The 133611-nt window shown below is 51.2% G+C and overlaps 2 protein-coding genes and 1 pseudogene across 4 annotated transcripts; 2 read left to right on the forward strand and 1 right to left on the reverse strand.

Annotated features, from left to right (window-relative positions):
* Positions 1–14033: 14033 nt before the first annotated feature.
* ERGIC1 (endoplasmic reticulum-golgi intermediate compartment 1) lies at positions 14034–111353 on the forward strand. Its single transcript, XM_069483855.1, has 10 exons — positions 14034–14211; positions 62047–62108; positions 69171–69243; positions 78126–78220; positions 81936–82060; positions 87157–87261; positions 91955–92015; positions 95257–95357; positions 98076–98198; positions 109373–111353. The coding sequence occupies exons 1-10, from the start codon at positions 14192–14194 to the stop codon at positions 109478–109480; spliced, it is 873 nt and encodes a 290-aa protein (XP_069339956.1). The 5' UTR covers positions 14034–14191; the 3' UTR covers positions 109481–111353.
* A 5158-nt stretch (positions 111354–116511) lies between these two features.
* RPL26L1 (ribosomal protein L26 like 1) lies at positions 116512–124801 on the forward strand. 3 transcript variants are annotated; one of them, XM_069484183.1, is made up of 4 exons: positions 116512–116663; positions 116955–117127; positions 123570–123710; positions 124441–124801. In XM_069484183.1, exons 2-4 carry the CDS (start codon positions 116960–116962, stop codon positions 124567–124569), a joined length of 438 nt encoding a protein of 145 aa, XP_069340284.1. In that variant the 5' UTR covers positions 116512–116663; positions 116955–116959; the 3' UTR covers positions 124570–124801. The 3 variants fall into 3 exon arrangements, with proteins under 3 accessions (XP_069340284.1, XP_069340285.1, XP_069340286.1); XM_069484184.1 differs by having other exon boundaries at positions 116519–116560; XM_069484185.1 differs by having other exon boundaries at positions 116525–116556.
* A 3521-nt stretch (positions 124802–128322) lies between these two features.
* On the reverse strand, positions 128323–131067 carry LOC138392991 (keratin, type II cytoskeletal 8 pseudogene; annotated as a pseudogene).
* Positions 131068–133611: the final 2544 nt, after the last annotated feature.

The following is a 133611-nucleotide window of genomic DNA, read 5'->3' on the forward strand; positions in this document are numbered from 1 at the left end:
CCGCAGACTATTACTTTAATTAAATAATTAGTTGATGTGAACAAAAAGTAAATTTCACACAAGTGAATTCTATATTGATACCTCTGATTTGGGCCAAATGAGAGGTCTTGATGAATATATGATTTTATGGATTAGAGCAAAAATAACAATGATGATTCTAATTACGAACAATTGTGGTATTGCTCTTCTGGGAGGAGGATGGAGTTGGTGTCTATATCCTGTCTACATAACACCGAAAACACTGCCTGCGGCTTGGGTGAGGATTTGTTGAATTTAATTCACATAGGAGGCCAAATCCAGGGTCTGCTAAAAACGTTGTTGTTTTGTAAAGGAGGAGGAAAAAGTGAGGAGAGGATGGAGTGAACTCACAGAGTGCAGAGAGGCCTTGGCTGTCGTTCCGACCAGCCCCTCACTTCACCACTGAGGCACGAGACCCAGAGAGGAGATGGGACTCGGGACGCAGCCGGAGCCAGACCCAAGCAGTGGGGGTGCAGTATGACCACAGAATCCACGCGTGACCCTCCAACGCACTCATGAGGTGGGCACTATGTCCATTTTGCAGAGGAAAAAACTGAGGCTAGAGTGGGAATGGGACATCCCCAAGGTGACCCAGGCAGGAATTGACTGGGCGAGGCTTAGGATCCTGCACTCTGACCCCAAAGCTCTTTCTTGTACCCTTGACCCCACGTCTCGTCCTGCAGCTCTTGGGGTTACAGTGAGCCAGGTTTTCATTTAGCCTTTCTCCATTTGAGGCACCTTGGAAATGGGAATCTGGCCAGAGCCACCCGGAATATATTATTATTGGCCTTACTTATGTTTATTATTATTTATGGAGTGCTAAGCACTTATATGTGGAGGGAGAGGTTTCCGTCCTATTCGCTGGTGCATCAGCTTACAAATGAACGAATGAATGAATGAGTAACTGCTAATCCTCGCAGATCCTCAGTTTACAGATAAAGAGGCTGAGGCTCAGGGAGGGGCAGTGACTTGCTCTAGTGACACAGGAATCACACCAGAAGTCATCAGGTCTCCCTTCTCAGAGAAGAAAGACCTTCTGTTTCCTCCTCAGAGTCAAGCTCAATTTGACACCAACTGATCACTGATCCACCCTGAGGAAGCAGCACAGTCATCAGCCAAGAGAGCAGCCCCACCTGCCTCTGGACGTCAGTGCTGCCAACACACGGTGACACCCACACACTGTGACACACGCTCACACTCGGGCCACACAAAGGCCTCCCCAGTCCAGCCAAGGAGCGGGAATGGCAGAAGAGCCGGCAGGGGTGGGGCGGGCAGCCAGCCCCACGCTCCAGACAGCGGAGGAAGGGGTGCAGGTGAGCTCCAGGTCAGAAAGCCATGAAGACGGAGAGCAGGTGGCTCTGCGTCACCGCAGCCTGCGTGAGCTGACCGCTGGAGGCCGGAGTTGCACTCTGGGTGAGACACCTCAAACTGGGGAGCTTCACAGCTCCTGAAAAGGTGGATGAAATGCCCACACCCAACACAGACCGGAGGGCCACTGTCTGTTTGAAACAAATGTCCTCTTTCTGTAGGGACCTAACGCTGCCACCTTTGCATACATCCTCCCTGGAGTTCCCAGAGTGGGAGGGGTAGGGCAAACTACCATTTCACTGAGCGTGTACTATGCACCTGATTCCATGCTAAGCTCTGGACCTCTACCAAGTGATTTAGCATTAGGATATGCGCATCACTAACCCCCACTTGACAGTTGCAAACTGAGGCACAGAGTAGTTCAGCAACTTGCCCAGGGTCACACAGCCTGGAGAATGGGGGAGCCAAGGTGGGATTGAAACACAGGTCTGGCACAATCCAAAGCACATTACATCACGCGCCTCCCAGAGCAGGGGCCCAATGCATGGTTAATGTGTCAGGGGAAAAGGGCCAGGCAAGTGGGTCTCAAGCGAAAGTCAAGACTGAACTGTAGGCCAGGCGCGGTGGCTCACGCCTGTAATCCTAGCACTCTGGGAGGCCGAGGTGGGCGGATCGTTTGAGCTCAGGAGTTCGAGACCAGCCTGAGCAAGAGCGAGACCCCATCTCTACTAAAAATAGAAAGAAATTATATGGACAGCTAAAAATATATATAGAAAAAATTAGCCGGGCATGGTGGTGCATGCCTGTAGTCCCAGCTACTCGGGAGGCTGAGACAGGAGGATCCCTTGAGCTCAGGAGTTTGAGGTTGCTGTGAGCTAGGCTGATGCCACGGCACTCACTCTAGCCTGGGCAACAGAGTGAGACTCTGTCTCAAAAAAAAAAGACTGAACTGTACCTTACAAGGGAAATTAGATACTTCTAGATTTATCTGGGTTCCAAGACAGAGTAAAGATTCATGAAGGAGGAAGTAGGTGGGACTCAGAAAAATAGAGTCCAAGAACCGAGACCCCTCAGGTGCGTTGAAAATGTTAGAAATTTGCTTCCCAGGAGCTGGTGGCCAAGTAGGTTCTGACATAGCTGTGGGCAGCATCTGAGCACATCATATTAAATGGAAACACTGCACTCGTGCACACACGTGTGAACACACTTGGGCACACACGGTCATGGGCACACACACGTGCACATGTACCCTCTCACTGAATGTGCATCTGTGTGGGATACAAAGGTCGGTGCAGTAGCAAGAGGGGGACACTCATCTCCCCTCCGTATACGTGGTCACTCGGTCGAACACCTACTGTGTACCTGGCACTTTGCCAGTCACAGGTGGTACAAAGGGGTGTCACCATGATGCCAGGCTCCAAGGTGGGCAAGATTTACAGGCAGGAAAAGTTACCCATTTGGGCTACTCATCACTCCTCAAAGGGCTTAAGTTGGTAGAGTGTTTTTGAACTTTCAAAGCACTTCTATATATGTTCAGTGAGAGGAAGAGACCGGCAAGGGTGTGGGAGAAAATGTGAAGAATGCCTCAGAGTCACCACCACTGATGAGCCTGGCCTGAATCAATGGCTGGGACGGCTGCCACAGGGCTTTCTAATTCCATCATTGCTTCTGTGTTTATTTAGTTGGCATCCTACTGCAAGGAAGAGCTCTCCCTTCACCCCCACTTACTGATCTATTTATTTTTATTTGTTATAAACTCACATTCTTATTTTATTCCATGTATAATCATCCACTATCCTCATTATCGACTTTGATGTTGAAATCATCCCAGATTTGGCCACCGGGAGCTCCTTCAAGCTGGCTCTTATGTCCTTTTGACATGTCCCCATCATACCTTGAGCATGTCCTTACTTCTGACCTGAGAAGATGCTCCAGACTCATGTGGTACTTTCCCTGTCCTGGGCTAAGAATCAGCTGCAGGTTGAGTATCCTTTATCTGAAATGCTCAGGGCCGGAAGTGTTTCAGATTTCAGATTTTTTTTCGGATTTTGGAATATTTGCACAAACACATGACGTGTCTTGACAATGGAGCCCAAGTCTAGACATGAGATTTATTTATGTTTCATATATACCTTATATACATAGCCTGAAGTAATTTTATACAATATTTTAAATAATTTTGTGCATGAAGCAAAGTTTTTTTTTTTTTTTTTAGATAGAGTCTCATTCTGTTGCCTGGGCTAGAGTGCCGTGGCGTCAGCCTAGCTTACAGCAACCTCAAACTCCTGGGCTCAAGTGATCCTCCTGCCTCAGCCTCCCGAGTAGCTGGGACTACAGGCATGCGCCACCATGCCTGGCTAATTTTCTTTCTATATATATTTTTAGTTGTCCAGCTAATTTCTTTCTATTTTTAGTAGAGACGGGGTCTCGCTCTTGCTCAGGCTGGTCTCAAACTCCTGAGCTCAAGCGATCCGCCCACCTCGGCCTCCCACAGTGCTAGGATTACAGGCGTGAGCCACCGCACCCGGCCTATGAAGCAAAGTTTTGACTGCATTTTGACTGTAATTTATCACATGAGATCAGGTGTGGAATTTTCCACTGTGGTGTCATGTCGGTGCTCAAAAAGCTCCAGATTTTGGAGCATTTTGGACTTCAGATTTTTTTAGATTGAGGATGCTCAATCTGGGCTTCTCCTAGGAGCCCTGGTTCCATTTAGTGGAGATTGGTATTTGGAAACCAAGATCTGGGCAGCAAGTAAGTGTCATTGCTTCTAGTACGTCCTCGATGACAGAGCTAAGAAGATGTATGTATATTCTCACGTGCACTTCTCTACCCTGTGGATGCACATAGTAGAATCCATGAGTTCACACCAATACCTTCAATTCCAATTTGAAACCACATAGCCTCTCCTAGTCTTCCCCCTTCCCACATCTGTAACTCCCATCTCCAGCAGTAAGAACTGAATCCAACCAACCCCAACATACACGCTTAATTGTTCGATGCCCTTGTATGTAACAACCGCCCATCAACACAGGCCTCCTCCTTGGCCCCGGCCTTACTGGACACGGTGGCCACACAGCCCAAGTTCCCACTGGCCCTGGCATCCCTTCACTCTGATTTGCATTTATTTCTTCAATAAGTATCATTGATCACTTACTATGTATGTGCCAGTCACTATTCTAGATTCTGGGAGCCAAACACACACCAAAAACTCCCTGCCCTCGTGGAGCTGTTGTTCTAGTGGGGGAAAGAGACAACATGCACAATAGGTAAATGAGAAACAAGTGAATGAAACAGTAGGTTAGAAGGTAGTGAATGCTATGAAGAAAAAAAAAAAAAAAACAAGAGTAGGATAAAGGGGGATCAGGAGTGTTGGGGGAGGTACATAATTTGGCCGGGGGTTCAGGAAAGCCTCTCTGAGATGACATTTGAGCAATCACTGGAAGAGGAGGGCGTTAGACAAGCAGACATCCAGGGAGGGCAGCCGTGCAAAGACCCCAAAGCAGGAGCACCCGTTGTGCTCGAGGCACTGTGAAGAGCTGGAGCGGAGTGAGCAGGGAGGGGATCGGAAAGGGGGCCAGGAACGAATTGGGGGCAACCCTGCAGGCTGCCGGTTGTTGTAAAGACTTTGCCTGTTACTCTAAGTGAGACAGGAGCCTCTCGGGTGCTCTGAGCAGAGGAGGCACAGGGTCTTAGGATGAAAGGTCTGCGCTGGCTGCAGTGCTGGGAACAGGCTTCAGGGGACAAGCCGGAAAGCAAGAAACCAGTTGAGTAGTGATGCCTGATCCAGGTGAGAGACGATGATGGCTTAGATCAGGGTGGCAGCCATGTGAGGTGGTTAAAAGGGCTCAGATTCTGATTTATTTTGAAGGCCAGGGAGCCTGACGTCAGAGTTCCAGGGTCTGCCAAAGTTTGGTCACCCTGGCAAATCTCCCCCCAGCTTGGGCCGTGACCTTGAAAGCCTGTACCCTAGAAGCAGAGGTGAAATAAAAGCAGACTAGCCCTCAAACAGACTGAGCCCACCTTCAGGTCATCTGGGCGACCTAGTACGTCCCAAGCTCTGAACTTGAAATAAGGTGATTCCAGAATGCTGGTTTGCCTCCGGTGCCTGACAAAAGCAATAAAAAATAAAAAAAAAAACCACCCCAGGCCTAAAATTATTTTTATAAATATTTTTTCAAACACAATTTTCAGCACATAATCAAAGGTAACTAGATTCATGGGGAGACAAGACGCTATGAATGATAACAAGCAGAAATGGACCTCAGGGGCTCCAGACATGGGGAATATCAGACACTGACGATAGTATAATTATGGTGCTATGTTCAAGGAGATAAAAAGGCATGCTGAAAATTCTGTAAGGAAACTGGGAACCATGCAAAGTGACTGTATCAGTCAGTGTCCCGGCCTGAAAGCAATGGAGTACTCTAAGGGTCAGAGAAGAGCTTCACAAAGAGATGCTTTTACCAGTATGAGAAGAATGTAGGGAAACTACAAGAGCTACCCTAGAGCTCGCACCCTGGAGTAAGCAACAGTGGAGTGTTACTACCCACAGGCCAGAAAGGGCAAAGAGAGGGAGTGGTCACTGGAACCAAGAAGGGTGCTGGGCAGAGAGGACCACCTGATGGGAATTATGACGTTCACGGAGGGACACAGTCACCTGGGTAAACACTCGGGGTGGAAGCTGGGGAACACATACCAAAATTTCATTGTTCTCCTTCCTTCCAGTCTGTTGCTGGTGCCCCCCACAGGCTGAAACCAATCAGGAGCCAAGAGAGTAAGTGGCCATCAATGCAGGTCAACCTCCCAAGACACAGGGAAGGGTCAAGAAGCAGAGTTGTTCTGGAGGGACAAACAGAAGGCCTCCAGCACGCCTTCTATTCAAATAGAATATTTGAAAAAGGACGGAATAGAAATCCTAAAACAGAAAAGTGCAATAATTAAAACTAATTCAGGCCGGGCGCGGTGGCTCACGCCTGTAATCCTAGCACTCTGGGAGGCCGAGGTGGGCGGATCGTTTGAGCTCAGGAGTTCGAGACCAGCCTGAGCAAGAGCGAGACCCCACCTCTACTAAAAAATAGAAAGAAATTATATGGACAGCTAAAAATATATATAGAAAAAAAATTAGCCGGGCATGGTGGCGCATGCCTGTAGTCCCAGCTACTCGGGAGGCTGAGACAGGAGGATCGCTTGAGCTCAGGAGTTTGAGGTTGCTGTGAGCTAGGCTGACGCCACGGCACTCACTGTAGCCTGGGCAACAGAGTGAGACTCTGTCTCCAAAAAAAAAATAAAAAATAAAAAATAAAAGTAACATCTGAAGGCACATATATTTTTTAAAAAAAAAAAAAAAAAAAAAAAAAAAAAAAAAAAAACTAATTCAATGGACAAGTTTAATAGCAGATTAAGCACAGCCAAAGAGAGAATTAGTGAACTAGAAAATAGGTCAGAAGAAACTTTGCAAAAGGAACGGAAATAATAAAAGCAAAATGGGAGAAGAGGGATAATAGGGCAGAGGCAATATCTGTAAACACGGTAGTTGATTATTTTCCAGAACATTGAAAATCCACAGATTCAGTAAGTTCAATGAACTTCAGAATTACACCCATGCTCATCACAGGGACCCTGCAGAGTCAGAGAGGAGTCGTGGATGACAGCAAGGATGGTGGGCAACTGGAAGCTGACGGAGTCACCCTCAGCTAAGATGGGGAGACTGAGAGTGGGGCAAATGTGGGGAAATTTGAGGAAAGGCCTGCCTGGCTTCTATAAGCTCCGAGTCCCTGGAACACTTCTGAGCAGTGTAACTGCCTCCAGATTGTCCCTTAAGTCCTGTAGATTTGGGCCCACTCCCCATCTCCTCTTGGAGATGGCAGCAGCCTCCTCCTTGGCCTCCCACACCAGCCCATCCTCCACATTGGCCACCATAGTGATGCTTCTAAAAAATTTCAGATTGTTGGTGGTGTGATGTGGCCAAATTGTGGGTGGTGTGCTTTTCCATTCCTTCAGTTTCTACAAGGAGGGCTTTCCCCTCAACACCCTGGGCTCCCCCCACCCCGCCCCCCAGGGGAGAAGGGTGAATTCTAACTGGTGAGTTTGGGACTGGAGTCTGAGACTATTGTGCCCAGCTCTTCCCTTCCTCCTTTTGGGAGAAGGCTGCTCTGCTCTCCCCAAGGAGCCTGTGTTTTTTCTTCCCTTCTGATGCCTCCTGAATGGGTCTGTCTTCCAAATTCTGAGGTTCACCATTAGGAAGACGCCATGTGGATAGAAATCACATGTATTCCGAACATGTGCAGGAAAGAGAATACTGTATATTGGGCTCCCTAAAACTGCAAACCAAAATACTGCAGTATGTCCTACCTTTAAATGCTACAGGACCCCTAGTTACCTACAGAAAAAAGTTTAAATTTTTAACGAGGCATTCAAAGCCCTTCACAGCCCCGCCCCCACCTGTCTACCACTCTAGCTGGATGTCAGCCCAGGCTGCAGCCCTGCCGTCCTCTCTCTCACCTCCCGTGTTGCTGGATCGTTACACAGTAAGTAGCCAGTTTCTGGCAGACTACTTTATGAAAGGCTGTCGCTGTCTCTTTCTCTTCACTCACACTGGGGAAGCCATGTCATGAGCAGTGTTTTGGAGAGGTCCCTGTGGGGAGGGCTGAAGACTCCAGCCAACAGCCATGAGAGTGAGCTTCTATCCTGCGGAGACTGCAGCCTTGACTGAGCCACAACCAGCAGGCTAAGCTGCGCCTGGATTCCTGACCCTCAGACATTGGAACATGTTAAGTGTGTGCCATTGTTTGAATGTGTCTCCCAAATTTCGAGTGTTGGAAACTTACCCCAATTCATGCGTTGATGGTATTTGGAGGTGGAGCCTTTGGGAAATAATTAGGATTAGATAAGGTCATCTGGGTGAGGCCCCCTTGATGGAACTGGTGGCTTTACAAGGAGAGGAAGAGAGACCTGAGCTGACACGCTCTTGCCCTCTCACCACGTGATGCCTCCACCATGTTACGACGCAGCAAGAAGGCCTCACCACGTGCAGCCCCTCGACTTTGCATGTCCCAGCCTCCAGAACTGTAAGAAATAAATTCCTTTTCTTTATAAATTGCTCGGTTCGTGGTATTCTGTTATAGCAACAGAGAATTGACTAAGACAATGTGTATTGTTTTAAAGTTTTAAGTCTTGGGTAGTTTGTTAGGCAGCAATGGATACTAATGTACCCAGGCTTCTTCTCTCCCCCTGAATAATTCCTACTTGTTGGTCAGGTCTGAGCTCAGACTCTTCCTCCTCCCAGAAGCCTTCCCTGACTCCCTCCCCAAGACATGTGATGATTTAGCCTCCCTGTGTCCTCTCCATCTTCTGTAGCAACACTGCACAGACTTTTCATTAGGAACCACTCTTCTCCCACCTGCTCTGTGTCCGTAGGATGCGGTTGACTCCACCCCAAGGTGGAGGGGCTGGCGTTCAGCCCAGGCCTGGCCAGTTTGCACACTCCAGTCCCCTGGAGCCACACTTGGGGCTGTGACCTAAGCCAGGCCCTTGAGGGTCAGCTCAGGAGCCTGTGCAGGAGGAATCAGGGAAGAGGGGATCTTTATCTTCTGGAGTTGTGGAGTGGGAAGACCAGCCTGGAGCTACAGGCAGACATTTTGCCAGCATAGGAGGAAGCCTGTTCAACATGAAGCCAGAAGGAAAAATGAGCCTAGGGATGGGAAGATACAGATTCCTGGTGCAGTTATCAAAACACCTGGGTTCAGTGTGCCTGAAACCCAAATCTACCTCTGGGCTTTTGGACTTTTCTTTTCTTTCTATTTTTTTTACCATAGACTTTTCCTCTTTTCTTTTCCCTCCCTCCCTTCCTCCTCCTCCTCCTCCTCCTCCTCTTTCTTCTTCTTCTCTCTCTCTCTCTCTCTCTCTCTCTTTCCTTTTTGCCTTAGACAGTGTGCATTCATTTGAGATGATTTCTCTCACCTTCAGCTGAAAGAATTCACCCCCATGGGTGGAATCAGGGACCCCCTCCTGGACTCCCAGAACCGCTGGTGCCGCCACACTGCGGTACCTTCCACACAAAACTGCACCCGAAATTGACGCCCCTGCCCCTGAGTTTTTGCACTGGCATCACACTTTTGCTTACCTCCTCCCTTCCTTCTTGAAATCGGGGAGATGTCATGTTCATTTCTATATCCGGAGTGCCAGCCATAAGGAGGTGCTCAGTAAATGATGGTATAATGAATGAACAAGTGTCTTCTAATTGCTCGGGAGACTTTAATAGAGCAAGAAAGGAGAGTTTTTCTTCAGAGACCTACCTGCTATGAGACCTAAGTCACCCTCACGTCCTCTCTGAGCTGACAAAGGACTATTATTTTTTTAATCTTTCTTTATCCAGACCACAGCTGAACCAGCCACACCCATGGAACACAAACCAATCTCCCATTACAGAAAAACAAATCTGACCCAGCCATTCCCCTGCTTAAAACAACTTTCAGTGACGTCTTTGGCAGGAGTGGGTGGAAGGGAGTGAGCATTTGGATTCAGGGAACATTCTGCATTATAGAACGTTCATTTGTTTATTGATTGATTCATTCAGCAAGCATTTAATTAGCGTCTACTATGTGCCAGGCACTATACATTTACTTCATCTTCACAGCAAGCTTTTAGGACAATGTATTTGTTATCTGCTGCTGCATAGCCAACTACCCCAACTTTAGGGGCTTACACCAACAAACATTCGGATGCCTGTGGTCAGGGTCTCTCAGGAGGTGGCAGCCAAGCTGTCAGCCAGAGCTGCAGTCATGTCGAGGCTCCGCTGGAGGAGAGGCATCCATTTCTAAACTCACTCACACGGCCGTTGTCAGGCCTTAGAAGGTTCACTTGCAAGTTCGCTCTCGGGGCTCCTCCATCCGGCTGCCTCGCCACATGGGAGCTGGAGCGTGACTGATCCAAGAGACAGTGAGAATGTCCAAGACAGAAGTCACAATCTTTTTGTAACCTAATCTCAGAAGCAACATGCCCATCACTTCTGCCATATTCTGTTTATTAGAAGTGAGGCAGGAAGTCCAGCCCACACTTGAAGGGAGGAAATGACACAAGGGTATGAATACCAGGAGGTGGATTAATTGGGGCAGTTTTAGAGACTACCTGTCACAAGTAAGGTATTATTATCCTTCATTTCATACCTGGACACCCAGCTAGTTAAGGAGCTTGTCCAAGTCACCCAGCTAGAGAGTTGTCTGAGTCTGGAGTGGTTTTCTGTTTCCCCAGCATGGTTGGGGGTGAGGTGAAGGAAAACAGGGAGAAGTTGCTGGTAGAAAAAAAAAAAAAAAGGATGGAGTCTGTGTTCATTATCTACTTCTGTGTAACTGAATATGCATAAATTAGCAGCTTAAAATAAGCATTTATTATTTTATAGTTTCTATGGGTGGGGAGTCCGGGAGCAGCTGAGCTGGGTGGCTCTGGTTCGGGGTCTGGCAGGAGGCTGTAGTTAAGCTGTGGGCCAGGGCAGCACCTTTGAAGACTTGACCTGGGCTGAGGATCTGCTTCCAAGGTAGCTCAGTCACATGGCTGCTGGTGGGAGACTTCAGCTTCTCACCACGTGGACCCCTCTGTAACCATGCTCAAGCATCTTTAGGACACGCCAGCTGGCTCCCCCCAGAACAAGTGATTCAAGAGAGGCTAAGCAGAGCATCAATATCTTTTTTTTTTTTTTTTTGAGACAGGGTCTCGCTCTGTCGCCTGGGCTAGAGTGCAGTGGCATAATAGCTCACTGCAACCTCAAACACCTGGGCTCAAGCGATCCTCCTGCCTTAGCCTCCCAAGTTACTGGGACTACAGGCATGTGCCACTATGCCTGGCTAATTTTTTTTTTTTTGTAGAGATGGGGTCTTGCTATGTTGTCCAGGCTCATCTTGAACTCTTGGGCTCAAGTGATCCTCCCAGCTCAGCCTCCCAAAGTGCTAGGATTACAGGCACGAGCCACCAGGCCCAGCCATCAATGTTTTGTATGACCTAGTCTCAGGAGTCACACACTGGCATTTCTGCAATATCCTGTTGATTGCACAGGATAGGTCCACCCTATTCATTGTGGGAGGTGATTATACAAGGGCATGGGAATACTGGGAGATCAGGATCACTGGAGGTTGGCTACCACAGGGTTCCACAAGAATGGAAAACTCAACTTTTATTTATTTATTTTTTTTGAGACAGGGTCTTGCTCTGTCACTGGAGTGACAGAGCACTGCAGGCTGGAGTGCAGTGGTGTGATCAAAACACACTGCAGCCTCGAACTCTTGGGCTTAAGTGATCCTCCTACCTCATCCTCCTGAGTAGCTGGGACTATAGGCGTATTCCACTAAACCTGGTTAATTTTTTTTCTATTTTTTTTTTAGAGATGGGGTCTTGCTATATTGCCCAGGCTAGTCTCAAAGTCTTAGCCTTGAATGACCTCCCAAATTGCTATGATTATAGGCATGAGCCACTGAATCTGGCCCTAAAACTCAACTTTTATTAAGTCACTCCCCTGCTCAAAGAGATCCAGAGCCTTCCCACATACCGCAGCACACAATCTGATTTCCTTAACTCCATCTCGCACTGTCTCCTGAGTGGATGGACTGACAGCCTGGTCTGCTTACTGACCTCAACAGTCCCAAAGCAAAGACATTTGTCAAGGGACCCTCCCATCCTCTGTGTTCTGTGGGAAGGCCTGCCCCCTTGAGAAGCCTCCATTCAGCCTTCAACACATAGTTATCACACCACTGCCAAGTGCAGGCTCTGGTTGGATGCTAGGATATGAAGCTGACACCACCCTCCCTCAGGGGGCTTCCACTCAAGATAGGAAGGTAGTTATTAGCCAAATAATAATAATCTAATCACAAATTGTGCCACCTTCTCCCAAGGAAAGCTACAGGGTACCACGGGACCATAGAATAAGGTACCAGCCTATTCCATGTGTAGTATTTGTGCAGTCAAGTATAATAATTAACTAGGCTGGGTAGGTGTATTAGCATTAGGTTCAGGTCTAAGTGTCTGAAAATCCAAAATAGCAATAGCTGAAATATGATAGGTGTTAATTTCTCTCTTGTGTAGAAGTCTGGGCAGGTGTTTGAGGAAGGTACGGTGCTACTCAGTGACAGGGACTCAGGCTCTTTCTGTCTTATTACTCTGCCCTGTGTGGCCTCTACCTTATGGTCCATGATGGTGACACCCACACTCTCGGCAGGCAGATGGAGAAAGGGACACAGAGGGCAGAGTGCGTATACCAACCACCCCAGAAGCCACATGGCCACACCCAGCTACGAGGGAAGCACCCACCCACATGCCCAGCCCAGCTAAAAACTGGGAGCTCCATCTCCATGCAGAAACGGCAACAATCATCAACTCTGTCTTGCATTACTCCAGGCCAGGCATTCATTGACCTTTGAGATCATGCTAAATGCCCACCTGATTCAGTAGGTCTGGACTGGGGACAGAATTTGCCCGGTGGTCCCCAAACGGCTGGTCTGTGTAGCACATTTTAGGAAGGAGGGTATGAGGTCAAACGCCCACCAGCGCATGACTTCCCTTCCTCACGGGCCAACAAACACTCCTGTGGCCCCAGGGGGCTGCTCAAGGGTTTCCAGTTGGGGCTGAGATTCTCTCCCGGGAGAGCGTCAGGCTGCTTGTTGAGAAGGGATGAATGGAGAGGGAGAGTGGGAGCCCAGAGGGGAGGAGAAGCAATTGGCCAGGCCACCAGGCCTCAGTGGATGCCCCCGGCGAAGGGTTTGGTCCACCCCACCCACCTCGTGCTGGCAGATTCCTTCCGAACCCTCCCAGGGGAACAGGTACCTCGGTTTTCCTCTATTTGTGGGTGAGGAAACTGCCCGTTGGCCCTGCTTTTTGAACATGAGCTCCCACTGTCCTCCTTGAGTTTTTTCAAGTCCCATGTCACCGCAACCTTGAAAAAGGGGTCAATGACAGAAACCTGGGAGCCTTTTTGAGAAGGAAACTGAGGCTCAAAGAGGGGGACGATCGGCACAGTCCGCCTTAAGCCGAGGCGCAGCGCAGGCCCAGTCGGCCTGGGAGACAACCTTGAAGGTCCTGGATGGGCCCGGCTAGGGCAGGCGCTCCGTGAAACCCGCGGCAGCGACCCGCAAGTGGAGATGCAGGCACGGGCAGCCGCGGCGCCAACTATTACTACCGTAGCTTTGGGTGCCAGGCTCTGCGCTAAGTCAGTCTCCCAGTTTTCTCATTTGACCCAGGAAAAACTCCTCGAGTAAATGTCATCATCCTCTTTGTGCAGATGCGCAAAGGAAGGACTGCTCAGAGAGGCCCAGCGACTTTTCCAGAGTGGCTCAGCAGGAGCGGGTTGGGGGGTCCTCTTGGCCAGTCTGGGACTGCCTGACCTCTCCCCGTGCCCCCAGCGTGAGGCCCTCGCCCGTGGCCAGGCTCTGTGCACGGCCAAAACCCGGGTCAGCCCATTTAATCTTCACAACTCAGAGAAACTGTTTTGCACATGCAAAAAAACGGAGGCTCTGGGAGGCAGGGCGATTTGCCCGAGGCCACACAGAGAAACGGAGAAGGAGACTGAGTGCGAGGCTTGAAGGAACGAACGCTCCAGTCCTGGGAGCTCCCCGCGCCCCAGGCCGCCCCCCTCGCCCCCCTGCTGCCGGCCGCGGGCCCCTTTAACCGCGCGGCGGAAGGGGCGGCCGGCGGGCGGCGCCCAATGGGCTGAGCGGAGCGTCACTTCCCGGCGGCGGGAGGCGAGTGGCGAGTGGCGAGAGCCCGGGGACGGCCGGCGGGGGCGGGACGGCCGGAGGAGGCGTTGGCAGCGGGCTCGGACCCACGCGGCGCCGCGGCCCGCCTGGTCTGCAGCGCTCCCACCCCCGGCGGCGGCGGCACGATGCCCTTTGACTTCAGGAGGTGAGTGTGGCGACCCCGGCCACTCGGGAGCCCCTCCGCAGGCAGAGGGGACGCCCCGGCACGCCATGGAACCCTCCCGCCCTGCACGCAAAGGCGGCCCCCTGCCCTGTGCATGCCTCGGCTGGCCCTCGGGGACCCCAGGCGGGCCCCTCGCCGCACACGAAGCCAGCCAGAGCCCCGGAGTACCCCCTTGTGCAGCCCGAGACAAACCCACCCACCTTCCTTCCGCTAAGCCTCCTCCCCTGCCTCCCCTGACACCTTGCATTCCCCTCCCCCCCAGCTGGGAAACAGATTTCCTCCCTCCCCCCAGATGGAAACAACCCTTACAACCCAGCATCCCCCCCAACCCCCGCTGAGCCTCCTTTAGTGGACCCCACCCAAGCTGACAGGTGGGGCCTGAGCACCTCGAATGAGCCTGCAAGGGGCCTGCAGCCACATCCAGCCTGGCAGCAGCTGGAGGGTTTTAGGTTCGCATGTTCAGGCTCCCCCAGGCTGGGCCGATCAGAGGCCTGTCCCCAGCCAGCCCCCACCCTGTGCTCTGGGTGTGGGGGCACACGGGAAGGGGAGGAGGCGGGGGAGCCTTGGGCAGAGCTCTGCATGGGGCCATCAGGTCTGGCCTTGGCTTTCTGCAGTCACCACAATGGGCCCTTTGTGGGGTCCAACTACCTCATGGTCCACCTGTGCCAGGACAGGGGTCTCTACCTGTCCTTTCCTTGAGGTGTGAAGCCCTAGGGTCTATCCTGGCCTGAGGCAGCCATTCTTGGTGTCTAGCTGGGAAAATGGGGGTTTGGTGTGGGGAGGAGCTGGTTCAGAATCATAGCTCTGCCATCTCCACTGAGCTGCTTAGTATGCTCTAGAAGTTAGGGCAAAGGCTCCGGGTTCCGACTTCCCCTTCACCACTCAGCTGGATGAGCTCAGTAAGTGTCTGAGTCCTTTCAGTATTTCCGTTTCACCACCTGCATTGGGGCTAAAACTAAGGTCTCCACCTGTGAGGGCTGAGTGCATGAGCACCCTTAACAGAGCGCAGCAGGATTTAGAGATCAGACGTGGGCATCGGTGGCATGTGCCCTCTCCATGGGGTGCTTTCCCCCTTCCATCAGGTGGGGATTCTGACGCCTGTGTCACAGGAGGGACTTCTCTCTCTCCCAAAGGGAGAAGCCTACCCAGAGAGAGAGGTCCCTAGCCTGCCATGACCCCATGGCTCGGGGGCACGTTGGGATTTAGGCCCAGAGAGGACATCGGCCTTGGGCCTCTTTACTGGCTGATGTGGTTTTCCAACCTGTCCTGGGCACTGATGCCGTCTAACAAACATTGCCAGCTTCCTGCCTCTTCTAGGCAGCCATGAGGCTGGCACCAGTGTCCCTGAGACAAAAGCTTGCAGACCCAGGGCAGTTCTGAACAAGGAAAGCCCCTTGATGGAATTCAGGGGCAGTCCTAATACCAACAGCTAATGTCCGGGCCGTGACGGGCCGTGAGAGCTGTGGTTGGCTCGCCGACTCCTGGTTCTACAAAGCCTCCCCTTCGCCAGGCTGACCATAAAGATTCCTGCCTCCTGCCCCCTCCTCTGTCCCCATGTGATTCAGTAGGTTCTGGTGATGTTGAGCTTGTTGGGGAAATCACTGCTTTTGGTCCTTTTTCCCTGTCCCTCTGCACCTCACCCTTCCGTCATACGAAGCCAGAACTTGAGGCTCCAGAGCTGAGGGTCTTGCCCTGGACCTCACAGGCTCTAGATGAGAAGGGTGGGCCTGGGTCCCAGGTCACACGTTGGAGGTTTGGGGGGCAGGTACGTGAAGTTAGGAAAAGAGGTGAGGCCGGCTCTGGCCTTTGGCCTTGCAGGGGCCTGCCTGCCAAAGGCTCTGTCGGTATTAGACGTTGATTTTTCAAGTGGACAACGCCCAGGTCTGAGAGGCCAGCTGGCCTGGGGCTGCCCGGCCTGGGGCTGCCTGGGTACCATCCGGGTCCCAGCTTAACTGCGTTTCCTCCAGGGCTTGGGCTCACCACAGAATGGTGATAATGGATTCAACACTTCACATTTGCGCCTTGGAGGATGAGCCATTTGTGCCCCCAGACCTGCACTCTTTGAGATCTGTGAACTGCAAGTCTCAGGACCTGTGTTCTAAGAAAGTTCCCACCATCTGTGCACCTTCTTCCTCTTCGGTGTGCGTTCATCAAGCCCCTACCTAGCGTCCGCCCCTTGCTCAGCCCAGTGGTGGGGAGGGGGCGGCCCACAGCCCAGCCCTCCCAGCACTGCGAGGAGAGAAGGGAGGAGGGCTTGACAGGTCCCAAGAGAGGGGTGTGCGCATAAACAGGCACGCAGGGAGCATTCACCACTGTACGGACACCTCGGGGGTGCAGACATCCATTCCCATGTCACCTGAGAGAGGGGGTTAATCTTCATTTTAAATCAAAGGAGAAGGAGACGCCGCTGAGTGGAAGCCATTTTCAGTGGCTGGTGGAGCTGAGACTTGAACTCGGGGCTGTTAGCTCCAAAGCCTTAGCTCTGGGAGAAAAGCTTGGGGGGGGGGCCCACCACCCCGTCAGGTCTTCTGAGAATGGTGGGGAGTGGAGAGGGGTATACCATGATTAGCACCCCACAGTTCGAGGCCAGGGAGAAAACCAGGCTTCGTGCTTATGTTGCTCTTTTTAAAACGAAGTCGAAAGGGGAGAAATAGCGTCCTCTTGCCCTTTCCTGTCAATACTCCTTGTTCTCTCACTGCCTGTAGGGGCTGGCACAACTTACTTAGCTTGGTGTGCTTTTCCGTCAAATGGGAATGCGGAGAGATGGGACGGTGTGTGTAAAGCATTTAGACGCAGAGTAAGCACCCGTTTGTGTCATTTCATCTAACCACCTATCATCTCCTAACACACTGTGTCATTCACTTAATTATTGTGCTTGTTCTCTCTCCTCCCATTAGTATGTGAGCCCCTGAGGGCAAGAATTTCATCTGGTTTATTCAAGATCGTATCTCCAGCCCCTGAAATGGTGTTTGGCCCAAACTTGCCCCTTAGAAGTGCCTCTTAAAGTCTGTCCAGGAAGCCAAAGACATGGTGTGATTTGATATGCCAGCTTTAGTGGGCAGATTTTGAGCTATTGGTGGAGAATTCTCCCCGCTCTGTCCTTGAATCTGCCCTTTCTAAATTGCTTTTGGAGTTGGAGAAGGAGGCTGAATGCAGAGGAGGGATCCTGAGCTTTAATGATTACTTGTGTTTGCTTTGCTCTTGTTAAATTGTTTCACTAATAGCTGGATGTTGCAGTTGTGCAGCTGGCCTTGTGACCCAGATCCGTGTGTGTGATTCCCAGTTCCGGCTGGCCGGGGGCCAGTAGCACCTGCCGCCTGCTGCTCAGGAGGTTGTGGCAGCCCTGCCGAGGGTGGGTGAGGAGGGAGATGACAGCACCCGGCAGTCCCTGCACCCAGGCCCGGTGGAGCCTGAGCACTGCTTTCAGAGAGGTGCCGGTGGCTGGCTCCCTAGTAGCAGCCCCGAGGCCTGGGGTGGGCCGCCACCCTGCCACTGACCAGCTGTGCCCTGAGACAGTTGATTTACCCTCTCAGAGCCTCAGTTGCTTTATTTTAAGGAGGGAATGGTAACCTTCACTGCCTTACCTGGCAGCGTAGATATAGGGGCAAGCGAGATAGCCCTGCAACGTAGGGCCGGGTACAATATTTGTGGGGCCCAGTGCAAAGTGAAAATGTGGGGCCCCTTGTTGGAAAAGTGTTAGGAATTTCAAGACAGCAACAGCAGAGCGTTCAGCCAAGCATGGGACCCCCCGAGCGTGTGGCTCCGTGTCACTGCACAGGTCGCACAGCTCTGATGCTGGCCCCGCGGCAATGCTGGGGTTGGTCCCCATTGCCCTCCCCTCACTCTGGCATTCTGAGTGGTCTCCCCCACGCATACACACCAGGAGACCCCAGACCTCCTCGGGACCCATGAATGAGCTTTCCAAAGTTGACCTAATTTTTTCATGTCCTGTTCAGCTTTCAAATGTGTCCCATTGCTCTGAGGACCCAGCCTGAACTCCGTGGTGCCTCGTGCTGCCTGCCCGAGGTGGCCTCTGGAGCCCCTTCACCTGCTCTGCCAAGCCGAGCCCAGCCACGTTGTTAGCGCTCGGCAGAGAGGAACTAATACGAGCGCCTGTATTTCTACCTTGCCTCGTTCCAGAAAGAACGCCAGGAAGCTGACAAGAACAACAAATTTTTAAAAATATAGACTTAAAAATCAGGGTGAAAAGAAAATGAAAGTTAGACCAGAGGGAAAATTAGGTGAAAAAGCCGGTATTTTGTGTGCATCAAGCACTTACCAGTGCCCGGCACTGTGGCAAGGACCTCACATGTACCAGCTCATTTAACTCCCCAGCGACCCTACGAGGCAGGCACTGTCCTTAGCCAGTGTTCAGCTGAGCCGGTTGGGGTGCAGCGGGGTTGGGGGACAGGGCCAGCAGCAGGAGCTGGGGCTGGAACGCTGCCATCGCGCGCCAGAGCTCTGCTGCGTCCTGCAGGCTCTGCCAACGCTTTTTCTTTTTTCCATTCACTAAATTCACAGAGAGCTGAAACCTCTTCTAATTGGATTCATTGGGTTTCTCATCACTAATCCTCACCTGGCAGTACTCATTAAGAAGCTTAAAATCATCAACCTTCTTTTTTTTCCAAGCCTCCAGTAGTCTGACACCTGATTCTGAAATTGTCCTTAAAGACTCCCACACCAAGGGGGCTTTCAGGCTTAGAGCATGTTTACCTGCTCATTTGGACATGGAATGAGATGGAAAATTCCTCTCCCAAGGCAGTTAAGATTCCGGACTATGATACCATAGTAGCTTGAGACAGGGCTTCAGCCTGCTGTGGCCTTAAGTTCCATTCCCTGTCTGGTAATCCTTTCACGTTGTATTTTGGAGTTGCTCCTAGCTGGTTTTCATCAGGCTTGGGGGAGGCAGGCAGGGTATAAAGGAGGGTATTTGGGGTGAGGCTTACCTGGCATCTCTAAATCAATGAGCCTCAACCCTGGCTGTACATTGGAATCACTTGAGGAGTTTTAAAAATCCCAAACTCAGGCTGTACCCCAGACCCAGCATCAGGATCTGAGGGTGGGTTGTAGGTATTTTTTTTAAAGTCTCTCATGTGATGCTAATGCACAACCAAGACTGAGGATTGCTCTAAACTGGGAGAACCGGTAGCAAGCAGGGCTGAGATCGCCAGGGAAGGGAGTACGGAGAAGTTGGGGAAGCAGAGTTCTGGTCCCACCTGTCACTCCTGAGTGGCCTTTGGCAAGTCTGTTACCCCACCAGGAAAGTGGACGAGAAGGGGTCTTAACTGTCTACTAAAATTGCTCTTCAAAGTGTAGTCCCAGATAACAGCTTCAGCATCACCTGGGAGCTTGGACATGGAGACTCTCAGTGTCCACACAAATCTGAATCTAGTTTAACAAGATCCCCAGGTGGTTCGTATGAACATTAACATTTCCAAAGCCCTGCTCTGTAGGATTGGCTTGACTCTGCATCCTCCAGTCTATCCTCCTCCATATAGCACTGGCTGCCTTGCTAAAGGCTCTGAGAAGGCCAGGCGTGGTGCCTTACGCCTGTAATCTAGCACTCTGGAAGGCTGAGGCAGGGGGATCCCTTTACGTCAGGAGTTTGAGACCAGCCTGAGCAAAAGTGAGACCTCATTTCTACTAAAAATAGAAAAAATTAGCAGGGCATGGTGGCTTGCACCTGTAGTCCCAGCTACTCGGGAGGCTGAGGCAGGAGGATCCCTTGAGCCCAGGATTTGAGGTTGCTGTGAGCTAGGCTGATTGCCACAGCACTCTAGCCTGGGCAAGTGAGACTCTGTCTAAAAAAAAAAAAAGGCTTTGAGAAGTCCTGCATAGAAGGAACCAAAGTCACTTGGTTCGGCCTCACTTTTGCCAAATATATAGTCTAAGACACCCTCTTGTTCATGGAGCATCTCATGCTATTTCTCAGAACACTGTTTGGGAAACACATCCCTAATTGATCCTTTAAGGAAGTGATAATTATCCTAATCGTCTGTTGTCAGCTTTAACTTTTAGGTCTATTAACTTAATTATATTGGTTGTGTATGCAGGAAAAGTACAGGATAGGAATAAAACCTCCAACACTGCTGTGTATTACTTTTTAAAAAAGTCTTGACCCATGGGAGAGGCAGATGAACTTGGAGTTTCCTATACTGCCCAGAGCCAGGGGACACGTAAGGGCCTTTACAAATACCTTCTCATCCTCTGCGTGGGCCTTATTATAACTGTTTTACATCCAGGGAAATCACCCTCAGACATGCTGGGTCACACGGCTGGTGTGTCACGGGGCCCCTGAGGACCTGACACATCTGACGGTATAACCCCTGCTCTCTTGAACACCAGCCTTCTTCCTGGAACCTGCCGGGCAGCACAGCTGGACAGGAAGCAAGATCCGTTTGAAATGGACTAACTGTTCTGTTTATCCAAAAGGTGGAGACCCTATTCAAGATGAAAGGCCTGGCCATAAACTTGAGTGTAGTCATGAGTCCCTGAAACATTGGGTACTGGTGTTGTGGTGCGCCCTCCATAGCATTAGCTTTTCTTTCTCGAATTCTGTTCTGCGTCTTGAATCTCTTTGGAGGAGGAGAGGAAGTAATGCTAATCTTATTAGTAATGACCAACGGTTCTTAAGCTTGTACTGTGTTGAGAATTGTGCTAGGCATGTCATTGGACTTAAAATCACACCGGCCTCACAAGATAGATTCACTTATAAGCAATTTATTTTCTTTGTTTTATTTTTTTTAATTAGCATATAGTAAAATTGACTGACTTTTATGTGTGTACTCTTATTTTTTTTATTTTATTTTTTTTAATTTTTAGAGACAGGGTCTTATGCTTTCTCTTGGGCTGGAGAGCAGTAGCACAGTCATAGCTCAGTGCAGCCTTAAACTCCTGGACTCAAGGGATCCTCCCACCTCAGCCTCCCAAGTAGCTAGGATCCAGCTAATTTAAAAAAAATTTTTGTGGAGACGAAGTCTTGCTATGTTGCCCAGGCTGGTCTTGAACTCCTGACCTCAAGCGGTCCTCCTGCCTTGGCCTCCCAGAGTGCTAGGATTACAGGCTTGACCCATCATGCTGGCCATGTGGGTACTCTTCTCAAATTTAAAACATGCTTATCATGTAACTACCACAGCCATCCAGATACAGAACAGCTCCATCAGCCTCCAAAACCCCTCATGCTATCACTTTATAGGCACACCATTAATTCAGTTATTTTTCATGTGATAAGAACACCCAACATGAGATCCACCCTTTTAACAAATATTTGAGTGTGCAACACGGTATTGTTAGTTGTAGGCACTGGGTCATACAGCAGATCTCTAGAACTTACTCATCTTGTATAACTTAAACTTTATGCCTCTTTACCAACTCCCCCTGGTCCCTGGCAACCACCGTTCTACTTTCTGCTTCTCTAAGTGTGCCTATTTTGGATGCCTCACATAAGTAGAATCATACATTATTTGTCGTTCTGTGTCTGGCTTATTTCATGTACCATAATGAGAACATTATACTGGCAGGTTTACCAACGTTGTCACAAATGACAGAATTTCCTTCTTTTTTAAGGCTGAATAATGTTCCATTGTGTATATATGTACCACATTATTATCCATGAATGGACATTTAGGTTGTTTCTACATCTTGACTCCTGTGAATAATGCTGTAATGAACAGGGAAGTGCAAATATCTCTTTGAGATCCTGATGTCAGTTCTTTTGGATAAATACCCAAAAGTGGAATTGCTGGATCATATGGTAGTTCTACTTTTAATTTTTTGAGAGACCTCCGTACTGTTTTCCATAGTGGCTGCACCGTTTAAATTCTCACCAGCAGTGCACAAGGGTTGCCTTTCTCCACACCCTCCCCAATGTGTCTTTTGTTTTTCTGAAAGTAGTCATCCGAACAGGGATGAGGTGATGTCTCATGGTGGTTTTGATTTGCATTTCCCTGATGATTAGTGATGTTGAGCATCTTTTCATATACCTGTTGCCCATTTATATGTCTTCTTTTGAGAAATGTCTACTTAGGTCCTTTATGCATTTTTAAACTGGGATATTTGTTTTTTGCTATTGAGTTGAAGGAGTTCCTTCTATATTTTGGATATTAACCCCTTACCAGATACATGTTTTGCAGATATTTTCTCCCATGCTGTAGGTTGCTTTTTCACTCTGTTGTTTCCCTTATTAGTTCAGTTTTAGACTAGAAGCCAAGGTGCAGCGCTGGGAAGTGACTGGCCCAGGGCACACAGCTGGTGGGGTGCAGGGCTGGGGTTCCGGCACCTGGCACCTCGCCACAGTGCTATCCTGCCTTCTCCTTGTCGATTCTTGTGATTCCCCACCAGACCTTCTCTCACCTCCCACTTTCACACCAGGAGTCACCAACATACAGAATTTAACCAAAATATTCTTTGAGAACTTTGGGGGACCCTGGTGATGTTTGGCCCGTCTTGATGTTTTGCTGGGTCCAAGAGTATGTTCATGGTGTGTAGAAAGTACTTCCAAATCTTCAGGGAAGTGCTACCTGGTGCAACCCTGGCCACCTCTTCAGAATATTCTACATTGGAAGTCCCTCCAAGGACTGGCCATAGGCTCCCCTGGGGAACTCAGTCAAGCCGCCCTCAGAACAGACCCTCACCTTGTGCTCATTTGGCAGATCTCCCTGGATTTGAATCCCTTCCTCATTGGTCACCAACCATGGGATCCTGGACAAGACATTTTGCCTCTGTGAGCCTCTGTTTTCCTCATCTGCAAATTGGAATGTTCATACTTTCTTTGCAGGGATTGTGTGAGGATGAGATGAGCTTATGTGGAATGTGAGACACGTGTGCTTGGAAAATGGGCGTGCCTTTCCCCTCCTGGCCTTGCCTGGCAGCACAGTCCCACGCTCCTGGCTGGGCCCTGGCAGAGATCAGCGGGCCATCTGGTGTGTGGACGTGGTAAAACCAGGGCCCCTGGTCTGGAGAGCTAGAGGCACACTCATGCGAGAACACCTGCAGTGGTTAGGGCTGGACTCCCTTCCCTCAGTGGCACCACACGGACGACACCAGATACCAACACATTCATCTGTGGTGAGAGAGAAGGTGGGCTAACGGTCACATGCTCAGGTGCGCCCAGGGCCCGCGCAGGTACCTGGCGGTCGATTTGAGCAGGTTGTGGGCACAGCCAACCACAGAGCCAGAGCGAGGCTCCGTCAGGGAGAGGCAGCCCTAACGCGGTCTGTTCTTCATTGCCCACGGGGGCCCCGATTTTTCAAGAGATGATGGAAATATTATAAATTGTGTGAAAATGGTTGGCAACTGATCCCAATTTTATTTCTTTTAAACACCGAATAAACCCTTGCGAGGGCTGCCACGTGGCCTGTGACTGGCAGCGGGCAGCCTCTGCGTTGTGCACGCCTGCATGGGCAGAGCCCCTGGACCCTCGGGAGGTGGCCTGGTGGGCACGGACTTGGCAGAGGCAGCCTCCGGGCACTGTTCCTGCTAAGCCCGGTCCCACGCTGGGCCTGGCACAGCCCAAGGACCCTGGTTCCCCCGGGTGTCAGCTGGGGCTTACCGCCTCTGAGGGTGCCGGGCTGGCACTGTCAGCCTCTCCACTGGACCTGCCTTCACCCTTAGGTGATCCTAGGGCTGGCCAAAGTCCCTTCTGAGTGACACACCCTTTGCACATCCTTCAGTACTCTCACCCCCCAGGGTATCTCTTCCAGGTGACTTCCTAGGCCTGTGCCGTGACGACAACAGCAGTGCCCACAGTAGCTACCATTTATCAAGTGCCAGGCTAAAGGCTTTTCTTGGATTCCTTCAGGTAGGGACCGTTAATTATTCCCGTTCACTTAAGGAAGCTGCTGGGACACAGAGAGGGCACAGGACTTGGCCAAGGTCACACACCGGGTGTCACAGCTGAGCCTCAGCGCCTGTCTTCACGACAAAGATGGCTTTCTCAGCCACAGTTTCGTGCCCTGGGAGTGCAGTGTTATCACCTTGACTCTTTTGTGGCTGCTCCACGGGCACCCCCAACGTCAGCAGCCGTCAACTTGGCCATGTTTACAGTTTGTTGCCATGGAAGCCTTGGGGAGCGTCTGTGTCACTGGAGAGGAGGCAGGGCCTGGGTGGCCACTTCCTGTCACCCTGTGCATCTGAGGGCAGGCGATGACCACGGAGCCCCTGTCGGGGAGCTGGGAGAGGTACAGCGTTTCTGTGGTCAGCGGCGGGGCAGCTCGTCCTGCCGGGGGAAGCTCCGGCCAGTCCCCAACCCCCATCAGCAGGCCAGGCGCGGGCATTTATTGAGGGCCTACTATGTGCTGGGTATTGTTCTAGAAGCTGGGGATGTAGTCCTGAGGCAGACAGACAACCCCTGCCTTCCACCCCGTGAGACGTATGTCTAGTTCTGGTATTTTACTCTCTCTCTTTGTCTCTCTCAATTAAATACAGTTTTTATTGTAGAATCATTTAGATTTTCAGGAAAGTTGTTAAGGCAGGGCAGGTACCACACATGCCCCTACGGTTCCCGCCTTACCTTACCCCATGTCACAACAGGAAGCTGACCTTGGCACGTGATTAGTCACCAAACTCAGGCTTTATTAGGATCTCACCCGATTTCCCTCAATATCCTTTTGGCACTGCAGGACCCCACATTGCATTTGGAGTTCGTGTCTCCCCAGTCCCTTCTGGTTGGGGACAATTTCTCAGTCCTTCCTGGTTTGTCACGACCTTGGCAGTCTGAGGAGGACTGTCCAGGCATCCTGTGGAGTGTCCCCCAGCCTGGGTTTGTCCGGTGACTTCTCATGAGTAGACTGGGCTAGGGGTCTGGGGAAAGCATCCTTGGAGCTGAAGTGCCCTTCCCAGCACATTCCTCCGGGGGTCCGTGACACCCACGTGCTGACACCCACGTGCCCTCTCCGATGAGGCTGGCCTTCAGCACCTGGCTACGGCCACAGATCGCTCCTCACTTGCGTCTGCAGTCTGTCTTTCTCCTCCTCTTCCTTCATGGAAACTGACCCTCCCTCCTAGAGGGAAGTGGACTGACGACCGAGACGTCACGTGACGTAACGGTGCCTCTTTCTGCCCTGACTGTGCAGGACCCGACCGCGACGTCACGTGACATAACAGTGCCTCTTTCTGCCCTGACTGCAGGACCCAACCGCGACGTCAGGTGACGTAACAGTGCCTCTTTCTGCCCTGACTCTGCAGGACCCGCAGCACTGGGCACTGCGTCACCTCTGAGCCTTGTGGCGTGAGATGAGGAGGGGGAGCAAAGGGCGCTCTGAGGGCCAGTTGTCCTCCCCACTGGTGTATCGTCATGATGTCATTTTACCTTCGTCACAAACCTGAGGGGGAAGAGGCACTGTCTTGGCTCAGAGTGGGGAGGGGGCAGAGCTGGAGTTACGGCCCCTCTGACCCCCCAGCCCACAACCTTTCTGTTACACCCTGTGCCCTTTGTAAGAAGAGCCGATAGCGAGGGCCGTGGGAGCCATGTCCTAAGAGAAACCTTGAAAGGACTGGGAATGTTTCTCCCAGTGCAGGGACGTGTTTTAAGGGGTTAGTGGGAGACTTTAGGCCCCTTACCATGGACAGGGTTGTGGGCTTATCCCCAGCTCATTCCTGTGGATCCAGGAGGTGGCTCTTGGCTCTAGATGAGACAGCATCTCCCCGCCCGTCTGCACCAGCTGAAACCTCACACCCTCTGCAGCCAGCCTCAAGCACCAACCCTCCTCCCCGACTGTGCGGCCCCTCCTGTCCCCATCCGGCCTCACTCGGTCCCTTCCTGTCTCGCCCACGGGGCTCCAGGGCTGCAGCAATGTCACACTTGTGCTTGCTCCTGCAGGACCCAGCCCGGGGACTGGCACGCAATCGGGGCATGGCAGTCTCTGAGTGGTGTGCTCAGTAGAGGCTGCGTGGCACAGTGGCACAGCGGGGGCTTTGCACATCTGGCAGTCCTGGGTTCAAGTCTCAGCTTCACTGCTGCCTTGGTGTGCGACCCTGGGCAAGATGCTTCACCCCTGTAGGCCTCAGTTGCCTCATTGAAACACATCGGAAAGGATTTATTTTGACTGTGTCCTGAGGAATTGGGAAGTCGGGCATTACTCAGGCTGTTCCCGAAGGAGGAGTGGGCGGGCTGTTACCTGCCCTGAAGGGAGGCCACCAGGTACGGCCCACCCTCCACCCCAGCCCCCCAGCTCCCCTCACCTGAAATGGCACATTAGCCCCCAGAATGTACCTAAGGGGAGTGGGGAGGGGGTAGGGACAGGAAACCTGACTCCACTGCAACCCCAGCCTGGGGGGTTAGGCTTAATAGGTCCCCACTTGGAGGAGAGGAGGCTCAGAGAAGCAGAGGGCCTGGCCCAGAGTCACAGCTGACAGGTTAACAGAGGCAAGCCGGGCAGCTCAAGACTTCCTGCCCCCCGGAAGGTGCTGCTTTCTGTTAGATCACCTGACCCTGGAAATCTCACTTGTCTGTTTCTTGAGTTGAGCAACTGTGTTCTCTCTAGTAAGATGGTAGATTTCCCTGATGACCTGGGGCCCGTGCAGCCCTTAGAGAGTCTGTTCCAGTTGGCCTGGGAATCTGCATTTTTCATAAGTGTCCTCAGCAATTCTTAGGCTCAGGCAAGCTGGGGAAGCCTTGAGTAAGTTTCCCCATTATGATTCAAGTCGAACTCTGGAACTGGGTACCATAGATCTTGATTAACTTAATCATGATCATCACAAAATTGACCAACCAGACTTAAGAGTTTAGAAAGCCGTTGGAAAGGGTGTGGTCTAGAGATGGTTGTTTTCTCTGCAGATGGGGGAACTGAGGTTGGGGGGGTTGAGGGTTGGAGGCCAACAACCGGCAAGGGGCTGTGGGAACACTGCTTGCTGAATTTCTGTCCCATACTTTTCCCAGTTGGCTGCAGGAGCCACTTCTGTCTTAGTGAGTGTCAGGTGCTCAGATCCCAGCCAGTGACACAGCTGGGGGCATTGGCTCCTCTCTGTCCCTGGTGCACAGCACAAGGCCTCACCCATTCTCTCTCTGCTCCCAGTGTTTCTGGAAGGATGGGAGGAAAGAAGCTGCAGTTGGGGCAGGGGTGACAGTAGAAGTGAACACGTTTATTGCGTGTCCCTAGGGGATCAGGAGCAGTGCTATGTCCTGTAAATATGTCGTCTTACTCAGGGCTCACAACAGACCTGCAACGTCGGGGCTCTTATACTTCCCCCACTTTACAGGTGAGAAAACGAAGGTGGAGGGATTTGTCCCAGTGCTGGTGTGCCTTAAGGGACGGAGCTGAATAGAATCAGTAAGTATGGAAGCTGGAGGAGCCCAGGATGATGAGTTAAGCCGGCCCCTTAATTTTGGAGTTGGGGGGACCAAGTTTCTGCAAGTCAAAGAGTCCTGCCCAAATTTACCCAGCAAGCCAGGTGATAGGAGCTGGTTCCAGCTTTCGGGCCTGTCTGACTTTCCTCAGCTCAGCTTCCGTTGGCCAAGCTACAGAACTGGGTCACACTGGGAGCCAGGTGTGATGTCAGAGCTGAGTTAACCCTGAGTCAAGGGAGGGCATGAGAAGGTTCGCCTACCCACCTCCCTGTCCCACCCTGGGCCGGGCCCCTCACAGTGGGGCCACACAGGCACGTCACCCCACTTGGACCTCTGCCTGCCTGGCACTCGCCAGAGCATGACGAGTCAGCCAGCCAGGACTCGGGTGTTCTAGAGCCTCTGTTCCGTGCTGCCGGGTAGACCTGGGCCAGCTGGGCAGAGGGCAGGGGGAGGGGAGGGAGGAGGGTACAGTGGAGTCTGGTGGACCTGGATCACCATCCTAGTGCTCCCACCCACTTGCTGTGTGTTCTTAGGCAGCTCACCTCACCTCTCTGAGCCTGTTTTCTGGTCGGCAAATGGGGATTTAAACTTGACCCTGCAGGGTTGCTGTGTGGAGTTAACGAGAGAGCCCCACACAGCCCCTGGCTCATAGTAGATCCTCACTCAATGTCAAGGCCCCTCATCTTTTCTTCATGAAACTTCCTGACAGACTTGATCTTCTAAAGCAGAGGTTGAAATGAATAGCATTAGGGGTTGAATTTTGCCCACAAATGTGATTATTTGGCCCTCACATTAAAAAAAGAAATTGAAAGGACATTTGCCCGAGATCATCTTTAAGAGATGTCTATAAAGGTTCCTGGAGAGATTGCCTGTGTCTGGAAATCCCAAGCGGAGACTAGTATCATTAGGCCTATGCCTGCCAGTAGGTGAGACAGCCAAAAGGAAACTGCCAAAAGATCAGGTGTGTTGTATCATTTGATTGATGGGGCCAGTGGTACATTTTTTGTGCCTCCACATTGAGCCCTACACTTCAAGACTCCATCAAGGCCACCCCGGGGAATGGGGGACAGATGGAGGGAGTGAGGCCCAGAGGCAGCTTTTAATTTTCCAAAATGCAGGCATGGTCTGCCCAGGTGCCCTCTGTGGGTTGATGAGCCTGCAGAACCTGGTTTTTGCTGGCCGATGGCAAATCAGAGGGGTGTCTTTGGCCAAGCACAGTGGCTCACCCCTGTAATCCTAGCATTGTGGGAGGCCAAGGTGGGAGGATTGCTTGAGGCCAGGTGTTTCAGACCAGATTGAGCAATATAGCGAGACCATCTCTACAAAAAATTAAAAAAATCAGTTGTGTGTGGTGGTGCACACCAGTAGTCCCAGCTACTCAGGAGGCTGAGGCAGGAGGATGGCTTGAACCCAGGGGTTTGAGATTGCAGTGAGCTCTGATGAGGCCACTGCACTCTAGCCCAGGCAACTCTCAAACAAAACAGACCAAAGGGACTTCTTGGCCTCTGACCCAGACTACCTCCTCATAGGTCTTCTGATGGGCTCCATGCCAACAGGGGACATCAGGGACCCAGACAGGGGAGTCTCCCTTTTAAAAGGAGCCTGTGGCCTTTGGGAGATAGTAGAGACCAGCAGCTCAGAGCTTGGTCTCTGGAGTCCCACTTGGGCTGTCATCAGCGTGAGAGCAGAGACCAGCTCTGCCTTATTCACCACCGGGTCCCCAGGGCCAAGGACAGTGCTAGGCACACTGAAGGCTCTTTAAAAGAAAGTGTCGAATGTGAATGAGCAGAGTCTCCCTCTTGGTTTGGATCTCAGCTCTGTTGCCGGCAGGCTCTCTGATTTGCTGTCATCAGTGGGGATGGTAACAACACCTTCCTCCTGGAGACAGTAGTTTCAAGGAGAAAACATGTAATCACTCGGCACAGCCCCCAGCCACGCTAAGTGCTCAGCGCCTGTGGCTGTGTTTACTGTTCGGTTTGCACAGGTATTTCTGTGTGTAGACCTTGTTGCAGGCTCCCACGTGGGACTCTGGCCCGGTAGGTGACGGTGTAATGGTTGTCCTTTTGGAATCTTTACCTGAGCGTGCTGGCAGTAATATCCGAGAGGAGAGGTGTGTGGGTTTGGCCAAGGGAGAGAACCTCTGGGGAAAGGCACCTGTTTGTCAAAGAAGTGCTGTGTGTACTTGTGTGTGTACAAGGGTACGTGTGAGTGTGCACAAGTGTTTAACCATGTGAGTCCATGCCTTTGCTGCAGGCCCACAGGTGGCCACCAGCGCCCCAACTGGTATCCCACGTGGGGCTCCCCGGTGAGGGATGGGGATGTGGATTTCACGTCCACCCTCTTGCTAGGCTTAACTGGTTTGCCACGTGATGCTGCCTAGAAAGATACTGCACAGAAGATACGACACCACGTGAGTGTCCCTGGGCCCAGCAGCCCCAGTGACTTGTGAGGGGCTCCTGGGCCTGCTCCTGCTAGAGCAGTCATGGGTGCACTGTCCCCCGCCCATGGTGTAGCCTGGCTTTCGGAAGTCCCTTTGTACACCCGAGGACTCCCATGGCAGAGTGGAGGAGCTGGTCATACCTGCCCAGAGGTATCTTCCCCGGTGAAGCCTTCTGCCAGGTGCCTCCCAGCTGTTCTCAGAATGCAGACGTAGCACTTCCCTCATTTGATCCCACAGCAGCCCTGGGGGGAAGGGGTGGCCCATTTCACAGATGGGAAAACTGAGGCCTGTGGAGTCAGTCTGACTGGCTGGGGCCAGTCTGCTAGTTAGAATGCAGATTCCCATGGCTCCACCTGGAGATTGTGATGTGGGGATCATGGCCTGGGCTTCTGTATTTTAAGCACGACTCCTCTCTGGGGAGTCATGATGATCAGGACAGTGGGACACGCAGGAGCTCTGGGTCTCACGGACCTGGGGTGTGCCCTGGCCCTGCCGTTTGCTCAGACGGTGCACATCACGCCACCTCTCTGGGCTTCCTTCAGCGTCCTCAGCTGTGAGATAGAGTGATGGTGCCCACCTCGAAGGGTCGTGGTGGAAATTCCATAAGCAGTCGTGGGACATGCTGAGGATAATGCAGTGCCTGGCATGGCGGGAGAGTTCAGGAAGCATCGATTGGTTCCTATTACTCCACTGGGATTTGCTACAAAAGCACTTTAAGAAACAACAGGAAAAGATACCCATGTGCATAATTTATAGTAGTGTATCTTCTCATCTCCTTTGAAATGAGAGTTCAGGATCCTGGAAATCAGGGTTGCCGTGCCCCCAATTTACAGATGAAGCTACAGCAGGCCCTCAAATAACGTCGTTTTGTTAAAATGTCGATGGGGGAAAACTCAGTTCCTGGCTGGGGCCGCTGTCCGCTGTGGAGTTGGCACGTCCCCCCGCGTGTGCGTGCACCTCCTCCGGGCACTCGCTGGTCCCCCCCAGCCCAGTGCTGTGCCAGCAGGTTCGCTGGTGTGTCCGAGCGGTTCTGGGGTCGGCGTGGGTGTGCGTGGGCACGCACTGCCGTGGGCGGCGTCCTGGCCAGGGCTGGTTCCCACCTTGCCCTACCAGCTGCTGGGACAGCCTCTGGCCACCTGCAACCCTGAACTGAAATAATTGGGTAAATAATTATCCTTGTTTTGATTAATCTTTCTTAAACATATGTAGAGCTCACGTTTACTTCAGTGTTTAATCTTAGAAGTGTTTTGGTCTTTATTTAGAAGCTCGGTGATGTTTTTGTGACCAGAAATGTGCGGTAGGAACTTAACTCTTGTATATATCAATTAGCCTATGGGAAAGTGGGTCTTGTTGTACATGTTTTGCTTAAAGTCACAGTTTCCAAGAACCTGTCAACGATGTTAAATGAGAACTTACTGTACCGAGGGGGCCTGTTAGAACTCACGTGGGCACTCAGCCACCAGGACTCGGCGGCTCCCAAAACGGACCCCTTCAGAGAGCTGCCTGGGCCGTGTTCCCATGATGGATGGGGTGGGCATGAGGGGTGGCTGCCTTGTTGAGACAGGCATGGGCTGGGGTGTTACAGGTCACTATACCACCCGCCACCGCCCCTGAGTGGCATTTCCCGGACCACCAGGACACACTGCCAGGCGGGGATGGTGACGCTGGTTTCCAGTAGGGCACTGGGGGTGGGAGAGGAAACCCACCCACCTGCCTCCCATACCTGATCTGGACCCAGAGAACACTGCCCTCATGTGTCCCCACACCTCTGCTGGTGGCTTGGCTGAGCCAGAAGTTCTACCCAAAGCACTTCTGCCGAGATGGTCTCAATCCTTGCTGGCTCTGTGCTCTTTCATATATGTAAGAGTTACCTGTTGAGCACCTACTGTGTGCCACACACTGTGCTGAGGCTGCGGTGTTGAGCTGACCCGGCAGACGTGGTCCCCACTCTCATGGAGCTTATACTTTAACAAGGAAGACGGGCAGATAACTGATCAGGAGTTTTCTGAGCAAGAATGTATCTGGGGACCCTGGGGCTGTTCTGATCTAACTTTGTACAGGGTTCAAGGAGGGCCTTCCATGACGTTCACCCCAGACCTTGGTGGTAAGTAGAGCTGGTTCGGTGCTGGGGCGAGGGGGCCAAGCCCGCCCCAGGCGGAGGCAGGAATGAACTGTCCGCGGTGAACTGGAGAACGCGCCAGGAGGCAGAGCCTGCCGGTGCGGTGAGGAGTGTGTCCTCCACCCTCAGCGCTCTGAGGACAGGCTTTGCGCAGGGGGGCCGGGTCCCACGTGGGGTGTGGGCCGCCCTCCCTGCTGTGCTGCGGAGACTGGCCTGGGTGCAGCCCGGTGGGGGCCAGGCCAGAAGCCGCTGGCTCTTGTGGCGTCCTGTCTCTTTGCCAGGAGGCCTCTTTGATTCACAGTTTCCACATTGACTTGATGTTTTGAAAACGTTGACCTTCAATTCATCAAATGTCGCTTATTAAATTGTAAGTCACATCCCATTTAATTAAAAAAAGACAATGGACCGGTGACTCAGTTGTGGCCTCTTGGCAGGAGGGAGCCTGCGGCACTGGAGGCCAGAGAAAAGACAGGAGCCTTATCGGTGACGCTGTGCCCCGGGGCGGGCTGGCAGCCAGGCTGGAGAGCCAGGCCCAGGAGGGGCACTTGCGCCCACTCGCCAAAGGCAAAGAGCCCCGAGGGAAAGGTGAGGTTTGTTCACACAGACCAGCGAGGAGTGAAGGCCACACGCCATAAAAAGAGGCAAATGGCAGAATGTGTGCGGGCAGGGAGTGAGTCGGGGGCTTCAGGAGGGACGCGTGGGAGATGAGTTGGCGTGGGACGGGCAGGGGGAAGGGGATGGCGTTCGAGTCGAGGGCTCTGCGGCCCGATGAGAGATCGGGAGGTGGGGTGGTGGCGTGGGAAAGGGTGGGGGCTGCAGTGGGCAGGCGAGGAGGGTGTGCACGTGCCGCATCAGGCAGTGGGGAGCCATGGGAGGTGTTGAGCAGGAGCTGGTGCTTGGGGAAAAGAAGGGGATCCCGTGAGTGTCAGACTCCCTAAGGCCTGGAGGAAGGTGATCTGAAAGCCCTTCTCCCAGTGACAGTGGAGGGAGTGTCTCCCCTCTGGGAGGACTGCTCCCTATTCAGACCCTCAGGGGGACAGAAGGCGGACTGTAGAGACTGACCTGGGCTGAGTCCTGGCCTTGCCGCCCTCTCCGCTCACCGCAGGAGCCCCATGTATGAGGTGGGGGAGAGCAATCCAGCTCGGGTGTGTGGAGCGTAGCGGAGTCATGCGTGTAAGTGCCCGGGGCACGTTACAGACGCATGGCCGACAGCACTGGGGGAATTTCAGGTCGGGGCCTCTGAAAACCCCACAGCAGGAAATTCACAGTTGGGGAATTTAAAAGCTTTTTGCAAAAATAGTGTTGGGGTCCCCAGGGCCCCTGATAGACCTTAGGAACGTGTCGATATGTGTTGACCTTCATTAGAATAATACAGTAAGGAAACCAGCCACGATGTTTTGCATATCTTAGTTAGGAACAAGGGGAACTTCTTTAGACTTCAGTTCCCTGATCCGTGAAATGGGGCTGATGATAGTACCTACCTCATACCTGTTGTGAGGGTTAGATGGGCTGCTGCAGGTGAGATGCTCAGCACTGCACGTGGCTCAGGTGTGTTTTCAGGTGACATCCCTGGAACGGCCCGATGCGTTGCTACTCACCATCCTTCCTCCTGGGGGTAAGCATTTCTGCTCCAGGAGTTTCGAGGAGATTCTTGTAGATGTGTTTCCCTTCTTTGCAGGGATGCCTGGGGTAGGAGACTTCTCCCCTTGAGACTGGAACTCACCACCTTGTGTGTGGCAAAGAGCAGTCACGGCCCCCAACCCCTTGTCCGCTTCGGGACCTCAGGCAGGCCCTTCATCTCCCTGGGACTCAGTTTCCTCATCTGTAACAATGGGCTAATAATGGTGCCACCCCCGCCCCAGCACTGTGTGAGGGCAAAACAAGATGGTGTGTCTGCATTGCCAGCAAGGGCTCAGCCACGGCCGCGTGATCACAGGCCACCTCCTGGGTCCCACGTGCCCCAGGGCCCCAGGCATCCCTCTCACACACGACTCGACTCCCTCCTGGGGTTCTTGAATTGCAACTTCTGTTATGGCTCCTGGATTTCTCCATCTGCTCAGTGCTTTACCTCCCCTTTCACATTTCATCTCCCCAGGCTGTTTGTTCATTCATTCATCCATACGTTCACTCGCTTCTTCATTGGCAGACGTTTATGCTAGTCATTGTGCTAGGCACTGGGGGCCCAGTGGTGAACGCCAGGGATATAGCCCCTGCCCTCATGGATCAATCAAACATCCAGTGAAATTTATAATTATCAGTTGATATGAGGGCCATGAAGGAAAAAAACAGGGAGGTCTGAGACCCAAGTCTTCTAAGTCGAGAAAACTGACTGCAGTGATATTTAATGGCTGGCTGAGATATGCTTAGGCTCACGGGTCATTGAGAAGGAGGGGCCCAGGTGCAGGGAACAGCAGGGGCAAAGGCCCTGGGGCAGGGAGGTCACATACTGGGCAGGCAGAAGTGGCTGGAGGACAGAGAGCTGGGAAGTGCCAGGGCTGGAGGAGTCAAGTGGGCCAGGCCATGACAGACGCTTAGGGCACAGTAAAGGAATTTGTCCTTTATCCTTAGAAGACTTTGGCCCTTGAAGAGTCGTAAGCAGATCTCATGAAAAGTCCACTCTGGACTGAAAGGGAAGAGTGGCCCCATTAAGAGTCTCCTGCAGAGTCTGAGCTGGCGGGGGCGGGGGGGGGGGTTCCACTACCACACGCACCAGGCCCTTCCTTCCACCTTAATCATGCTCCAGAGGAACGACTCATGGTTTGCACTTAGTGCCACCAGAATCCCGGTGGTGACACAGAATAAAGTCACAGACGCTTGGGGCGGGGCAGAGGGGCCTACACTGAGTCTCCTGCTGTCACGCAGCCGTGACAGTCCTAACCCGGGCCGTGTCTGAGGAAGCAAGGAGAAGGCTGTTGACGTGTGCCCTACTGCGTGCCCGGCAGATCCAAGTTCACCATCTTGGCTGACCTTAGCGGCACCCTGTGGGCGTGGGTGCGAGTCCCCTGTGGTCCAGAGAAAGAAAACATGGTTGGAAACTTGTTTGGGACCAAAGTCCATGCTTCCCTGCCCTGCAGGTGACACCGGGGAGAGCATGTTCCTGTCTCTGAAGCACTTTGGACGGTAATACCAGGTCAAAAGCTCTGTGTGGCTACGAGGCCCGTGGCTGGGGGAACCGCTCTGAGGGCGTGAGTCCAAGGTCCACGTCACCGTTTGAAATTAGGCCACTTTGTCCAGACTCGCCTTTGTAGCTTCCTGCGCTCTCCCAGGTCAGGGTGGGCAACGGGTGGGCTTACTAGGGAGGGCTCTGCTCCCCAAACGCCACCCTTTGGACTCCCCCCATCCCCCATCCTTCCTCCTGGTCCCTGGGTCAAGGTAGGGCCGTTCCCTGTACATACCAGTCCCCTTACACGCACGTTTTTCCTCTATGATTTTTCCTGTTTTGATGAGACACTGCTCTTGGCCATGCAGGTTCCCAAGAGGGGACTGAGGCCCCGGCCAGCCGGTCATTCAGGAACTTTGCTCCCAGGCCCAGCCCATACCCAGCTGCATTGCGCCAGGGCCTCGACCTTGGTGCTCCTGTGAATGGGGCCCGCCCCTCCCCCACCCGGTTCCCACGTTCCCTGGCCGCCTCCTTATCGCCCTTCCCAGCTGACTGAGAAAGGCCACATTCCAGCCTGGAGGTAGCCGGGCCCCCTTTCTGTTTTCCTCCAGGCTGAGGGATGTGAGAGTTTACTAGAGTTCATGGTCCTGCCGACTCTGAGCCCACTGCGCCTGGACCTGATTTGCAGGCTGCCTGTGGGCAAAGAGAAAGGACAGGGTGATGCCTGTCAAGTACATTAGGTCGTGCATTTGTTTGTTCACTCAATCGTTGGTTGGTTTGTTCATTCAGCAAATGCACCCGGCACCTGCCATGCCAGGCATTGTCCTAGGCCCTGGGCATACAAAGAATGGAAGTTAAAAAGTATCCCGGAGGTGACAGGGCCATCTTCCCTGCCCTGTGAGGTGTAGCCGCTCTCATTGGCTCCACTTTGCAGGTTAAAACTGAGGCTCAGAGAGCTGATGCAGGTGCCTGGTGCTGCTGGTCACGTCTCTGCCACCTCCAGGGAATCACTTTAGAAGCCTCCCTTCTTCAGGGCCCTTACAGCCCTCTGCAGCCCCCACAGCTCCAGGGCTGAGTGTGGGCTTCATTGCAGCCCTTGCTCTTGGCCTGGGCAAGTGCCCTTGAGCAGGGGACAGCCTGCCCAGCTGCACAGTGGCCCTGCCAACGTGATAGCATGCCAATAGGCTGTGGGCTCAGGATTTTGAAGCCAGGTTTCTCTAACCCTAGACTCCACAGTCAGTACTTTGGGGTTCTGGATTATTTGGGGCTGGGTTATCTCTGTTGCTTTTTTTCCTACTGTGTTCCTTGCCTCGAAGCGGTGCTGTGCCTACAGACCTTGTCTTCATTACTCAGCTCTGCCAGAGGCACTTTAGTTGGAAGTGTTTGTCCTGAGTAATTACAAGGTTTTAATCTTACCTTTGACGTACATTCAACCATCTGATGCTCTACATGTTTGTTCATTACTTATTCATTCTTTCAACAAACAGCATTTACTCAGTGCCAGGCCCCTGCCAGAGAAGAGGTAGGGTCAGAGGTGACCATGTGTCTCCAGCCCTGGTAGCTCAGGTATGTGAGGCAGTGGGCTCTGCTGGGGGAGCAGAGGAGGGCAGGGAGAGGTGTGGCAACCCTTGAAGGACCCTGATGCTGGTGACAATGATCATAGCCAATCCTGGAACAGCATCCTCAGCATGCCTGCACCGCTCTGCCCTCACATCTGTTCCCTCGTGGAATCCACACGACCCGTCACTAGGAACATTTCATCTATCGGGAAGTCACCCTGGGCCAGGGGCAGAGCTGGGTTTTGCACCCAGGCATCGCAGCTCCTGGGTCAGTGCCCTCAACACAGAACCGCACCGTGGGAACGTGAGCTCGCCAGACGCGGGGATGGGAACAGCGCATGCAAGTCTCAGAACCGTGACCGTGAAAGCAGCAGTCTGCTCCGAGATCGGTGTTGCAGAATCCAGGCCAGGGGGCGCCTGGGAAGAAGCTGTCCCTGGGCTGGTGCCGAGCATGGGTCCCGGGGTCAGGGCAAGGGGAGGGACCGGTGCACAGGTCCTTCCGGAGCTGGAGATCTGCAGTGCTCTTGTGTGAGGAAGAAGTCCAGGGTGTTGGCCACGCCTGCATTTCTTTGTGAGCACAAAAACATGTTCCACAGCCAGCCCTGGAGTTCCGCAGTGTTTGGAGCTCGGCCTGAGGGCCCGGGCTGGGGCGGATGTAGGCTAGGCCAGCCTCGGCCGGAGCCCGGCTCTGTTGCTGACGGCCGGGGTCACTCTGGGTAAAACTCATCCACCTTCCCAGGCACTCAATGCTCTGCTTCAAATCCACCGCGGAGAATAAGCCAGTCGTTGCCTCGGCCTGCAGGGCCCTGTGTGATCTGACCTCCATTCACCTCTGTGGCCTCAGCCTGTGCCATCTGCCCCTCCCTGCGCTCCAGCTGCAGCGGCCATGGCCGCTCCATGCACAGGTCAGCCTCACGCCCACCTCAGAGCCTTGGCTGTTCCCTCGGCTTGGAACGCTCGTGCCGGGCTCTCAGCATGGCCGCTCCCTCCCTTCCCTGAGTCTCTGCTCGGGGGCCTGCCCTGACCTCACCCAGCCTGAAGTGCCCGCCATCGTGCTCGGTCAGATCACCCTGGTTCTTCGTAGCCCACACCACACTTTTGGCTCGTCTGTGATCTGTCCCCTCCATGGGAACTCTGGCTCCTCAGAGGCATAGGCCTTGTCCACCCTGTTGGCTCCTGTTACCCCAGTACCATTGGTGGGGCGGGCCCCTGTGGGCATTAAGTACCTGTTGGCTAAATGAATGAACCTCAGTGTCCTCATCCGTAAAATGGGAAGCAGCGTGCTGATCTGCCAAGGTTGGTGTAAAGATTAAAGGCATGTATCTGGGTCAAGGCACCCAGTGCAGTGCCCGACACATAGGCGGTACGTGGGAATTGGTAACTAACACAGGCGTCAGCCGGCTGGGAATTACTGGCCTAGTTTAGACTCAGCGTACACCGCGTGGCGCTGGTTTTTGACATGGCCAGGCCAGTCTGGTACTCAGCAGCTCTAAAACTCAGGACGATGGGAGGGACAGAATTAAGAGGAGGGAAGGAAAGAGATAAAAATAAAAAGGAAAAGTTCTGGGATGTAGTGGATTATCTTTCAGTAAAAATGTAGAAGGAGACAGTTTACCTCAAAGCCCAGCTTTGCACACTGGAAAGTTTGTAAATTCCTGCCAAGGACTTTCTATTTTTTAAGGAAGGAGGGGGAGAAAAGGACAGGTATTCCAATTAGTAAGTGTAGAAAAAATGATGGAATTTGGAAATCACCATTAGAACAACACAGTAATAATGGCATTAGTTCAAATCCACTGATGAATGCTAAAATTAGTGCATAAAGATTTAAGCAGAAACAAGATATTTGTGTAGTTTCAGAGTGTCTCCCCCTAAATATTTAGTAATTACAAAGGGAAAAATAGTCACTTTAGAGAGAAGAATCCTGGCAGATCCCGTCTTAGCCAAGTGAGGAAAGCCGCCGGCCCCGTAACAAAAGTGACCGACGTCACGTCGCCTGGATGCGGAGCGCCAGTAACACACAGCCTGAAAACATCACACAAACCCAGCTTGGGAGACGTTCCAGAAAATACCTGACAAGTATTCTTCAAAAGTATCATGGTCATGAGAGGCCAAGGAACCGCCACACACTGGAAGGGACGCAGCTAAACACAGTGTGCGGTCCCGGACCAGAGCAAGGACGTCCGTGGGAAAACCAGTGAGATCCCAGTGAGGCTTGTGGTTCAGTTACCAGAACTGGGCTGAGGTTCATTTCTCAGCTTTGAGGACTTTTCTGTGGTGACATGAGGGGACGCTGGGCGCAGGGAGGATGGAACCCTCCGCATTATTGGTGTGACTCTTCTGTAAGGGGAAAGTGATCGCCAAATAGAGAGTCAAGGGGATGGCGCAAGGTTAAGGAGAAGATGGAGAAGTGGAGTCGAGGGAAATGTGAGTGGAGACTTCGTTATGGCATCAAGACCACACGAACGAGCATGTGTTATGTTATCAAAAGGCCTGGAGATGGGGACAGGCAGTGACGAGAGTGCTAAAGCGCAGAGGTAGACGCTTTTCCACTGTAAAGTCCCGTTTCCATGAGGAATTCCGCGCCGCGAGTTGCCTGGCCTTGACTTTTCTCTGCCTTAGGTGGGCCTGGTTCTCTCCTGAGCCCCGTCACCCCGACTCAGGCGGGGTGGGCACTCACAGACGTCAGGCTATGAGAAACCGCACAGCCTCAGATTTGGGAAGTCTTTACCTGTGTTTCTCAAACTTCAATTACTCCCGGGCCACTATCACGGTTTTTGCCCTATCTACAACTACCCACACTATTACACACTTTGTATTTTATTTAAATGGACTCTCTTTTAAAAACTTGAATAGATGAGTTTTCAAAGGCAATTTACCTCGTCCCTAGAAATGTAAGACCAATATCACCTTCCATGTATCCATAAGTCAAAGCAGTGAGAGAAAAGTTCTAGTCCAGGGTTATTGCTGGTGGAACGTTCTGAGCCTGAAGCCTGCTCTTCTTTGTATTAAAAAATGAAATTTTTAGGCGTTAAAAAGACCTACTAGGGCCAGGCGTGGTGGCTCACGCCTGTAATCTTAGCACCCAAGGAGGCCAAGTCCGGAGGATCACTTGAGGTCAGGAGTTTGAGACCAGCCTGAGCAAGAACAAGACCCCGTCTGTACTAAAGATAGAAAAATATTAGCCAGTCGACTAAAAATAGAAACAAAAAATTGGCCGGACGTGGTGGCTCACGCCTGTAGTGCCAGCTACTTGGAGGCTGAAGCAGGAGAATTGCTTGAGCCCAGGGATTGGAGTTGCTGTGAGCTACAAAGATGCGCCACTGCACTCCAGCCTGGGCAACAGAGTGACAACCTGTCTCAAAAAAGAAAAAAAAAACTAGCACCAAGTGAGATTTTCTTCTAATCTTGATCAAGAGAGTTGAAAAGAGGTGAAAAAGTAACTTCCTTTTTGGGTGATTTGTCTTATTTGCTGCCCCTTCTGGGTTCCACCTAAAGCTGTCTTACGCACACCACTGCACAGCCTCCGCAGAACCACCTGCCTCCTTCCTGAGGGACAGGAGACAAAGGGTCACAGGGCACGATCGGCCATATTGTCAGGCTGGGTGGCCGTGAGGACTTCAAGTCTGCGAGTTTTTGTAGGTCTAGGTCTGAAGCCACTTCCCCAGGCGCTGGCCCTCAATCTTAAAAAAAAAAAAAAAAAAATCAAACATGACTTTCTTGGAGGTATTAGAATTATTCTCATAGTGTGTTATTGTTCCTACTTAATTCCGAGAGCTGGTACCTAGTATGTCATGGCGCTGTGTGTGGCTCAACTGATCAAGGCTTTTAGCAGCCTTTGACATCTACCCTCTGTAAGACATATGTTTTGTATTGCAACCCGGGGTACAATGCATAAAAACTCAATAATGCCTACTTCATTATAGGCAATGCAAATAGACACTTTCTATTCTGTTGTAGTCTTTTTTTAAAAATGTTGGTTAACACCCACTAGATTGGTTTCTCAACCCACTAATGGCCCTAAACTGCATTTGGTGAAACATTGCTGTAGAGGGTTAAAGTATGAACCAGACTAACAGCTCCCCTTTTTTTTTTTTTGAGCACCTACTATATGCTAGTGCTGAACGCTATCTCATTTAATCCTGACCATGTTTTGCATATCAGGCCACTGAGTCTCAGAGACTTCACGTAAGCCCAGCTCACAGCAAACAAGGGAAGAACCAAGATTCCAACCTGAGTCAGCATGACTTAACGTCCATGTCCTTGGGGCCTTGGAACGTGTCCCCTGTATATCTGCTACAGTGCCTTGCTCAAGGGTGTTCCCAGAGGAGGTGATCAATACGTAGGTGAATAAAGGGGGAATCAGATATCAAATGGGCATAGGAAGAAATTCTAAAACAGCCTCTTTAACATTACCCTAAGCAAGTGCAAAGGGTCCCCAGGCCTGGCTGATGATTTGATTTTTTTTTTTTTTTTTAACTAAGTTTTAAATTGAAGTATTGCTGACTGTAAAGTGTTCTCATTTCAAGTGTACAACTGAATGGCCTTTTACCCACATACCGCCACGTGACCACCCCAGATCCAGGTACAGACCATTTTCAGTGGACCTGTCTCCTGACTTCCCTCGCTGTGCACTAGTTTTGCCTGTTCCTCAGTGTCACATAAACGTGTGTCAGCCTGTGTGTCTTGGAGTTCTGTCATTCCACATCTGTGGGATTCATTCATGTTGTATGCATCCGTAATTCCTTCTTTTCTGTTGTGGTAGTATCTGATTTTTGGTACTTTTGAGCTTCATTTTTTCATTCGTAGGCTATGTTAGCCATAAAAAATCACATAGAGAATAATATATGCCCGCCTCCTCCATTGTAAGAAAACAAGCCTTATGCCCCTATGTTCCTCTTTTTCTACCGTCCCATTCCCAGTTTGACCCGTCCCCACCCATCCCAGTAGAACGACCCTCCTACAGGTGGTGTCCATCCTTCCCATGCGTGTGGGTCAGTTTTTACTGTAATATCTATGTGTGAATTCTTCATGGATCCTTAGTTTGAGTGCATGTGAGGGTCCACACTTTTTCTTTTTTCTGCATTGCCACAGCCAGTTAAATTTTCACTTAAATGTTCCAAGTCTTTCTGGGATTCAGACCTCAGCTCCATACTCTTGAGGTCAAGAGAGTTGGAGCAAAGTCCAGAAGGAAAGGCCAGTCAGGGAGAAGCAGGAAGAGACGGAGCGAGGAGAGAGACCCGGGCGGAGGGAGGTGGGTGTGCAGCAGAGATGCTCATGGCTCTCGTGACAGCAGCTGTGACCTGGTGGGTCCCCTGGTGGGTCCCCAGGGCCCCTGCAGCCACTGTGGTTTCCCTCTCGTCTTGCACCTGTGGGAGCACAGTGTGCCCCCCTTTCTGGCCTCATTGCCTGTGTCCACTGGAGCCACGTCTTTGCCGAGCAGCCCTCAGAGGGATTGTGGAGGGTTTTGGGGAAGAAGAAAATGCTTGTGGTCCTCTGTGTACCCCATTCCCTGCAACTACATGATAACAGGGAAAGCAGAGAGCAGTCAGTTGTGGGGGCCGGGCACTGTGCTACATACTTCCCATGTGCCAACATGTGAACCCCTCGGAACAACCCAGGGAGGGGGGCACTGTTTGACAGCCTGTGGAACAAGGCACGAGGCAGCGAGGTAAATTAAGGCCACAGCTGGCAAGTGGGAGAGCTGGGACTTGAACCCAGAAAGACCGGCTCCAGACCTATTGCCCACATACTCTCCAGCCTGTCTTCTGTCGAGGCACGGGAGGCCCACTGGCCTTTCCCAGTGCTCGTCTCGTTCTGTGAGCATAGCGGTCACAGTGGAGGCTGACTTGACTCACAGGCAGGCGGGGACTTCCTTGCTTGGCTCCCATTTTTATCACTGGCGAAGCAGGTGCTAATCGTATTTGCAGAACTGAAGCTGGATGAATGCATGGACCCGTGCATGGAAGATGCAGAGCGGTTCCACGCAGCCTCTGCAGACCTTGGCTCGGCTCTGGGCCATGGGGGCTCTGAAGGGCAAGGGTATGAGGCCCAGCTCTAGTGTTTCCTAGCAACTGGGTGACCTTGGGTGACCTTTATCTTCCTTATCTGGAAAGTGAGGATCCTAGCAGCCCTTCCCTCCTGGGGTCACTGACACTGCATGGTCAGGGTGTGACACCAACCACTCTGGCTACAGGTGGCAGTGATGGGCCTGCCAGGCAGGCAGTTCTGACTTGGTCTAAAGGCCAAGGATGTTTCATGGGAGAGCACAGGAGTCCTTGTTTAGCCTGCGCAGTTCCATGGACCTCCCTGGTGGACACGTGTGAGCCGTGTGCTACTGTCCCGTAAGTAACTTTCCCCTGTGTCCCTAGCTCTGCCCCTTGGTGGCTGCAAGAACAACTGCTGGCTGGCCTTGGCAACTGCCTCAGCGTTCCAGCTCTCTGCTGTCATTTGACACCTGGAAGACAGCCAGGCAGACCTTGGCTGGCTGCAGAGGTGTTACCGCCCCCGTTCCTGGCCACCTGCTCACTGTCCAGCGGGTCCCAGCTAGGCTGGGCAGGGCAGGATGGCACTGGCCTCTCCCCACAGCCCCCTGCCCCAGCACTAACCAGCAGAGGGGCTCCTCAGCCCTGATGCTGGGCAGCAGGGGGAGACTTCATCCCCATCCTCAAACATACCCACCCTTCCCTCCCTGCATTCCACACTCAGCGGGGCTGTTCACAGGAAGCATGAGGGACCTCTCCCTCACAGTGAGCAGCTAACATTCTGTGAGTGCCTGCTTGGTTCCAGGGGCTCTTTCTACATTCCAGTGATCTCACTTGTTTTTCAAAATCACTCTAGGAGAGAGATGTAATGCTCTTTCCCCATTTTACAGATGAGTAAACTGAGGCTTGGAGAGGTGTAGCCAGTTGCCTAAGCAGTGCCAGGATTTGAACCCACAGCCTGGGTTGTCTCCACTTCCCCCCATGCTGCTCCACAGAGCAGAGAGGGCATTAGAAAGCCCCCAAATGGTAGCAACAGCCCCAGTGCTGGTGGTCATGGTAACCACAGCTAACATCTGCTGCTTGCTCTGCGCCGTGAACTGCCATCCGCACCCTTACACGCACTTCTGCATTTAATCCTCACTCGCATGAGCCAGCCAGTATTTTTATCCCCACTTTACAGATGAAAAATACTGGAGATTTGGGGAAAAATCTGTCCAAATCATGCAGCCGGTGCATGAGGCAGTAGAGCCCCTGGTTGCAAAAATCTGTAGGGATTAAAAGACCCAGGTACTCTGGTCCATCCAGACAATGGAATATTGTTAAACATTAAAAAGAAATGGGCTATCAAACTGTGAAAAGACACAGAGGAACCTTAAATGCATATTTCTAAGTGAAAGAAGCCAATCTGCAAAGGCTACACACTCTGTGATTCCAGCTATGTGACATTCTGGAAAAGGCAAAACTATGGAGATGGCAACAGGATCAGGGTTGCCAGGGGGCGCGGAGAGGATGAGTAGGAGGAGCACAGAGGATTTTTAGAGAGTGAAACACTCCGTGGTACTGTCATGGTGGATACATGTCATTCTAAATTTGTCCAAACCCATGGAATGTACCACACGAAGAGTGACCCCTAATGTCACTGTGGACCTTGGGTAATGATGATGTGTCAGTGATGGTTCATCAGTCATGACAAATGTGCCCTCTGCTCCAGGATGTTGGTAGTGGGGGAGGCTGTGGATGTGTGGGGACAGGGGGATATGGAAAATCTCTGTACCTTCTGCTCAGTTTTGCCATGAACCTAAAACTAGTCTAAAATATAGTCTATTTTTTTTAAAAAAGAAAAACGAATCTGTGCTGTACTTGTTGGTGCTTCAGCTGCCACTGGCCTGTGCTCTTCCCACATCCGCAGCAGAGAGGGGAAGGGGGCGTGGAGCTGCAGAGTTCGGGGGCTCATCTCGCCCAGTTCTCCTTCCAAGGCTGCCCTCAGGTGTGGCTGAAATCCGATCCAGCGGTGTGCACCTTGTGGGGGGCCGGAGGGAGGCAGTGGTTGTGGCTAGGTGGCCAGGAGAGGCTGAGGGGATGGCAGCCATGCTGGGGGCTCTGCCAGGACTGGTCTCCCACTTGGGGAGGAGGAAGGAGGAGGTGAGGGAGGTGATAACTACATTCTTTGGTCCCCACTCCTCAGGACAGCGTGTGCTCAGGGGAGGCTGGCCTCACTGCTGCCAGGGAATTGCAAAATTCAGGCTCAGTTGAATCAATGTCCTTTGGAAAAGTACATTTTGCTCAGGAGCCAAGTAAAACTGAAGAGTCTGCAGCCAGCACACTGAAGTTGTGAGCTGTGACTGACCCCCGGTGGGAGGGGAGGGCCGAGCCGGGAGGCAGGCCACGGCTCTGGGGTGGGCCCGGGCTCCCTCTGGTGCCAGGCCCCTCGGCCAGCCCAGCGCCTGCAGCTGGGACGGTGTGTGTGCCGGAGGCAGCAGCCTCAGATGGCTTACTGTTTAGAAAAGACGCTGTCTCTAAGAAGTGATGGATAAAATGAATCACTGTAGAAATCAGATTTTCTTATTGACTTGCATTATTGGTTTAGAGATGGCTTCTCTCCAAGATGCGTCGTTGGTAGAGAACAGCTCCGAAAGCCTAAAGATTCAGGGCCATCTGGGTGTCATGGGACAAGCCCCAGATGGGACTCTGGTTCTTGCTTGTGACCTTGTACATTTCAGAGCAGCTTTCTGGATGTCAGTTTTTTGCCTTTAAAATGGGTCTGGACTAAATCAGCCTCAGTGAATACCCAGAAAGCATGTAGCTACTGTTCCCATTCCCATGTCCTTGGCAGACATTGCTAATCTACCTCAGCACTTGGACACGGGGCCAAGGCTCAGCCTTAGCAGCTGGACAAGGCAACCGCGAGACCTGATGCTGCGGATGAAGCCTCGGCCACACGGGAGCTCCATGCTCTCCAAGTTCCCTTCTAGCTCTGCAACTTTCGGCTCTCTCTGCCCTCTCACCGTCTTTTCCGTTCTGCTTTCTGTTCTGAAACAAAAACACTTCACGTTCAAGATTTAAGGTCAAGTTCACAAACTGTCCCCAGGCCAAATCTGACTCATAGAAGCGTTTGCTTTGCGTATTATTTTATTTTTCAAAATAGTTGGTATCATTTTTTCATTGGTAATTTCACGTAAGAGCCCCAGATTTCTGGTTTCCCCGAGCTGGCCGCCCTGGGGCCCTCGTCCCAGCCGCGTGCCAAGCTGGGAGGCTTTGTTGGGGCTCTTCTGCCCGGCCCGCTTGGCCCATTTCTAGTGCCCGCCGAGCCACGGCAGGCGTTTTCTACTCCAGAGAGGTGTACTCCTAGCAGGGACGTACGGCCTGCTTGTCTCTCGTCTGCCGACGTGAGCAGCTAGGTGACCCATGCTTGGTCTGTTAATTCACTTGGGACACTGATGTTTCCCGGACTCTCTTTCAGAGGCAAAGGTGTTTTCTATCTATGAATAATAACTGCCTGGTAAATTGGTTTTATATTTTTTTCCTACGTGAGCTTCCCTTAAAGCAAGGGCTCAGCTATGCCACGAGCTGTTGAAGGAAGCACAGGTTGAGGCAGGTGTTGGGAACCTGCTGGGGGGTGAGGGTCCTTTCCCTGCCCCCCGCCCCCGTCTCCTGTCCTCTCCTCTGTGAAGTCTCATTGCTGGGTGGTTGGGAAGCCAGGTGGCTCCCTGAGGGGACTCACCTGCACATCTCAGGTGAGCTGTTGGCTCAGGAAAGACCCACAGTCTTCTGTGGCTCAGTGGCCCTCTTGTTGCTTATAGATGACACCCCCTCGTTAGGATTGTAGTGCCAGGCACTGGGGGCCGCAAGATGCTTATGACAACTTCCTGCCCTTGAGGGACTCACAGCTTTGAGGGGAAGACACCAATAATATGAATGATTCAGGGTGGGTGTGCTGTTCATTTGTGACTACAGTCCACACACGTTCAGTGATAATACAGCCATGTCAGGTGACAGCAGGGAGACACACCGAAGGAGGCACCTCAGCCAGCCCGAGCCTGATTGGAGATGGTGTCTCAGAGAAAGGGATATGTGAGCTGAATTTTAACAAATTGCCTGGGGCCTCAGACCTCCATTCCAGCTGTATCAGCCTCCTTGCTGCTCCAGGAACCTGCCAAAGGGCTCCCTGCCTCAGGGCCTTTGCACTTCCCGTCCCTTCTGCCTGGATGCTCTTCCTTGGCTGTCCGTGTGCTGCTGTCTCACTCAACTCGGACCTCTGTTTGCATGTCTCCTTGTCAGCTGGAGCCTTACCTGACACTCCTCACCCCACCTAAGAGACCCCCCCAAGTTATACTCTATCTCCTTAGCCTGTTTTATTCTTCTTTGCAACACTTACCAGCACTGCCATATATTAGCTCATTCCTTTTTTGTCTTCCCCACGAGGCTAGAAGCTGGGTGAAGGCAGGGAGTTTTGTGTCTGACCCCTGTTGTATTCCCGGCACCCATGACAGTGCTTGGTCCACAGTCGGTCCTAGATGATGGAGAGGATGAGTGAGTGAGCTGGAGAAGGAGAGAGGGGGGTGATGCAGACGGGGGCACAGGGCTGGGAGAGAATGGCCTTCGGGGAACAGGGCTGGTAGGGCAGGGGTGGGAAGAAGAGGCAGGTAAACAGCCAAAGACAGGTCTCCTCAGACAGGTCCTGGCTGCCTCTATTTCTTCATTTACAATCTGCTTATTATATTAATAGAAAAACTGACAACGTTGTGATGTGCCCAGATGAAAATGATCACCAACTAACCTCTCAGCCAGTCCAGCAGGAACATTCCGATCCCTTTCCTTATGCCCTTCTGCACATGTGTCTCTGAAAAGTCCCACCTTTAATTTGTGACCCAGATCTTTAGAACACACACAGCTTCCTGCCCTTTCGGGTCCCTCTGCCGGGCTCCCGTCCTGGCGCAGGAACCTTGCGTTCAGACGGACGAGGGCGCAAGTCTGAGGTTGGCCGCGCTAACGGGTGACCTTGGGCCTCAGGGGTTGTGAACCTTTGCAGGAGCTGTCCTTCCACCCGGGCACCTGCTGCCCTTTCCTCTCTAGCCTTGTCCCTGCCTGTGTCCCTAGGCGCAAGGTCTCCATCTGAGAGTCACAGAGTCTTTCCTGAGCCTGTTTCCTTTTTCTGTAATGGGGACGGAGCTAGTTTTTATACCTTGAATGGTTTTGAGGATCAGAAGAGACGGTATGAGTTACCAGGTGGGTTCTTGGGAGATGCTCAGTAAATGCCATTCTCCTTCCCCTCTGAAAATCTTCCTGTCCAGTGCTTTTACCCCAAGCCTGGTCACAACTCAGCCTCAGCTTAGTTCTCAAGGTCACTAAGAGTGTTGTCAAAAAGCTGGCCTCATAGCACAGAGCAAAACTGAATCCAGTGGGTGGGTGTGGGCAGAGGTCAAGGGGCAGTTGGGGTCCCTCAAAAGGGGTGCCTTCCACAGGCATCTTGGCATGGCCGTTTTTCCCCAGAATGCTCTCCTCCTAAACTTAAAAACACAGACACCAACCCTTTATTCCTTTTAAATCTCTGAAAGGCCGTGCCTGGCGGGGAGCCACGAGCATGAGAATCCAATCCCCGGAATAGCTCCTGCCGCTCAGCGTTTAAATGCCGTCTGTATTTTTATCCGATGATGGGTCACTTTTGAAAAACCCTTCTCGTGTTCTGCCCCTCTAAGAATACATTTCCATTTATAGCATCTGCACTCGGGTTGTTGTGTCCTGTGTCCTGGTGTGGGGCCGGGTGGCTGCGTCCTGTTTCCAGTGCGTTGGGAACACTTTGGGGGCCCCTGCTCACCCCCTCAGCACTCCCTGTGGCCCTGACAAGCGGGAAGCCTGACTGCCGGCCAAGGCCTGGCTGTCTTTCCTCTTCCTGTGCGAGCCTGAGCTCGTCTGGCTGGTGTGGGCTGGGGGAGGCGAATGGGGGTTAGGGACCCCCTCCAGGTGGCTCAGTGCCACAGTCCCTCGGCCCCATGGGACCCTTCGTCCTTTACATACTCACCAAGCACCCAGCAAGCCCTGCACATGTACGGCGGGCAGGGGGCAATGCTGAGCACAGACAGCCAAGTTCCCCAGGGCCCATGGGAGCTTTTGGGTGGCCAAGGGGTTTTGGGGGGGTGGGGGAGTCAGTGTGCAGCCTCCAGGGTAGGGCTGACCGGGGTTCCAGCCCTGACTCTCTGGCTTGCTGCCTGTGTGAACTTAGGCAAGCATCTTAGCCTCTCTGAGCATCGGTTTCCGCATTTGTTAAAGGTTCCTCCTGGGTAGTGGGGAGGATTCTGTGGGAGGGAGTGGGCCAAGTGTCTAACCAGTGCTTGGCCCGTAGGGTAGGAGTCCCCTTTCCTGTTCCTCCGCTGACCTGTGGTAACTCTGCTGGGTAGAAGCTGTAAGTCTTAGGAAATACATTTGAAATTAGAAATGAATGTGCGGCTTATGCCTTAGGCATTCCAGCATGCACTGGCATCTCCTGAACCGTGCTTTTCAGCAACGCAGATTCCTGCCCCCCTCCCCACTCCTGATTTAGTTCCTTCTACTGCAAGGCCCTAGAATCTGTGGATTTAACCAGCTCCCCACTAGATTCTGAGGCAGTGGTCCGTGGACCACACTTTCAGGAATGCCGCCTCCTTCATGCATGCCACAGTGTTTCTCCTGGACCTACTGTGCAGGGCCCCTTCCTAGGCCCCGGCGATATAGACAGGTGAGGTTCCAGCTGTCTGGTAACTTCCATTCCAGTAGCGGAGTTGGGCGCACACAGGTACATGTGACGCCAGGGAGTGGTTTGGAGTGCTGGGAAGAAAGAGAGCAGGGTAGGCACAGGCTTCTCCGAGGAGGTTACATTTGAACGTAGACTCAAATGAACAAGGGAGCAAGCCATGCAGATATGAGAGGGAAGAACATTCCAGATAGAATAGCAATGTGCTCAAGTTCTCCCGTTGATGTCAGCAAGAAGCTCGGACCTTCCCATGCCTCCTCTGCATCTTCCCTTACGTATTATAAGGAGTGCTTTGGGCTGAAGTAACAGAAAACCTGACTCACAGCGGCTTAAACAAATAAGAAGGTTGAGTTTTGTCTTTGTTTTCTCACATAACAGGAAGACAAGATAGGCAGCTGCTGATGTTGGTTTAGCACCTCAAGGATGCCAGAGTCTTTATCTCTGCTGGTGGCTACACTTTTCCCTTGTGGTCCCAAAAGAGCTGCCCCAGCTCCTGATCTTACATCTGAATTCAAGACGGGAAGATGGGAGTGGGGGTGGAGGTATTAATGCCAGGGAAGTCTGACACTTGGATCACAAAACCAAAAGCTTCCTGCCCCCAGCAGCCTTCTGCTTAAATGTCATTGGTCAGGACTGTCATATAGCCACCCCACGCTGCAAGGAAGGCTGGGAAAGTGCGTGGCTAGCATGAAATTGAATTAGGATCCACCGAGGTCTACCCATTGCATATGAATAACATGTTTCTTAAGATTCTTTTAATCTGTACCAATTCCACATCCACTTTTTTCCCTCCAATCCTCTATTTATTGAAGAAACTGTGTCATTTATCCTGTAGAATGGCCCACGACATGGATTTGGCTTATCAAATCATTGTAACCTGTTCCTGGTATTTTCTGTAAACTGATATTTAGATCTGGAGCCTTAACTGGATTCGGGGTCAGTTGTCTTGGCAAGAAGCATTCCTAGTGCAGTCGTATGTTGCGTCACGTTGAGAAGTGCAGAATAACCGGTTTTCTTCTCTCTTGGTGCTAGGATTGGCCCCTGGGTTCCGGTGGTGGCAGCCTGGCCCGTCTTTCCGGGTTTTGCCATTGCTGGTTATTGCCTATCTCCAGCGTTTCCTCAGAGGGTGCACGGCGAGGCTTTTCCTATTAGTCCTGCATTTTCTTTGAAATTATTCCATAAAACAGAACTTTGCCCTCATCAACTATTTGGTTACCTAGGCACATAGTTTGTACAAAAAGAAAGAATAAGAGCCTTTCTTTTATTTACCAGTTTTCAGAATAATGAGTTGGTGGCCTAGCAGCTCTACACGTGTTGGCCAATAAGGCCTTTTATTTGTTTTTTGAAGTATTGTTATGAACTCTTGGATTACTTAATGTATCTGATGTATTTCAATCGTGGCTGGTATTATAATTTTTTATTTAAACAGCTTTATTGAGGTATAATTGACTTACAATAAATGTCACATGTTTAAAGTGTAAGATTTGAGCAATTTGACATATGTATACACCCATGGAGCCCTCATGACAATCAAGGCAGTGAACATGTCAGTCACTTCCAAAGTTCGCTCGTGCCCGTCCTTTCCTCCCTCCCTGGGCAACCAGCGACCTACTGTCACTCTAGATTAGTTTGCATTTTCTAGAATTTTATGTAGATGGAATCATATCATCTGTACCCTCGTTTGCCTTCCATCCAGCATAATTATTTTGAGAATCATCCATGTTGTTACATTTGCATTGCTTTTCATTGCTGAGTAGTATTCTGTTTTACAGATATGCCGTACCTTGTTTATCCATTTTCCCGTTGGCCATTTGGGTTGTTTCCATCTTGTGACTATTACATATAAAGTTTCCATGAACATTCGTATACGTGTCTTTGTATGGGCATATGCTTTCATTTCTCTTGGGCAAAAGTCTAGAATGTCTGGATCATGTGGCAGGTGTATGTTTAACTTTTTAAGAAATTGCTGGCTGGTCCAATACTAGTGGGTTATCAGAACTTATTAGTGTCACTAAAGTTGGCATAAACCCCCCCACTGCTAAATTGGACTGGCTAAAAAAAAAAAAAAGAAATTGCCTAACTCTTTTCCGAAAGTAGTTGCAGTACGCTACACTCACACCAGCAGTGTATGAGAGTTCTAGTTGCTCCGTATCCTCACCAACACTTGGCATGATCAGTCTTTATAATTTCAGCCGTTCTAATTGGTGTAGAGTAGGATCTCATTGTGGATTTTATTTGCATTTCTCCAATGACTTTGATGTTAGCATCTTTTCATGTGGTTCTTGGCCACCGGGAAATCTTTGGTGAAATGTCTGTTGGACAATCTTTCGCCCATTTTTTTTAATCAGGCTGTTTGTTTTGTTGTTATTGAGTTTTGAGAGTTCTTTACACTGGATATAAATCCTTTATCAGACAAGTGATTCACATATATTTTTCCCAATTTGTGGCTCATCTTTTCATTCTTTTCACAGTGCCTTTCAAAGAACAGTTTTTAATTTTGATGAAGCTTAATGTATCAGTTTTTTGTTTTATGCATCAGGCTTTTTGGGTCTCATCCAAAAAATCTTTGCCTAACCTGAATTCACAAAGATTTTCTCTTGTGTTTTCCTCTGGAAGGTTTGTAGTAAGGCTTGAAGTCAGATCCAACTTTGTTCTTTTTCAAAGTTGCTTTGTCTATTTTAAGAACTTTGCATTTCCATATGAATCTTAGAACCAGCTTTCTACAAAAATGCCTGCTGGGATTTTGACTGGAATTGAGTTGAATCCGTAGGTCAATCTGGGCAGAAATGTCACTTTGACAATATTGAGACTTCCTAGCCACTAACGTGGCATATTGCTCCATTTATTTATGTCTTCTTTAATTCCCCTCAGCAATGTTTTCTAGTTTTCAGTATATATTTCTTCTTTTGTTAAATTTATATCTAAATATTTAATGTTTTTATGTACTCTTGAGAATAATAAAAGTAACCATTTGTGTAAGCTTTTGGTTCCACATTCTACTGTTTCTTTCTGAAGGTATAAGCAAGGATGTACATTCATTTTTATCCCTATGCCCCACACACAAACACACATGAAATTTGACAGAATGCAGCGTTCTGCCCAGCGCCCTTTTGCATGCCAGCATATAGAGACCGTCCTCACTCCCCCGTACAGCTGCATCATCCTGCCCTTTGGGGACGAGCTGTAGTGTGTTGACCAGTCCCGTCGGGCAGGACGTTTGGATGGCCTCCAGTCATTTGCTATTACAGCTGGTGCCATGGTGAATAGCCTTGTGCAGACGTCATTTTATATTTTCCCCTGGAATTTATTGAGTGCCCTTAGTGGGCCAGGCCCTGCATGACCCACAGGAGATTCAGGGACAGATCTGACCCAGCCCAGGAGGAGCGGAAGACCCTGCAGCCCTCTCGCAGCTGGGCCAGGTGTATGGAGATGCCCAGGGAGATGGGGAAGCTGCCTTGGGATGGGGAATGTGGTTTCTCTGGCTTTTTGGAAGCCCAGCAATCAGACTTCCTCCTCTTCTTTGTCCAGACCTGATCTTTGTGGGAAGGAGGGGGAGGAAAAAGACCAGGAGTTTGTGGTCAGAGAGGGTATTTGGGGGTGGGAGAGGTCATGTGTGGAGGCGACTGGGATAGAAGTAAAGGCTGCCAGAGCTCGGGGCTGTGCTGTGGATAGAGACCTCTGTGTGGGCACCGAGGTCTGGGGCGAGAGTGCGGGGAGAAAACCGTATAGGGGTTGGTGACATCAGCATTGCACACTGTGGGGGCCGGGGTCACCACCTAGACCTCCTGTCCAGTCCTTCACCCCTTCACCTCCCAGCCTGTCTCCCTCCTCCAGGCAGGCTTGTGGCCCAAATGTCCCACAGCCAGACTGTGAGTTCAAGTCCTGGACCTGCATCTTGGACAACTAAAATGGAAAGAATGCCATTACCTGCCACACAGGGTTTTAACAGTGACCTGAGATGAGGAACACAAAGTCTAAGCCCCAGGCCTGCTGCAGGTGAGCCCTGGCAGGGAGGGTAGCAGCAGTTATAGCGCTGATTTGCTGTTGTTGCTCCTCCCTCAACACCTCACCTGGGCTAGAGACACAGATGGACTTTTTTTTTTTTTTTTGGAGACAGAGTCTCACTCTGTTGCCCGGGCTAGAGTGCCATGGCATCAGCCTAGCTCACAGCAACCTCAGACTCCTGGGCTCAAGCGATCCTACTGCCTCAGCCTCCTGAGTAGCTGGGACTACAGGCATGCGCCACCATGCCTGGCTAATGTTTCTGTATATATTTTTAGTTGTCCAGCTAATTTCTTTCTATTTTTAGTAGAGACAGAGTCTCGTTCTTGCTCAGGCTAGTCTCGAACTCCTGAGCCCAAATGATCCTCCTGCCTCGGCCTCCCAGAGTGCTAGGATTATAGGTGTGAGCCACCAAGCCCGGCCGGAGATGGACTTTTTTCTCCTTTTGACGGAGGAGGAAGAGTAGTTGAACATTTGAATGTCAAAGTCAGGATCCAGGGGGCAATGAGAATGGTCCTAGGGCTCACTCTCACCCCGCCTCCTACTCGGCTCTGGCGTGTTTGTTTACCTCTGTGCCCCCGGCACACACATACATGCACGTGTACACGTGTGCACACACACGCTAGCACAGCCCTGGGCCAGCGCTTCTCCATAAGGTAGAGGGAATGAGCAAGTGAACAAACAGGCGAGGTTTTCACCCAACTCCCTGGCACTCAGCACTGAGGGCTCAGACAGGCTGGCGGGCAGGGTTGACCAGGCCAAAGCTCCAACTAAAACCCTTGATGGTTGTTTTTGGGATGAATGACCCACCACTTCCAATGACTTGCTCCTAAATGGAGTCTAATTTCATTAAGCCTTGGAAACAGTGACATCACAAGCGCTTGCTGGGTAGCCGCCCACGTATGGCGAACCACAGAGTGATCTGAGATTCGTCTGCAAGAACAGGGGAGAAGTGAGGTCCCAGGCAGCAAAAGTTAAAATAGCAAAGCTGAGACATTCTGCTATGAAAAGAAATTACGGATGAAATCCATTAGTCAGACATTTCCAGCGGCAGTTTCCTTGCTTGGGAGCAGGGGAAGACGTGTGTGTTTATTTTGGGTTGGGTTATGTAGCCGTTCTTTGCTCTGTAAGGCTAGATGTGGCCCATAAAGTGGATTTCTGTTAAGCAGATCCTGTGTTCTCATTGACTTTTAGTACCAACATTGCCGTACATTCTCATGGAATTTGTTCTAAGGTGTGATGAAGCTAGAGGCATGGATTTGTCAACTTTTTTGGTTAAAATAGTGACACTTGTACTTAGTGCACCATTATGATAAGTCACAAAGGCAATTCAGGTGGCCTTTACCTTTTCCCGTGTGTTCCTTTGCCCGGGTTATTCCAAGTGAGCTCTGCCTTCTCAGGCACAGAGGAAAAAGGGAGCAGGAAAGACTGCTTAACTCCAGCTTCCTGGTCTCTGTAGGGGCTGTCCAGGCTGTGGCTGTGGTGTCAGCCAGCAGGAGCAGAAGCCACTGGAAGCCTCTTGGAGACAGCGCAGGATGGATGGGAAAACGAGCTTGCATGTGGAAAGTTTTATTCTGCACACAACAGGGTTTCTCAGTGTCAGCACTGCAAGTATCTGGGGCTGGCAGTTCTTTGTTGTGCGGGGCTGTCCTGTGCCCTGTAGGATGCTTAGCAGCATCTCTGGCCTGTGTCCCCAAGGTGCCAGTAGCACGCCCACCATTTGTGATACACCCAAAAGACAGCATCCCCTAAGGGGCCAAACCTGCCCTGTTTGAGAACCACTGGCATACGACCTTTCCGTGGCACGAGAACTACCAGGGGTTCTCAAGCATTTTATTGGCTTGTTTTTGTTTTTGTTTTAAATACTCTGAGTTTAATTATACCTTGAACTGGGTGAGTCACTCCTCCTCAAGGCTTCCGTTTCTCCACCGTGAAGCACATGGGTTGGACACAGTGATCTTGGGGTAACTTCCAGAGCTGGCTGGGGGCAGGTGCTGAGGGCAGGTGGCCCCGTGGGGTCTTTAGGTTCGAATCCCATCCTAGTAGGGGTAAACCTCTTGCCCAGGAGCTCCAGTTACTACTCCCATTCTCTCAGCTCCTGGCATCCAGGTCAGTCTTTCTTAAACCCAGTTGATTATTATCTTGCTTTAGTTTCAGCCCATTTTGCCTTTTTTTAAAGTGAAAATTCCTAAATATCCACAAAAAGGGAGAGAACCGGGCAGGGGGCCACCGTGTACCCATCACCCAGCTTCACCACCATCCATTTCATCTTATCTCGTTTTTAAGGCCAGCCCGTGGGCCCTGTGCCTGCGCAGAGGCATTCGGTCGACTCGGTTCCCCACGGGCCTGGGCTGCGCAGGGCGGCAGAGAGGAGGGCCGGAGAGGAAAGGCCCAGGACCTGCCCTCGAGCAACTCAGTCTAGAGAAACTCAGTCTATTGGGAGGACAGGGAGAGAGCACTTTTTATTTGGTGACCATGAAGAATCCACCTTTTAGTTTGCTCTGTTTGAGGCGAAGCCATTCCAGTTCTTTAATTTTTCTTCCTAAGAAGTATTTTCCACCCAAATGGGCCTGGTTTGTCCCCACACTTTCGGGAAAAGGAGCAAGAACATAAATTAGGCCTGGATTCAGATCTCTGCCACGGTACTTCATAGGTACGTGAACTTAGCCAAGTCACCAGCCGCTCTGAGCTGCATCTGCAAAATGGAGCAACAATCCCTAACCCAAAATTTGGTTGAGAGAATTAGATGAGAACATTCTGGTCAAAGGCCTAGCATGACTGTAGCGCATAGTAGATTCACACTACAGCATCCCCTTTCCTCCCCCATTCTCTTTACCCTTTCCTCCACATTCTCTTGGTGGTGGGGTGGCCACAACTGGTCACATCATCCAGTGAGGGATTGACTAATGTGAGCCAGAGAGGACGGCTCACTTCCTGGTCTGTCACATGCCTGGGTTCTCACCAGCCTCCCAGTGGCCCATTTTCTCAGTGACATTCGCTGCTGACTCACTCAGCTTGTGGTCAGCTCTGAAACCAGGGTCTTTTTCAGCTCTTTCTTTACCTCGCCACTATTCTCCACTGTGCCGTGGGAATGGAGTCACTATTAGAATACACAGAGTTTAGGTGGCCCTTCGTAAAGGAGCCAAAAGCTTTGCTCAACTGACAGCTTCATAAGGACAGAGGCCGTGTCTGCCTTGGTCGCTTTTATTTACCCAGAATCTGGAACACTACCTGATAGACTAGGTGCTTCGTAAATATCTGTTGAATGAATTAATGAATTTTGAACTGGTCCCTGTCTTCCGGGAGATTCCCTTCTGCTCTGGGGCAGCATCCTTGGAAAAGCAGATGAGCAAAACCATAAGACCTTAATCTAATTTACCAATAAGTGAGCTCTACTTGTGATTCCCACGAGTGTGGGTCAGTGGAAAGACCATGACCTGCGGACTCAGACTTGGGTTTGCATCCCGGCTCTTTTGCTCCCTGGTTTGGTGAGCTTCAGTTTTCTCTCTAGAAAAGTGGGATATCAGTATCTTCTAGGGTTATTGTGAGAAATAAACGCAGATATCTATGTCAAAGTGCCCAGCATGGACTGGAAGCGGTCATGGTTGAGCACCGCCTGCTTTGATTGCCTCCTGCAGTTTGGTCCAAGTCTCGCCTCCCTCTTAGAGCTTTATTCATCAATCAGCCTCCCTCCCTCCCCAGTCCCCACCCTCAACAAAGACGTATTCTTCCTGAAACCCCGCACCCAGCACACGTTTGTCAAACCAGCACCTCGAATTCAAATGCCTACCTGGACCAAGCAGGTGTGAAGAAAGCAGGCTAAGTGGGATTGTGAAGTGGCATCTCCCCATTTAATTTTTTTTTTTTTACATTTCCATTAAATTAGTAATGTCAGACTTGGCCCCCCATATTGCAAAAAATTGTACATAGAGTTCCTGTATGCCCTTTCCCCAAGCTTCCCCAAGTGTTAACATCTTACATAACCGCAATGCCATTATCACAACCAGGAAAGTAGCATTATACAATAGTATTGGCCAATCTACAGCTCTTCCTCAAGTTTCATTAAATGTCCCACTGATGTCCTTTTTCTGACCCTGGATCCCACATGAGATTTAGCTGTCATGCCTCTTTAGTCTCCTTCAGTCTGTGAAAGTCTCGTCCTGTATGACCTTAACACTTTTGACAAGTGACAGCCAGTTGTTTTGTGGAATGCCCTTCAATGTGGACTTGTTTGATGTTTGCTCACGATCAGATTGAAGCTGTGCCTTTTAGGCAGGATCTCCATGAAGCGACATTGTGCCCTCCTCAGTGCAGCATAGTGGGAGGCACGTGACGCTGACGTCTCCTTACTGCTGACGTTCACTTTCTTCACTTGGTGGCGGTGGTGTCTGCTAAGTTTCTCCACCGCAAAGTTATTCTTTCCCTTTCGTAATAAGTGTTTTATGGTGCAAAGGTATGTCAGTATCGTGTACCTCGTCAGACTTTTGATTCATTCATTTCTTTATTTGTGTCTGTGTAGATTCATGTCTTCTGTTTGATCCAAGGGGTTATAATCTGTGACGATCATTACTTATTTTGATACTCACATTGTCCTTTCTGTGGCCAGTGGCAGACCCCTCAGGCTGGCCTCTTGTCCTTTTGACCTCTCACATGTATTCTTGGAACACTTTCTTGGTTTCTGACATAAGAAGACGTGCCAGGCTCATCTTGTATTTTCCCTGCCCAGCCCCCGGAGTCAGCCATTTCTCCCCAGAGCTCTGATTCCTTTGAGTAGAGTGTAGTAATTAGAAGCTAAGGTTTGGGTGCTAGTTGCTCTTATTGCTATTGGCTGCCACTGTTCCTGCACCCTCTCTATGGAAAGAGCTAGGAAATACATGTATATATGATGTGTATGTATGTATATATATTTTTCGGTATTTGCATATATTGAAAATCATGAATGCACGTCCATACCTCTATCTCCACCGTAACACCACATGTTTGAACCTCCCTTCCCCCACAGCGGAAGCATCTGGCCCCCATTGTCCTTAGTATGGGTACATATTCGATCAGCCCCCTGGATGTAATAATCTCCCATCTCTCTCCTCCTCACCCTTATTGGGCTCTGATACTCTACCCCAGGCCACCCCTGCCTCCTCACCCTGAGCTGCCTCTGACTTCCCACCGCACTCCCAGTTTTGAAATGGTGGTTTATATATGTATATATATGTGTGTGTGTGTGTGTGTGTGTATATATATATATATATATATATATTTTTTTTTTTTTTTTTTTGAGACAGAGTCTCACTCTGTTGCCCTGGCTAGAGTGCCGTGGCGTCAGCCTAGCTCACAGCAACCTCCAACTCCTGGGCTCAAGCGATCCTCCTGCCTCAGCCTCCCGAGTAGCTGGGACTACAGACATGCGCCACCATGCCTGGCTAATTTTTTCTATATATCTTTTTAGTTGTCCATATAATTTCTTTCTATTTTTAGTAGAGACGGGGTCTCGCTCTTGCTCAGGCTGGTCTTGAACTCCAGAGCTCAAACAATCCGCCCGCCTCGGCCTCCCAGAGTGCTAGGATTGCAGGCATGAGCCGCTGCACCCGGCCAGGCTCCTATGTTTTTTAAACTATGATGCCCAGTTTCTGCCTATGGGCCCCTGATGGTGACCTGGACGAAAGCTGGGTTGTTAGTCACCTGGATTTTCTTTAGCCCTCAGGGCACTGCTACCAGTTGAGTTTTCAGCTGGAAGGGAACTTTTAGGTCCCCTATGTACTCCTTTAGTTCACATTCAGGGAAACTGAGGCCCAGCAAGGGACAGGGATTTTCTGCAGTTCAAAGGCCAAGTTGGAGCAGAGAGAGGATGAGATCTCTCCTGCTTCTTCCCCCAACCCCCATAACTTGGCTGTCACTTGTTTTTCCAGTTTCCTTTGGAGAGCCCCACGTGTCCTCCACCCTGGCTCAGCCTGGCCCTTCTAAGGCACGAGGTCAACCACAGCCTTCTCCGGCTCCGCAGGGCTTCTCAGCTCAGACGGCCACACGCTGGGCCCAGGCCTCCTCTGCAGTCTTGTCTCTCCTGTCCTGCAAAGTGCTGGCCCAACATTTGAGAATGGGGAGCTTCCATGTAAAATTCTAAGTTTTTGGCTTCTCTTGAAAAATCAGAAGGTCTGGCCCCCTGGCCCACACCTCCGCCTGGCAGGAATCAGCTGAGGCTTAGTGACAGCTACCCACTTATGTGTCTTTTCCCTATCTCTCTCCCCGCCCCTCAGCTCCCAAATTTGCCGACCTGGGACAGCCTCCTACCTTGGGTTGCCCTCCTGGCCCGGTTGGCAGTGGTGAGAGAATCCTCAGCCGTGGCCTGGCAGGCTGGACCCTCTCCTTCAGCCCCTCCCATCTCTCCGGCCTCCTCTCCCTCCATGCCTGGCCCGTGCCCCATGCGGAGGTCAGGGTAGCACCCAGCACCCTAGGTTTGGTCCTGCTCTTGGTCTTTGCTTTTGCTGTTCTCCCTACCTGGGCTGCTCTGTCCCTCCACCCACCTGTCTTCTCACCTTCCTGCTCTGTTCACACTTCACCTCCTGGAGGAAGCTTTGAGGAGGACCCCAGGCCAGGTTAGGTGCCCCTTGTGCCTCCTCCAGCAGCCCCGTGATGGAGCAGCCCTGCATTCTCCTTCCCTTTCTTTCTTTGTCTCCGCTGCTAAACTGCAGGCTCATGGGGCCAAGGGTCGATTTTTGTCTCCATGTCCCTAATGCCTAAAACAGGGCTCAGTGCATAGTAGGTGCTTCCTAGATGTTAGTCAAATTAGCATTATCAATAGTAACAGTAAGTATACAACACTTCCCGGTGCCAGACATCGTTCTAAGTGCTCTACATGCACTCAGTCATTTGAGCCTCACCACTGTGCTGTGAGATAGTTACTGTTGTTGCCCCCATTTTACAGACAAAGGAACTAAGGCACAGAGAGGTTGAGTGACAGGCCCAAGGTCACACAGTGGTGGTCGAGGTTGAGCCCATGCAGTCTGATTCCACAGTTCATGCCCTTATCACTAATATACCCCTTGGTGCTAAAGCGTTGCGCATTTTCTGAGTAAGAGAGGTGAGTAGGTAGGTATGGATAGGTGAGTTGCATGGCCCCCCTCCAGACGCCTCCCCCAGCCCCAGTTTCTAGTGCCCTTAGGGGCCCAAGCACAGGCAACTAGTAGCCGAGCAGGCAGCAGAGAAAGTGGTACCTTTTAACTTGGCAACCCACAGGGATTTTTCTCCCCTGAGGTCTTAGGAAACTGAGCACATTTCATGTGTAATTAGGGTGAGCGCACGGAGTCAAATATCAGCCCTCATTCAAGATTTCCAAGTCGCTGCACTGGGCTTAGTACGGCACACTCCATTTCCCAGTCGCCAGGAGGAGCCACATGCCACATGCCGACCTGTCATCCCTGAGTGCAGGAGCCTCTGGCCTCTGCACCAAGTCAGGTTCCGCCCGAGAGCCTGGGAACAGTGCATGTGCCGAGGGCCCTCTTGACAAAGCTCTGCTGTGTGAGAACCATCTGCTGCGCAGGTTCAAGGGAAGGGAAGGGAGCCAAGTGCATGGGGAGCCTCCTCTTGGTCCTCTCTGCGTCACGTCCTTCACGGACATTTGTCTCCCTTACTCCTGATAGCCTTGCAGGGTCGAGCAGTGGTAGCTCCATTTCTACAGATCAGGAAGCTGAGACTCAGGGAGGTGCAGTCCTTTGCCTGAGGTCGCACAGCAAGGAAGAGGACCAGCCAAGATCTGAACTGATTCCATGGCCTTAACTCTTACATAGCCAGTAGTAAAGCAGGGCCGGAATAAAATCCGTGTCCATCTTGTTCCAAAGCCCCAAATTCTTCCACCACACCCCACGACTTTCCTGAGCTCTGGTGGGATCCCTGGGAAACAAAGCATCTGTGTGCTTCTGGGAGGGAAAGGGAGACGGGAGACGGCGCTGCCACCAGCCGGTGCCAGACTGTGGGCTCCAGGCAGGATTTTCTGTAACCTCAGGCCTCAGAGTTAAGCGGAATTTCCTGAGAAGCAGGCAGCAGGAGCTGGAGGGGGGTGCATGGGGGAGTGGAAACAGGAGGAGGAGGCAGGAAAGGGAAGAGGAGGTGGAGGGGTGACGCAGAGCAGGAACGCGTCCGTCATAGAACTCGAGAAAGGCTGTGCGTTTCCCTGTTTCCTCTAGCGTCAGAGTCAGCCGAGATGCGAGGGTTCAATTTATTCCACAATTTATATCGAGTGCCTACCATGCTCCAGGCCCGTGCTAGGGTTTGGGAACACGGCAGGGGGCAAAACCTAACAAGGAGGTTACATTCTGATGGGGGAGAAGACACCGAGAAGTGTAAACAGATGAGTGGGCAAGGTCATTTGTAATGACCTTGGACAGTAAGTGCTAGGAAGAAGAGAAGACAAGGAGATGTGATCTAAGGTGTTGTGGGGGCAGGGGTCCCATCAGAGGCGGCTCCCGAAAGGCTCCTTGGAGGAGGACCCTGAAAGAGTAGAAGGAGCGGGTTCTGGGAAGAACCGTGGCTTGCTGAAGCACACAGCACCACGGCCTGCGGATGGAGACCCACCCTTCGTGCCCGCCTCACTCCTGTTCCGTTTGCTCTCCGCAGGTTTGACATCTACAGGAAGGTGCCCAAGGACCTTACGCAGCCAACGTACACCGGGGCCATTAGTGAGTAGCTGCCCTCCCGGCTGTCACCCCCAGTCCCATCCCTGTGCCTGCCCTCCCTGCAGAACTTGTGGGCCAGGGAGAAGAGATGGAAAGACAGGAGGGAGGGAAGAAATGCCGAGCATCTTGCCAGGCCATTGATGTATTTCTTCACTTAATCTCTGTCCTTACTGTAACTGTGTAGGCGTCTTCTGCTTCTGGAAGGACACAGAAGAAATGGTCAATAGTAACTGGGCTCAGGGGTGGGAGGAGGACTTACTTTTCTCTTTATACCTTTGAAACAATTTGAGGTGGTTTTTTTTTTTTTTTTTTTTTTTTTTTTTTTTTTTTTTTAAATAGGGTCTTGCTCTGTCGCCCGGGTAGAGTGCAGTGGCTACTTCATAGCTCACTGCAGCCTCGAACTCCTGGGCTCAGGTGATTCTCCTGCCTCAGCCTCCCAAGTAGCTGGGACTATAGACAACGTACCACACACCCGGCTAATTATTTTTTGTAGAGATGGGGTCCTGCTTTTGCTTGGGCTGGTCTCAAACTCCTGGCCTCAAGTGATTCTCCCACCTCTGCCTCCCAAAGTGTTGGGATTACAGGCATGAGCCACCATGCTTGGCCCAGTTTGAGTTTTTGACTTAACCCTGTTTTTGTCCATTTAAAAAAAAAATTACAATCTTACCCAGACTTTTGTTTCTAAAGACAATTCTTCAATAAAAGAAATCCAGGCTCTTTGGAGGAATGGCTGATTCCAGGCTGGGCAGGAAAAGTACAAGATGAGCCTGGAGCACCTAATGTCGCAGGACCCAGGTGCCAACCTGACAGAGGCCCCACAGACCAAAGCTGGGGCCATTTGAGTAATTAAATAAACAACAATATTATTGGTTTAGAACCCAAAGAATTAAGCAAAAAATCTTGAGTCCGTACTGATGTACGTAAATTGGAGGAAGAGACAAACCTTCCTTGCGGAAGAATCCAGGTAACACACAAGTTGGGTGTTCCTCATCTGAAATGCTTGGGACCAGAAGTGTTTCGGAGTTTGCAACATTTGCATTATACTTACCAGTTGAGCTCCTAAATCTGAAAATCCAAAACGCTCCAACGAGCATTTCCTTTGAGCGTCATGGTGGCGCTCAGAAAGTTTCAGATTTTGGAGCATTTCGGATTTCAGATTTCCTGATTTGGGATGTTCAACCTGTATGTAGATGCTCTCCCATCCAGGAGGCAGAGTTTAATTCCCCTTACCTCGAGTGTGGGCTGGACATTGTAACTTATTTCCAAACAACAGAGAACAGAAAGGAAAAATAGTGACCTCACCGTGAGGAGACCTGGGGACGCCGCCCTGACCCGGTGGGGAAAGTCGGCGTCGCCAGTGCTAAGCCGCATGGATATCGTGGACCCCCGGCGTGATGGGAAGGGGCGCCTCGGCTCCGTGGTATCTTCCCAGAAAACCACAGCCCAGTCTAATCGTGAGAAAACATCACAGTCCCAGGGTGGGGACATTCTATGGGATCCTTGCCACTTTTCCAAAGTGGCAAGGCCTTGAAAACCTGAGGAAAGACTGAGGAATTGTCACGGATGAGAGACTAAGGACCCAGGATGACTAAATGCAAAGTGAGATCCTGGATCGGTTCCTGGAGCAGAAACAAGGCATTCGTGGGAAAACGGGTGAAACCCGAATAAAGTCTGTAGCTTAGTTATTGGTCCTGTGCTAGTGTTAATTTCTTCCTTCGGACAAACGTGCCGTGGTAATGTAAGACGTTAACATAAGGAGAAGCTGAGTGAAGGCTGTGTGGGAACTGTTTTTACTACCTTTGCATCTGTTATTATTTTATAATAAAAAGTTTGTTTTAAAAAAACAAACCAAAAAATAAATAAATAAAAATTTAAAAAATAAAAAAACAAACCAAAAGCACCTTGCAAGCAAGGAGATGCTTTAGCCCCATTTTCCAGATAAGAAAATGAGCTCAGAAAGGTGAAGCGACTTGTCTGAAGTTTTATATCTCACAAAAGGTGGAGCCAGGCCTGGGACTCAGGTGGGCCCTCCTGTACCCGTCTGGTCTCCCTAGTGCCTGGTGTGGGAGAGGGACCCTGCCCACTGACCGTCCCAGCCCTGCTGCCTGAGCAGGAACCTGGGGCTGGGCAGTGAGACTGGAGCCCCCTCCTCCGAGGTCAGGCCATTCTCAGTTGAGGGCTGACCTTGACACCACTCCCACACCCTGGCTGGGCCCTCCCAGCCCTCCCTCCAGCTGGGCTTGTGGAAGTCACAGATGCCTTCTTGAGCCCTGGGAACCCAGAGAACAACACGCAGCGGCATGGCAGGATCCCTGTCACGTGGGCTCTCCAGTCAGCCAGAGCTAGGTTCATTCTCCCATTTAGCAGCTGTGTGGCCTTGGGTAAGCCACTTCACCTCTCTGAGCCTCAGTTTCCTGATCTGGGGATTAAATGTGTCCAGGGACATGTCCCATGCAAGGCACGTGCTACGCTCTGTCAGCATGGATGACTCTCCTCTTCTTACCACTATGCAGCTTTGGATGTTGACCCCCAAGGATGGAGTAGTAAGGGGACCACGAGAGGGAAGGGGCTTGTTCAGTTTATGAACCTGGTCCAAAAAGTCAAATGAGGCTTCCTGCCTCCCTTCCTACCACCCACCAACGGCTCAGCTCTCTGTCCTCTTCCCAATCTCTGCAGTCTTTCCCCTGACGGGTATGTTTAACAATCAGATGTGTATCCTTCTAGAACCTTTTGGAAAATACTTAAGCTTTGATATACCTATATCATTGTTTTAAACACAAAAGGGGTCATGCTGTGCACAGTGTTCTTCCCCTGCCTTTTTTCTGTCGCCACATCCTGGGCACCTTTCCTACCAGCGCATAGACGCTGCCGCGCTCTTCTTCCCAGGCGTGTCGTGTTCCGTTATCTGACCACCTGTGGGGTACGTCACCCGCCCCTGGAGGCTGGACGTTCCCCACTCCAGTTTGTTCCCATTACGGACATCCTAGTTCGTATCTTTTTTATATCCTCATATGGTTATTTCTGTAAGTTAACTTTCCTAGAAGAGGAATTACTGGGTCAAAGGGCATGTGTGTTTTAAAATTTAGAAGGTCCTGCCAAATGGCCCTCCAGGGACGTGGTCTGGTAGCAGCGCTGGGATGGCGAATTTCCCTACACAAGAGGAAGGTGTGAGGCGTAGGAAGCCAGCCCTTAGCTACCATTTTGTGAACAAATATTTATTGACCAGGTCATGGGGCCGGGCCCCTTGCCAAGCACCGGGACCAGGTTCATGAATGGACTTCGGTCTCTGTCCTTAAAGGGCCGAGGGGGGTGGGCAGCCCCGGACACGCGCCATCTCATTCTGTTGTCGCAGGTGTGCTGGTAACTGAGGGAAGGGTCAGGGACGCTGGAGACTCACAGATCGGAGTTTGAATTTTGCCTCCTCCACTTATGTGGCCGTGCGACCTGGGGTCTCGGGCTCAGTGCCCCCTTCGCTGGCCGCACCAGGCTTCCTCCCAGCGAGCATTCTCTCGGGGTCGCATTCCTACTGCCCAGCGCCTGAGTCAGAGAGCCTTCGAGTCTTGCCCAAACATGGATTGAAAATCCTTCATCCTGCCTTCAGTATCAAGGGCCTTTCTGGTTGAAATTCTTTTTACCTGCCTTCATGTTTTTTGTCCATTCTTTCATTCATTCATTCAACAAATATTTATCTTGTACTTTCTCTGGGCCAGGCGCTGTGCTAGCCCCTGAGGCCACAGAGGTACCGAGACCTCGTTTCTGTCCTCCCTGCCTCGGGGAGAGGGGAGCGGACACGATGGGGACCTTTGGACCTCTTGGGTCTTGGCTGAACAGACTCAATGCTGATTGTATCCACCTGCCGGGCTGACCAGGCTTCTGCCCAAGCCTTGAAAAAGCACACAGGCTTCAGAAAGAGGCCTTGCCGCCCCATCCCCCCCAGCTCTGGTCTGGCTGGTGTTAGAGCCTTGGGGCATGTCTGCAGGCAGGGGGCTGGGAAGGCAGCTAGAAGACCCCAATGCATCCAGGTCAGCTCCGACCTTCTCCTAACACTCCCTGTTGCGTGCCTGTGCATCATTACTGCACCCAGTGGGCTTGGGGGCCTGCGGGGAGGGCTGCAAGTGATTCTGAAATGTGGATCCTATGTGATCCTGGTCGGAAAAGGTGCAAAATTCCAGAGAAAGGATGTTTCTGCCGACTCAGTGGGATTCTTTTTCGGGAGTTATAATAACTGCAGTTTGTACGTAAGGAGGGGAAGAATGGCAGCCAGGACGTGTGGATTGATAGCTGGTCTCCAGGGATTTGTTCAGCAGCTGGCGGGGGGGGGGGGGGGGGCGGGGGGGGCTCGAATTAATTTCTTTGCTATAAATAAAAATAAAAAAAACCAACCATAGCCTCTGTATTAACTGATGTGAAGCCAGTTCACAGATAGATGCTGAGTAGGCAAAGCACAGCTGGAAGCGTGTGCCTATGATGCTGCAGTTCGTTTAGAGAAAAAGGGTTTGCATACATATATATGCTTATATGTCTGTGGGTGGACACATGAGACTGCAGTAGGGAAGAGGGACTCACAGTACACATTGTTATATGGCTGGATGTTTTTTCTTTTTCTTTTTTTTCTTTTCTTTCTTTTCTTTTTTTTTTTTTTTTGAGACAGAGTCTTGCTCTGTTGCCCAGGCTGGAATGCAATGGTGTCATCATAGCTCACTGCAACCTCAAACTCCTGAGCTCAGGCGATCCTCCTGCCTTAGCCTCTCAAGTAGCTGAGATTACAGGCATGTGCCACCTAATTTTTCCTATTTTTAGTAGAGATGGGGTCTCACTCTTGCTCAGGCTGGTCTTGAACTCCTGAGCTCAAGCAATCCTCCCACCTTGGCCTCCCAGAGTGCTAGGATTATAGGCATGAGCCACTGCACCTGGCCTGAATGTTTTTTCCTATATGTATGTATTACCTATTTTTATAAAAAGTGAAACCCTTCAATGCTGCCCCCATATAACTTTTTCAAAGTTTGAGAACAATTGGAGTGTCCCCATGTCTCAGTGTGAGACCTGGGGCCGTCTGGGCCATCCCAGCCTTCATGTGGAGCCTGAGTTCTTGGGGCTCCTTTTTTAGGGATGCTGGCTCTGGAACACGTGGGTTCCAGTCCTGCCTCCCCGCCCCCACACAGTGGTGCCCGGGCCGGTCTCTCCTTCTCTCTGAGCGCCCCATTCTACACCCTCGACACGGGCTCATGCCACCCACTGGGGCTGGTGGGAGTGTGGGATGACAGGGTGCCTGTTAGTGTACTCACGGTAGAGCACACGGGAGGTGCTCACAAATGCTTGCTCCCTTCCCTCTGCACTTAGGGAATGCATCTTGAACTGTTTGTTTTGAAGAAAAATAGATAGACTGATTGATTTGGGGCTGCTTGTTTTAGCTAGATAAGTAGGTAGATATAGATAAACAGACAGGCTAATAAAAACAGATGAATACCCGGCATTAACATCCACCATCACGGCTCTGCTAGTCTAGTGCCAGCGGCTGAGAATGCAGCAGAATCAGGAAGTGGGACTGGGAACTCTTTTCTTTGCAGGAAACTAAGAGTCAGCCAGTTTTTCAAATCCCCAGACCCTCCCCACATCTCCCTGACGGCAGCCCTGATAATGAGCTAATGCTCCAGTGACTGTTACTGCCAGGCACCATTTCACACTCTGCCCTTGTGTTGTTGAAATTCTCAGAGCAGCCCTATGAGGCAGGTACTAGGATGGCTGTCATTTTATAGATGAGGAAACTGAGGCACAGAGAGGTTAAGTAGCTCACCTAGGGACACACAGCAGGTGAGTGGTGGGGCCCGTGTGACCCTGGAGTGTGAACCCTTGCCCACTAAGCTGCTCTGGGATAAGCTCAGGTGAGGGGTGTTCAGCCCTCATTCTGTACCTAGTAGTGCCTCCCATGTCCCCCCATCCCAGGAGAGGTGCTGGAGCTGTGGAGTTTTGCCTCTTGGGATCTCGGTCTAGCGGGAAAAACATCCACAGATAACCAGTAAAACATGGAAAGTGTCCAGATAGAGGCTGGGAACACACAGCAAAGAGTGACTAGCTCTACCTCTGGGGATGTGGGGAGCTTCCCTTCAGAAGGGACATTTGAGTTGGGCCTGGGAAGATGCGTAGGAGTTCACCAAGCAGAGAGGATGACCATGGAGGAGGAAGGGAGATGGGGAAGATGGTTCCTGACAAAGGAACAGAAATGAAATGCATATTTGGGGAACAGCACATGGCTGGGTGTGGCTGGGTAGTTGTATGTTGGGGGGGGGCATCAGGAGATGGGCTGGTGATCTGAGTCCCCCGGGGTGCTTGTTATGTCCTGTCCCAAGGAGTGACTGCATGGGCCACGAGCTGCAGTGCCTTCGGGGGCCGGGCAGGTGAGAGAGACCGACACGGCCGACTCCGGACTCTGCCCTGCACTCTGCGTGTCAGACACGCTGGACCTTTCCTCACGTCCACAAAGAATTCTGCTCTTGAAGCACCACTCGGCAATCTCCTTTTCCTACTTCTGAGGCCCAGGCACTTGTGGAGGGCACCGCAGAGAGGGGTGATAAACAGCAGCAGGCGCCGCCGCAGCCGTGGGATCAGGGCGGCAGCAGGGAGTGGTGGGGCCTGCGGCAAACGTGGGAACGAGCGCTGGGTGTTCTGGAGAAGCCAGAAACCTGGCCTTTCCTGTGAAATCTGCCGATTGTTCAATGTGGACTCCAAATTTTAAAATATGTATCACTCAAGCCAGACAGAACGCATTTGTGGGCCGCCCGTTTGCAGCCCCTGTTGTTGGCTGCCCTGCGCTGAGGCTCTCTGCGGAGGAAAGCCGGGCTGCCCACGCGGGGAGGTGCCCCTGGCCCGCGGCAGGTCATCCTCAAGGCAGACTCGCCTTCTGGAGGTGGGGCTGCTTCCCCCTGAGGCCACGAGTCAGAGGGCCTCGGAGGGCCTGTGGGCACCCCCGAAACCCTGTGTCCTGGGGCCTCCGTCCTCCCCTCCGAGCTGGCCTTCCTTCGTCAGTGCCCACCCCGTAACAGTTTGCATCTGTGTTGTTTCTTCCAGTCTCTGTCTGCTGCTGCCTCTTCATCCTCTTCCTCTTCCTTTCGGAGCTCACCGGATTCATAACCACAGAAGTGTAAGTCGTGCTTCCCCGGTGGGCACTCCAGGGTGTTCCGGGACCCCAGACAAGAGGAGGGAGAGGTCGTAAAAAGGAAAGAAACCTCTAAACCTTCCAACTTCTGTTGCCGAGCCTGTGGCATCGGTCGCACCCTGTGGCCTCTCCTGTTTCTTAGACGGGTTTTTAAGTCAGAGCAAAAGTGAACGTTCCTTAAAGCTGAAGAGAACGTTTTGGTTCAGTTCTGTGGGGGTCTCCCGGGTCCGCAGAAGGACAAGTAATTGGCTCTTCGTTGCCGTCCATGTTTGGCCAGTGGGCTTTTTCCCCCTGAATCATCACAGGGGCATTTGTGTTAGGGCTGAAGAGTTCAGAGAAGGGGTGCAGCTTCCTACCGAGGAGGGGTGAGGCTGCTGACATCAGAGCCCAGCCCCTCTGCTAAGCCCCTTCCCACCGCTTAGGCCCACGCCGGCGAGGAGTCAGCGTGGGCTTCCTGGCAGCGGCTGACGCAGAGTTAATCCCTCCACGATTCCTAGAATTATCTGTCGTCCAGATAACCTAGTGAAGGCTCTGGGGTGTGTGTAACAGAAATACCATTGGAATTACTCAATCGGGCCTCGTCCTGTCCCCTCGAGATGGAATTAGACCCAGGAGCTTCCTGCCTTTGGCACTGGCTCGAGGCTTCAAAGACTTTTCATTTCTGTGTTTACAACCCAGCAAGTCATCACGGGCTGAGCCCCGGCCCCCCGCGCCCCTGTTTAGCCCTGGAATTTTCTTTCTCACTCATGGAATTTCTTGGTTTCCTTTGCCTCCCTCTCAGACACAAGACAATAGGGAACTGCAGCAGAGCCGCTTGGCCCGGAATGGCCATGTTGTCACACAGGCATCACCACCTTTAATCCTCAGAGCTCCAGGAGTAGCTGTCGCATCCTCTCTTTACAGGAGAGGAAACTGAGGCTCAGAGAGATAAAGGAACCTGCCCATAGTCACACAGTTAGCTGGCTCCGAGCCACCAAGCCCGTCCCCAAGCCCACATGCATGCTTGACCAGCACGCTGAATGGCCTTGTGATGGAAACGCTGGCCTCGCCTTGTTTCTGGCCTCACCTTCCTTCCCTCCACTGGTGCAAGAGAATTTGCCTTCCTTGTCATTCTGATGCTGCTTTTAACCCCTTTGATGGCATCAAAGCCCAGGGCGCCTCATGGAGTGGTGGGAAGAGCATTGGACAAGGCATCGGAAGACCCGGGGCCAGGTCTCTGCTTGATTACTACTTTGCTGTGTGACCCTGGGCAAGCTGCCAAACCTCTCTGGGTCTCAGTACTGCTGACCAAATGAGGGAGGGTAGACCAGAGTCAAAGCTGTACTTCCAGCTCTGGGAGAGGCTTTGTCTACTTCCCGAGACATGGCCCCCTACAGGGTTCAGAGAAGGAGTTTCCTTCCCCCCGCCCCTCCGCCCGGTCCCTAGTCGGGGATGATTGTCCGAGCCAAGCCTCTTCCCCTCTGTGCATGACTGGGGCGCTGGACTTCTCAGGGATCGTCCTGTCATGAATCGGAGGTGGAAACAGGTTGAGACTTACTGGCGTTATGAAGTACCTGTCATATGCCAGGCACTCTCTGGCCTCTCCGGCCGTACCCTACTCTCCGGGAGGGGGCCTGCTTGGCTTGTGGGAGGGTAACACGTGTGACAGCAGCAAGGACCACGCTGGCAGGAGCGCCCGCGAGTGCAGGGGCCCTGTGGCAAGAGTTACCTGGCGTATTGGAAGAACAGGAAGAAGGCTGCGGGCTGGAGACAGTGAGCAGGTGGGGAGGGTAGAAGGTGGAGGCGGCAGAACCCGGAGGGGCGGCCCTCTGCGCTGCGGGTGGCCATGGGACTCGCTCCTTGAGCGGGAGCTCCAGGACCCGAGGCCAGGACTGCCCCCTCCCTGCTGTGTGGTTCCGGCTCACAGGAGCTGAAAATGCCACAGTGGACACAGGCAGTCAACAAGCAAACAAAACTAGACTGTTTCTGTGAGTGATAAGTGCTCCAAAGACCAAAACAAAAGCAAGGTAGGAGATAGAGAATGAGGGGGCTGTGTGTGATATTTTGAGGGTCAAATAAGACTATTTAGCCGAAAGGTACTTGGTGTAGTATCCGATATACTTTATAACAATAGGTCCGTATCCCTCCACGCAGCCGTTCATTTCCTGTGCGTTCCCCATGCGACTCTAAAAAGGTTTTATGGCCACTCTGTACCTGGCATGTAATCAGTGCTCAGTGATGTCAATTTCCTGTCCCTTCTTTCTGCCCCCCTTTGAGTTCGGAATGGGCTCTCTCACCTGCTAGCAACATGAGGGGTGGCATGAGTCAGCTCAGCCCACGGTGAGGTGGGGCGCTGAGGCAACGGCCCGGCCAGGTAAGTTTTGACGTCAGAGCTCGTGCTAGTGCGGGAAGGGCCAGCAAGCCCGGACAGCGCGTGCGGCTCAGCAAGGGAGGGCTGGCTGTTCTGAAGAGCAGTGTGTTCCCGCTGGTCCCCTCCTCCCCTTCTCCGGGACTTCCTCCTCTGGCTCCTGGGGCATCCTGGACACCCTGACCCCGCCAGTTCCCCGGACAGGTGGAAAGATGAGGGGAGGGGTGAGAGGCCACTTAGTGGTGGCCCTGTGCTAAGCAGGGCTCCCTTCTCAGTGCCAGTGGCTGGGGAGGCAGGGATGAATAGAGAGGGGTGTCCCCGAGGACTTGCTGAACAGTCGGGAGGGACAAGCATTGCCCCTTTGGGATCTGCCATCTATCAGAGGCCTCTCTGACCCCCCCAGGAGCCCTGCAGGTTTGGGAAGAAGTGCAAGTCTCAGTTTTCCTCTTTCCCTGGGTGGCTGGCCCTCTCTGGCGGTTTGGGACTACGGTGGGTCAGTGCCCCTCCCCCTACCCTGAGACTGTAACCCGAGGAAATGAGGTCACCGCTGGTTGGATCAACAGTGTTCCAACCTGGCCTGTGGTTATCAGTGACATAAGAGGCTTATTCTGGCCTGGCCCTGCGGGGCGGGAGGCATGTTTGTTTGGGTGGTTGGGCTTCAACCTGGGCTTCTGACAGGCCAGTAATTATCCTTGGGAAAGGGGCCCCCCGGGTGTTCTGAGGCTCCATGTTTCCAGGGGAGCAGCCCCCTCCTTGGAGAGCCCGGCCACAGAATGTTCCAGCCTTTAACTGCCCAGCCTCTGACTGCTTTAATAATTATTAACCTCATGAGGATTTATGATAATAAAACGTAGCAACTGGAACTCCTCGTTGATAATTCATGGCCTAATACAGCTCATGGCACTTTCCAGTTAGGGTTTGTCACGTGACCACACACTAGCTCCCCCCAGGTCAGCGCTTCCTAGTGATCATCTCACTGGGTCGTCACAGAAGCCCTGGAGGTAGCTGCTGTTGTTGGCCTCACATTACGGCTGGGGAAACTGAGGCACCAGGAACTTAAAACCACATGAGGTTAGTGAGTGGTGGAGCCAGAGTCCTGAGCGCAGTCTTCGTGACACCAGGGCCCAGCCCCAGCCCCCCACTGTGTCCCAGCACCCTTCTCTGCCCAGAGCATTTTGGGGCCCAGGCATGTGAGAGCTGCTGCTTTTTGGTTAGAATAGTCGACTGGAGGACTCGGATGTACCATTCTGGGGTGAGGTGGCCAAGCAGGCAGATGGAGCCCTTGGAAGTGGGAGCTAGGAGGTCCCCCTGTGTCCTGTTCTCACAGGCCTGGGATGGGGAAGCCAGTGGCTTAACCTAGAGGAGGAGCTAGAGTCTCCCTCTGAGCCCAGGTTACCTGCCTTGAGCCTGAATTCGGGGCCAGGCTGGGTAGCGCGACCCCAGTGTCATATTAAGGAGCATTAAGGACATTGCTCTTAGCAGTGGGAGGCCTGAGGGCTTCTGAGCATGGAGAGACAGGTTTATGAAGAGGGGGTTGGAGTGGGGCAACCTGGAGGAGCTGGGTGAGGACCCAGGGCAGAGAGGCTGAGGATGCTGGAACCACGGCTTAGGAGCAAGGGGTGGGGCAGGACTGGGTGACAAGTTTTGAACATCCACCTGGTGGGTAATAGATGCACTTCCTTTTACCTGGAAGAGTCAGGATCTGAAACCCAAGGTCGGGGAGCGCTTGCTTGCATGGGCTGCATCCCTCCCCCCCAACACCCACCCCAGCCCTTGCTGCGGCCTCTGCTGCGTAAGTTTCCGTTTGATCAAATATGAAGCATGGAGGTCAGCGACTTTGGGCAGGAATCCGAACTATTTGAGTGCTCTTCTAAAAGCAAATAAAATTGTTTTCCATAGATGTCATCGGACTCACGCCTCGGCCTAGAATTTCAAGGCCCTGCACTACATTCCACCTACACTCCCCCCACCCTGTCTTACCTTCTCCCTACAAGGCCACTGCTCGCCAGCCCTCCTACGCACTTGGCCGCTCTGAGCCCGACTCCCCGGCGCCATCTGGCGTCCCCTACCTGGAACGTGCCCCCCACCGCTCTGCCAGTGCATGCCTTCCCCGCTTCCTGGGGGTTCGTTCCGAAGACGTCTCAGGCATGTGCTCCGAGCTCAGGCTCAGAGAGTGCCGTCCTGGCGGAGGTGAAGGAGGGAGGTTTGTGGGGCACAAAGTGGTGGGCCCGGGAGCGCCTTCATGCCCTGCAAGCCACGTGGGCCGCGATGGGGGGACACGTCTGAAGATTATCAAAAAGGGCGATGACACCTGCAGCATGAGTCTGCTAGGGGCCACTTGCTCCTCAGTTTTTCACCATACATGTCCCGTCTAGACAGTGTGATGCCTTGGAAAGAGCGTGGGCTCTGGGCCCAGCCTCTGGGTTCAGAGCCTGCCGTGGTATCCCTGTTACTATCAACTCATTAAACATTGATGCTAATAATAATGATAAAAGTAGTGGGCATTGTTTGAGCACTCACTGTTTCCTAAGACTGAGCTCAGTGTTTCTCTTGTTCTTGTTTAATCGCAGCAACCCCATGCTGTAGATATTGTGATTGTCCCCATTTTACATCTGGGGAGACTGAGGGAGGCAAAGCCCCTTGCCCAAGGTCAGTCATCCAGGAGGTGGCAGAGCCAGGATTTGAACCGAAGCAGCCTGGGCTTCCTCCACGCTACTGTATTTTCTTTACCAAGAAGGGCCTGTGGCCGGCCCTGGAGAGAGAGAGAGAAGGGAGACACACACTCCCGCCTTCGGGCAGCCTGCGGGCCTGGCCCACCTGTCTGCAGCCTTGTGAAGCAGCCAGAACCTCATCCTTATCTCCTCCCTCCCTCCCTCCCTTCCTTCCTTCATTGTTTCCTTCATTTTAGTGAGGTGTGAATAACTGACAGCAAAGTGCAAGAATCTTAAGGTCGAGGGTTGGTGCATTTTCACCGGTGTTTACACCCACGTACCCATCACCCTGATCAAGACAACACGTTTCCATCACCGAGGAGGTTCCCATGAGCCTTTCCCAGTCAATAGCCCCATAGATTAATTTTGCCTATTTTTAAACCACATTGAAAGCTTTTCCAGTTTTACAGAGAGGAAACTGAGGCTCAGGGGGGCAAAGCGACTTGTCCCAGGTGTGCCAGCCTCTGCGTGGCAGCGTCAGGAGGTGAACCCACACCTGTCTGCCGCTGCCGCCACGGGTCTCCTGGTCGCTCACGCTAGTTAGCAGGAGTCAGGCCCACAGGAGTCCTCAAACCGCAGTGGATCCACAAAAAGCATTTATTTTTATTCCGGGTAGACTGACTTCTGGCAGCCCGTTGGCCTTTTAAAATCAGATCAGTCCCAGCCAATAAAGTCAGCGAGCCTTGGCAGGCCCTGCCTCAGGGCGGCTGTGGGCAGGCTCGAGGCGCTGGCTGGGGTGGCAGGACGCCAGCAGCCCGGGAACATTTGCCTTGGCCGAGGAAGGCAGCGTGTTGACCTCACCAGGCAGCACAGGAGATTGAGCCGTGTTTATCCTGGAGCCCGGGCCCTGCAGGAAGGAGCCAGTCCCGCCTTACATAACCAGACTGGCTGAAGTGCAGCCGCTGGCGCATTCTCCGTCCCCACCTGGCACCTCAGCCCCTTTGTTCTGGGTGGCCCTTCAGCCCTGGGGAGCCTGGCCCCTGTTGATTCTGGTTAGGAAGACAGGGACCCAGGCCTGGGAGAGGCTGCCTGGGGCCTCGCGGGTGAGCTCACTTTGGCGCCACCCCTGGGATTCACCTTGCTGTTCGCTGAGGTCACCTCCAGAGGATTACCAGGGGTGACATCATCCCACAGTCCCTCAGTGATGTGCAGAGGCCCAGCCTCGCCAGGTGGGAAAGGTGAGTAGCTTCAGGAAGAGTCTCAGCTGGGAAGGGAAGCCAGAGGCTCTCCCTGGGTGACCATGGTGTTAATCACCTGGCGATTTCATTACTCAACAACCCCCAGAGTTGCCAGTTAAGGCTGGGGTGGAAATTGGGTGCTGAAGGCTAGGGCGGAGCATTTGGCTGAGGGAAACCCATCTTCCTCTAGCCTCACCTCCTATCCTGTGTGCTCGTTTGTTCTTGGTGGCATCTGATACGGGCCAACACTATGAGCCATGCCAAGCACTGGCCCCTGTCTCCCCTCCCCACACCGTGTGGCCTCCCGGGGCCAGGGCTCCCCTCATTTTCTCCCTTGGCCATGAGGAGAGGGCAGGGAGGCAGCATGAGCTGTGGGAAGCCTGGGGTTCAGAGTCTAGCTCAGCTACTTCCTGCTGTGTGCCCTTGGGGTTGGGACACGCCCTCTCTGAGCCTCAATTTCCTGGTTTTACAGTGGGGATCAGGATATTTCACAGCAGCAGATGGGATACCGTGAAAGCACGTAGGAGGCCCCCTCTGCTTACCAGGCAAGGGCAGCTGCCTGAAGGCTGAGCCCCATCTGTTGGGCTCATGTCTCTGGGAATATCTTTGTGGCCCTCACCAGGAAACAAACCCTAGCTGTCCTTCTGAGCCCACCGTTCCCTGTTAATTGAGCACCAGCTATATCTCACCAGGTGCTAGGGGCACAAAGATGGGGTCTTAGTAAAAACAAAATTACCTTGCCCTGATCTGACTCATTCTTTCCCTGAGACATGCGGCTATTTGCAAAGCTCTCTTAGAGTCTGATTGCTTAGTGCGGGCAATGGGCAATCGTCCCTTATCTCACAGCCTAGGGACCGGAAGATAGCCAGAGCCCAGCCACCTCCAGCTGCCCCCTAGGCCAGGCCTTTAGGTCTGTTTCCGTCTCTTCGTGGCGAGTTATACGGGAGTCAGACACGTCCATGTCCACTAGGCAGCTCCTCGGGGAGCTCAGCACAGCCTCTGGCCCGTGGTGCCTCCCACTGCCCGGTCCTGCTCCTCTTCCAGGGGCTCTCAGCCCAATGAGTGGGTCCTGAAGGAAACATGACAGTCCACCCACATGCCTCTCTCGGTGCACCCCACGTCCATCCATCAGCATGTCCTGCCTGCCCTACAGCCCGTCCTCGTCTCTGTTCCATCACATGCTGCCCAAAGTGCCATCTTCTCCCACCTGGTCTTCGTGCCACACAGTGGCGCCTCCAGCGGTCCTTGAGGCAGCCAGGGGGAACCCAGTAGAGTGTGAGCCTGCCCGTGTGGCCGGCTCAGCCTCGTCTGACCTCACCTGTCCCCCTCCACCCCACCCCCAGCTGCGTCACAGGCCACACTTCCCTTTGCTCTTACACTGCAGCCACAGGGACCTTCATTCATTTCCCCAAACGAGCCACGCCCTCCCCACCCCCAGGCTTTGCACCTGCTCATCCTCCGGACCTCAACTCACATCTCGGAGCAGTCTCCTCAGCCCCCTTCCCCCAAGGTCTGTCCCTTTAGTGCCTCTCAGGGTCCCCTGCAGCTTTCTGTCAACATGCTAATCCTAGTTGGTGGCAACATTTATTCAGGAGGTGAGCGATGTCTGCTTCTTGCCTCTGTAAGCTCGATAAAGGCAGAGACTGCATCTGTCTGGTCTTCGCCGTGTCTGGCACCTGACAGGTAGTAGGTATTCAAAAAAGTGTGTTGAACAAACATGGGTGGCTAACAGATGGTGATATTGTGCCACTGTCCCTGACAGCAAGGTGATGTGGCTGTCTGTGGAGCCACCTGCCCTCTCTAACTGTGGCCATTGCGGTCAACAGAATAATGACCTCCTGCCCCCAAAGATGTCAGTGTCCCTGTCCCTGAAACTTGTGAGTATGTTACCTTACATGGCAAAAGGAAATTTCAAGTGTGGTTACGTTAAGGATTTGGAGATGGGGAGGGAATACTGGGTTATCCAGGGGAGTCAGACGAAACCACAGAGCTCTCGGGAGAGAGGCAAGAGGTCAGAGGTGGAGGAAGGGGCCATGAGCCCCTGGAAGCTGGAAAAGGCAAGAGAATGGATTCTCCCCCAAACACAGCCCTGTGGACCTATTTTGGACTTCTGACCCCCAAGAGTATAAGATAAATTAGTGTTGTTTTAAGCCATCCGTTGTGTGATAACGTGTTAGGGCAGCTACAGGAAAGTAACACAGCTGTCGGGTCCTTTCTCAGAGCTGGCTCCGCCCCAGGGCTTTGTGAGGATGAGCACCTGGGCGCCCTGCCTCCCAGCTGGCCGGGAGGGGTCTCGGGAGGGGAGGCAGTAAGGTACTGTGTGCCTGTGGGTGCCGGCCGCCAGCCCTCATAGGACCTGCATTTCTCGGCTTAGTGGTGGGTGGTGTCATCCCCACTTTAGCAGATGGGTTCACAGAGGTGAGCCCAGACAGTGCCTTAGCTCTGAGAGGCAGGGAAGCATTTGCAGAGTGCAATCAAGACAGGCGCTCGAGCCTGAGCATGCGCGGTCTTTGCCCAGGCGGGAGTCTGGGTTATCTGAGCAGTTGTCACCAAGTGAAGTGGCCCCTGGTTGTCCGCTGCAGCTGGGATCAGTGCCCGCTTCTCAATGGATGTTCTGTATTTGTCCCACAGCGTGAACGAGCTGTACGTCGATGACCCAGACAAGGACAGTGGGGGCAAGATTGACGTCAGTCTGAACATCAGTTTACCCAATCTGCACTGTGAACGTGAGTAGTCCACACAGCCCTCCCTCCAGCAAGACCCCTCCTTTGGGCTAATATGTGTGCGGAAATGGCGAGATCTCCGGGACAAGTCATGTGAACTTAAAGGGCAAGCTGCAAACGGCCTGTAGCACATGGTTCTCCCCGCTCTTCCTTGAGGCAAGTGTAATTGAACATGCATGTGCTTGGAGCTTTTCCGGCATAAAAAACACAAGAAACTACTCCTAGGGGTTACCCCTGGAGAGCAGCCACATTGGTGCAGAGAGGTGGGGCGTGTCTCTTAGGTCCTGTTTCTTAGCTGCAGAGCCCAAGGTTCTCATGCAGGTGATTTGTCGAGAGGAGGAAGCTGTAAGGGAGTGAGGGACTCAGGGCAGGGCAAGAGGATAGGCAAAGATGTGTGTTCAGCTCAAGCCCAAATGCAGCCTGATCTCACACAGGATGCTGTGGGGTGTGAATGACACCACAGCATCTGTCCCACCCAGTAGTCACGGGACCAGGCTGTTACTGTCCATATCATCGGCTGATGGTGGCAGGGTGATGTGTGTTGAGGGGCCACATAACCTCCCAAGCATCTCAAGGCAAGGAGACCGCCAGTCACCCAAGAGCATTCGTCTGCAGACGCGAAGCTCCGAGCTGTGCACAGCCGGCGCCTGTGGGAGCTGGGGTGGGCGCACCACCCGTGACAGCCGGCAGGACAGGGCTCCAGCAGCACCTGGGACGGGGACAGCCAGGAAACTTCCTTTTTACTTCACATCTATTTGGTTTTTGTTTGTTTTAACCAAGAGAATGAATAACTTGTATAAAACAAAACTCATTCAAAGTCCGATTCAGAGTCAGATCTTGGCGCCTTAGCTCTCTAAAACTGCCCTCGGCTAAGGTGACCTCCGAGCCTCAGTTTCCTTGCCTGTAAAATAGGCTTAGTGGCATCTATATAGGCCTGAGGTTGTCAGGAGAATGTGACGAGATGGTCCCTAGACTTGTTAGCGAGTGGGCTGTGCATCTTCTGGGCAGAAGTTCCCGCCGTCCCTCTGCCCAGCCTGCATGGACCCTTTTGCAGGCCCTTCTGTCCCCTCCCCCCCGCTCCCCACCCCCCGTTCTGTTAAAGGGCACAGCTGAGGGCAGAACACTGAGCGGATCTCCAGCCAGAGAGAGGGAGAGATTTAGCCCTGTTGTTGCTTTTGGTGAGAATTACATCACAATTCTGAATCCTCAGTGGGCCCCGAGCCAGGGGACCCATTGAAATAGGTCGGTTTTGTTTATTATTTTTTTCTCTTTCACTTAGAAAAATAATTCATCTGGCAGCTTCTCATTCAGGAGTTGATTGTGTCTCTGGAGCAAGGAAATTCTTAGTCAGAACAGAGGACTGGGAAGGGAGGGATGTGGGCAGGAGGGGCCAGGTGACCTCAGGCCCCCGGCTGTGCCGGCCCCTCTGCCCCACACCCCCCCAGACACTGTTGCATCTTCGGGGCTATAATCTGAACCCCCTGGCCAGAGCCCAGCGTCCTGGTGTTATTTTAAAAGAACTTCAAGTTCTTTTGAAAAATGTGTGCTCATCATTGTACCTCTGGAAAATCCAGAGAAGCAGAGAGAAGCAATCACCCATAATTTCACCCCCGGATGACAGTGTTGGTTGACTTTTTGACATCATTCTGTCCAGCTGGCCTTCCTTTCTGTGCATTTCTGAACGTGGCTGAGATCATGCTGCATGTACGATCTCATATCCTGCTTTTAAAAATAATATTCTTAATTACACAGCTAATACAGGAACACTCTGTTTTATTTTTAAAAAGACACACATTCAAAAATATAAAAATATATTTAAGAAGTTAAAAAAAAAAAAGTAAAAGTGCCCCTCCCCTGCTCCCAGCTCGTCATCCTCCCAAAGGAAGCCTCACTGGCAGCTGGGGGCCCTCTCCCCACCCCTGCCTGTGTGTGTGTGTGTGTGTGTGTGTGTGTCTGCAGACATACATTGTGTTTGGGTTTTTTTGGTTTGTTTTTTTTTTTACATAATTGGGACTCTATGATATGGGACCCTCTGGAGTTTCTCTTTTTTTCAGCTAGTATCTTGGAGCTGTTCTTATATTACTCATAATATAAGTAAAATAATAAGAGCTACCATTTCTTCAGTTTCTGTCCCAGGCCAGGCCCCGTCCTGCATCCTTTGGCTGTACCGATGCATTGGGGTGCAAGGTGTCCTAGCAGAGTGGCTGGAGAGTGTGGGCTCTGGAGCAAGGCCACTTGGATTCCAGTCCAAGCTTTGTCATTTCTTAACTGTGAGACCTTTGTGCCTTGGTTTCCCCAAATGCAGATTTTATCTTCCCCACAGGGATTTTCAGATGGTGTGCTCTTACTTAAAAGGTACTTATTATAAAAGAAAGTCTAATACATATGTAAGTGCTGTTTTAATTTTCTTTAATCCTCACAACAAGCATGTGTAAAGGAGGAAACTGAGGCATGGAGCAGTTAGGTCACCTGCCCGAGGTCCCAGCGCTGGTAAGTCGCCGCTGCCCTGCTGGGAGCCTCTGCTCCATTCTTTGTGCCTCTGCAGGGCATCGTGGAGGAGGCTGTCCCCCTGGCTGTCCCCCTGGCGACGGGCAGTTGGCTTGCTTGCAGTTGTCACAATTTCAAATAAGGTTGCCCAGAGCAGACACACACATCCGGACACACGTGTGTGTGTGTGTGTGTGTGTGTGTGTCTGGAGGACTGGTTCCCAGGGCTGGAACTGCTCAGACAGGGACCTGCTCACATTTCTTTTAAATTTAACATTATAGTGTCAGCATTTCCCCCATACTACAGACCGGGGGGGTGGCCTCACACTCCCTTCTGTGGGTGGCCCTCACTCACCTCCCCATCCCCACGGAGGAACACGGAGTGGTTCCCTTTTTCCCTTCTAAGGTTGGCTTTCTTTAAAATTGCTTCCAGCTGTTTTTTTTCTCTGCATCGCAGCCTCCTTGCTAGTGCTCCTGCCGGGGGAATTCCTGCATTTCCATGGTTTGTGGGCATCCTCTCCCTGCTTGCCACGTGGACCATCTCTGGGAATGCAGTTGGCATTGGTCCGCCCATTTTACCGATGGGGAAGCTGAGACACAGTGAGGTGACAGGGTCCCATTGGAGTCAGGACCAGGGTTCCTGTTTCGTGTACCTGAGAAGCCCAGAAAAGCACCCAGCCTCCTGGAGGGCAGGGCCTGTCTTTCCCTTCGTGCGCCCCGGCGCTGTCCCATGGCAAGGGGCACAGGAAGTGCCAGTGAATGACTGGTGCGGGAGTGAACCCAGGGACCGTCTGAGGGACAGCAAGTGCTGACGTTTACCACGCACTTTCCACTTACCGTGCACCAGACCCTGCTCTGAGCATTCTCTGCACCTGTCCGCTATTTGAGCCTCATAATCCTGCAAGGAGGGTTCCATTGCCACCAGCCCCATTTTATAGAGAAATTGAGGCATCCAGAGTTAAGTACATGAGTCAAGATTGCAGGGATGGTAACAGGCAGAGCCAGGATTCAGACGACAGTGTGCCCCTCGGAGCCCCTGCTGCCCACTGCCTCCCCTTGGCCTCATGCTGAGCACTCATCTCCCCGCACCCTGTCGTCTGTGGATCCCAGACCATGTGCTCCCGGAGGGCCCCGGGCCCGGCCTGTCCAGGGAATGGGTGAATGAGGAGGGGCTGGTCCCTACCCTCCGTGTCTTCGGGTTTGTGACTCTCGCCTCCCGTTGGATCCTGCAGTGGTCGGGCTGGACATTCAGGATGAGATGGGCAGGCATGAGGTGGGCCACATCGACAACTCCATGAAGATCCCTTTGAACAATGGCGCAGGTTGCCGCTTCGAGGGACAGTTCAGCATCAACAAGGTACGGAGACCCTGCCTGGCCCCTCTTACCTGCGCCCCATTCGCTCCATCCCCTTCCTCCCTGGAAACTGGTTGGTGGAGGTGTGCGCCCGCTCCACCTGACCCCGCCGGAGCCCGCGGCAAGTGAGGGTCAGTGTCCGGCCACCTGGCAGCTGCTGCCGAGAATCTGGGTGGGGGCTCCAGGCTCCGTGAGGTTTAATCCCTGGATGGCTGGCGTAGGAAGGGGCTGCTTTTCTCCCCAATGGGGAGACAGCAGCAGTGAGAAGGCCTTAGGATTTGCAGCCTGAGCCCTGGGTTCAAGTCCTAGCTCTACCCACTCTTGGCCAAGCAACACCCTACAGATCACTTGACCCACCTTGGGGTGAGGGTGTGGTGGTATTAATACCTGATACCACCCAGGCCACATGGTTGGTGTGAGGATGACGTGAGCTAATATATGTTCATTCCTTCAAAAAAAAAAATGTATTGAGAACCTTCTGCGTTCCAGGGTTGGTAATAAGCTCTGGGGCAACGCTCCGGGGCTGGTGGGCTTCCCTCCCAATGGAGGGAGACAGTCTGCAGCTCCGTGTTCCAGTGGTGCCAAGTGCTGGGGTGAGGAGTAGAGGGCGCAGGGGTGAGGTGTGTGTGGTACGTTGGAAAGCACCTTGTCAGCTCCAAAAGACCATTCAAGTATCACCATTGTTTTGTCCCCATACCCAGGAGCTTCAGCTCCTAAGTCACGGGCGTGAGTGCAGCGCGCTTGGGAGGGCCGGGGCAGCGCAGTGCAGGGCTTGCTTGGCACGTGCCGGCACTCGGCTCAGCTCAGCATTGCCACAGTGGGGCTTCTCAATGACTCTGTGAGGTGGCACTTTTTTTTTTTTTCTTTTGAGACAGAGTCTCGCTCTGTTGCCCAGGCTAGAGTGCCGTGGCGTCAGCCTAGCTCACAGCAACCTCAAACTCCTGGGCTCAAGCGATCCTCCTGCCTCAGCCTCCTGAGTAGCTGGGACTACAGACATGCGCCACCATGCCCGGCTAATTTTTTCTATATATTTTTAGTTGTCCAGCTAATTTCTTTCTATTTTTAGTAGAGATGGGGTCTGGCTCTTGCTCAGGCTGGTCTCGAACTCCTGAGCTCAAACGATCCTCCCACCTCGGCCTCCCAGAGTGCTAGGATTACAGGCGTGAGCCACTGCACCCGGCAAAGTGAGGTGGCACATTTTACAGATGAGGATGCTGAGGCCCAGAGAGGTTAGGTGTCTTGCCTGATGTCACACAGCTGTCCCCATGTCCCACGGCTCCCCTTCCCAGACCCAGCCAGACTGAGTCACTGGCCATGCCTGGCTTCTGCATGCCCCTTCTGCAGCCTCGGCTCAGAACTCCCCTCTCCTAGTCCCTGACACCTAAACTGGGGATTGCAAACTCACTGGCCACATCCAGCCCCAAGACATGTTTGTCCTATAAAACATTTAAACATATCAGAGCCATTATTAAAAGATCAGGAGGCAGGATACGGTGGCTCACTCCTGTAATCCTAGCACTTTGGGAGGCTGGGGTGGGAGCATTGCTTGTGCCCAGTAAGGGGTGCAGATAAGGACACCACCACCAGGGACAATGCGCTCTGATGGCAAGGGCAGCAGCTGGCACCCACTCTCTCATGTCCCAGCGTCAGGCTTAGACCAGTCCTGTGGCCTTCTCATCCGTGCATCAGGAAGTTGGCCAGCAGCCAGATGTCAGAGCCTCGAGCTGCAGCCCCAACCCCTGCCTGAGACCACGTGGCGGCCTCGCTCCATCAGCAGCCCTGCGGGGGGAGGGCAGGATGGGGTGCGGGGTGCGGGGCCTGGCTCCAGCTATATGTTTTTGAAACCATCAGAGATGCTGACGTAGGTTCCTCAGTCACAGGCTCTAAAAGCGTCGTCTTTCTTTCTTCAGCCCAGCGTGTACTGGCATGAGTCAGCGCCTGCGATGGATTTGGTGCGCAGTGGGAGTGGGTTACTGAGTCACAGCCTGGCGGGCCTGGCGGCGGGTGGCAGATGCCCAGGGGCCAGCTGCTTGACTCAACTCTGGGAGCAGGAGGCCCAGACCCCAGCCCCAATTCTGAACCCTGCCATGGCCCGTCTCCGGAGGCCCCACGTCACTGCCTGGTGGCTGTCAGCTTCTTACTTCCAGGGCCGGTAGGCAGCAGGGACGTTAGTGCTGACTGTATCTTGTGAATATTTTGTAATGAGAATGCATGTAGGTATTATTTATATCAGTGAAAATAAAGTTTAAATTTTTGGAGGCTGGGCACAGTGGCTCCTGCTTATAATCGTAGCTCTGCGGGAGGATCTCAAGAGCAAGGGTTCAAGACCAGCCTGGGCAACATAGCGAGACCCCCATCTCTACCCGCCCCCGTTTTTTTTTTTTTTTAAACACAATAGGCTTTTCCTCATGCCGGGCCTGTGTACGTGCTATTCTCTTTTCCAGAAGGGCCCTTCTCTGTTGGCTGTGATGACAAACTTGTTCATCTTACAAACCTGTAATAAATGCCAACTGCTTTCATTTAATCCTCCCAATAACCCTGTGTGGTTATTATTCCCATTTTGTGATGGGGAAACTGAGGCACAAAGTGGTTACTGACCTTGCCTAGGGCCCCCCAGCTAGGAAGTGGGGCTGGCTTGGGCCCACGTGTAGAACTCAGAGCCACCTCTGCTCTACCCTGCGTTATTGGGTCCCTGAAGCAGGCCATGCCATCCCTCCAGGATGATCTCGCTGAGCTGTTGTTCCTGCTCCACTGCAGACCCCGTGGGTGTCCCCTCTGCACGCGGTCCTGCAGCACGTTCACCCGCGGGCTCACAGGCCAGAGGCCAGGACCGTGGCCTCCCTTGTCAGTCTGAAGCTCCGGCCCTGCTGAAGTAGGATATTCCCGCGGGAAGTCGTGTTTGAAACAGACACACTTGCAAAATCAACAGACTTTGACAGACGGCTGCACAGTGAGCCGGAAGCCATGTTCCTTCCTCTAGTGCAGCCTATTCACTCAGTCTCCTTCCTTGAGCTGGGGTAAGACAGCCCTGGAGGTTTTCCAGTCTGGCATTTGGGGGCCTTTGATGAACAGCCCCACGCCCCTCTTGTGCCTCTGTTTCCCTGTAGCTACCACCACCCAGACCCCCCTCTCTCTCTCTCTCTCTCTTTTTTTTTTTTTTAGAGATAGAGTCTTGCTCTGTCACCCTGGGTAGAGTGCAGTGACATCATAGCTCACAGCAACCTCAAACTCCTGGGCTCAAGTGATCCTCCTGCCTCAGCCTCCCGAGTAACTGGAACTAAAGGCTCACGCCAGCACACCCAACTAATTTTTCTATTTTTAATAGAGATGGGGTCTCACTCTTGCTCTGGCTGGTCTTGAGCTCCTGAGCTCAAGCGATCCTCCCTCCTCCACTTCCCAGAGTGCTCGGATTACAGGTGTGAGCCACCGTGCCCAGACTTCATTCTTTTTTGGAGTTCAACAATACCAAACCCTTCTAGTTCCTTAGACACGGCCACGTGCTGGGCAGTTTCTGGCCTCTGTGTGTTCATGCCGGCACCTCTGCCCGGATGGCGTGCCCTGTCTTCCTGAGCGATGCAGACTGCTTCAGGGCCTTAGCACAAAGGCGTCCTTTCCCCTGGGAAACCCTCCCTGAACATGACCCACACCATTGACTAAGCGTGACCCCCACGGTCTACACGTTGCTCTGGGCCAGTGTGGATCCTGCAGAACCTCATTGTCTTTTCCAAGTCTGTGTTGCAGCAGGCCAGGGGCTTGGCTGGGGCCAGCTCTTGTCCAGTCACCTCCCTAGTCCTGGCGCCTCCTGAAGGACTGGTTCCACGTGCCCATCGGCCTGGAGCTGCTGGGTAAATGGCATCCAGGCATCAGTGGGAAGGGGCAGCATGTCCAAAAAACATGAGCTCAAACTGCAGCTCTCCACATGTGACCTTGGCAAGTTTCTTCACTGCTCTGAGCCTCAGTTTCCTTTTCTGTAAAGTGGGAATTATCACAAAGTCAAAGTCAAAAGATTAAATGTCATTTGTTCATTCATTCCATAAGTATTTATCGAGCACCTGCTACGTGCTGGATCTGGGGGTGCATCAGGGAACAAAACATACGAAAGCCGTGCTGGCGTGGAGCTCACATTCTGGGAGGAGGAAGCAGACGAGAACTTGGGCCGCCATGAGGACGTGGGCTTCAACTCTGAGAGAACAGAAGCCTTGGAGGGTTCTGGGCAGAGGAGTGACAAGATCAGATGTAGGATTTAGAAAGATCCCTCTGGTCACTGTTGGGGAAAGGCCTGGGGTCAGGGGAGGGCAGAAGCTGGGAGCCCAGTGAGGAAGCTGCCGCCATTGTCCATCCAGAAAGGACCTTGGAGCAGGGGAGCAAGGAGGAGTCAGATGCCAGCTGTGTTTTGAAGGTGGAGCTGAAGGGTTTCCTGACGGCTGGGACCTCAGGTGGGAGAAAGAGGGCCTCCCAAGTGACACTAGGGTTTTGGTTTGAGCATCCGGGCGGAGGAGGAAGGACCTTTTGCTGAAACAGGGAGGCCACGAGAGGATCAGTGGAGGCTCCTGATACACGATTGTCATCAGCATCATTCATTCTGTAAATATTCAGCACTTCTCACAGGCGAGGCTCTGCGAGGGCCTTGAGACCCAGGGAAGAAATGAGGCCACCGCAGCCTGTCCTTTGGGGATCCCTCCGCCTGGGGCAACAGGGTAGACTTGGGTAGGTGGTGATCTTGGTTTGGGTTCGAGGAAGCCCATTGATGTGCAGGCTCCAAGGTCATGCCCCAGCCCACCGTGAGGCCAGCAGCCCAGAATCCCCGGGGCTGGAGGGGAGGAGCTGCTGTTTGAGTCCTGGCTTGTGTCAGCCGCCAGGTAGGCACTTCCGGTGCATTCTTGCAGCAGACAGTCCCAGCCACCCCCTCGGGTAACTGCAGTCAGTGCCCCCATTCTACAGGTGAGGAACCGGGGCTCACAGAGGTAAACCACACACGGCCTGAAATGATACAAGCCAGGATCCTAGCTCGGGACTGGCTGGTTCACACAGGGTGAAGCCCCGCACCCCACTCCCTAGGATGGTCAACCAAGCGCCTAAATCTTGCATTTCTCCCCCAGGTCCCCGGCAACTTCCACGTGTCCACACACAGTGCCACAGCCCAGCCACAGAACCCAGACATGACACATGTCATCCACAAGCTCTCCTTTGGGGACACGCTACAGGTGAGCAGGGGACACTGGAGGTAGTGTGGCCAGTGGTGGGCGTGCAGGTGCCGTGTCACCCGGTGCCCTCTGTCCTCCCTGGGTGCAGGGAGATGCCTTCCTCCGGGGTCACTCGTTTGCGGCTCTGCTTCCTCGGCCAGCGCCTCGTCACTTCCCCTGCCCGGCGGCAGTCCCGTGGGCGGTGTCCTGGACTTGGGGGCTCAGGCTGAGACCTGGGGGCCGGAGCGGGGGGGCGGGACTCACCTTTGATGACCAAGTGCCTAGTGCGGCCACGTGAGGTAGGTGGGAGCACCCATTCTGCAGATGTGGATGCCGTGGATGCCGGGCCGAGGGAAGCCCGCTGTCCGGGTCCCCGGAGCGTCAGTCCGACTCCAGCCCACTGCCCCACACAGCATCTCTGCCTGTGCTCAGCACCCACCCCACTAACCAGGGGTAAGGTGGCAAGTGGAATATTTTGAGAAACCTTATCACGTTCAAGAGGGCCGCCGTTGGCAGTGCCAGCCGACAGTTTCCTACCCGGGGCAGCCGCACCAGCGGACTCTGTGCTTTGAACTTGCAGCGAAGGCCCGCACGCTCCCCACCTGCTCTCCGCCAGCCGCAGGTGGGGGCTCCGCTGCGCGCTCTGCTCCACTCCCACAGCGGTCCTGAAGGTAAATTCTGTCACACCCCACTGGACAAACGGGGATCTAGGCTCAGAAGGGGAACGTCATTGCTCCAGGCCCTGTTGCTGGGATTGGAACCCCTGGGTCCTGCGCCACGCCTTGCTCGGTGAGATTCCGGATTTCCTGGTTGAGGCTGCGGAGTGGGTACCTCCTGGCATAATGACGTGCACACAGGCCTGCACGTGCCCGTCCGCATAGCACTGCAACACGTGTGTGCACGTGTCTGCTCAGACTCTCACACGCTCGTCAGAGGCACATTCAGAGCTGTGCCCGGACATACACGTGCTTGTGTGGACCCCGGGACTCTTCCCTGAACACACACCAACCAGAGACACGCACGGACTCACCCGGGCTGGGGCCTCTCAAATACAGGCTCTCTCTTTCTCTCTCTCTCTCTCTCTCTCTCTCACACACACACACACACACACACACGCCACCACCCACACGTATGTGCCATTGGAAACAAGAGTTCCCGATCCTGGCTGAATGCTCTCTGTGTCAAGCGCCATGCTTTATAAGCACAGTCTTCCTTTAGTCTCTTAGCAGCCCAAGAGGCAAGTGTTGTTATTGTCCGATTTTACAGAGGGGGAAACTGAGGAAACCACAGAGAGGCTGCGGTCTGTGCAGAGCCTGGGTTCGAATGCAGACAGCCCAGCTTCAGGACCCACTGCAGGCACTGCCTCCCTGGCCCGCGCGCCTGAGTACACACCCCCGGCCATTCGCACTCCCACGGGTCCTGTGTCCACTCGTCACACTTGTCTGTGTTTTCTCCTCCCTGGGTGCCTGTGCCAGCCTGAGGCGCCCAGTCAGCACCTTCCTATTGCTTTGCTGGCCTTGGGGGTTTTCCTCTCGGACGCAGGGCTCAGGAGCAGGGGAGACCTGGCCTCCCTGCGTGCCATGGGCCAGACTCCCTGTCCACATTCTCTGTGAAGCAGAGCCTGCCCTGGGACTGTGGACTCACCCCTGCAGGCAGATTCACATGGGATCTGCCCCCTACACCCTACCCGCTCTCTATCCAAGGGACTGTCATGGAGAGGCTGGGAGCCTGGGTTCCTGGGCCTGCCTTTCTGGGTTCAAATATTGACTCTCCCACTTAGGCAAATTATTTATTCTTGGAAAATTTGCTTTTTGTTTCTAGGCCTCAGTTATCTCATCTGTAAAATGGGGACAGTAGTAGTGCCTGCTTCATAGGATTGTTGTGAAAATAGAATGAGTGAATAAAGCTCTTGGAACAACGTTTAAGTGGTCAGTGTAATCAGCTGGTACCATTGTTGTTATCTGTGCTCTTGCTCGGTGCCAGGCCCGTAGGAGAAAGCATGCTGCTGGCCGGCAAAGGGCTCACGTCTGTGGAACAGACAGACACGGGGTGGTTACCACCCCATGGGACAGGAGCCCTCCATGTTGGGCAACGTCCTAGCTGCCTTGGCACCCAGCAACTCGCCATATCCTCACAGAAGCCCTGGAAGGTAGGCACCGTGAACCCGGGTGCACATGGGTAAACTGAGGTACAGAGTCACATGCCCAACGTCATGCAGCTCATTCGTGGCACAGCCAGAATTTGATCCCAGTCTGCACCATAGCACGCGCCTTGCGCATGGGGGACTTTTGACGTCTTCAGCCTACAGGGCACTTTCCCACCTAGAGAGCAGCATTGCAGATGATGCCTTTTTTAATCTTCACAAAAACTCCCGCAAGTTTGCCGGACAGGATTTATTGGCCCTGATGAGGGAACTGGATCAGAGAGGTTTCATAAATTGTCCAGGGTCACACAGCTTGTAAGAAACCAGGTGTATCTGGGCCTGGGTCTTCCTTTACTGTGCCTCATATATTCATGTATTCATCAGGCCCCGTGGGAATTCTCTGCTCTGTGCCAGGCTCTGGGGTTACAGTGATGAATAAACAATGTAGGGTTCTTATCCCTAGTGAAGAAGAGATTAAATATAGATAAACATGATAATATAGAGCAAGGATTGCTAAACACAAGAGAGACTCTGGATTCTGGACAATGATGTTAGGAAGGGAAGGTACTCCCCAACCTGGGCTTCCCAGAGGAGGTGACCCTTAAAGTGACACCTAAGCCAAGCCCTAAAGGGTAAGAAGGATTTGGCCAGGCCTAACAGGGAAAGGGGTCTAGGCAGGGGGTATATCAAACTTCACCCCTCTCCTAGAGCGCCCAACTGGTCATTTTCATATGCAGTCCCCTTGAGGTTACTTTCAGAAAAATAGATCAAAAAGTGTCTGTGATTCCAGCATGATGTTCTATGTGTGAGATGCCAGAGGCCCAGGGGACGAAGAGTCCTCATGTCCTCAAAGTTGGCTGAAAGTGCTCAGAAGTGTCCACCTGAAGCAGGGAGGTGGGGACCGACAGGGTCAGGTTCATGACTTAGAGCACCCATCTGCCAAGGGGAGGATGGGCCCATGAGGCAAGACTGGAGGCAGGGAGGTGAGGGAAGGGCCCAGATGGAGGCAGCTTAGAGGGGAGAGGAGAAGAGGACAGGCTGAAGAGAAAGGGGGAGTGGTCTGTCATTGCTGTGTTCGGTGGCAAAAACAGCCAGCCAGCCATAGACCTGAGCTTAGTCATTAGTGCGTGGAAACCTGATCTTGTAAAGATGTACAAAACTTAACTGAGGGCCCATCCATCCATCCACGCATGGATGTCCCTGCATCCATTCCTCAAATATTTATCAAATACCTACTGTGTGCCAGGCCTTGCACATGTTGGTGAGGACAAGCGTGGCCCCTGCCCATGTGGAGCTTCCTGTCTAGAGAGGCAGACACGTTAACCAAATAATCATGCGAATTATATTTGAGATAAAACCGTGACACACTACAATGGAAAGGAACATTCTCCCACTCTGGTCCCTGTAACCACTGTCCTCATGGGTTAGAGCCGAAGTGTGCGGATGGTCATGCCCAAGACAGCAAACACACACTTTCCTTTCCATTTGGCTTGTTGAGAGTTAAGTGCTCAATAAACATCAGCCACCTGAGACCAGGATCAGGGTTCAAGTCACCCACCTGCTGCCGGCTGCTCCCAGGGCCCTCTCTGGAGCCTGTGCACACCTACATCTAATGTTTCCTCCTTCCCACACCTCACTCCCCTTCCTCCCTGGGGCCGCGTGGGCCTGTCTGCTCCTCAGTCTCCAGACTGAGGCCTTTGCACATGCTGTTGCCTGATTAACTTCTGGCTTTTCTCTAGATCTTGGTGTCAATGTCACTTCCTCCAAGAAGCCCTCCAGGGTGTCTAGCTCAGTAGCCCTATTAACTATGTCCATGGTGGCATGTTCCACATACTGGGCATGGCTTGTCCTGCTTTAGATGCTTGCCTCATTGAGCCTGACCTGGTATCCCACCATCCTCCAAGACGCGGTGGGATGTGGTTTCCAACCCCACTTTACAGCAGCCCCTGGCAGGGGGACATAGCCCGGCCAGCTGCTGTGGGGAGGGGTCTCTTCACAACTGTATTTTCCCCACAGCAGGCAGGCCTCGTGGGAGGCCAGCAGTTCTGGGCACGCCCCTGCCCTGGGTTCCTCTAGGGGCCTTTTGGGGGGCTCTGGGGGTCTCAGGCGGAGGGTGCTGGGACCCAGACTTCACCTTTACTTGAGTTTTCTGCGTGGTTTAGTGGGAAGCGCACAGGCTTGGAGTCACATAGACCTGAATTCAGAGTTTGGCTTAGCCCCTTACAGGCGGGGCAAGTTGTGGTGTCTTTCCAAGGCGTGGTTTACTCTTCTGTGAAATGGGCCCAATGGTACATCATTAGGGGAATTAAATGAGATAACACGAAGTAACCAGGACACAGTAGCACATAGTAGGTGCTCCAGGTGGGAACCAAGCTAATGTCTACTGTGTGCCAGGCCCATGCTGTCTCTTGCTCCCCACAAGTTCTCTACAAGACAAACCCTGCTGGATTCTCCTTTTGCACAGGTGTAAGGTCCCTAGACCAGGGGGTGCCTGGCGGGTCCCCCCAGCCAGGTCCAGGCCTGGAGGTGGTGGCGTCCTGAGGACCCTCCTCTCACTGTGTTTCTCCGCAGGTGCAGAACGTCCACGGAGCTTTCAACGCGCTCGGGGGAGCAGACAGACTCACCTCCAACCGTACGTATCCTGCGTCCCGGCTAGGAACAGCCTCGCTCCGAGGTCCCGGGAACAGCAGGCGGGAAGCAGGAGGGCGGAGGGCCCGCCAGGGAAACTGCTCACTCTCCATGCCCGTAGCTAGCCGGTGGGAAGGTGGAGTTATCTCCGTCTCATGGAGAAGGGAAGAAAAGCAGCTTGTCCCCGGGAGGGCATGTGCCAGCCCTTGGCACATCCTGCGCACTCAGTGAGTACCAGCTGTTATCGTTATTGTTGTCACTACTGCCACGTCATTGCTCTGAGTTGGTCCCACAGGGAGCAACGGCAGGACCAGAATCCACGCTGGCTCCGAGTGGCACCGTGAGAACAGGTCTGTAGGTGGCCCAGACCACCCGGCCGCCTCCCCAGCACCCTCTCCTGCTGGAGCCCCTTCTGCGGACAGTGGCTCCTCCCTGAGTCCTCCCTCCCCTGCTCCCGGCCACCTGGGCCCAGATTAAAGAGAACGCCACGTCCCCACACGTGTACATGAGTACACACACCCCTACACGCCTGCACACACAGGGGGCCTTGAACGCGTGCACAGCACAGGCGTGTGCGTCCTGTGTGCCCCGCATGCCACTGCTAGACCCTGCTGCACAGGTTGCCTGGACTTTTCTTATTTCCTCACCTGTATGGCTTTTCCTGTTATTTCCTAAAACACATTTGCTCTCCTACCATCAGGGATCCAAGCAAAAGAAATATCCCTCCATGACCTGTTCCCCACTAAATCAAATTTTTCATTTTTCTGTGTCCCTGTGAAATCCCCTGTCCATGAGCAGAAGTCATTTTATTTTTCCAAGTCATGGATAGCAGTTTACCTTCAGATTTTTGCACTTGGAATTATCATATAGCCATGTTTCTTACTTGTGAATCTTTCCTACGTGGGATTGTGCCCTGTATTGTGGAACTCAAGGCATAATTGGTCCTGAAGGTATAATTGGGATCGAAACCAGCTTGTCCTACGTATGATGAGCTACCGGTTTAAAACTGCAGATTCCGGGCCCCACCCCCGTGGTGTTGCAGAGATGAAACAAGGTTGGCTGTGTGCTAGTGATTACTGAGCCTGGGGAAGGGAACATGGGAGTTCATTATAGGATTCCCTGTTTTTTATGTTCGAATGTTTCCATAATTAGATGTTGAGAGGGAGCACGAAGGGAACGTGGGCCTGCTTGGACCAGCCTGGAGCCAGCGGTCTCTAGGAACGGTCAGCTGGCAAGGAATCCGTCCAGGTGGAACTAAGCCAGTGTCTCCAGTGGGCATTTGGCAAGTTGTATCAAAGGCCTTAAAAATGGCCATTGCCTTTGAGTCAGCCATTCTACTCATGGAAGAATAAGCTAAGGAAATAATTAAGAGAGTGAACAAAGATCTAGGAAAATAATGTTCATTGTGTCATTGTTTATGAGAGTGAAAATGAGGAGCCACGTCAGTGTCCAGCCACGGGGGGCTGGTGGGGTGCGTGGTAACTGCCCACACCATGGGACGCATGCAGCTGCTGAGCGAGGTGTGTCAGGACCTCGCTGGCAGGCAGGAAGCAAACATTTACTGAGCACCTACTATATGCCAGGCCTTGGGCTGGGTTCTGGGGATGTGGAGGTGAGTGAAACAAACCAAACTATAGAATTTACATTCTGTATCTTGGATCTGAAAACATGTTTATGCTGTTCTTAGAAAAAGATACAGTGTGATCCTATTTTAGGAAAACATGAAAACATGTATAAACACAAGTCTGGCAGTTTATACTGAGAGTGTGAACCCGTTTTCTGAGGATGTTGGATTTATGGGTGATTTTTGTTTTGTGTGATCACCTGTGTTTTATATAAAATTCAACAGAAAGTATTACAGCTGCGATTTTGGCAAGGCATTCACTCTTTCACGCCTTCAGGCTTTTAACCCAGGGGGACAGGCCTTTGGGACACCATATGTCAGTGTGGTCTCTGCTTTAAATGCAGATTCCAAGCCCACCCTGGACCCACCTGAGGTTCAGGTGTCTGCCTCTTAACCCCAGGAGATTCTGGTGCTCCTGACCCCCGAGAACCATCGAACGAGCGGGCTGCTGGGTTCTCCGTGGACTTGGCTCCGAGGCTGCAGGGCTCTTCCCGGGTTTTCAGAGGAGCCGACTCAGAAGAACTCAGGAAGGACTTCCTTTCCACACTGGGACGCAGCCCCGGCAGGAAGAGGCAGGGAGGGAGTGTCAGGGCCGTGAATGCTGCCTGCATCCCAGCCCTCTTTCAGAAGAGGACTGACTCAACTCTGAGACCAGTGTTAGAACCCACAGGTCTGAATTTCTGTGTCGTTTTAGCTCTGTGGTCCCTGACCGGAGATTCTAGAAGGTCCACAAGCTTCCTACCCAGGAAAATGTCCGCCGTTCCTGGGTGATGCTCGGCGGCGTTGGGCCAGCATTCTGTCAGCCCAGCATTTGATTCCGGTTACCTCATGCTTATCAGCAGCTGATTCATCTGTTCTCCCATTCATACCTCTGTCCAGTCATCCTGCCATCCGTTCGTTCATTCAGCAAGCATTTGCGCGGTCCGCTCCGTGCCAGGCCCCGCACAGGGCTCTGGGGACACGGAGATGAGCAAGGCTCCACCCTGCTGCCTCCCGATCCGGGAAGAGCTGATCTGCCACTAATTGCAAACAGGGAAGGAGACGAATCAGCTCTGTAGATGCGGTGTTCTGGTTGGTGGGCTCTTTCTTTTTAAAAGAGAAACATAATTTGTTTTAATGTAAACATATTCAGACAATGCCAGAGGGTGCACAATGAAATGGGATCTTTCTCAAATCCTCCCTTCCTCCCTGGAGACTAAAGCTGCTTGTGGTTTCTTGGGTATCTTTCCAGATGATTCTGTATATTCACATACCTAGAGAGTGTTCACATACCTGCCTCCAGTTCATGGAAGCAAGTTGTGCGCCTGTTCTTTCTGCTTAACCACACTCTTGGAGGATAGCCTCTCCTTGCGCCCACTCTTTAATGGTGGCCCTATTGGTAGACATTTGGGTTAGTTCCAGAATTGTGATATTATATACAGTGCAGGGGGAAAGATCCTGATGGGCAGAATCTCTGGGTCCCTGGAATCTAAGGGGAGAAGACGAGGAGGGGTCGTTTGGTGGTGACAATGCAGGGCATGAGCTTTTTGCAGTGCCAAGAGGGGTTAGAACTGAAACCACACAGAGCTGTCAGCAGGCAGTGCCGCCCCCCGCTTCATCTTGCTGTGTGTCCTTCCCGCAGCCCTGGCCTCCCACGACTACATCCTGAAGATCGTGCCCACGGTTTACGAGGACAAGAGCGGCAAGCAGCGGTACTCCTACCAGTACACGGTGGCCAACAAGGTGCGTGGGCGAGGCCGGCAGCTGTGTGCAGCCGCGCCCTCTGCTGGCGGAGAGCAGAGGTGACGGGGGCTGCGTCCATGCGAGGATTTCTGATGGTTCCTTTTTGGAGGCCTTTCTTGGGGGTCTGCCGGGGCCACGCTCTGTCTCTGGGTAAAGATGAAAGGCCTAGTCCCTGCCATTGTGACGGTCTCGGTGTCAAGCACAGAAGATCTAACCAGAGATAGGGTGTGATCTGTTTGAGAAGGAGCAGGCAGGCAGCCTCCCCCAAAAGTTCGGGGTTGCAAATGTCTCAATAGCCCGGCTGGGTCCCCGCCCTTCAGGCTCCGTGATTGGTCAGCACACAACAGACGCTCCGGCTCTCTGGGCACAAGCACTTTATCCAAAATCTTGAGGCTGGTGAGTCACACCACGTGACTGTTGATTAACAGAGGTGTCCCAGGACCCCAACACTCAAGTCACGGAGAGGGAGGCAGGCCTCGGTGGGAGGCAGAGCGTGGCCAGAGTCCGCGGAGTGGGATGACCCAACAGTTAGTGGTTTCAAGCCAAGATAGCCAGCGGCTTCTTCAGGGATGGCCCTGCCGTGCGCCTGAATGCTCGAGGCCTGCTGGCTGCGATGCCTCCACGAGACCCTTCTGGAGGGGTTTTTCCATTTGCCACCGGGACTCTCCTTTCTCTTCTTTTCCAGGGCTGCCCAGAGACCTTATAACTAATACATTGTTTAGCTCAATTATGTAAATGTTATAGTAGGAGTAGTAGCTGTTATTTATTGAGTACTTACAGTGGGCTAGACATGCCAAGCTCTCTGCCTTCATCATCCTTTGTAACCGTCATGACAGCTCTGACACTGGGACTATTACTGTCCCCATTTTACAGATTTGGCCCTTGAGGCACTGAGAGGTGGTTGGGGAGCTATAAAGAGGCCGAGTGGGGATTAGAACCAGGTTCTCCATGGGCTCCTGGGCCTGGCCTCTTGATGGCCTCACCCACTCAGTCTGAGCAAGGTGCTGCATCCGCCCACCTGGGAGCTGCTCTGTCGGGTGACTTGGTCCCTCTGCTCCAGTCCGCGCTGGATGGGTGTTCTGCCGTAGCTCTCCAAGGAGAGTCCGTTTCTTTTACTCACTGTTTCATGGTGGGCATCTCATTGTAACCCTCAATTGCTGACAGCAGCTAACAGATGGGAAACACAGACGCAGTCTGGGCAGAGAGAGTGACGGCTTGGGACCACACTGCCAGTTCAAATTCCAGCTCCGTCCCTCACTAGCTATGTGACCCGGGACACATCACATGACCACTCTCTGCCTTGGTTTACTCATTTGTAAAATGAGGGTGGTACTCACTTTCTAAGAGTGCTGTCAAATGAGGCAATGTTTTCAAAAATGCTTAGCCCACAAAGAAGGCTTTGGGTAAATGATACTGACTGCTGCTGTTTTTCACTGTTTTTCTCTGACCCTCAGTCCTGGGCTTTTGACCCAGACAGTCACCCTGCCCCATCATCCCTCCCTAAAGAAAGCTAATCTTTCTTTGCTCAATGCTCCTGCCCCCAAGGCTGTGGCAAGGACCCAGCAGCCAGAACCGCGTGCTCAGCATTCTCTGTGGCCCTGGCCCCGCTCGCCCTGTGAGCGAGTGGTGCTCCTGCAGCGAGGGCGGGTCTCAGAGCCGACTGGGCCCAGCATTTGGGGCTGGGGCTGGGTGCCCCAGTGGTTGGTTTCATCTCCAGTTGTTGCAGACACGTAAGAATAGCCCAGAGACTTTCAGCACCCTGGCGTGGCCAACCTGAAAGATCCCACGGGTCATCATCCCAGACCCCTCAGTGTTTAGATGGGGAAAGCAAGGCCGCAGGGGAGGCAGGGACTAGCCCAGGGATGCACTGGTAGCCCAGCCCCTTAGCGTCCTGTAGGTCCCTGCTGTGTGCAGTCTCAGGGAGGTTTGTGGTGGGGCTGGGCCCGCCTGCTTTCCAGTTGTGTGATGTTCCTCGCTCCCCACATGGCCTTGATACTCATCTCTTTCTCTCTCTCTCTCTCTCACACGCACATACATACACACGTGCATACACGCATATACACACACACACACAGCTGTCGGGATGCCTCCTTGTCTGGCATGCATGGCTCAGAATGTCCCCTCCTCAGTAAGTCTTCCAGATGCCCCTGGGGAGGATTGGTCACTCGTTCGTGGCCCCCTCAACGCTCCATGTCCCTCCATCCCACGTACATAATGTTGCACTGTTGGCGGTATTTTTATGTCGAGCCTCCTTCTCCAGACTGTGGCCCCCTCAGGGGAGGGGCAGGGCTTGCTCACCTCAGGGTCCCCAGCAGCCAGCAAGGCCAGCCGGGCGCCAGCACAGCGGATGGTCGTCGAATAGATGGATGGCTTCGGCGCAGCCTATGAGTTGAGGGGGGAAATAGGCCTTTACCCAGACTGAGCCCCAAATCACACTTTGCCTTTTACATCTCTGCTTTCACATTCATATTTTGATTCTGGTGCTGCTTCCAGCTTGCATGGTCGATTTCTAACAGCCAAAGGGGCAAAAACGCCCAGATGCTGATGGCGGAAGCTGGGGCCTGCAGGGGAAGGGACGTGGGGGTGGGGAAGGGGCTGGGGGAGTCTGGCTCCTTGGGGGAGACAGGGAGGCCAGGCGCCCTCTGCAGTTCAACCCCCACCCACCGTGAGACAGTTTGTGCCTCTGATTCTCTCATCCTCCCCACTTCTGTACCCCAGGAGTATGTTGCCTACAGCCACACGGGCCGCATCATCCCTGCCATCTGGTTCCGCTACGACCTCAGCCCCATCACGGTCAAGTACACAGAGAGACGGCAGCCACTGTACAGGTTCATCACCACGGTGAGTGCCTGCTGTGGGCTCCCTTCCCTTGGGGTGCCCCTGTTCTTGCTGAAACAGGCCGGAGCCTGCAGGGCTGGGGACTCTGGCTGAATGCAGGAGGCTTGGTCCCCACAGATGGAAACACATCAGTACCAATGATGTTTCATTTAGAAAATATTATCCAGGCGGGAATGCCACTAAATCCATTTAATTCCTGCAGCAAATCTACTTATGACTCCACTAGATGTTTATGATTTTCTCCAGTTTTGTTTTTACAGAAATTATTCTTAGCAGGGTTTATCCTTTTATGTCTAAATTTTACAGTGAAGATTTCACTCATTTTCTTTCCATGCCTAATTTCCAGTTCCAGCTGCTGATGTGATCGGGCCTTTGCCTCCCTCCCTCCCTCGCTGTCCTCTTTCTTTTTTGCCTTGTCTCTACCATGCCCAGTTTTCTCTGGGTGGCTTCAAGCTGATGTCAGTTTTCTGCTATGCTGATGATTTCTCTCCAGTATACTGTTTCCTGGCCTCCCGTTCACGTGTCCTTGGGGTCGGAAAGAAGCAGAGTGCCCTGCTTCAGCCAGGAGGCCCAAGAGATGCTGGCTAAGCCAGAGTCCACTGAGGTGATAGAGACAGGTGATCATCCCTACCTCACAGATTTGGAAACTGAGGCCTAAAGATAGACATAGTACTGAAAGGCCCTTATGCTTCTATACCTATTCACACTTTCAATAGTGGTTCTAGATCAGTGGTCTAGTCTCGGCTCTTTCATTTCCTGCAGTACCTAGGTCAGTATTTGTCAGGACTCTGTTATGGAAGATCCAGACCCACGCCTGGAGCTGGCCTGGGGGGTCAGTGGGCCTCAGGCACGGTGGGATCCAGCTGCGAACATTGTCAGGACTAGATCTGTGTCCGTCTTTTGTTCTGCGTCCCTCTGTACTGGCCTCATTCTCAAATGGAACTTCCCAGTAGAAATGTCCTCTTTCTCGGTAATTCCACCCCAGGGCCTAGAGAAGCCAGGGCTCTCATCGGCCCGGCTCAGGCCCCATGCCATCCTTGTGGCCTGGGGAGCGGAGGGCTCTGGTTGGCCAGGCTTAGGTCTCGTGCCCCCTCAGGAGCCAACCCCATCCAGATCATAGGAACAAAGATTGTGAGCCGTGGGGGTTCTCAGGAGAAAAATCAGGGGCCGGCGTCTGGAAGGGGAAAGAGTGGTGCTGGGAGGCAGAGGGTGGGATGTCCCTGACGAGGCCTCCCTCTTCTAGTCTACGACATAGGAGTGGTCGTCCCTGCTCTTGCCACCTCCTAGGGCCTTGTGGGATTCAAGGGGGATCACGAAAGGGGAAGCTCTGTGCAGATATAAAAAGGGTGTCATACGTCTGGGGCCTGTATACGAGCCTCACAGCAGCTCTTTGCTGTGCTTTTTGACCACATAAACAATGAGACCTCCTGTGAGCGGGAGGTTCTGAGAAGCCAAGTTGCTGAACTTCTGTTCAACACACGGCACATAACATAAAGCCGAGACACCACACAGATTGGGGAAAAGATATTTGCCATCACACAAAGAAAGGGGTAATCTTCAGAATTCATATATAAAAAACTTCTGCAGATCAGTAAGAAAAAGTTAAACAACCAAAAAGAAAAATGGGTAAGGGCTGAGGACCATCTGTTCACAGAGGAGCCCCTAGTGGCAGCAAAAAGATGCCCAAGTTCACTAGAAATTAGAGAAGTGAGATTCAAAACAACAAGACCCAATTCCATCCTATCAGACTGGCAGAAATTAACAACCTGCTACCGCAAAGACTGGAGGATGTGAAGCCACAGGGACCCACGTGTCCTCTGGGCGCATAGGGAAACTGGTGCAGCCACTCTGGAGAGAGATGCACCAACCCTGTGACCCCCAGATCTGGGGACTTGTGAGCAAATGATTTTACCCAAGTCCCACAGGGTAGCACAGCCCAAGCGGGTCCTGGTGCTGACTCAGTTCTCCTGCTGCCGACCCAGAATAAGCCAGACACCGAGTGGGTACCGCAGTGCCTCCATGCAGATGCGGTCTGCTCCTCAGAGTCCCCGGGGCCTGTGGCAGTGACGGCAGCAGGGACCCCACACACACCTCACTGCAGGGCGGAGAAGGCTCTTCCACGTCCCCCTTTCCGTTCAGTCCTGTGCAGCCGAGACTCTGGGTGTTGAAATCACTTGGCAAGTGGCTGAGAAACGAAGTGACTTCATTTATTCATTGAGCATTTGCTAGAATTTACCATGCCTACCCTCAAGGAGCTCCCAGCTGGTGGGGAAGGTGGGTGAGCACACAGAGAACGGCAGTCCCGTTCAGGAGCCTCCGGTGGAGAGGTGCACCAGGCACAGCAGGCAGAGGGAGGCACCGTCTGGAAAGCTCCAAGAAGGAAACCCTGAGGTGGGTCTTGAAGGGCGAGGAGGAAGGGTCCAAGGAAAGGGAATGTGCGTGCAGAGGTGCCCAGTGTAAGGGCCGTGCGGCTTCCTTTGACAGGTGATGGACAGGTCAGGCTGAGGTGAGCCACTGACGTTCTGAGAGCAGGAGGTTCCAAAAAGCTACAGGGAGAGACTCTTCCTCCATCCCCCAGAGACTGAACGCCTCTGTGACTCCTTTTCCTTCTTGTCTCCTGCTCGGCCACCAGCCTGTTCTCCATCTCTGCCCATCCACCTCCATGCAAGCGCGGGCCACGCTGCTGCAGGGAACCTCCTGACATCATTAGCCTGGTGGTTTCTCTGAAGGCCCCAGGCTGCCACCTTGGTTGCCATGGAAACTGTGGGGTCAGCTCCGAGTGAGCGAGCCAGCCGGCTGTCCCTAGCAGATGGCGTCATTGTGGAGCTTCAAAGGCCCTTGTCACAGGGTAGCAGATGCGGGGATGACGCTAACACTCAGACACACACATACACACAGGGCACAAAGATCCCTGGGAGCCCTCCGAGGGTGGGGTGGGGCCGGGCTGGAAGTGGAGGCACCTGCTGTGGCTTCTCTTTCTCTGCTTTTAAAATCAAACACTTGCCTGCAAAGCCCGAGCCCCAAATGGTGGCGTCTGCAAATAGCTCCTCAGACGGCTGCTGATGAGAGGGGCTTAGGCCAGGATGTCGTCATGTGGCGGCCCCAGGGCGGGGAGGCAGCTGTGGGTGGGCTGGAATGAGGGCAGGTGGGGCCACCCAGATACACCGCCAAGTACCCAGTACCTGCTTGTCCCAGGCTGCCCGCCAGGGTCTGGTCGTCTGGGCAGGACTAGTCCCCCACCAGCCTCAACAGTCGCTCCTCCTGGACGTCTTCAGCCAGGCTGTCTGGAGTTCCTCTCTCCAGGCACCCAGGGCACCTTGCTCAGACCTGTGCTGTGTGCTATACCAGAAAATTCCACCACCGAGGGAATAAACAGATCGTGTGTGACATCATGCGAGTAATCCCCTTCCAAGTGCTCTCCTCCCACACGCCCACATTTGTCCCTTGCCACTTGCCGAAGCTCCTTTTCTGAGATTGCCTTCAAGTGGGTTGTGGTGACAGATTGGATGGCTTCAGAGGTGTCGGATCTCTTTCCTTGCATGTTTTATTTCATTTTGGAGGAACAGCCAGAAGTTGCAAAGTGCCAAATTGGGCCAGTATGGCTGACAGGTTTTGCCCACCAAAAAGTGCCGGCTGGCGAGGACATCGTCCTGTCGAACGCCACTCAAAACCTGCCATTCGTGAAGAGCTGTGCAGCTCATTTAACTCAAGTGGCGCTCAGCGCCCTTGGCCAAGGCTTAACCTGGGCATGAGGGAGGGTTGCTGTAGTCGGCCCACCTGCCAGCGCTCCTCCTGCCACCTTCCCACAAACTCGCCCGCGAACTCTAGACTGCACTTCTGGTTGCCAGGTCTGCTTGTGACCTTCAGGTCTGATTTACCTCTGTCCCCAGCTTCCAGCATAGGGCCTGGACTGGACACAGGTACTCAGAAATGTGGAAGGGACAGCCGCTTAAAGATGTGATCATTAGCCAGGCATGGTGGCATGTGCCTGTGGTCCCAGCTGCTTGAGAGGCTGAGGCAGGAGGATCGCTTGAACTCAAGAGTTTGAGGTTCCTGTGAGCTATGATGAGGCCGCTGTACTCTAGCCAGTGCAACAGAGCAAGACTCCGTCTCTTAAAAAGAAGAAGTGATCATATAGCTGTTTTTATTAAGCACCTACTACCTGCCGGGTAATTGTACAATCATCTCCTTTAACCCTCCCAGCAACTTTCCAAGGTAGATGATATTATTCCTGTTTTATAGACGAATTGAACTGAGGCTCAGGGAGGTAAAGAAACTCATCCATGGTCACACAGCCAGTAAATGGCAGGGCTGGGATCTGACCCCAGCACCTGCCTCTGCGGCATCCCCTGGCCCCCGCCCCAGCTTGGGAGCTTCCATCTTCCAAAACAAGGGTCCCCAAGGGTGTTGGAGCAACAGGGCCCCCGGAAGTCATGGAGCCCTTGGTAGGACACCAGGATCATTTGGTACCGTGGCTTTCATCCTGGGAATCAGGAAACAAAGCGATGCTGTGAGTATGCATACTGAAATCACAGCCACACTCTAGGGCCTGTAAAAGCAAGCAAATGTCCATCTAAGGCTACTTGGCTGACAGTTTGCGAGTTTTCCTGTCCATATCTGATTACCTTTTGTTCATCTGTTTGAGCTTCTGCAAGCATTTGCCAGAAACAAAAGGCAGCAAGTTCTGGGCCAGGGGAGATAAGGCGATAAGGGGGTGGGGAGTTTAAGAAGAAGTGACAGGCTGAGAAGGTTTTACCTTGTGTGAGTTGGGAAAAGACCACCTTACTGCTGGAGTGGCAGGATAACCTTCAGAGCCTCCTGTGGGTAGCCCGGAGCCTCTTCTCTCTGCCCCGAGTGTCCTGCTCGGACTTCCCCAGTGCCTCTCCTCCCCAAACTGCGAGCTCCAGGAAGACTGGGTCTTGGTCATCTCTGGTCTCCAGACCTGGTACAGTGCCGGTGGGAAATAAGTAGGTGTTAAACAATGAACAGACAAATGGAGAGGTGAACCTTGGTCCACGCCACCCGAGACGATTTCTGTTATTCAAGGAACAGAACAGAACCAAATTAGCTCAATGATTCAGATTTGGAAATGTGCAAAAAACTTCAGATCCCTCAGTTCAGAGCCGAGCTAAATCTTCAGAGGACTGTGCACCAGGGACAGACAGATTGCTCCAGCTGGGTCTGAACACAGACTCAGGGCTCCTGGTGCTCTTTTATAAGGCATAAGAGGACTATAAGACAGAGGGCTTTATTTTGCAAAGTAGGCTTTGAGATGGGGCCCCCTTATTTCAGGATATTTGATATATAATCCTTAACAAAACTGAGAAAACAAACTCCACACAAAGAAGCTGTCCTGACATGGAGAGAGGGGCTGAGGGGAGTCTTCCAGTGGGATTGAGTTAAGGTGGCTGAACAGAAAAACGGGCCGTTTGCAGCCCCCCCAAACCTGGATTTTAGTGACCTTTGCTTACTTGGTAACCCGTGACCTTGGATGAGCCTTTCTCTCTCTGAGCCTCTGTGTCCTTGTCTGTGAAGTGAGGGTCCCCTAGCAGTCTCCAGGACTGCGTGAGAAACAGAAGAAGGCACCGTCTCAGGCCAGGCACACAGTAGGTGCTCATGCAGGGTGGGGTTTGTTGGGGTGGCGTGGGTGGATGTTTTGCAGCTGTACCACTGTAAAAATGGCAGGAAGAGGCCTCCACCCTCCCCAGGGCCCTAGGCTGGGGGGCGAGGGTGAGGGTCTGGAAGGCATGAGGCCACACACTTTCCTCCCCCACCCCAGCCTGTCCAGGGCCCAGTCATCCACTTCCCTCCCACGACAGCCCCCACCTCTGCCTCCACGACTTTGGTGTTCTCATCCCCGGCTCCAGTCTGTCTGCCGCCGCTGGCATCTGGTGGGACTCCGATTCATTATTTATTTCCTCATACTGTGCCTTGGCCACAGGCTTTTCAAGCAATGCTGGCTGCACGAGGAAAGCGGCTGGACGGTGCCCAGGTGCTGATGGTATGGCTGGCAGCTGGACGGTGCCATCTCCATCCTCACAGCGGGCCCCATTCTGCAGATGGGGGAAACTAAGGATCAGAAGGGTCGCCTGGCTTTCCCGGCCAGGGTCACGAAGCTAGGAGGGGACCCCAAGAATGTTTACTCCAAAGCCCAGAGTCTCCCCCCACCCCACCGTGGTGTGTGTGGCGCGGCTTCACTGCGGGCATTTAGCTCTCCTGCCAGTGTGGCTGGGACACCGTCCGTGTCATAAGGAGTTAAGAACTGTCATTAAAACATAAGGAAAACGCACACACACACCTTTTAAAGGTAGGTGAGCCCACTCCATTCTAGTCACGGTGGAAGGCCGGGAAGCTGATGGAACCTCCGAGAGGAAGTCTCTGGCTAAGAACAAAGGGGCATCATTGATGACTTCTGATGAACGCAAATTCGTGTGCTTCTCTCAGACTCACTGGGGCCTGGATATCAAATTGTCCTCGTTTTTATTTCCGGAGTTGTGGCTGCTGACCAGAGTAGGGTTGCGTGCATTGGCCGTGGTGGCCCTTCCTGGCTCAGCGGCCCTGCTCCCTCATCCCCTGCAGGGAAGAACCCCCACCCCAGGTTGCCCCCCCCCCCCCCCGCCTTGCAGCTGGGTGAGAAGATACAATAGCATGGCAGTGGCGAGGGACCAAGGGAACAGGCATCCCGATGTGTATGTGTGCCATCCTCATTCATCGCCACAACAGTCCTAAGGGGTGAGACTTAGTCTTCCCGTTTTTAAAAATAAGGAAACTGAGGCATGGGGAGCTAGGGTGGTGCAAGAACACAGTGACGGGAGGGGCCCAAGCCAAGTTCTGCCGGACTGCAAAGCCCAGGCTCTCTCTGTGGCATCATGGTGCCCCCTGGGCCCTGGGCTGCACTTCCAGGTCTAGGGGTCTTGAGGTGCAGTGATCGAGTGGGGGAGGGGTGCCTCCTGTCTGCCCCGTCCTCAGTCTCGTCCTCTAGGCCCACCTTTCCCACAGCGCTGCCTTCCCCCAGCTCCTGGCTGCACTCCTGCTGTGAGTCACCTTCGTGCCTGCCATGGGCATGGACGTGTCCGGGCCTGTCGGGAAGGAGTCATTCATTCACTCACTCGCTCTCAAACTCACTTATCCACTCCTCATTCAGTCCTTTACTTATTCAACAAACGCTGACCAGTTATCTTTGCTACCTTCTCTCCCTCAGGCATTCAGGGAAAGGAGAGCTTGGGTTGATGAGGGCAGCGGTGAGATTCAGGGAGCTCCCCGACTGGCCAAAGAATGCAAACAGCCTCTGGCCTGAGGCGCTTTGCCCAGAGAGCTCTTCTTCCTCACAGAGGCTCCTTGGCACTCGCCTGGGCAAATACCCTGTGCGGGCCTCAGCTGCCCCTTCTGTTGAATGGGTTGCTTGGAGTGTCAGTGCAAGGGCCCTGGGCGGCTGCTAGGAACCTGCCTCTGGCGCCCCGGACACTTGCTGTCCTGTCGTCTGTGACTTGACTTGCCCCTGTTTCACGTGCCAGACAGAGAATGGCAACTGAGACCTGAAGGTCTGCTCTGGGAATAAGTGGTATTTTACCCAGTTTTTTAATTAAAGTGGGTCTCCGGTTTAGAAAATCTCAGATCTTAGCAACAAGATTGGAGCCTTCTGATGAACTGAAAGATAAGATTAGGTGTTGTTTACTGAGCACCTACTAAGTGCCAGGTGCATGTTTTCTGCAGGACAACAATCAGCAAGGTAGGAGTGGCTTTCCTGTTTTCTAGACGAAGAAACTGAGGTCCAGAGAGGCTCTCCCGTGGTTAGAGTTAGTAAGTGATGCACGACTCGGTGTCCTCCTGCCAGCAGGGAAGGCCCAGTGCCTCCCCAGTCCCCACCACGACAGTGAGGACGTGACACCCTCCTGCGTCGCCCACGGCACCCCCAGAGAGGCCCGGCTCTCTCGGCTGTTCTGTGTGGGAACCAAGTGCCGCGGGTGCGATTCGCTTCATTTTTGTTTTCACTGATTCACATTCCTCTCGGGCCCCGTCCCATGGGTCAGGGAAATGCGGAGTCACCCTCTGCCCTCTTGCCAGCAGCACCCCTGCCCTCCCGCCTGTCCGCTCTTGAGATCCCTTCAGCCTCCTGTCGTCTGCTCTTGGTTCCTGTGCCCCACGTCATCCGAGGAGTCGTAAACATGGCGCGGCCTGTTGTCTCGGCCCTGCCAGCGGAGGGCCTGATCCAAAGACAGACTTCCTAGCTGGGGCAGCCTTGTGGCGCATCTCCCTGTGTTTCAGACATGGGAACGGTGACCTTCTCAGGAACGGGGCGGCCACGACTGACCGCTTCCCTGGGTGAGTCCAGGTGTGGTGACACCCTGGTGCTGGGGGTCCCTGTGTCCTCCCATAGCCAGAATCCAGGGAGCTCCACACCCTCCTCATGGCCCTACCTCACCTCAAGCCAGTCGCCACCTGGGGCTGTGAGCATGTCACGGAGCCCTGGGCCGGTTAAAGACAAAATAGCGAAAGGGGGCTGTGGCGACATGGGCTAGAATTCTCTCAGCTTTGAGGAGCCCCCCGGAACATGTCAGGATTTCCCCTCCCCACGCCGCCTCTGGTGGCCTTGCCCAGCCCTGCCGCGGATGCAGGGTGGTGGCCGCTGCTGAGTGGGTGGCAGTGGATACACATGGGAGCTCACCGCGGGTCCCCCCTTAGCCTGAAGGCTGACAGTAACTCATTCTGTGACTGCGCCAGTTGCTTAGCAACTGTCATGCTCCCAGGGCCTCAGTTTCCCCACAGGCTGTGTGTTTTCTTGTGGACCTCAGTGCATGTGTCGTCTCCCTGTTCTCTGGGCCAGCCCAGTGAAAGGCGAGTTCAGACTGGGTGCCAGTTGTGTGTGAGTCATAGGCATCAGGTTCCAAATAGTGTGTAGATGAATACAGATGTGTGTGTGTGGTTATTTTTTATTTTTTGCTTCATTGCACTTAAGTCACATTTTCCTGTCGTCTGATCCAAGCCCTAAAAGCGTTTTGTGGTATAAAATCTCCCATCATCTGATCCACTCTTCCGAAATAAACCAGCTCCCCTGCCGTCATCTTCCCTGAAAAGTACCCCTGCGTCATGCTCTGAGGCTGGCGAGGAGAGGCCCTGCCTGCTTAAAACACTTCAAAATAATCCCCCCAGCACCCCTGGTCCTCTTCACTCCCTGGGGGGCTGCTCCGGTTTCTCGGGCTGTCATTACTGGAATGGCAGCTGCTCCACTTACAGCCCATCCATACAGACCTGCTCTGTCTGTCCTGGGCCTCTGCTGAGCTCATCTCATGGAAATATCATTTAAAAAATAAACGCCAGTTCCATTTGCACTTCTCTCTTGCCTTCACTGTCTCCTGGCGTCCCACCACTTGGCCGCAGTCAATCCATTAGGGCGCTGCTGGCTCCCAGAGAGTCCTCTGGTGGTTGTGTGTCGGTGGCTGGCTGCCCACCAGCCATGGCGCCTCCGGGGCCACTAGCAGCCTTAGGGGCCCTCTGGGGCTGCCCAACTGTTGGCTTCATTTAAGTGAGTCCTGTGATCATTTAAATGTCCCTTAAATGTGGCACAGGGGAAAGAGTCAGAGCTCTGGAGGCAGACAGACTTGGCTCTGCCTCCGGCATTGTGTGACATTGGACAAGTCATTTCCCTCTCTGGGCCCCATAGGTGCGTCAGTGACAAGGCGCCTCCTGCACGGGCTGTAGTGTCCCTGCTGCTCCTAGGCATGGGGTGGGTGGTGCTGTCGGTTCGTATGAATGGCATAAAGCCGGTGCTCCAGGGGGAAGTATGTTCAGAGCTTTCTGGCAGACCTTCTATGTACTCCCTTCGTCTCCCATCATCCATGCTTTGTGGGGTGTTTTGTTTTGTTTTGGGCTGGTCAAGTGAAGCAGTGGGAGTCATATTTTGATTCTTTTAAGTCATCAGAAAGCAAGTTGTAGGCTACAAAATTTTGAGTAAAACATAATGTTAGTTTGATTAGTCCCAAATGGAGTTGTGATGAGCTAAGTCAGTAATTCAATTAGGCGGGGCCGTTCGTGCCTGAGAAGCAGCAGGGTGTCGCGTTGAGAGCACAGGCTCGGAAGTTTTGAACCGCAGTTCAGCCACCTGCTGTGGCATTGGACAAGTGCTTTGGGGTCTCTGTGCCTCAGTTTCCTTGGCTGTAAAATAGGTATAAGAATAGTATCTACCTCCTAGGGTTGAGCTGGGGATTCACTGGGGTGGGCATGAAACACTTCAAACCATGCCTGGCACAGAGAAGGTGCTGCACAGGTATTGTCTGTTTTATTGTGGTTATTAGATCATATTATTACGTGCCAGAGAGTTCTGATGTATACGCATATGAGTGACATTCATTATCATCAGCGTGATTTTGCCCGCCAGGGTACATTTGGCAATGTTTGGAGACATTCGGTTGTCACAGCATGGGGGAGAGGGCACTACTGGCATCTCATGGCTCATGGGATGCTGCTAAACATCCTTCAGTGCATAGGACAGCCCCTACAACGGAGAATTAGCTGGCCCCAGTGTCAGCAGTGCCGTTAGAAACCCTGCCTTAATGTAAGCTTTCTGGTGGCACCATAGGCCTCTCTGCCACTTGTATCACTTGCCTTAGTTGTAATTTTTCACGTACTGGTGTGATTATTTGCTTTTTACCCATCAAGTCCCAGGACTGCCACATCCTGGCTATGTGACTTTGGGCCCATGGAGCTGCCTTTCAGACCCTCCATTCCTCATCTGAAAATGGGATTATAAATAGCTGATAAATTCAGAGTAGAGGTTAAGACCACAGGCTCCAAGGTCAAGATATACCTGAGTTCAAGTTGCAGCTCTGCTACTTACTTAGTGAACTTAGGCAAGTTAACACACAAACCTCGGTTTCCTCACCTGTGAAATGGGTCTAATAATTCCCTTCCTCGTTCAGAGGGTTAATACGGGAATTAAAGGAGCTGCTGTTGGTGATACTTATTTTATTATTAAATATTATCAAATTTATCATCTAACAAGTGGTTTTCTTTGAGCTCTGAGTATGTTCCAGACCCTGTTGGTGACCATGTGGTCAGCGTAACGGGCACAGTGGGGCAGCGTGTGCACTTGCAGAGCTCATCATCGTGTGATTTGGGAGGGGTCTGGCCTGGTGCTCCCTCCAGCGCTGACCTCCAACGCCCCTCCCCACCTCTTTCAGATCTGTGCCATCATTGGCGGGACCTTCACTGTCGCCGGTATTCTGGACTCGTGCATCTTCACAGCCTCTGAGGCCTGGAAGAAGATCCAGCTGGGCAAGATGCACTGACGTTGCGCTCAGCCCGGCGGCCGAGGTCCCGAGGAGACCGCCAGCCCTGCCTCCAGCACCCCGTCTCCTTTTGCCCTCAGTCTGGCCCAGAATCTGGCTGTGTCCCAAAGAGCGTTTGGGAGGTGGGGGGAAGGTAGAGGGTGGCTCAGCTACCTCTTTTCCCCGTGTTTAATTTTAGACAAATTGTACTGCCTGAAGTTGTGGCTCCCCTCTTCCTGGGGAGCCCTAAGACTAGAGTCAGGCAAGAAGGACTCCAGGGATATTGGGGACCCCTTATGGGAAGGCTGCAGTCTCTTCCCTCGTAGTAGAACAGCCCAGAATCCACATCAACCAGCTCTCAGCCAGGCTTTGACAATCTCGCAGGCCCCACCATTTGGACACATTAATCACTTGGTTTCTTCCCTGCACAGCCTACCTGCCCCAGGGGCACCAGACCTGGGCTCTCAGCTTTGGAACCAGGCTGCCCGAAGGTACTCCCACCTGGTGCCTTCAACGAAGGAGGGTACTTCCCAGGCAGGCCCCTAAGATTTTACACTATAGAGTGGAAACCCTGCTCCTGCGCCGTCTCTGTTTGCCCAGCCTAGAGCCCAGGCCTCAAGTCCTTTGCCCCCACCCCTCCCTTGTTCTTCCAAGAAGCAGGTGCCCAGTTGTTTGGCAGCAGTGGTAGAGACGTAAACCTGCCCACCAGCCTCACAAGGCAGGTCACAGATTCTCCTCCTTCTCTTTTGTTCCTCTGAACCCCCCACCAATGTGCCTCGGCCCCAGTGCTGTGTGGCAACAGCATTTCTTGGTGGAGGGGCTGGTTCCCACTGCCAAGACCCCCCACCGCTCTGTTGGGATCTGCAGTGGCAAGGGGCGGGGGTTGTGTGACTGGAAAGTCATCCTTTGAGGACCAGATAGACGTGGCTCATGCACTTGTGTCCAGATGGAAAGCATCCTTCCTTGCAACCCTAAAATACTCGTGCAGCCTCTCCCAGACAGCTGCTGTTGGTCCCAAGGCCTTAGGTCTGGGAAGCAAAGCAGGCCAGCCCTTCTCCTGTCTTTGGACCTCCACCTTCTGGGTTCCTGAGGGGTGCAGAGCACTTGGACCTCTCTGCAGCCCGGTTATAGCCCACTTGCCACTGAGCTCTCCCATTGGCTGGCCACACACCAACACGGTCAGGCCCCTGGGGCAGCTTCAGTGTCTCCCCACCTGCCCCTGAGGGGGTCCCTATCCCGCTACCCTCCTTCATCCTTCCCCTTTTGTCCTGAAAGGGAGGGGCAACGGTCCAGGCACAAATTCCACCCAGGGAATTTTAGCTATGCCCTCTTGTCCCAGGGAGAGAGCCACCCGTCTGTTTTCCATTTATATCAAGATTGTTTGCATACTTTTGTAATGAAGGGGAGTGTCCAGTGGAAGGATTTTTTAAATTATCAATATGGATAGCTCAAGTCCTTGCCATTTGTAATTTTGGTTCTGGATTCCAATTAGAAAAGCTTCTTCTCTTGCATATGAGTTGACTGATGTTGTGAGTGTAAATGCATTTGGTTATTTCTGATATCTGTGGCCACTTGGATGAGTTTTTTTTTTTTTTTTTTTTACATTCTGTTCCCGTTATAGAGAGGAGTCCCTTTGGTGTGTGAATACGTGTGCCTGTAGCGGGTGAGGCAGGGTGGGGTGGGGGCGGGAAATGTGTGGCATGCACATGAGTTGAAATTCTACTTTTATGCATTTTTTTAAAAAAAAATCTAAGAACATAGGGGATGTCAATTTCCTATGGAAGAGACACCTCTGACCTGTTATTCTTATAAGCAAAATCTCAAGGGAAAAAAATGTTTTAGTTCTTTCCCCACTTACTAGGTTCAAATAGATTAAAAGGCTGATTTTCAGATATATTGCTGTGTGATTCTTTCTACCTTGATTTTGGCTGGAATCACAGCCAGACTGGAATTTAATTCCGGAGAAGAGAAGATGGACATGTTGGAAAGATCTGTGAGGATGATCAGAAAGTCAAGACCCCTTGGATCACGCCCTTACTTTATTGAATCCCTACAGAACATTCTTGGATCTGCCACTTCCTAGCTGTGTAGCCTCAGTCTACATCCTTAACCTCTCGGTACCTCAGTTTCCTTGGGTGAAAATGGGGATAGTAATAAAACTACCTCACAGGGCTGTTGTGGAAATAGAGTCTATAATATGTGCAAAGAAATTGTATCAGAATGAGATCATGTATGTAAGGGAAGTGTTTATTCCTGGAACATGGTCAATTTTCAAAAATGGTAATCGCTCCATATGGGTACGCCCAAATATAACCTGCTCAAGAACAGGGCTAACGTTCTCACACAGCTTTGAGCCAAGGGCTCCGTAAATGAAAGGTAATTCATAAATTCTTGATTTCAAAGGACCTGGCACTTCTTTTTCAACTTGAGCTCAATCATCAGCTTCCATGGGTCTTTCCTGTCCTGCTGTCCAGTTCTTCCAGGCCTTCATCAGAACAGCACTAACACGGGCAGGCACACCGGGACAGACGTGAGCGGCATCAGTCTGCAAGACATCCTTCATCAGTCCTGCCGTGCTCTCTCTTATATCCTGGTGCTTGAGTTAGGTGTGTTCCCAAACCTGTTCATGCCAGCTATGCTTTACACTGTAATGATGTGATTGAGTGAACTATTAGTTAAACCAATGAAATAGGATTGAAATATGAACCTAGTAAAACTAAACTGAATGCTTTGGAGAGACTTCATAAAGGTGAGTTGTCACCCCATCCTCAAAATGCCACTGAATTAGATGTGATCAAGACTACTGTAAAAGATTGGGGGGGGGGGTGTCCTTGAGGATTCTGCATTCACATTGAAAGTGTCCAGGGTCTCACTCCACGATAAAGAAACCAAAAACTGGAACTCCTCAGTTGGTTTATGTAAGGAAAATGAAGGAGAACTCTAAAAAGAGGTTTCTCGATGGAAAAGCCTTGGCTCAGGGTCAAAAGACTGGTGAATGTGGCTGGGCATGATGGCTCACGCCTGTAATCCTAGCACTTTGGGAAGCCAAGATGGGAGCATTGTGTGAAGCCAGGAGTTTGAGACCAGCCTGAGCAACACAGCAAGATCCCATCTCTACAAAAACTACAGAAGCTAGCCAGATGTGGTGCCACATGCCTGTAGTCCCAGCTACTCAGAAGGCTGAGGCAGGATAATTGCTTGAACCCAGAGGTTTGAGGTTGTAGTGAGCTATGATGATGCCATTGCATTATAGCCTGGGCAACAAAGTGAGACCCTGTGTCAAAAAAAAAAAAAAAAATGGCAAATGTGTTTTGAGTTGACATACAGCATTTAAGGGATGGATGTCATTTTTATTTCTCCTTTCAATGAAGTTTTCCAGTTATCTAACCAAATGTGGATTGCAGTGGTTTCCTATAAGAGGATTGCTAAATCAGGGTTACAGAGCAAGCCTACAGAAGGGGGGATGATTGGGAGCTGCCGTGGTCCAGGCAGAAATGGCTTCTCCTGGATAGGTGCCGCAGATGAGATGTTCTTCAAAAGGTGCATCATGAGGAGAGAAGCTCAAGTGCTGCAGCCCACACTGCCTGGGTTTAGGTGGGCATCACAGCGGGTGAAGCCTGGGAAGAAGTGGGGTACAGCAGTAGGGCTCATAAATGGTAGCTGTGGTTAGTTTTTACTACTATATGTTACAAATAATTTTTTTATTCTTGCCAGAAATAATGTGGCAGGCCACTGGAGGTCCCATTCTCTTCTTAAGAAACTGGGTCTTAATCCAGAACTGTGGTCCCCAACCTCCGGGCCATGAACCAGTACTGATTTGTGGCCTGTTAGGAACTGGGCTGCACAGCAGGAGGTGAGTGGCGAGCAAGCCAGGGAAGCTTCATCTGTATTTACAGCCGCTCCCCATTGCTCACATCACTGCCTGAGCCCCGCCTCCTGGCAGATCAGTGGTGGCATTAGAATCTCATAGGAGCACGAACCCTACTGTAACCTGCACACTCAAGGGATCTAGGTTGCGCACGCCTTGTGAGACTCTAATGCCTGATGATCTGAGGTGGAGCTGAGACGGTGATGCTAGCACTGGGGAGCAGCTGCAAATACAGATTATCATTAGCAGAGAGGTTTGACTGCACAATAAATGTAATGCGCTTGAATCATCCTGAAACCATCCCTCCCACCCTGGTCCATGGAAAAATTGTCTTCCATGAAACTGGCCCCTGGTGCCAAAATGGTTGGAGACCGCTGATCCAGAAGGTTCATTAGCTGCTGTGGCAGGTAGATCCAGGAATGTGAGAGGGGGCACGTGTGGAAGAGAACATTCACTGAAGACCCTTCTCCCTCCTCAGCAGTTGTTACCTGTTATGTAGTACTCAGGTGATGCGCTTTGTTCAGACCAGTATTGGTCACACTGCTTGCCAGGCACAGAGTGATTGCTCTTCAAGCCTTATCTTTCTTAGAGGTGGGTATACTTCCTTTTTAGTAAGGAAGAAACAGAGAGATTTAGTAACTTGTCCTGGTCACACAGCTGGTGCAGTTGGAATTCAAACCCAGGTCTGCCTGAATCCAGGGTTACGAAGAATTGCACGGTTCTGCCTCCATCCCAAGATCATCTTAGCTGTGTCAAAAGGAAAAACTAGAAATGGAAGTGGTCAGAGCAGGAAGTGCTTTGGTTTGTTTTTGTTTTCGTTTTTCCTTTAAAACAACCTCCAGACACAATCTAAATTGAACATTGTCGGGGGTGGCCTTTTTAAAAGTTTAAAAACCCTTAAAATGTCATTTTAATTACACAAATAATACATGCACGTGGGCCTACTGGAAGAAAATTATAAAAAATAAAAAGAGAATAATTAAAGTCACCCATAATCCCACTAGAGGTGATCATTTAGTGATCACATTTTAGTGATGCATTTCCATAAACAAAGTGTTGCTATTATTTTGTATTTTACTTTTTTCCTCACTTAGTAGACATCTTAGGTTAATATATATGGATCTCTTTATCATCTTTATTGGCTACAATATAAATAATAACCATATTGAGCATCTAAATCCTTTGCTCCCATCTCACTCAGAGCCTCTGTTTTGTCACCTGTGAAAGGGACAGTTCAGAGGTCAAACAGATGAAATGAGGTAAACACAATGCCTGACAGTAAATTCTCAGCCCATTAAGATTGGCCATTATTCATTTAATAAATACATTTCTACCATTCATTAAGTTCTTACTCTGTGCCAAGCATTGAGCTAAGGGTTCATTTACTCCTGACACCAAACCAGTGAGGTAAGTATTGTCATTTCCATTTTTCAGATAAGAAAACTGAGTGACCAAGAGGAATATCTTATCCAAACCCAGACAGGTCAGGTTCCAGGGCTGATGTACTTCTCCACCACGCAGCCCACTGCCTCAGAGAAATAAACACATTCACTGCACATTTCCTCTGTGCTAGGTCCTAGGGCTTCTAAACCAGTCCCTGTGCATGTTTCCAAGGGTGGACATGAGGCGACATAGCCAGTCCCACTCAGTCATTAGAATGAGAGCTTCAGGCTCTTGCCATCTTATCTAGTGATGTCATTGTGCCTGTTTTATAATAATTTTACTGAGCCACACAGCAGATGAAGAAATGCCTTCCTTGGCCTGGTTGGCCATAGGTACTCCCTGACTATCTTGGGTTCTTGGGATCTTTCCTCACATGGCTTTCCTTTGCCAGTGCAGCTCTGCACTTCTTGATCAGGGACCTGATGTCACTCCTCCCCAGATCTCTTTAATCAAGCCCTGCACCTGGCTCCATAATAAATTAATGAGCCAATGAATGAATGTGCGAGTAAATGAGGTGAATGACAATAAATGAATGTGTGACAGAGACATGAACAGAGCCAGAGCCAGAGTGAATGAATGAATGAACTCCTTAAGGGAGGTGGGGCGTGGGTCTGGTGAACACTGTAAGGACTGCTCTGAGAAGGACCTCTCACCTCTTCTGTGTGCACCCAGTCATGCCAGCATCTGCTCCTGGGTTGCTGATGGGAAATGACTTCCTTTCTTAGGACTGTTCCCAACCTCCTATCCCCCGGGAGCCTGGGCACACTCACAACCCGGTGGCCTTTCAGTTGCTATCGCCTCAATAGCTTTGACTGTGCTTGCTCTGCTGCCGGAGCTTCTGCAAACAACCCAGATGTGGCCGTCCTCCAGAGGTCTCCAACACTGACTGCAGAGGGTCTGGAATAAGACTTAGAGTTTGCGTCATCTGGAACTGATAATAAAAGCCTGAGTGTGAGGACTCTGGTAAATGCGAGGCCTGCCTTAGCACTGTTTTAGAGCAGGCCCCACAGAGGCCTTCACTTTTGTTAGCAGTAACGGCCGACTGCAATTGAGCGCTATGTGCCAGGCGTGTTCTAAACCCTCTAAAAGCATCAACTCATTGAATCTTCATAACAACCCTCTGAGGCACCTGCTAAAATCATCCCCATTTTACAGATGAGAAAACTGAGACTCAGAAGCACAGAGGCGGTTTCCTAAGGATCAGCAATAGAATGGGCAAATTTTTGCAAAGCCAGGTGTTTGGTTCACAACGATCCTCAAACATTGGTGCACCTCAAAATCTTGGGGGCTGGGGGTGGAAGGATGAGTGCTTGCTTTAAATTCAGATTTGACCCGGACCTACCACTATCTGGTTTTGTGAGACTGTGGTAAGACCCGGAAATCTGCATTTTGAACAGGCTTCCCGGTGATTTTGAAGCAGCTGGTCTGCAGTTGGTACTTGGAGTCTCATGGTGGCAGGCTACAGGGGCAAAGAAAGAGTGTGGGTAGGTGAGAGCCCACGGACAGTGTGCCTATTAAAAGAACGCCAGTGAGCCTCTACTGCAGGCCCTACAAAAGTAGGCCCTTATCCTCGGAGGCGCCACCTCTTCCGGGTTCCCAGCATGGCGCGGCCTAGCGCCCCCCGGGCCCGTAGGAACGAGGCGCTGCGATCCCACCCCAAGCCGCAGGGGGCGCCATTCCGCCTCGTTCCGACTGGAATGGGGCACCGGTATCTTTCTGCGCTTGCGCGGCAAGGCAGCCTACTTCCGGCCCTGCGTGCTCGGTGCCTGAGTCCGTGCGGCGCCAGGTAGGTGAGCAGGACCTGCATTTTTCGCCGACTCTGAAGGCCCCCCGCCCGACCACCTGGGACCCTTCCCTTCTGTGTCGCGGAGCCGCGCGACATCCCAGCGCTCTGTACGTAAACTCTCACCTGTCCATTTTTCTCCAGCCCGAACATTCCTCTCTCAGCCTCAAGGACCTAGGGCCGCCCTCCCTACGACCCCTGTGGTCAGGCATGCGCTGTCCGCGCACATCTTTCTCTGTAACGCTCAGGCCACTGGCACGCCCCATTCCCCCTCGGTCGCCTTCTTCCGAGGCCACCTCTATAGAGCACTTGCACAGGGATGGGGAGGAGTGTCTTGGATGGAGAATGGGCCCCTGTACCCCAGTGAGTGCCCCCCTTCACTCCTCTCCCACTCTTTGCAGTCACCATGAAGTTCAATCCCTTCGTGACTTCAGACCGAAGCAAAAACCGCAAACGCCACTTCAATGCCCCCTCGCACGTGCGCAGGAAGATCATGTCGTCCCCGCTCTCCAAGGAGCTGCGGCAGAAGTACAATGTTCGCTCCATGCCCATCCGCAAGGACGATGAAGTCCAGGTGCGTCTTCCTCCGGCTCTATGTAACCAGATTCGTTCGTGGTGCCCGGGCACCTCCTTTGCCTGAGAACGTGGCGTGTACTTGGTGGTGGAAGAGTCACAGACTCATATGCCTCAGTACCGTGGCAAGTAGTGTGACCTTTCAGGTGTGTTAGGCTGGAGATGGGGTCCAGAGCCACCAGAGGGTGCCTGCACTGCTTCAGAGCATTCTCCTTTTTTTAACGGTGGTAGTAAAGACTGTGTACATGTATGCGCATGTAGTACTCCAGCCAAGCAAAGATCAGCTTTTGATTTAGTTCCGTGGTTGCCAGCTTGCCAAGTATTGTTCAGGGTGGCTCTTTCAGCCAGACTTAGCAAAGGAAAGTGCAACAGTGAGAGTAGTGTTTTAGTATCTTTGGATTTAGTGGAGTTGATGGATAGGGATTTTGGGGAGCCGGGCATGTGATGGTACTGGATTTGGCAGCAAATCAGAGGTGCAAAATTATGAAAGTTCGGCCCATGTGAGAACGTGCAAGCCCTCTGTTCTCTGTGACTGGAGCTTAGGATGTGTGGGAGGGGGAAGGACTTGGGTGTAAATGAAAAAAGCAAGGGCTAGATTCACTTGCTTGAAGGAATATTTATTGCGCTCTTACCAGACATTGTTGTAGACACTAGCAGTCAACAAGACTGACACAGTGGACCTTGTTCTCATGGGGCTCACATTTTAGAACAAGGTTTCCCAACCTCAGCACCATTAACATTTTGGACCGAATAATTGTGAAGGAGCTGTCCTGTGTGTTGTGGAATGTTTAGCAGCATGCTTGGCCTCTCCCTACTGGATGCCAATAGCACTCCCCTCCCCCTCCCCCCCTTCACGGTTGTGATGAACAAAGATATTTGCAGATATTACCATATGTCACCTGGTGGTCAAAATCAACTCTCCCTCCCCCAGTTGAGAACCATTGTTTTAGGGAATGAGTTGAGATAAGGTGATGAAGTTTGGTGTCTCATCTGAGACACTGGGACTCTTTGAAGGTTTGAGGGACATGTTGAGGGAAAGATTTGAAACAGGGGATGAGTTAGGCTGAGAGTGTAACAGGAATAGAGTGGAAAGAGTAGTTCAGAGGTTTGATCAACAATTTCAACCTCTTCTCTTTTGGATCCTTCCCATCTGAATGTTCTAGAATGGGGGAATTGTAAATACCTATAGAGGTTGGGTAGGCAAATTAAATTAAGGAAGTGGCACCTATAATCCTAGCACTCTGGGAGGCCGAGGTGGGCGGATTGTTTGAGCTCAGGAGTTCGAGACCAGCCTGAGCAAGAGCGAGACCCCCTCTACTAAAAATAGAAAGAAATTATATGGACAGCTAAAATATATATATAAAAATTAGCCGGGCATGGTGGCGCATGCCTGTAATCCCAGCTACTTGGAAGGCTGAGGCAGAAGGATCGCTTGAGCCCAGGAGTTTGAGGTTGCTGTGAGCTAGGCTGACGCCATGGCACTCTAGCCCTGGCAACAGAGTGAGACTCTGTCTCAAAAATAAATAAATAAATAAATTAGGGAAGTGAACTGATAAGAAAATGGCAAACTGGAAAGCTCGTGCTACATTTAAAGGAAATAATCACGTATTTTTAGCCTGCTGCTGTCATGGGGAAATGCAGGCTCATCCTTGTCAGATTCTTGGATTTTCAAAGAGAACTGGAAAATTTGGATTAATTTCCTTCCAGCAACTACTTCCTGTTCCCTATTCAAAGCCAAGCTCCTTGAGAGTTACCTGCACTTCTTCACCTCCATTTATTCGTGGACACTTTTCAATCTGATCCCTGTCCTCACTACATTATACAAATTGCTTTGGCTGAGATCACCAATAGGTAATGTCTATTCTTAGAGCTTTAAATGCCTGTTGTATGCTAACCACTCCTTCTTTTAAATCCTAGTCCAACCACTTTCCTGAGCACAGACCTCTGTCTCTACCTGTTGAACATCTCTACTTAGATATCTCATTGACACCTCAAGCTTCTCACCCAAGAGTACTGTTGATCCTAACACTCCCACTGCCTCCAGTGTCTGATTCTCCTCCCATCTTACACATTTCTGCGTTGCATATGCCATAAACCTTTCATTATCTTTAATAACTCTCCTTCACTCCCCCTTCTAATCTACCACAAAGTTGATTCTACCTCCATAGTAAGTCTTGAACCTATTTCCAGTTCAGTTCAAGGCAGCATCCAGCTTCCACTCTTACCCTTGTCCATTCTCCACAGTGTGGCATTATTTGCAAATCAGGTTCTACTTAAAACCTACCAGTGGTGCTTGATGTACTTGTAAAATCTAAAATCATTGATTACAAGGTTTGTGTTATCTAATCCTAGTCTACTCCAACCTCATCTCTTCCTACTAACCCCACATGCTCTATACTTTAGCCATACTAGCCTTCTCAGGTCTTTAAATACACCTTGATCTTTTCTCCCCCTGGTTTCTTCCCCAGAATGTTCCCTCTGCCTGGAGTTCCCTTCCTTCTCCCTTGTACCTGGCTAATGCCTCATTTTTCAGGTTTTATCTTAAATGTCAGTTCCTCAGAGAAGCCTTACCACGTCCTTTAATCAATATTATAGTATCCTTTATCTTTCCTTCATAGCAATGAACATAATTTGAGATCATTTTATTTTTAACTGAACTATAATTTACATACAACAAAATACACAGGTTCATTTTGGCAGATATAAAATCAGGTTGCTATTGCCCTAATTATGACAGAAACTATTTATCATCCCAGTAAGTTGCCATGTGCCCTATGCCTGTTAGTGATCATATATTTGTATATTTACTTGTTAACTGCTTACCAGCCATTAGACTAAGCTCTACGAGGCCAGAGAGCTTGTCTTGTACTTGTTGCCTAACCTCAATGCAGAGCCTGGCACTAAGTGGGGGTGGGGTTCAGTCAATATCTGTTGAATGAATGAAAAAATTACTGACTAGATGGTGGAAGATGAGACAAAGGAGGGCAAGGGAGAAGGAGCTGCCATTTTTGAATGCCTAAGGGGTATAAATTGTTTCCTTCAAAGGCCATACTAGATAAACACTGCTCCACCAGGAGCATAAAATAGCCCCAGTTGGGTTTGTTAGAACTGCCTGGAGAAGAGATCTTGGGATCTTGGGATCTGAATTTCGCTTACCTTCCTTTTTCTCTAAGTAGGTGACAGTTCTTCTTACTTTACAGAGAACATTAAAACTATCAGCCAGGAACTTTCTGAACTCCTGGCTCCATACCCACTGGCTTACCTGCAGTTCTACTCCTCTTGCCCTCGTTCTCCCCTGTTTTGTTTTTTGTTTTTTGTTTTTTTTTTTTTTGAGACAGAGTCTCACTCTGTTGCCTGGGCTAGAGTGAGTGCCGTGGCGTCAGCCTAGCTCACAGCAACCTCAAACTCCTGGGCTTAAGCGATCCTACTGCCTCAGCCTCCCGAGTGGCTGGGACTACAGACATGTGCCACCATGCCCGGCTAATTTTTTGTATATATATATTTTAGTTGTCCATATAGTTTCTTTCTATTTTTAGTAGAGACGGGGTCTCGCTCTTGCTCAGGCTGGTCTCGAACTCCTGACCTCGAGCGATCCGCCCGCCTCGGCCTCCCAGAGTGCTAGGATTACAGGCGTGAGCCACTGCGCCCGGCCCCTCCTCTGTTACAATAAAAGAGATAGCCATATTTTTGTCTAAACCTGATCTATCACTATGTGCTGCAGTCCTCTCCTCTTTCCTCTTGGAGATCTTTCTGTCCATTATCCCTTTTCTTTATAGTTCTTTTACACTCTTTCTCCATACTTGTTTTTTTCCATGAGCGTTTAAACACATTCATGTTTTCCTTTCTTTAAAAATAAAAGGCTGGGTGCAATGGCTCATGCTTGTAATCCTAGCACTCTGAGAGGCTGAGGTGGGAAGGTCGCTTGAGGTCAGGAGTTCGAGACCAGCCTGAGCAAGAACAAGACCCCATCTCTACAAAAAATAGAAAAATTAGCTGGGCATGGTGGCACATGCCTGTAGTCCCAGCTACTTGGGAGGCTGAGGCAGGAGGATCACTTGAGCCTAGGAATTTGAGGTTGCTGTGAGCTATGATGACACCACTTTACTGCAGCCAGAGCGAGACTCTGTCTCAAATAAGTAAAGTATGTAAGTAAAGTTCCCTTAATTTCACAATTTCACATCCCCCTGGAACAACTGTCTTCCCTCTCCGGAGCCACACTGCTTGGGACCATATTCTCACCTTCACCTCCCCAGGGTATTCTTTGCCTTACTGTAAATGGCTTCCATTCCAGCACTTCACTGGAAGCATCCCAGCCACAGCCATTAGTGACCCGTTTGTTGTCAAAGCTGTTAAATACTTTATCTTTCCTGTATTTGATGGTTCCACAGCATTTGACATTCTTATCTTGGCTACTGTAACACCACACTCCCACGGTTTCTTGTTCTTTCTGACCACATCACCCTCTTAAGAGCTCTTCCAAAATGTTGGTTTTTCTCATATTTCTGTATTCTGCCCTTTTCTCATATTGAAGCAAAATGAGGCTTCAGATTGCATCTCTGAATGACTCCCACGTCTCTGTTGCTGGCCCAGTTGGCCTTCCAGCTGTGTATGGAACTCTCTGTTAGAACGTCCCCAGATTCCTTAAATTCATCATGTTCCAAACTAAACTGTTTCCTCCTAACATCTGTTTACTCCCCTGTGTTCCCTGCCTGTGGGAAGGCATATCCATCCATCGGGTTGCCCAGGCCAGACTCTGAGTATCACCCTTGCTCCCTCGCCCTCGCCTTTCCAGTCTAGTCGATTTGGTTGTATCCCGTCTCCCTCCTCCCTGGGTCTACAGGTTGTCCTATTCCTTTGGACTTGTTTTTTTTAACATCTTCCTTTAATCTCGATGCTAGTTAACGGGATTTTTCACAGACTTCTTCCAGGTGTGTCCTGAGAGTCTCTGGTCATGCAGAGTGTGGTAGATTTTTCAATGAGGCATGGATGTCCTCTTTTCAAACCGAAAACTGCCTTGGAAAATGAGCTGAACAATCTAGGTAGATATTTTAGGAGTATTGGGATTCTCTAGTTCTTTATATCTGTTATTTCCTCTAAGCTTATTAATCAGTGTCACATTGTGGCTGCTATTTAGCAGGCTACTGCCGTTGGGGAAGCCACAATCTAGTTGGTTTTTGAATAGAGTGGATTTTTAGTCCAGGGAAACTGTCCACAAGATTTTAATTTAAATTCTTTTTTATTTTTTTCCTGACTATAAAATATTTGTATTAATTGTAGAAATCTCAAAATTGAGAAGGATATAAATTTTAGAAATCATCATCTGTAATCCTCCTTCGTGCCTAATGGCAGCCATTATCAATATTTCCATCCCCTCATGTTACATGCTGTGTAAATGAAACGTGTGTACCTACATGTTGAGCATCCCAGAATCTGAAACGCTCTAAAATTCAGAACTTTTTTTGAGTATCAGTATGATACTCCAAGGAAATGCTTATTGGAACATTTTGGATTTCAGATTTTTGGATTTGGGGTGCTCAACTGGTAATGCATAATATTCCAAAATCCAAAATCTGAAACATTGCTGGTCCCAAGCGTTTCAGATAAGGGTTACTCAACTATGTATACACATACACACACACGTGTATATATATAAAATTCAGAGGATATTCTGTATGTACTTTTGTATTCTCCTTTTTTTCCTGACACTCATATCTTGAGCATTTTCCTAGGTCATAAAGTATTTTTTGAAGACAAATATTTTAAATGGTTGCATGGTGGTCTCAGTATAATTTCTTTAACTATTCTTCTCAATATTGTGGTTGAAAATAATTATTTTTTTTTAATTCTCAGGACTACTTTTGTGATGACCATCCTAATTCAAGGAATTTTTTTTTGTTCTTCATGTAAGAGAGAAAATTCAGGTGAAAAATTTCCACCTGACCTTGTATAACACAATGCAAATTTATACCACAAATATAGCTGACATTTGAGGCTAGGCACCGTGGCTCATGTCTGTAATCCTAGCACTCTGAAGGCCGAGGCAAGAGGATTGCTTGAGCTCAGGAGTTCGAGACCAGCCTGAACAAGAGCAAGAGCAAGAGCAAGACCTCATCTCTACTAAAAGTAGAAAAATTAGCCAGGTATCATCGTGCACACCTGTAGTCCCAGCTGCTCGGGAGGCTGAAGGAGGATTGCTTGAGCCCAGGAGTTTGAGGTTGCAGTGAGCTATTATGACACCACTGCACTCTACCCAGAGCAACAGAGTGAGAGACTCTCAAAAAAAAAAAAAAAAAAAAGAAAAGAAGTAGCTGACATTTGATAGCAGGATTAGTCTGGTTTTGTACAAGAAGTTGTATGTTTAGCGTAAGGGTTCATGATTATTAGCTTCCTCATGACCATGCATTAGAAATGGGTAGAAAATATTTTTTGTATTTTTTTCTTAGGTGGTTCGAGGACACTACAAAGGTCAGCAAATCGGCAAGGTAGTCCAGGTGTACAGAAAGAAATATGTCATCTACATTGAGCGGGTGCAGCGTGAGAAGGCTAATGGCACAACCGTCCACGTGGGCATTCACCCGAGCAAGGTATGGTCCAGAACGAGTGGTGGTAGCAGCCATATAGTGTAGCATTACTGTTATCTGTACCACTGTGGGGTGGCTCAGATAAGGACTTCTAGGGGTAGGCCAGGCAGGCTCGATTGATTCGGCGGCTTGATGTCATCAAGGATCCAGATTCTCTTCTTGTCTGTTTTGCCATCCTTGGTAATAGCTCAGTCTTCAAACTGGTGGCACTTCTCTACTAGGTAATATTCAGATAGAAAAGAGAGAGTATCTTGCCAGCCAAGGGATGATGAACAAGTTTTCCCAACCCAAATGATATTTCATATCACTAAACTGTGTAAATGTTCTCCTGAGGTCCTCAGGAGTTAGAAGGTGGGAGGTTGGATAGCAGAAGAAGGAGCCCAAACTGCTGTTGTCCAAGGGAAGCTTTACTGTACAGGATGACTGTGGTTATAAGTCCTTTTCCGTTCACAACCAGTCTGAGCAACATAGCAAGACACCCCGCCCCCCGTCTCTAGAAAAAATTAAAAACTAGCCAAGTGTGGTGGTGTGTGCTTGTAGCCCCAGCTACTTGGAAGGCTAAGGTGGGAAGATCATTTGAGCCCAGGAGTTCAAGGTTACAGTGATCTGTGGTCATACCACTGTACTCCAGTCTGGGTGAGAGAGCGAGAGCCTGTCTCTTTAAAAAAAAAAAAAAAAAGGCATTTCCACTTACAAAATAAGTAAATAAAGACCTATTTTCTCACTTCTACAGGTGGTTATCACCAGGCTGAAACTGGACAAAGATCGGAAAAAAATTCTTGAACGCAAAGCCAAGTCTCGACAAGTTGGAAAAGAGAAAGGCAAATACAAGGAAGAACTTATTGAGAAAATGCAAGAATGAATATAATCTTTGTGCAACCATGGTTTAACTGCAGGTTTTTAGCCTAGTGTGTGTTTCTTTGGAACTGTTCAGAAATATCTCTGGAACATTCCATTTCACTCCTGTTTTGTTGTTGACCTGGGGCTCTGTAAGTCTACTTTTGCAATTTTGATTAATTTATGAATAAAAATTGGAAATGCTTCCTAATTCCAAATAGTATTTGCATTGTTTATAAATAAAATCCATCTTATTACCTATTCCCCTTTGCCAGTCTTTCGTGTTTATTGTGTTTAACGTGGGGAGCAGGAGCAGCAAAACAGCAGTGGTGGAGTCAAGAGGCCCCGCTCTGCCTGGCCCCTTGTTCTGGTGCGGTGGAAAGGGCAGGGCTCCAGTCCCTGACGCGGGGTTTGTACACTCACCAGGGGCCCCATGGAGTGTGTGCCGCTTTGCATTCATGTCTCTCAGGCCTGACACATTGTTCTCTGGTCTCCTGACTAGTATTTCCCCAGCTTTCTCTCATGCACCAGTGAAACCAAATCATGTGCAGCTCCCCGACCAGGCTCCCCTTCTCAAGGTCTTGACTTTGCAAGTGCTGTTTCCATGTGACTAAAATGCCCTTTTCTTCTGGAGCTGAGAAAAGTGTGTGGGCAAGATTTGACTCACAGATTTTGTTGGTCCTTTATTTTTATAATTAAAAAAAATTCCAACATTTAAAACGTGGGAGAATCCACGGATTCTACCTGCTTTACCTGGCTGCATAGGGCCCTGTGCCTGCACAGCATCGGGTGGAGCCGAGGGGCTGGCTGCTCCCTATCCCACCTGCTCCACTCCTGTGCTTGGCATCTGAGTTCCAGATCTGTCTGCTCATTCTTCAAGATGTAGCTCGAGGGCCACATCTAAAATCTTCCCCTGCCCCTGTGAAAAATAATATGTTGATTAAAATATATCAAATAGCCTTTTATGTCTTTCCAGTAACAGCCAATCTGACATAACTGGATTTTCTTTATAAATGGTTGAATCAGGGTGTTTTCCATTTTGACTGCTAAAGTGAACTTAGCAGTCCAAATCACAAGCGGCATAAAAGACAAGGTCAAGACTTGAACCTCGAACTGATGGCATCAAAGGTCATTTGCTTCCCACTTCAGCCAGCTGTCTCTGGTATTCCTTCCTTTACTCTGTCAGCCTTTTATTGGACTCTGATAAGGGTCTGGACATTTGTGTGGAACACACAAGGACCTACGTGTTTGCAGCAGTAATGCTGCTTAACGGGAAAAGCATCACCAGCTACTAAGGTCTAATCCCAGCTCTGCCACTGGGTGGTCGTCAACCTTTGAGCAAGTTACTCATCTCTGGGCTTCTATTTTCTCAGTAGTAAAACATGATAATTCCTACTCTGCCTTCCTATTTCATGGAAAATGGAAAGAAAATGCCAAGATCAAATGGGATATTTCTGAGCATACTTTGGAAGCTGTGAGTATACCAATGTTAATATTGCTACGTTGTTCAATTTACTTGTATTTCCAATTCTGACAATGACTCTGCACTCAAAGAGCAATGTTTTTTCACGAACAATCAGATCACAACCTACAGAACTCAAGATGTGTTCCGTGAGTTGGCATTGGTTTAAGGGTAGACAGAATGATATTGTCCTGGCTCCAAATCTTTTGGAGCCAAAAATACTTGGATTCAAATCCTGCTTTTTTGGGGGGGAGGGGGAGCTTTTATTTCCCTCTGTTTTCCTACATACGTAAAAAGCTAGAAATGCTTATCTTCAAGGTTGTGAAAACTGAAGTAGCAGTCCACTAGACTCACCTGCTCCTGGGTGCTTGCTAATATTAGCCAGCACCCTCTTGCCTAGAGATTCTGTGATGTAGTAGGCCCAAAGTGAGATATGTACACGTGTATTTCTCACATGGACCTTGTGTAATTCTTACAACTGGGTAATTTTGGAAAACTGGATCAGGACAAATGTAAAGTTATATACACAGTGTATAAAATAGAGTAGGTGCCCACCACACGGCAGCTATGTAATTATTAACATGCTGAGGTTAACCACTAAATTCTGTAGTTTGTATTTTCCAATTTGAGTTTTGTCTTTATTCTCAATGAACACATGTTCTAGGACTCCAAAAATTACCAGATTTCATACTAGATTAAACTTATAGCTCCTTACTGTATATTCTGATACCTGGTCTGAGCTCTAGGTTCCAGCCATTACTTTCATCAGTAAATTTAAATTATAGTATCTCCTAGTAATTAGAATTGGCTTGTTTTTAGCAACTTATTCCAATATAAATGATAGATAAGAGCTTTGAGAGCTGTGATCCTCCCACAGGCATCCAAATCATACCAGGCTGCTTATGCTGAGCCAAGTGAATAACAGTGCATGATCAAGAGTAGGAACTTGGCCTCAATTTGAGTTCTAATCCCAGCTCTGTCAGTTCCTAGCTGTGTGACCTTGGGCAAATTGCTTAACTTCTCTGGGCCTTAGTTTGTCATCTATAAAACAGAGATAAAACTAGTACCTCCTAGAGTTGTCAGACTTATCACTTGAGATATTGTGTGTAAAGCACAGAGCACTCAGGAAATTTTAGCGATTGTCTTTTAGAGGAGATTGGCACTGGGTTCACAGGAGCAGAGGGGAAAACTTTTTCTCTAGAGAGTTCTGACAAATGCTGTTTCTAGAATGAAGGGGAGGGTTTAAGGGCAGCAGGGATGTGTTTTGGTCACTACAGGAAATAGGGACTGGACAATGCCAGAGGGGTGGGCCTGCCTGTCAAGGTTCAGGCCCCAGGGTACTAGCTTGTTTCCTGGAATGACTGAATTAAACAGTTTCCGACCGACTGACCTTTTCATCAGATTTGCAGACGTCCATTCCCTTGAGTGAGTCCTCTTGTGCTATTTTGGGAAGATGCCAAACTTTTTTTTTTTTTTTAAGCACGAAATGAGGTTTATTAAGAAGAGAAAGATAGGATTATATAGAGAGCAAGAGCAAGATCTAGCTTCAGAGTAAGAGCAAGATACGTTTGCCACAGAATGGTGAACAGGCCACCCGTTGTAACAAAAAGGCCAAAGATGCCAAACTTTTAAACTTCAGATAACTGCTCCTGAATGTCTGCTTTCATATTGCACTCAGGCATGAGACATTCAGCCACAGAGCTTTCCATATGAGTTGGGTAGGCAAGTAACTGAATATTTCAGGAATCAAAAAGAATTCTACTAACCGAGGGTCCACCCGCCTCTGCCAATGCTACAGACTTTGAGCAGTTCCTATCTGGCGTTGACTTGGGTCTTTGTTCTTTTAGTTTTTGTTCAAAGATAAGTAATACCTGTTAACATTAATCTATTGTACATTTCAAAATAGTTAGAACAGAACAAGTCAAATGTTCCTAGTTAAAAGAAAAGATATCATTCTAGCCCAGGCAACAGAGTGAGACTCTGTCTCAAAAAAAAAAAAAGATAAATATTTAAAGTTATAGATATGCAAATTGTCCTGATTTGATTATATGAATGTATCAAATTATCACACTTACCTCAAAAATATGTACATGTATTATGCATCAAGAAAAAATAAATAAAAATACCAAAAAAGATAAGTAATATATATGGTTCAAAATAAAAAGATAAAAGAAAGTAAACAGTAAAAAACAAGTTTCCTTGTCACCTTGACCCTCAATCACTCAGTTCTCTCCAGGAGGTAGTCACTGTCACCAATTTCGTTTGTATCCTTCCAGAAATAGTCTATGCACATACAACTGAATATTTACTGAAAGTTCAACCCATGAAGAAGTCTTTAAGAGAAAAGTAGGTCGTCCAAATTTAAACAGCCATATAAGGTTGATTCATTGTCTGAACACCATAATTACAATATAAACATACACACAGACTGGCCTTAAAAATAAAAAAATGCACAGATATAAAATAAAATGTTCTTTGTCCATCAGAAAAAACTAAATCAACCACATCCCAGCCTAATCCTAGCAGAAGGGCAGCTAGTTCTAGAAAAGGCTTTCAAAGGTCTCATGCAGTCAATATCTCTGTCTTGTAAAGTTGTGTGCAATTTCGTTTTTTTCTATGCTCACATATTACTTGAACTACGAGAGGCAACATAGCTTAGTTGGAAGAACAGGAGTTATGAAGAGCTGGGTTTGGATCCCAGCTCTTTCACTTAAAACAGCTATACTTCTGACAAGTTACAAATTTGAGCCTTCTTTTTTCATACATAAATTTAATAATGTCTACATTAGGCATTGTGAGCATTAAATGAGACAAGCTAATTCAAAGCACCTAGTTCAATGTCTGGCACGTGGCAGTCACTCCAGCCGTGGTGGCTGCTGCACCAGCGGTGGCCACCCGCAGTGCGCTTCCCATGCACTTACCTGAGCAGATGACTAGTGAATCAGCTTCTTCAGTAACTTCCAAGCCCCCGGATTAGCTTGGAAAGGAGTTTTTTTTTTCCTCCCTAGCTAGCTGAGGCTTTAGTTTTGGAAAAACAATTTAACTGGGTTTTAGTTGAGGATATGGGCAAGAGGGGTACCCCATACAGTATTCCCACCCCCACCAAGGGTATGCTGAGGGCTAGGACTGAGCCTCAGGTGGGTTTCCTGTTCCCTGTGCTCCCCTGCACAGCTGCCTCCCCCACGAGCTTTGGGGCAGCCTCAGGAGGGGATAGGCTGGGAGGGGTCGCAATGGCCCTTCACTTGAGGTCTCGGATGCCAGCTTCCCATGGTGCATCTGACTCTTCTTCACGACCATGGCTGGCTATGGAGCAGCTGGTGCGGCTGGAGGAGCCAGAGCCCCCACTAGATCCAAAGCTGGGCTGGAGGGAGCTCAGGCCGTAGCTGAGGCCAGAGCTTGTGAGGCCCCTGCAGGCCAACCAAGCCCGGCCCACCTGAGTAGCCACCGGTGGTCTTCATGTGGATACTCATGTTCTGCATCCCAGACTCCAGCTGGCTCTCCTTGCCCTCCAGAAGCTTACAGCAGGTGGCAATCTTGATGTCCACGGCCAGCTGTATGTTTATCAGCTCCCAGTACTCGCACAGCTGCTGCGCCATGTCCTACTTGGCTCCCTGCAGAGCGACCTCCAGCTCCACCAGCTTGGTGGCCTTAACAGCCAGCTCCCCAGGCAGCTTGGCATCCTCGATGATGGCCTCCAGAGAAGCCCTCTGGCCTTTGAGGCCCTCAGCCTGCAGCCGCTGACGTTCTAGTTCATGTCGGAGATCTCTGTCTCCATGAGCTGCAGGCCTCCCTGTGCTTTCCAGCCAGTGTCTGCGGCTCCTCACACTGGATCGGGCGCACGCTCTCAGCCTCAGCCCTGCTAGGGTTGGTGACCTCCTCCTGGGCTTGAACCTCGGAGACAATGCAGGAAGCAGCTGTAGTCCATGGACAGGACCACAGATGTGTCCGAGATCTGGAACTGCAGCTTACAGATCGCCTCTTCATACAGCTGCCTGGGGAAGTTGATCCCATCAGTCAGCCCCTCCAAGTGAGACTCCAGCTCCACCTTGCTCATGTAAGCTTCATCCAGATCCTTCTTTTTTTTTTTTTTTTTTTTTTTGAGACAAAGTCTCACTCTGTTGCCTGGGTTAGAGTGCCATGGCATCAGCCTAGCTCACAGCAACCTCAAACTCCTGGGCTCAAGCGATCCTACTGCCTCAGCCTCCCTAGTAGCTGGGACTACAGGCATGTGCCACCATGCCCAGCTAATTTTTTTCTATATATATTTTTAGCTGTCCACATAATTTCTTTCTATTTTTAGTAGAGATGGGGTCTCGCTCTTACTCAGGCTGTTCTCGAACTCCTGACCTTGAGCGATCCTCCCGCCTCGGCCTCCCAGAGTGTTAGGGTTACAGGCGTGAGCCACCGTGCCTGGCCCCCCAAGATCCTTCTTGATAAGGGCAAACGCATTCTCCATCTCTGTATGCTTGTTGAGCTCATCCTCGTACTTATTCTTGAAGTCTTACACTAGCCCCTGTGTGTTGCCAAACTCCACCCAAGGTTCAGCTTCCCCCAGCCCAGTGTGTCCAGCTGCCATAGAAGGTTGTTGATGTGGCTCTCAAACATGTTGTCCATGTTGCTCCAAGCTTCCTTCTGCTGTTTCAATGGGCTCCACTTGGTCTCTAGCGTCCTGTTTTGCTGCTCCAGGAACTGCACTGTGTCAATGGGAGAAGGAGACAAACTTATCAAGGGTCTTGATCTGCTCCTTCTCCTGGGTGCACACGGCCTGGATGTTGGGATCTGCCTTCAGCTTAAGGCGGCTCAGCAGACTCTGGTTCACCATGCTGGCTGTGGTGCCCCTCATACCATGGGCCCTGGCAGAGCCGCCACCCAGACCCATGCCGGCACCTACGCCATCCCAGAAGCTGCTGCTGCTGCCCCACCAGGAGAAGCTTGAGGAGCTGATATAGGCACTGGGCCCACTTGTGTACAAGCAGCTGCTGAAGGCCTGGGGGCCAGGGGTGGACGCCTGATGGACATGGTGGAGGCTGGAGTGGAGGCAGGTGAGCCAAACCAGACAGAGATTCAAGAAGGAGCTGAGAAGCTGCTTCTAGTGACAAGGAGCTTTATGACTCCATAGCTTTGTGACTCTGCATGCCTGTTCTTGTTTAGGGGATGGGCTTAGGAAAGAGGAGTTCCTCAGCTGGTTTCACCGTAGTACTTCAGTCAGCTGTTGTCCAGGGTTGCCTCTGAGGTTTTTTGTCTAGTAGTAGTTTTCAAATTTTTAATCTCAAGACTTGTTTACACTTTTAAAAATTATTGAGGACCCAAGGAGCTTGCATTTATGTAGGTTATAGCTATTGATATTTGCCACATTAGAAATTAAAACAGGCTGGGTGTGGTGGCATATACATCCAGCTACTCAGGAGACTGAGGCAGGAGAATCGCTTGAACCCACAAGTTCCAGACCAGCATGGGCAACACAGTGAGACCCCATCTTTAAAATATAAAATAAGATAAAAAGAAATTAAAACATAAAATTTTAACATATTTATTTTATTTTATTATTATTGTTTTTTGGAGACACAGTCTCGCTCTTTTGCCCTGGCTGGAGTGCTGTGGCATCAGCCTAGCTCACAGCAACCTCAACCTCCTGGGCTCAAGCAGTCCTTCTGCCTCAGCCTCTGAGTTCCTGGGACTACAGGCATGTGCCACCATGCCCAGCTAATTTTTTTCTATATATTTTTAGTTGTCCAGATAATTTCTTTGTATTTTTTAGTAGAGACAGGGTCTTGCTCTTGCTCAGGCTGGTCTTGAATCCTGACCTCGAGTGATCTTCAAGCTGCCTTGACCTCCCAGAGTGCTAGGATTACAGGTGTGAGCCACCACGCCCGGCTTAACATATTTATTTTAAATTCATTTAAAAAGAGCAATAATAAACTCATAACATGTTAACATAAGTAACATTTTTGTGGAAAATAACTAACTTTTCCAAAACAAACAAAAAATATATCGAGAAGAGTGACATTGTGTTACATTTTGGCAAAATTCCTTAATGTCTGGCTTAATACAAGACAAATGAATTTTCATAATGCTCCTGCATTCAATCTGTTGTGATGCTGTTTTGGATGAAGTATAGAAAGAAAATTCAACCTCACACAGATTCAGTTAGAAAAGACCTGCTGGGAGAATCTTAGGGACTCTCCAGGGGTCCTGGACCACACTGCTCAGAGTCTGATTTATTCCCTGAAGACTTTAAGCACCTTGAGGGCAGAGAATATTTCTTCTTGGGTGAGTCACTGAATCTGGACAGTCTTCACTTGGAATGTGTGATAAAATGTTTTGGACAGATTGACTGATAGAGGGAGCTGTTGGCCAGTAATAGCCCACGAATATGATACTGAGATACTAACTTTTCTCATTTCACAGAGGATGAAATTGACAGATTTAGACAGAATTGGTGCTGAAGAGTTACAGCCCTGCACTTCCGGACATTTCTTCTCAAAGAGGCTGCCTAGAAGGTGTCAAAGGTTAGATACTTTACTTAAAGGGATCAATTTAAGAGAAAATATTTTCATTTATTTAAGAAATGGGAAAGAATTCACAATTGCTAAAAACTGGAAGCAACCCAAATGTCCAGCATGGATAAAAGAATAAACAAAATGTGGTATATACATACGTGGAATACTATTTAGCCTGAAAATGGAAGGAAATTCTGACACATGCACAACATGGATGAACCTTAAGGACAGTATGCTAATTGAAATAAACCAGTCATAAGAGGACAAATGCTGTATGATTCTACTTACAGGAGTTACCAAGAGTAGTCAAACTCATAAGAGACAGAGGTAGAATGGTAGTTGCCAAAGGATGGAGGAGGGAAAATGGGAGGTGGTTGTTTGATGAATATGAAAAAGTTCTGGAGAGTGGCTGTACAACAATGTGAATACACTTAACTGTACACTTAAAAATGGCTAAGATGGTAAATTTTATGTCACATGTATTTTACCATTATTAAAAAGAGAGAAAGAAATAGGAAATTAGGAGTGAACTTCTTTGTAATTTCATTCTGGTTAATCTCATCCTTTCTTAACTATTCAATTCAGTTGCACAATTATTTATTGAATACATTCTATGTATAAACTATACTGCTCCAGAAACAAAGATCAGTTAAATGGTGCCTGTTCTCAAGGAGTTTGTCCTCTAGTACAGGGTTGGTAAAGATACATACACAATTACAAGACCAAAGAGATGTGCTAACAGGATGAAACGGGTCTTAGAGAAGGCAGTGCTTGGACTGGAACTTAAGGACGATAGAATTTCCACTGGGGCTAAATTTTGGGAGAGCAGTATAAGAACAAAGGAGACCAACTAGTTTCCTACATTGCTGCCCAGGTAAAGGCTCAGAATCACGCTTGAAGAGTTGGCACAGATGTTGAAGATTACTGGCCCAACTTCTCATTTAATTCAGGAGTCCATTTACTTAATGAAGAAAGAAATCAGGAGGTCATGAAATGTGGCTACTGTAAGGAAACCATGATCCACAATAAAGCACATTGGATTTAGTTTATAGATTTGCTTTCTAGCTTGCTTTTGACTGTAAGCTTTATCAAGCTCCTTAACTTC

This window comes from Eulemur rufifrons, chromosome 10, assembly GCF_041146395.1.
Source record: "Eulemur rufifrons isolate Redbay chromosome 10, OSU_ERuf_1, whole genome shotgun sequence".
Lineage (NCBI taxonomy): Eukaryota > Metazoa > Chordata > Mammalia > Primates > Lemuridae > Eulemur > Eulemur rufifrons.

What these genes read in the sequence shown, in the direction of transcription:
- ERGIC1 (XM_069483855.1), top strand. Translation starts at nt 14,192, where the DNA reads ATGCCCTTTGACTTCAGGAG. An exon ending in GGATTCATAACCACAGAAGT is followed by an intron (nt 69,244 to 78,125) that starts GTAAGTCGTGCT and finishes TTTGTCCCACAG; the next exon opens with CGTGAACGAGCTGTACGTCG. An exon ending in GACAGTTCAGCATCAACAAG is followed by an intron (nt 82,061 to 87,156) that starts GTACGGAGACCC and finishes TTTCTCCCCCAG; the next exon opens with GTCCCCGGCAACTTCCACGT.
- RPL26L1 (XM_069484183.1), top strand. Translation starts at nt 116,960, where the DNA reads ATGAAGTTCAATCCCTTCGTGACTTCAGACCGAAGCAAAAACCGCAAA. An exon ending in GCAAGGACGATGAAGTCCAG is followed by an intron (nt 117,128 to 123,569) that starts GTGCGTCTTCCT and finishes TTTTTTTCTTAG; the next exon opens with GTGGTTCGAGGACACTACAA. An exon ending in TGGGCATTCACCCGAGCAAG is followed by an intron (nt 123,711 to 124,440) that starts GTATGGTCCAGA and finishes TCACTTCTACAG; the next exon opens with GTGGTTATCACCAGGCTGAA.